Source organism: Oncorhynchus kisutch, linkage group LG4 (genome assembly GCF_002021735.2).
Source record: "Oncorhynchus kisutch isolate 150728-3 linkage group LG4, Okis_V2, whole genome shotgun sequence".
In the NCBI taxonomy this organism is placed as follows: domain Eukaryota; kingdom Metazoa; phylum Chordata; class Actinopteri; order Salmoniformes; family Salmonidae; genus Oncorhynchus; species Oncorhynchus kisutch.
This window is the reverse complement of record NC_034177.2, coordinates 61,171,011-61,292,906: the sequence shown is the minus strand read 5'-3', so window position 1 is coordinate 61,292,906 and position 121,896 is coordinate 61,171,011. Positions and strand designations below refer to the sequence as shown.

At 42.3% G+C, this 121,896-nt stretch overlaps 3 protein-coding genes, 1 long non-coding RNA gene and 1 other non-coding gene across 9 annotated transcripts; 2 read left to right on the top strand and 3 right to left on the bottom strand.

Annotated features, from left to right (window-relative positions):
• The first annotated feature begins 13,619 nt into the window (after nt 1–13,619).
• Nucleotides 13,620–32,306, top strand: LOC109888749 (kynurenine 3-monooxygenase-like). Of its 2 annotated transcripts, XM_031823360.1 has the most exons (14): nt 13,620–13,702; nt 14,280–14,377; nt 16,041–16,130; nt 17,838–17,886; nt 20,849–20,936; nt 22,542–22,707; nt 23,140–23,211; nt 26,470–26,591; nt 27,175–27,322; nt 27,612–27,669; nt 27,944–28,026; nt 29,516–29,617; nt 29,776–29,835; nt 31,914–32,306. In XM_031823360.1, exons 5-14 carry the CDS (start codon nt 20,923–20,925, stop codon nt 32,055–32,057), a joined length of 969 nt encoding a protein of 322 aa, XP_031679220.1. In that variant the 5' UTR covers nt 13,620–13,702; nt 14,280–14,377; nt 16,041–16,130; nt 17,838–17,886; nt 20,849–20,922; the 3' UTR covers nt 32,058–32,306. The 2 variants fall into 2 exon arrangements, with proteins under 2 accessions (XP_031679220.1, XP_020335508.1); XM_020479919.2 differs by lacking the exons at nt 13,620–13,702; nt 14,280–14,377 and adding an exon at nt 15,659–15,749.
• A 9,080-nt stretch (nt 32,307–41,386) lies between these two features.
• LOC109888748 (opsin-3) lies at nt 41,387–61,437 on the bottom strand. Its single transcript, XM_020479917.2, has 4 exons — nt 60,779–61,437; nt 56,282–56,601; nt 48,348–48,599; nt 41,387–42,933 (listed from the first exon to the last, which is right to left on the bottom strand). The coding sequence occupies exons 1-4, from the start codon at nt 61,095–61,097 to the stop codon at nt 42,664–42,666; spliced, it is 1,161 nt and encodes a 386-aa protein (XP_020335506.1). The 5' UTR covers nt 61,098–61,437; the 3' UTR covers nt 41,387–42,663.
• On the top strand, nt 54,243–54,297 carry LOC116374050 (U7 small nuclear RNA). Its single transcript, XR_004209879.1, has one exon. It is a non-coding gene; the product is annotated as a U7 small nuclear RNA (small nuclear RNA).
• A 16,011-nt stretch (nt 61,438–77,448) lies between the features above and the next one.
• Nucleotides 77,449–79,448, bottom strand: LOC109889002 (uncharacterized). The gene is made up of 3 exons (XR_002255217.2): nt 79,140–79,448; nt 78,951–79,045; nt 77,449–78,870 (listed from the first exon to the last, which is right to left on the bottom strand). It is a non-coding gene; the product is annotated as an uncharacterized LOC109889002 (long non-coding RNA).
• A 28,404-nt stretch (nt 79,449–107,852) lies between these two features.
• Nucleotides 107,853–117,756, bottom strand: LOC109889800 (cdc42 effector protein 3-like). Of its 4 annotated transcripts, XM_020481522.2 has the most exons (3): nt 117,106–117,701; nt 108,746–109,687; nt 107,853–108,715 (listed from the first exon to the last, which is right to left on the bottom strand). In XM_020481522.2, exons 2-3 carry the CDS (start codon nt 109,413–109,415, stop codon nt 108,381–108,383), a joined length of 1,005 nt encoding a protein of 334 aa, XP_020337111.1. In that variant the 5' UTR covers nt 109,416–109,687; nt 117,106–117,701; the 3' UTR covers nt 107,853–108,380. The 4 variants fall into 4 exon arrangements, with proteins under 4 accessions (XP_020337111.1, XP_020337108.1, XP_020337109.1 ...); XM_020481519.2 differs by having other exon boundaries at nt 107,853–109,687; nt 117,106–117,756; XM_020481520.2 differs by having other exon boundaries at nt 107,853–109,687; nt 117,094–117,700.
• Nucleotides 117,757–121,896: the final 4,140 nt, after the last annotated feature.

Sequence of the window (121,896 nt, the reverse complement as noted above, 5' to 3'; positions counted from 1 at the left end):
AATTGCGACCTGGCCAAGATAAAGCAAAGCAGTTCGACAGATAAAACGACACAGAGTTACACATGGAGTAAAAACAAACATACAGTCAATAATGCAGTATAAACAAGTCTATATACAATGTGAGCAAATGAGGTGAGAAGGGAGGTAAAGGCAAAAAAAGGCCATGATGGCAAAGTAAATACAATATAGCAAGTAAAATACTGGAATGGTAGTTTTGCAATGGAAGAATGTGCAAAGTAGAAATAAAAAAATAATGGGGTGCAAAGGAGCAAAATAAATAAATAAATAAAAATTAAATACAGTTGGGAAAGAGGTAGTTGTTTGGGCTAAATTATAGGTGGGCTATGTACAGGTGCAGTAATCTGTGAGCTGCTCTGACAGTTGGTGCTTAAAGCTAGTGAGGGAGATAAGTGTTTCCAGTTTCAGAGATTTTTGTAGTTCGTTCCAGTCATTGGCAGCAGAGAACTGGAAGGAGAGGCGGCCAAAGAAAGAATTGGTCTTGGGGGTGACTAGAGAGATATACCTGCTGAATATACCTGTCTGATTGCCCTCTGGTTCATTGAGGGTCAAACTTTTTAGACCCGAAAAGTTGGACCCGAGAAGAATACAATTTTACAGTTCAGAAGACCTATTTTGAGATGAGCATACCAAATTTAGCATTAAGTTTCATTTAGGTACCCTGAAAATATTTAGATATGTAGCCCCACAGATTTAAAATATAATAAAATATGATTAATCATATAACGTAGACGCTGGGAGTCAAGAAGCAGGTGCAGGTGGTTTGTTTAATATAACAAATAACATGGAACGACACTGTCATGGAAATTCTTACACGGTGACACTCAAAGACAATCTTAAATAAATCATTATTCATTGTCAGCGGGCTCGAGAGGTTCCAACCAACTCAATGCACCTTAGTACACATGTCAATCAGGAGCTCTGCTTGAGCAGACCCAGTAGTTGCCTTATATATGGCTATACACAGGCAAGTTATATTTGCATGATTTAGCATAATTCTTTAATCCTTACTGTTTTGTTTTATTCATGTCACCGAACAATACGGTTTCATAGCATGTGACAGATCAACACCTCTCAAGGCTTCTTCCTCTTTGAGCTGAGACCTTGAAACTGAGATATCTTTTGTTCGTTTTCAAAACAAGGTCTGGGCGTACTGCCAAAATGCAGCTACTGATAGTGAGGATTTGTACGGTCAGCCACTTGCACGAACACAGAAATTGGTTCATAGAACAGCAAATGAATAGAACAAAGAAATTAGTCATAAAAAACCACAAACATTAAAATTAAATTTCAATACAACATAGGAGTAGCGTCTAGACATGACAAACAGAAACAATACTGCCTGGGGAAAGAACCTAAGGGAGTGCCAGATAAAGAGGAGGTAATGAGTGAGGTAATGGAGTCCAGGTGTGCTTAATGATGAAGCGCAGGTGCGTGTAATGATGAATGCCAGGTGCACGTAATGATGGTCCCCAGCATTACACACTCCTGCCACCATCATTATGCAGACCTGCCTTCCCCCGTCACGCATATCAGCGATTATTGGACTCTCCTGGACTCAATCGCCTGTCATTACCTCCCCTATATCTGTCTGTTCCCCCTACTCTGTTCCCCGCGTCAGCATTGATTGTCTTATGTCTTTGTATACCCGCTGACGCTGTTCCAATTAAATGTTTGACTCCCGTACCTGCTTCTCTTCTCCAGCGTCGGTCCTGACAAATAGTGGGAAAGGGTAGTGTGGAATAATAGGGATTGCGTCATCTGTGGATCTATTGGGGCGGCATGCAAATTGGAGTGGGTCAACTGTGTCTGGGATGATGATGTTGATGTGAGCCATGACCAGCCTTTCAAAGCATTTTATGGCTACAGATGTGAGTGCTACGGGACGCTACTCATTTACACAGGTTACCTTGGCTTTCTTGGGCACAGGGACTATGGTGGTCTGCTTGAAGCATGTAGGTATTACAGGTCGGGGATTTCGAAAATGTCAGTGAAGACACTTGCCAGCTCTAAGTACGTGTCCTGGTAGTCCATCTGGCGCTGTGGCCTTGTGAATGTTAACCTGCTTAAAGGCATTACTCACATCAGCTATGGAGAGCATGATCACAGCCATCTGGAAAAGCTGGTGCTCTTACGCATGGTTCAGTGTTGCTTGCCTCGAAGCGAGCATAGCAGGCATTTAGCTCGTCTGGTAGGCTTGCGTCACTGGGAAGCTCATGACTGGGTTTCCCTTTGTAATCCTTGATAGTTTGAAAGCCCTGCCACATCCGACAAACATCAGAGCAGATGTAGTAGGATTCAATCTTAGTCCTGTACTGACGTTTTGCCTGTTTTGAGTTTTGCCTGAGCGCATAGCGGGATTTATTATAAGCGTCTGGGTTAGTGTACCGCTCTTTGAAAGCGGCAGCTAGATTTGGTCCCTGGGGGCATTGGTAGCCACCTTACTAAATGGCCGCAGACTGTACCACATTAGTAAATAGATAGCTTATCAAAATACTTGAAATAGTCTATTTCAAGTAAGCAATTTTAAGTAAATACAAAAGCTATTTAAAGGATTTTGGGCTATGTGATCTAACCCGGAGTGAGGTTTAAAAAAATAGGCTATAGTAGAATTTAACAGTAGAGCAGCCAGGTAATCTTTTCCAGTGAAGTCAGTAGGCTAGGCTACTACTGTAAGTCTGAATCATAGAAATATAATCTCATTCTAGTTTAGTGGTCTGAAAAACCTACTGTGGAATAAAGCTAAATTAAGTCGTTCTGTAGGGCCAGAGTGGTGTCACTTTTTCCCCATTCCTTGCACAGCCGATTAAACTACAGTAATTGCATTGTAAATGGAAGATCATAAATAGTTTATTATTGGAATCAGGTGTCTTAGCTGGGGCTGGGGAGAAAGTGACACCATTCAAATCAAATCAAATGATATTTCAAATCAAATCAAATTTTATGTCACATACACATGGTTAGCAGATGTTAATGCGAGTGTAGCGAAATGCTTGTGCTTCTAGTTCCGACAATGCAGTAATAACCAACGAGTAATCTAACCTAACAATTCCACAACTACTACCTTATACACACAAGTGTAAAGGGATAAAGAATATGTACATAAAGATATATGAATGAGTGATGGTACAGAACGGCATAGGCAAGATGCAGTAGATGGTATCGAGTACAGTATATACATATGAGATGAGTAATGTAGGGTATGTAAACAAAGTTGTTACGGTTTTCTTCTATCTCCTCCTCTGACGAAGAGGTGTAGCAAGGATCGGATCAAAATGCAACGTGGTAATTTTGATACATCTTTAATGAAGATGAAGCACGAACAATACAAAAACAATAAACGTAACGTGAAAACCGAAACAGCCTAAACTGGTGCAAACTAACACAGAGACAGGAACAATCACCCACGAAACACTCAAAGAATATGGCTGCCTAAATATGGTTCCCAATCAGAGACAACGATAATCACCTGCCTCTGATTGAGAACCAATTCAGACAGCCATAGACTATGCTAGAAAACCCCACTAAGCCACAATCCCAAATCTTACGAAAAACCCCAATACTAAACACACCACATAATAAACCCATGTCACACCCTGGCCTGACCGAAATAATAAAGAAAACACAAAATACTAAGACCAGGGCGTGACAGACCCCCCCCCCCCCAAGGTGCGGACTCCCGGCCGCACACCTAAACCCATAGGGGAGGGTCCGGGTGGGCGTCAGTCCACGGTGGCGGCTCCGGCTCGGGACATGGACCCCACTCCAACCAAGTCTTAGTCCCCTTATAACACGTCCTTAAATTAGCGACCCTCGCCGCCGACCTAGGCCTAATAACCCTCACCAAGGACCCTACTGGACTGAGGGGCAGCTCGGGACTGAGGTAGCTTAGGACTGAGGGGAAGCTCGGGACTGATTGGAAGCTCGGGACTGAGGGGTAGCTCGGGACTGAGGGGTAGCTCGGGACTGAGGGGTAGCTCGGGACTGAGGGGTAGCTCGGCACTGAGGGGAAGCTCGGCACTGAGGGGAAGCTCGGCACTGAGGGGAAGCTCGGCACTGAGGGGAAGCTCAGCACTGAGGGGAAGCTCAGCACTGAGAGGAAGCCCAGTACTGAGAGGTTGGCTCTGGCAGATCCTGGCTAGCTGGTGGTTCTGGCAGATCCTGGCTGACTGGCGGTTCCGGCAGATCCTGGCTGACTGGCGGATCCTGGCTGACTGGCGGATCTGGAAGATCCTGGCTGACTGGCGGATCCTGACTGACTGGCGGATCTGGAAGATCCTGGCTGACTGGCGGATCCTGGCTGACTGGCGGGTCTGGAAGATCCTGGCTGACTGGCGGATCTGGAAGATCCTGGCTGACTGGCGTTCTTCTTTGGGGCGGCGATATTCTCCAGGCTGTGCCCAGGGTCCTATAACAGGAACAAAACAGGACAAAAGTGGCATAGTTTAAAGTGGCTAGTGATACATGTATTACATAAAGAAGTACAGTATATACATACTTATTTTCCACCATAATTTGCAAATAAATTCATAAAAAAATCCTACAATGTGATTTTCTGGATGAATTTTTTTCATTTTGTCTGTCATAGTTGTAGTGTACCTATGATGAAAATTACAGGCCTCTCTCATATTTTTAAGTGGGAGAACTTGCACAATTGGTAGCTGACTAAATACTTTTTTGCCCCACTGTACATATACATATGAGATGGGTAATGTAGGGTATGTAAACATTATATTAAGTGGCATTGTTTAAAGTGGCTAATTGATACATTTTTTACATCAATTTCCATCAATTTCCATTATTAAAGTGGCTGGAGTTGAGTCAGTGTGTTGGCAGCAGCCACTCAATGTTAGTGGTGGCTGTTAAACAGTCTGATGGCCTTGAGATAGAAGCTGTTTTTCAGTCTCTCGGTCCCTGCTTTGATGCACCTGTACCGACCTCGCCTTCTGGATGATAGCGGGATGAACAGGCAGTGGCTCGGGTGGTTGTTGTCCTTGATGATCTTTATGGCCTTCCTGTGACATCGGGTGGTGTAGGTGTCCTGGAGGGCAAGTAGTTTGCCCCCGGTGATGCGTTGTGCAGACCTCACTACCCTTTGGAGAGCCTTACGGTTGTGGACGGAACAGTTGCCGTACCAGGCGGTGTTACAGCACGACTGGATGCTCTCGATTGTGCATCTGTAGAAGTTTGTGAGTGCTTTTGGTGACAAGCCAAATTTCTTTAGCCTCCTGAGGTTGGAGAGGCGCTGGACCAATTCAGTTTGTCCGTGATGTGTACGCCAAGGAACATAAAATTGTGGATAGGGGGGTGCTCCCTCTGCTGTTTCCTGAAGTCCACAATCATCTCCTTTGTTTCGTTGACGTTGAGTGTGAGGTTATTTTCCTGACACCACACTCCAAGGGCCCTCACCTCCTCCCTTTAGGCCGTCTCGTCGTTGTTGGTAATCAAGCCTACCACTGTGGTGTTGTCCGAAAACTTGATGATTGAGTTGGAGACGTGCATGGCCACACAGTCGTGGGTGATCAGGGAGTACAGGAGAGGGCTCAGAACGCACCCTTGTGGGGCTCCAGTGTTGAGGATCAGCGGGGTGGAGATGTTGTTACCTAGCCTCACCACCTGGGGGCGGCCCGTCAGGAAGTCCAGTATCCAGTTGCACAGGGTGGGGTCGAGACCCAGGGTCTTGAGCTTGATGACGAGTTTGGAGGGTACTATGGTGTTAAATGCTGAGCTGTAGTCGATGAACAGCATTCTCACACAGGTATTCCTCTTGTCCAGATGGGTTAGGGCAGTGTGCAGTGTGGTTGCGATTAGTTAGTCAATGTTGTTGTTGGAACATATCCCAATCCACGTGATCGAAGCAGTCTTGAAGCGTGGAATCAGATTGGTCGGACCAGCGTTGAATAGACCTGAGTGCGGGAGCTTCTTGATTTAGTCTCTGTCTGTAGGCTGGAAGCAAAAAAATGGAGTCGTGGTCAGTTTTTCCGAAAGGAGGGCGGGGGAGGGCCTTATATGCGTCGCGGAAGTTAGAATAGCAATGATCCAGGGTTTTACCAGCCTTATGTCTTATGGCCTTGAGATAGAAGCTGTTTAGCAGTCTCTCGGTCCCAGCTTTGATGAACCTCGCCTTCTGGATGGTAGTGGTGTGAACAGTTAGTGGCTCTGGTGTTTGTTGTCCAACATTCAGGCTCCTTAGGACTGGAGTTGCCCATCCCTGCTCTAAGGGTCCCCGAGGAGAGGTTTGAAAACCACTAGCCTATTGTAATTAATCTTTTTTTTTAAACTTATCCTGAAGTAAAAAAAATATTGTTCTTATGTTTGCTTGAAATGTGTGGGTGGGGGCTTTATGCTTACATGGCCAGTCGAGGGAACAAGAGACCCATGTTGATCGATCCCGGCGGTACAGTATGAGCAATTTAAAGTAAACCAGCATCCAATTGTTGAATGTCAGAGTAAATGTGTAATTTCCTTCAATGTCTGTATGCATCGGTATGGACCTGTTCTTTTGTTGCACAAATTTGATTAGCGATTCTGGAGCACAGTCATTTAAAAAAAAATGTAAGTGATTTTATATGACAACATAATCCCCTATCAGATCATTCACACAGCTGTTAGTCAAATGTATGTAATCTGGCAGCTCTTGTTATCTTGCTGTTTCTCTGTTTATGGGAAATTCCTCAACTCTGAACTATCTCTGTGTTTTGTTTGCATCGTGAGGAAAAGAGAAGCCACAACGAGTTCCGGGGTCGCTCCTCCCTCAAAACCCTGAGTGTCCCCAATAAAAAAAATATGTTTTAATTTCATCGACTAATGCACAAATTAATTTCAGAACACTAAAAGACAAAACGGACTCTGCAAGACTCCAGCACAACGACGTAAACTACAATGGATTATTCAACCAATGACAGCAAATCAACCAGCAAGAAAAAAGTGGTGGCTGTGGTGGGAGGTGGTTTGGTAAGAAGTAAACGTTTAAGTGGATAATGTAAATGTAAATCAAAAGGGTCTGTCAGTCTGCTGATATATGCTGTTATGAAAAGCTGAGCACAACGTAAACTATGTATCTATTTCTAAAATAAATCTATTTATTTATATTTCGTGATACTCATTCAGGACCGTTCATTTCTTGGGGTTATAGGACAACTTTTGGCTTTGTCAATTTGCTACACTGCAGATTCGCTCCTAATAGACTTTTATTGTGTATGTATTTCCAACATCACTATTTTATGACTTTTTATGACTTATTTGTGAACATTTTTGATGAAGTGTACTGTACTTTTGAGGAGAGCTTGCGAGTAAGATTTTCACTGTACCATTTACATCCTGTGCACGTGCAAATAAACTCTGATTAGAAGGTGCTTGTGTATGTTAGATATGAGTCTCATAATTCTTTAATGTTTGAAATTGCTTTCTATCTATGATCCTGACCAGATATCCGCCAAGCCAAAATAGTCAAAGGAAGAAGCATCAATCTAGTTCTGTCTCACAGGGGTCGCCAGGCTTTGAAGCACGTGGGAATGGAAGACACGGTATGTTGTCCTGGTTTGTCCGTCGTTGGCTACCACTGTGGGAAATCAAATGTTTTGCCTATGGAACCCTGACCTGTTCACCGGATGTGCTACCTTGTCCTGGACCTGCTGTTTTCGTCTCTCTCTCTCTCTCTCTCTCTCTCTCTCTCTCTCTCTCTCTCTCTTTCTCTCTCTCTCTCTCTCTCTCTCTCTCTCTTTCTCTCTCTCTCTCTCTCTCTCTCTCTCTCTTTCTCTCTCTCTCTGTCTCTCTCTCTCTCAAATGTTTTGCCTATGGAACCCTGACCTGTTCACCGGATGTGCTACCTTGTCCTGGACCTGCTGTTTTCGTCTCTCTCTTTCTCTCTCTCCTTCTCTCTCTCTCTCTCTCTCTCTCTCTCTCTCTCTCTCTCTCTCTCTCTCTCTCTCTTTCTCTCTCTCTCTCTCTCTCTCTCTCTCTCTCTCTCTTTCTCTCTCTCTCTCTCTCTCTCTCTCTCTCTCTCTCTCTCTCTCCTATTGCAAAAACAAAGTGATCCAAGTCATAACGCTGCTGGTTTGCTTAATGACCAAACACCCTCTTTCATATAAAAGTTATTCGTGTTATACGATACAGGTGCATCACACACCCACTCTGGGGGGGATAACGTTTTCTGTAATGTTACGTAGGGGTGGAGTAGACCGCAGTTCCCTGTCTCTCTCCACTCACAAATGACATCCAGGTTTGACTCAGGGTCTGTTTGCTTTCAGCTTTAAATAAATCGCCACATAGTAACCATGCCCCCCCCCTCTCTCACCCACCACCCCCAAAATCTCTCCAAAGTAGACAGAGAACACACTGTACTGGCAGCTTTTACCCTCGTTAATAAGTCTCTCTCTCGCTCTCTCGCTCTCTCGCTCTCTCTCTCTCTCTCCACTGTACCTGCTGTCTTGACCTCTGAATGCTCAGCTATGAAAAGCCAACTGACATTTACTCCTGAGGTGATGACCTGTTGCACCCTATACAAACACTGCGATTATTATTTGACCCTGCTGGTCATCTATGAACATTTGAACATCTTGAAGAATGATCTGGCTATAATGACCAGTTACTCTAATAATCTCCATCTGGCCAGAAGAGGACTGGCCACCCCTCAGCCTGGTACCTTCCTCCAGGTTACTTCCTAGACTCCTGCCTTTTCCTAGCCACCATGCTTCTACATCTGCATTGGTTGCTGTTTAGGGTTTTAGTCTGCGTTTTAGGCTGTTTCTGTGTAAGCACTTTGTGACATCTGCTGATGTTAAAAGGGCTTTATGAATGCGTTTGATTTGATTTGATTTCCTAGTCTCAAGACCGTATAAGAGATGGAAAAGGAAGCAGGCAACCGCTCTTTGATTTTATTTTGAAATATTTGAAGTGCCTGTACCCAAGCCCCATGGGTACTTACAGTTCTCTAAAGTGTTATATTCTGGCAACTGAAGTAAGCTATTATATTATTTTAGTGGGCACGCATTTAGCGCACCTAGAGTGTTATGTATGGCTCAGCAGGCACTGCGTCAGAAGGTTGTTTTACACTTCAATTACTTTTCAGCATGACAGGGTCAGGTTTGCTTCGCCAACTTTTTAAATAAAACTTCAAGGCCAGTCATGATGAGGGACAGAATGAACTTAGGTAGCCCATATTTAGAGCAAAGAATATACACTCTCCTGAACTATGGCCGAACAGATAGATGTGTTTTGAACATTTTGCCAATCGTTGTTAGAGAACTTAGCGATGTATTCCTTTTTCGCTAGGTTTGTCTTCACCACGTTATTGTTGTCGATACACCAATAATGTGCATTTTGTATTCGTGTTTTGATGCGTGTATTTTCTGTCAAATCTGTAATTCAGGACCTCAGCTGTAAAAGCGACCTTGGTCCCTGTTCACGAGGAAAATCATTTTGGGAAAAAAGGCAATGAAAGCAAATCCCACTCCAATTTGTTTTGCTCTAGGATGCCCACAAGCCTCAGAAGACTTGTCTGAATGTCCCCTGGTACCAGTTGAAAAGATTAATGGAGGCATATATGGATACAGTTTAGTGCCAAAAATAAGGGGTTAAATAGATGAAAAAAATAAATAACAAAAAATAATAATAAAGCTGTGTTCTTATCCACTCATCTTGAATGGGAAATAGGTTCATCTTGTATTGTGTACCTGTCTGCCATTTTGAAGATATATGATTAAGATGAAGAAAAGTTGATCTTATCTTATGTACTTGTAAAAAAGTATTGTCTAAAAACTCTTTGTAAAGTCTTTGTAAAGTTTTAGGTTAAATATAGACATTGTGTCTTTCCACTAACAGTGCCTTCAGAATGTATTTTTTACCCCTTGACCTTTTCCACATTTTGTTGTGGTTCAGCCGGAATTTAAAATTGATCAGGTTGAGATTTTGTGTCACTAGCCTACACACAGTACTAAAATGTTGTTGACATGCGCACACAAAAAGCTCTATACTCACTGTTTTAGTAGACTAGTTCATGTCGTATAACAGGCTTAACAGGCTTATATCGTTGATCCTTGCTCTCCCGAACAAAAGGTTAACATGTGAAAGTCACATAACAGCAGTCCACTGTGTTTACTGACAGTCATCAATATATGTACAAGCCTGTAGCAATGGTTTTGTCATGTTTTTTTATATACAGTGCCATGCGAAAGTATTCAGCCCCCTTGAACTTTGCGACCTTTTGCCACATTTCAGGCTTCAAACATAAAGATATAAAACTGTATTTTTTTGTGAAGAATCAACAACCAGTTGGAGACAATCATGAAGTGGAACGACATTTATTGGATATTTCAAACTTTTTTAACAAATTAAAAACTGAAAAATTGGGCGTGCAAAATTATTCAGCCCCCTTAAGTTAATACTTTGTAGCGCCACCTTTTGCTGCGATTACAGCTGTAAGTCGCTTGGGGTATGTCTCTATCAGTTTTGCACATCGAGAGACTGACATTTTTTCCCATTCCTCCTTGCAAAACAGCTCGAGCTAATTGAGGTTGGATGGAGAGCATTTGTGAACAGCAGTTTTCAGTTCTTTCCACAGATTCTCGATTGGATTCAGGTCTGGACTTTGACTTGGCCATTCTAACACCTGGATATGTTTATTTTTGAACCATTCCATTGTAGATTTTGCTTTATGTTTTGGATCATTGTCTTGTTGGAAGACAAATCTCCATCCCAGTCTCAGGTCTTTTGCAGACTCCATCAGGTTTTCTTCCAGAATGGTCCTGTATTTGGCTCCATCCATCTTCCCATCAATTTTAACCATCTTCCCTGTCCCTGCTGAAGAAAAGCAGGCCCAAACCATGATGCTGCCACCACCATGTTTGACAGTGGGGATGGTGTGTTCAGGGTGATGAGCTGTGTTGCTTTTACGCCAAACATAACGTTTTGCATTGTTGCCAAAAAGTTCAATTTTGGTTTCATCTGACCAGAGCACCTTCTTCCACATGTTTGGTGTGTCTCCCAGGTGGCTTGTGGCAAACTTTAAACAACACTTTTTATGGATATCTTTAAGAAATGGCTTTCTTCTTGCCACTCTTCCATAAAGGCCAGATTTGTGCAATATACGACTGATTGTTGTCCTATGGACAGAGTCTCCCACCTCAGCTGTAGATCTCTGCAGTTCATCCAGAGTGATCATGGGCCTCTTGGCTGCATCTCTGATCAGTCTTCTCCTTGTATGAGCTGAAAGTTTAGAGGGACGGCCAGGTCTTGGTAGATTTGCAGTGGTCTGATACTCCTTCCATTTCAATATTATCGCTTGCACAGTGCTCCTTGGGATGTTTAAAGCTTGGGAAATCTTTTTGTATCCAAATCCAGCTTTCCGTGATGTGTACGCCAAGGAACATAAAATTGTGGATAGGGGGGTGCTCCCTCTGCTGTTTCCTGAAGTCCACAATCATCTCCTTTGTTTCGTTGACGTTGAGTGTGAGGTTATTTTCCTGACACCACACTCCAAGGGCCCTCACCTCCTCCCTTTAGGCCGTCTCGTCGTTGTTGGTAATCAAGCCTACCACTGTGGTGTTGTCCGAAAACTTGATGATTGAGTTGGAGACGTGCATGGCCACACAGTCGTGGGTGATCAGAGAGTACAGGAGAGGGCTCAGAACGCACCCTTGTGGGGCTCCAGTGTTGAGGATCAGCGGGGTGGAGATGTTGTTACCTAGCCTCACCACCTGGGGGCGGCCCGTCAGGAAGTCCAGTACCCAGTTGCACAGGGTGGGGTCGAGACCCAGGGTCTCGAGCTTGATGACGAGTTTGGAGGGTACTATGGTGTTAAATGCTGAGCTGTAGTCGATGAACAGCATTCTCACACAGGTATTCCTCTTGTCCAGATGGGTTAGGGCAGTGTGCAGTGTGGTTGCGATTAGTTAGTCAATGTTGTTGTTGGAACATATCCCAATCCACGTGATCGAAGCAGTCTTGAAGCGTGGAATCAGATTGGTCGGACCAGCGTTGAATAGATCTAAAGGCGGGAGCTTCTTGATTTAGTCTCTGTCTGTAGGCTGGAAGCAAAAAAATTGAGTCGTGGTCAGTTTTTCCGAAAGGAGGGCGGGGGAGGGCCTTATATGCGTTGCGGAAGTTAGAATAGCAATGATCCAGGGTTTTACCAGCCTTATGTCTTATGGCCTTGAGATAGAAGCTGTTTAGCAGTCTCTCGGTCCCAGCTTTGATGAACCTCGCCTTCTGGATGGTAGTGGTGTGAACAGTTAGTGGCTCTGGTGTTTGTTGTCCAACATTCAGGCTCCTTAGGACTGGAGTTGCCCATCCCTGCTCTAAGGGTCCCCGAGGAGAGGTTTGAAAACCACTAGCCTATTGTAATTAATCTTTTTTTTTTTTACTTATCCTGAAGTAAAAAAAATATTGTTCTTATGTTTGCTTGAAATGTGTGGGTGGGGGCTTTATGCTTACATGGCCAGTCGAGGGAACAAGAGACCCATGTTGATCGATCCCGGCGGTACAGTATGAGCAATTTAAAGTAAACCAGCATCCAATTGTTGAATGTCAGAGTAAATGTGTAATTTCCTCCAATGTCCGTATGCATCGGTATGGACCTGTTCTTTTGTTGCACAACTTTGATTAGCGATTCTGGAGCACAGTCATTTAAAAAAAATGTAAGTGATTTTATATGACAACATAATCCCCTATCAGATCATTCACACAGCTGTTAGTCAAATGTATGTAATCTGGCAGCTCTTGTTATCTTGCTGTTTCTCTGTTTATGGGAAATTCCTCAACTCTGAACTATCTCTGTGTTTTGTTTGCATCGTGAGGAAAAGAGAAGCCACAACGAGTTCCGGGGTCGCTCCTCCCTCAAAACCCTGAGTGTCCCCAATAAAAAAAAAAATGTTTTAATTTCATCGACTAATGCACAAATTAATTTCAGAACACTAAAAGACAAAACGGACTCTGCAAGACTCCAGCACAACGACGTAAACTACAATGGATTATTCAACCAATGACAGCAAATCAACCAGCAAGAAAAAAGTGGTGGCTGTGGTGGGAGGTGGTTTGGTAAGAAGTAAACGTTTAAGTGGATAATGTAAATGTAAATCAAAAGGGTCTGTCAGTCTGCTGATATATGCTGTTATGAAAAGCTGAGCACAACGTAAACTATGTATCTATTTCTAAAATAAATCTATTTATTTATATTTCGTGATACTCATTCAGGACCGTTCATTTCTTGGGGTTATAGGACAACTTTTGGCTTTGTCAATTTGCTACACTGCAGATTCGCTCCTAATAGATGGTGTAAAATGCATGACTGAATAACATAGCTAACAGAATTGAGGTTGTTAACAACCAGTAGTATCACTGGTTATACTTTTCCTAGTAGGCCATTAGAGAAACATCCTGTACAGAGGAGTAAATCCTACCAGTAATTGACAATTTTGATCTTTCACTCTTGATCTCTTTCTCGGATATCGCTTTGCAGTAACCATATATCTATATTTTTTTGAACCATTTCCATTTTTTAAAATCCATTTCCATTTTTATCACAAGCGGTAACCATTTAAATAGATGCTGCCTCCACCATGAACTAATGCAAAAATATGTAAGCCTTTAACAGACTCATTCAACTCTTTCTCTCAGGTCGGCAACTTGAATGCCTGCTACTTTGCAAAAAGAGGTTTTCAAGTAGAGGTCTTTGAATCTCGAGAAGGTAAACACTTGATTATGCCACATATTAAGCGCTTTCTCTGATATTGAATAGCTACAAAGCAGTCTGCATTTATTTCGGGAAGTATGCACTGCGTGCAGTCATTAGTCACTACAATATTCCGAACAACAAAGCACAATGGCTTTGTCTTGGTAGCTATCACACAGCAATCTAAATATACATTTTAGTTTCAAAATAAGTTATTACCATTGGCATATGATATATATGACACTGGTTTCACAAGCATTCACCAGATGCAGACATATTACATTTGGATTGACAAGCAGCTCAACCAGGTCACTATTCACTTTAGCACAATTTATAGTTTATACTGTATATTTTTATTGTGTATGTATTTCCAACATCACTATTTTTATGACTTTTTATGACTTATTTGTGAACATTTTTGATGAAGTGTACTGTACTTTTGAGGAGAGCTTGCGAGTAAGATTTTCACTGTACCATTTACATCCTGTGCACGTGCAAATAAACTCTGATTAGAAGGTGCTTGTGTATGTTAGATTTGAGTCTCATAATTCTTTAATGTTTGAAATTGCTTTCTATCTATGATCCTGACCAGATATCCGCCAAGCCAAAATAGTCAAAGGAAGAAGCATCAATCTAGTTCTGTCTCACAGGGGTCGCCAGGCTTTGAAGCACGTGGGAATGGAAGACACGGTATGTTGTCCTGGTTTGTCCGTCGTTGGCTACCACTGTGGGAAATCAAATGTTTTGCCTATGGAACCCTGACCTGTTCACCGGATGTGCTACCTTGTCCTGGACCTGCTGTTTTCGTCTCTCTCTCTCTCTCTCTCTCTCTCTCTCTCTCTCTCTCTCTCTCTCTCTCTCTCTCTCTTTCTCTCTCTCTCTCTCTCTCTTTCTCTCTCTCTCTCTCTCTCTCTCTCTCTCTCTCTCCTATTGCAAAAACAAAGTGATCCAAGTCATAACGCTGCTGGTTTGCTTAATGACCAAACACCCTCTTTCATATAAAAGTTATTCGTGTTATACGATACAGGTGCATCACACACCCACTCTGGGGGGGGATAACGTTTTCTGTAATGTTACGTAGAGGTGGAGTAGAGCGCAGTTCCCTGTCTCTCTCCACTCACAAATGACATCCAGGTTTGACTCAGGGTCTGTTTGCTTTCAGCTTTAAATAAATCGCCACATAGTAACCATGCCCCCCCCTCTCTCACCCACCACCCCCAAAATCTCTCCAAAGCAGACAGAGAACACACTGTACTGGCAGCTTTTACCCTCGTTAATAAGTCTCTCTCTCGCTCTCTCTCTCTCTCTCCACTGTACCTGCTGTCTTGACCTCTGAATGCTCAGCTATGAAAAGCCAACTGACATTTACTCCTGAGGTGATGACCTGTTGCACCCTATACAAACACTGCGATTATTATTTGACCCTGCTGGTCATCTATGAACATTTGAACATCTTGAAGAATGATCTGGCTTTAATGACCAGTTACTCTAATAATCTCCATCTGGCCAGAAGAGGACTGGCCACCCCTCAGCCTGGTACCTTCCTCCAGGTTACTTCCTAGACTCCTGCCTTTTCCTAGCCACCATGCTTCTACATCTGCATTGGTTGCTGTTTAGGGTTTTAGTCTGCGTTTTAGGCTGTTTCTGTGTAAGCACTTTGTGACATCTGCTGATGTTAAAAGGGCTTTATGAATGCGTTTGATTTGATTTGATTTCCTAGTCTCAAGACCGTATAAGAGATGAAAACGGAAGCAGGCAACCGCTCTTTGATTTTATTTTGATGCGTTCATAATTATGAAATATTTGAAGTGCCTGTACCCAAGCCCCATGGGTACTTACAGTTCTCTAGTGTTATATTCTGGCAACTGAAGTAAGCTATTATATTATTTTAGTGGGCACGCATTTAGCGCACCTAGAGTGTTATGTATGGCTCAGCAGGCACTGCGTCAGAAGGTTGTTTTACACTTCAATTACTTTTCAGCATGACAGGGTCAGGTTTGCTTCGCCAACTTTTTAAATAAAACTTCAAGGCCAGTCATGATGAGGGACAGAATGAACTTAGGTAGCCCATATTTAGAGCAAAGAATATACACTCTCCTGAACTATGGCCGAACAGATAGATGTGTTTTGAACATTTTGCCAATCGTTGTTAGAGAATTTAGCGATGTATTCCTTTTTCGCTAGGTTTGTCTTCACCACGTTATTGTTGTCGATACACCAATAATGTGCATTTTGTATTCGTGTTTTGATGCGTGTATTTTCTGTCAAATCTGTAATTCAGGACCTCAGCTGTAAAAGCGACCTTGGTCCCTGTTCACGAGGAAAATCTGACCCGTTTTGATTTCTTCTCCAGATTATCTCCAAAGGAATTCCCATGCATTCCAGAATGATCCACGCTTTGAATGGGACACAGTCTCCCATTCCTTATGGCAAGAAAGGCCAGGTAATTCTGCTGCTGCACTGCCTACACACATCACACTGCAAATCCCATTAGATAGATTATTAATACATTTGACAAGCAAGACAAAGGATGGCCATTATCTTGTAAAGCAGCAGTCTGTCAGCGTTTTGTATTACTGATGTATAATTACAGTACCTTAAATGCAGACTTTGATGAGAGGCTACATTTGTCACTCCCACTCTCTCTTAGTTATCACTTTGTCGCTGTAGCATAAGGCTCATTATTGAATTGTGGCATGGCATTTTGGGAAAAAAGGCAATGAAAGCAAATCCCACTCCAATTTGTTTTGCTCTAGAATGCCCACAAGCCTCAGAAGACTTGTCTGAATGTCCCCTGGTACCAGTTGAAAAGATTAATGGAGGCATATATGGATACAGTTTAGTGCCAAAAATAAGGGGTTAAATAGATGAAAAAAATAAATAACAAATGTTTCCTGATCTTTCTTACATCTCTCAGATAGAGGACAGGACAAAAAAAACAATTTTTTGGGGGGGGACGACTATCTGTTGTTCCATGTAGTGAATGTGTTATTCAATGTGTTTGTAGGGGCTAATAGCAATAAGGACAAAAATAAGGTTTCATCAAATAATTGTTTTATATATATGTTATACTTCAAAATTAAAAATCAAACAGAAAAATATCCTTGGTATAACCTTCTTAAAACAATTCCATATACCCCATAATGTCCCCCCAATGTACACAGCACCCCCCTTGACCTCAGAAGCCCATCGTGACCAGTACAGACATGGGTTCAAATACTATGTACTCTTTAGAATACTTTGAGCATTTGCTTTAGCCTGCCCGGAGTGCCAGGTGGGATGCGTTAGCAAATTTGGGGGGAATTTCAACAAGCAAGCTTAATGAAGCACAGCTAAAGTATTACCCCAGGTCTGGTCCAGTGTTGTTGAAATGTCCCAACACTGTCACACATTTAGTTCTGTATCCATGATAGATGACATGAGCTGTAATTCCGCCCCATAGTATAAAGGTTATGTGCAGGTCAGGACAGGTACGCTGCAATGTGATGACGGAGGGAGGAAATCCCCATTGTGTACACATAGCTGTGATGTGTCTGATGTTGTCTAGGGTTTTATCCTCTGTCTTCTTCTGCCTTTTAAAGAGGAAAAACTACGATTAGTAATCCCTCTCTCATTAAGAGAAGTGGTGAAGACAGGATGTCGGGGGGCAATGCAGATGAGAGAAGTGAGAAACAAAAGAGAAAAGGCACAGTCAAACATAGAACAAAGGGATGGAAAATAATAATGGGAGGCCAACTAGGTAGAGAATGGTGGTGGGGGGAGGGGGGGGAGGAAAGAGAGGGATTTTATCCTGCCCAGTTGTTCAAGTAGTAAGGACAAGATGAAAAAGGGCACTTCCGATAGATGTTCCACTAAATCAATTATCCCATGCACGCAACACTTCAAAAGGTGATTTTAATCAAAGGCTTACTCATGCTATGATCTCAGTTCTTCTTACTAGACAATAGTCAAACTCCCAGATCCTGCTCACATTTCCGTCACTGACTGTTTTTAGACTCCCGAGCATCGCCTCCAAAATGTATTTGAAATGTCTTGTTGACTGAAGTATGCACTCTTTTTGTATTAATAGTGGTAGTGTCAGTGTAAACGTGTCACATTATTCTGTGTAGGCCTAGTTTAGAGTTACAGTAACATCCTGATCTCCTTTCAGTACATCCTGTCTATCGACAGAGCCAACCTCAACAAAGAACTGTTGTCAGGTAGGAGAATGAAATTCCTTATTCCCATGAGTCCTGGAGAGCATGTCAGAGCCTCAATATTGCATGTACTTATTGAAAAGCTGTGTTCTTATCCACTCATCTTGAATGGGAAATAGGTTCATCTTGTATTGTGTACCTGTCTGCCATTTTGAAGATATATGATTAAGATGAAGAAAAGTTGATCTTATCTTATGTACTTGTAAAAAAGTATTGTCTAAAAACTCTTTGTAAAGTCTTTGTAAAGTTTTAGGTTAAATATAGACATTGTGTCTTTCCACTAACAGTGCCTTCAGAATGTATTTTTTACCCCTTGACCTTTTCCACATTTTGTTGTGGTTCAGCCGGAATTTAAAATTGATCAGGTTGAGATTTTGTGTCACTAGCCTACACACAGTACTAAAATGTTGTTGACATGCGCACACAAAAAGCTCTATACTCACTGTTTTAGTAGACTAGTTCATGTCGTATAACAGGCTTAACAGGCTTATATCGTCGATCCTTGCTCTCCCGAACAAAAAGTTAACATGTGAAAGTCACATAACAGCAGTCGACTGTGTTTACTGACAGTCATCAATATATGTACAAGCCTGTAGCAATGGTTTTGTCATGTTTTTTATATACAGTGCCATGCGAAAGTATTCAGCCCCCTTGAACTTTGCGACCTTTTGCCACATTTCAGGCTTCAAACATAAAGATATAAAACTGTATTTTTTTGTGAAGAATCAACAACAAGTGGGAGACAATCATGAAGTGGAACGACATTTATTGGATATTTCAAACTTTTTTAACAAATCAAAAACTGAAAAATTGGGCGTGCAAAATTATTCAGACCCTTTACTTTCAGTGCAGCAAACTCTCTCCAGAAGTTCAGTGAGGATCTCTGAATGATCCAATGTTGGATCCAATGTTGGATCCAAGGTCCCGACCCCAGTGATCTGCGTGAAGAGGAGGTGGCGAAAGAGAGGCCGGAGGGCGGGCTGCCTTCTGAGGAGTAGGAGGCGATCAAGTAAACGCCCACTTCCTCAATTCTGCACGCAAACATGCAATCTTTGGACAATAAAATGGACGAGTTATTGGGAAGATTAAACTACTAACGGGACATTAAAAGCTGTAACATCTTATGCTTCATGGAGTCGTGGCTGAACGACGACAATATCAACATAGAGCTGGCTGGTTATACAATGTACAGGCAGGATAGAACAGCGGTGTCTGGTAAGACAAGGGGCGGCGATGAATGTATTTTGTAAACAACAGCTGGTGCACGATATCTAAGGAAGTCTCGAGCCATTGCTCGCCAGAGGTAGAGTTTCTCATGATAAGCTGCAGACCACATTTTCCTACCGAGAGAGTTTTAAGCTAAGGACCCTGGGACTAAACACCTCCCTCTGCAACTGGATCCTGGACTTCCTGACGGGCCGCCCCCAGGTGGTAGGGATAGGTAACAACACATCCACCACGCTGATCCTCAACACAGCAACCCCTCAGGGGTGTGTGCTCAGCCCCCTCCTGTACTTCCTGTTCACTCTTGACTGCATGGCAATGCACGACTCCAACACCATCATTAAATTAGCAGATGACACAACAGTGGTAGGCCTGATCACTGACAACAACGAGACAGCCTATAGGGAGGAGGTCAGAGACCTGGCCGTGTGGTGCCAGGACAACAACCTCTCCCTCAACATGATCAAGACAAAGGAGATGGTTGTGGACTACAGGAAAAAGAGGACCGAGCACGCCCCCATTCTCACCGACGGAGCTGTAGTGGAACAGGTTGAGAGCTTCAAGTTCCTTGGTGTCCACATCACCAACAAACTATTGTGGTCCAAGCACACCATGACAGTCATGAAGCGGGCACGACAAAACCTATTCACCCTCAGGAGACTGAACAGATTTGGCATGGGTCCTCAGATTCTTAAAAGATTCTACAGCTGCACCATCGAGAGCATCCTGACTGGTTGCATCACTGCCTGGTATGGCAGCTGCTCGGCCTCCGACCGCAAGGCACTACAGAGGGTAGTGCGAACGGCCCAGTACATCACTGGGGCCAAGCTTCCTGCCATCCAGGACCTCGATACTCGGCGATGTCAGAGGAATGCCCTGAAAATTGTCAAAGACTCCAGCCACCCTAGTCATAGACTGTTCTCTCTGCTACCACACAATACGACTCCTGATCATCTAGTCAAATGGCTACCCAGACTATTCACATTTCCCCCCCCCCTCCCCTCACCACTGCCAATCTCTGTTGTCATCTATGCATAGTCACTTTAATTAACTCTACCTACATGTACATACTACCTCAACTAACCGGTGTCCCTGCACATTGACTCTGTACCGGCACCCCCCTGTATATATTGTTGTTTTTTACTGCTCCTCTTTAATTACTTGTTACATCTCTTATTCTTATCTGTATTTTTTGAAACTGCACTGTCAGTTAGGGGCTCGTAAGTAAGCATTTCAATGTAAGGTCTATGTTATGTAGACCTTACACCGATCGGCGCATGTGACTAATGAAATTTGATTTGATTTGAAATAGAAAAACTCTATTTAAATGATTCGTTTTGAATCCAGTGTCGTTTTGTGTATCAGGTCATAAACCCCGTACCATGGAATTGGTACATCAAATCTCCTCCCAACTATTTTGCAATCTATATGGCACAGCTGTACATTTTTTGTTGTCTTTAAATGAAACTAGTATACTTTATTTATCACAATTTTCTTTAACCAATGTTGGTATTTAATGCAGGGCCAACAGTTCCATACTTTCTCCCCCTTCTAATTCTCTTCACTTTTTACGTTAATGCTACAATTAGTTAGTTGTAATTTTGAGTAGAGGAGATATTTCAATGCATTTTTGTTAGCTGTTGCCCAATGTTTGCAGTGCCATGTAAGTCAACGGCAGAGAATTGTCTTGTCATGACCGTGATATAAGATCTTTTTGTAATTCTTTGTTTTGTAACTGCAGCAGCAGAGACGTATCCCAACATAAATCTGAACTTTGCTCACAAACTACTCGACTGAAGCACTGAAACAGGGGCGATGACCTTTGTCAGGTAAATAGTTAATATTCTCTCACACACACACACACACACACACACACACACACACACACACACACACACACACACACATATTTCTTTCTCTCTTCTCTCTCTCACTCCCTCCCCTAAAGTCATTTTGGGCTGACTTGTAAAATGGAGAACTAAGTGCTGTCTAAAATTGTTCTTGCTTTATTATTTACAGTTGGTCTCTGTGTTCCTGCATTTTATTTTATGTGGCCTTGTGTGTGTGTTAAACAGCATACAATGCCTTCAGAGTATTCACACCCCTTGACTTTTTCCACATTTTGCTGTGTTACTTCCTGAATTTAATATTGATTAAATGTAGATTTGTTTGTCACTAGCCTACACACAATACCCCACAATATCAAAGGGGAATTATGTTTTTTGAAAATGTTACAAACTGAATTAAACATGGAAGCTGAAATGTCTTGAACCCCTTTTTTATGGCAAGCCTAAATAAGTTCAGGCATAAACATTTGCTTAAAAAGTCATATAATAAGTTGCATGGACCACTCTGTGTGCATTAATAGTTTTTAACATGATTTTTGAATGACAACCTAATCGCTGTACCCCACACAAACAATTATCTGTAAGGTCCCTCAGTTGAGCAGTGAATTTCAAACACAGATTCAGCCACAAATACCAGGGAGTTTTTTTTTTGCCTAGCAAAGACGGCACCTATTGGTAGATGGGTAACAAAATAAGCAGACATTGTATATCCCTTTGAGCATGGTGAAGTTATGAATTACACTTTGGATGATGTGTCAATACACCCAGTCACTACAAAGATTCAGGTCCTTCCTAACTCAGTTGCCGGAGAGGAAGGAAACCGGCAACTGAGGACAATGGTGACTTTAGAACAGTAATTGGCTGTGATAGGAGAAAACTGAGGATGTATCAACGATATTGTAGTTACTCCACAAAACTAATCTAATTGACTGAGTGAACAGAAGGAAGCAGGTACATAATGAATAGAAACAGATAAAAAGGAACAAAATGGAGCTTAGCATAGAGAAAATCCTAGAGGAAAACCTGGTTCAGTCTGCTTTCCACCAGACACTGGGAGATGAATTTACCTTTCAGCAGGACAATAACCTGAAACAGGTTATTGTCTACACTGGAGTTGCTTACCAAGAAGACAGTGAATGTTTTCCTGAGTGGCCGAGTTACAGTTTTGACTTAAATCTACCAGAAAATAATAATGGGCAAATGTTGCGCAAACCAGGTGTGTAAATCTCTTAGAGACATACCCAGAAAGACTCACAGCTGAAATCGCTGCCAAAGGTGCTTCTATAGAGTATTGACCCAGAGGTATGAATACTTATGTAAATGAGATTTCTGTATTTAATTTTCAATACATTTGCAAAAAATTCTAAAAGCAGGTTTCACTTTGTCATTATGGGTTATTATTAACTTAGGTAGAAGAAGGTTAGTGCACAAGTCCTATTTATAATTCATTACAAACTGACAACTTTATTTACACTGACATTTTTACATGATCACATTTGATGACACATTTTTGTTAACCATAAATAAGGCTCATCATGAATATCATCTATCTGTGGAATAATGTCCGTACTGTATGGTGTGTCTTAGGGCTGAAGGTGCAAAGGAAGAGATCCAGGCAGACTTGATTGTGGGATGTGATGGAGCGTTCTCTGCCATCCGGAAACAGTTCCTCCGTCAGAGCCGTTTCAACTACAGTCAGACCTACATCCCTCATGGGTACCTGGAGTTCACCATACCCCCCATCAATGGAGAGGTTGGTCCTCTGATGCTCAGAACATGGCACAGGATCAGACCTGGGGCAATATTCAAAACAGTCTCGGAGTAGCAGGGCTAGGATCAGTTTTGCCTTTTAGATAATAATGAATAAGGTTATATGGAATGAGCTCTCCCGGTGCAATGGAAGTAAAGGTATAGTCCCAAAAGTGCATAGCCCACACATTCACCACTGGCTAAATAAAATGCTCAATGTATTTGAAAGAAAGCAAATACTATTTAAACCCAGATCTACACTGGATGTTTTTATAGTTCATTGTATCACCATAGTGTTTCATAAGGCGTTGGGTGACATCTCATTTTGTATGTTGGTCACCTTTTGGTTGATGCAAAGCTGCTGTGTCTATTGTATATGATGTGCTTATGTCTTTATACTGTAATAATGCCCTAATTTAATTTACTTTGCCCCCAGTTTGCCATGAAGCCTAATAATCTGCACATATGGCCACGCAACACGTTCATGATGATTGCTCTGCCCAACTTGGTGAGTGTAAATTAGAGACTGTATGTTTACCCGTATGTCCATACTATATTTATCCTTTCAGCTTCATTATCAGCTGCTAAACTTGATAATAGAGCGTAGGCAAGTTTAAACACGTTGGAGAGATGCATTTGTGAAGTGTGTACAGTATGAGAAAATGTCTCTAAAATAGTCTGTAACTAATGGCTCTAACTAATGTAAAAGACATAATGGACTCATTAGAATATGTCAAAATAGTGTCGTTTAAACATTAGAGTGCATTCGGAAAGTATTTAGACCCCTTCCCTTTTTCCACATTTTGCTACAGCCTTAGTCTAAAATGGAAAAAAAAACATTTTTTCCTCATCAATCTACACACACAAAAAAAACGGGTTTTAGAAACGTACAAATACCGTATTTACATAAGTATTCAGACCCTTTGCTATGAGACTCGAAATTGAACTCAGGTGCATCCTGTTTCCATTGATCATCCTTGAGATGTTTCTACAACTTGATTGGAGTCCACTTGTGGTGAATTCAATTGACTGGACATGATTTGGAAAGTCCTGTCTGTATAAGGTCCCACAGTTGACAGTGCATGTCAGACCAAAAACCAAGCCGTGAGGTCAAAGGAATTGTCTGTAGAGCTCCGAGATAGGATTGTATCGGGTCACAGATCTGGGGAAGGGTACCAAAACATTTCTGAAGCATTGAAGGACCCCAAGAACACAGTGGCCTCCACCTCCTAGAGCTGGCCACCTGGGCAAACTAAGCAATCGGGGGAGAAGGGACTTGGTCAGGGAGGTGACCAAGAACCCGATGGTCACTCTGACAGAGCTCCAGAGTTCTTCTAGGGAGATGGGAGAACCTTCCAGAAGGACAACCATCTTTGCAGCACTCCACCAATCAGTACTTTATGGTAGAGTGGCCAGACGGAAGCCACTCCTCAATAAAAGGCACACGACAGCCCGCTTGGAGTTTGCCAAAAGGCACCTAAAGGACTCTCAGACCATGAGAAACAAGATCCTCGGGTCTGATGAAACCAAGACTGAACTCTTTGTCCTGACTGCCAAGCGTCACGTCTGGAAGAAAGCAGGCACCAATCATCACCTGGCCAAACCCTCCCTACAGTGAAGCATGGTGGTGGCAGCATCATGCTGTGGGGATGACTAGTTGGGATTGAAGGAAAGAGGAACTGCGCAAAGTATAAAGAGATCCTTGATGAAAACCTGCTGCAGACGGCTCAAGATCTCAGACTAGGGCGAAGGTTCACCTTCCAACAGGACAACAACCCAAAGCACACAGCCAAGACAACGCAGAAGTGGCTTTGGGACAAGTCTCTGAATGTCCTTGAGTGGCCCAGCCAGAGCCCGGACTTAAACCTGATTGAACATCTCTGGAGAGACCTGAAAATAGCTATGCAGCGACGCTCCCCATCCAACCTAACAGAGCTTGAGAGGATCTGCAGAGCCAAGCTTGTAGCGTCATACCCAAGAAGACTCAAGGCTGTAATCACTGCCAAAGGTGCTGAGTGCTGAGTAAAGGGTCTGAATACTTATGTAAATGTGATATTTCAGTTATCATTTTTTTTACCTGTTTTTGCTTTCTCATTATGGGGTATTGTGCGTAGATTGATTAAGAAAAAAACCCCGATTTAATCAATTTTAGAATAAGGTTTTAACGTGACAACATGTGGAAAAAGTGAAGGGGTCTGAATACTTTCCAAATGCACTGTATATCGCACCTAAGCTGTACTGTATATGTCCCAATAATGACATAGTGTATTTATACAGTATGTCATGTTGCAAAAGAGACTTCATCACCGTTAGGAAGTCACCTCAGAACATAGGTCTCTTGGTCCAGCGCCCAATGTTCACTTTACCAAAAATAAATTATTTAGTCACAAAATCTTTTTCATCATCTTCACATCTCAAATACCCTGGGTCCCACAGGTCCAGCCCTACTTTTTAACAGATGTGAATATAAAAAAAAAATTCAGCAAAGCAGATAGTCAGTAATCCCATCTCTCAGCCTCCACAACTGCTACTATTAATACCATTATGATAGTTCTGCCTGACTGATTCAGAGAAAGCTGTCCTGTTTTGTGGCCAGGTTAAAGCACTTAATTCAAGGGTACATTAGTACTGTTACTCATTACAGCCCCAGTGTGCATTGGGAGGACGGTGAAAAATGCCCTGCTGCCGGGGAAACTCCACGGTAACAACACTCTTAGGACGCATGGGATAGGCTGGCCTGATGCTGATGGATAGCCAGGGCTGACCCGGGCAGCTGCTAACACACCCACCATCATCATCTCTCTACTCCACATCCATCAGTCCAAGTGGATTATCCATTTTGGCCAGCGCAGATCACATGACCATGCTGGTGTGGACGTTGATGCAACGGACTAAGTAATGGATTTGCCAATAAGCAACATCCATCAACTAGATGCATGGCATGTTAGCCACTCAGGGAGTTAACGGAAGTCATCAGGTCTCAGACAAGGTTACTGAGAGCATGGTTAACTGAATCCTCATTAATAAGAAAGTGCTCTCATTTCACACAATCAGGTTTTTTACTGCAGAGTGTAAAAAATAAAAAAATAAAAAACACGGCCTCCCAAGTGGCGGCGTCCCTACAGACCCGGGTTCGATCCCAGCCGTGACCGAGAGACCCATGAGGTGGCGCACAATTGGCCCAGTGTCGTCAGGGTTAGGGGAGGGGTTAGCCGGCATGTCCTTGTCCCAAGGTGCTCAAGCAACTCCTGTAGCAGGCCGGGCGCATGCATGCTGACAGTCGCCAGCTGTGCAGTGTTTCCTCCGACACAGCCAGCGGCTGGCTTCTGGGTTAAGCGAGCAGTGTGTCAAGAACCAGTGAGGCTTGGCAGGGTTGTGTTTTGGAGGACGCATGGCTCTCGAGTCTGTACGGGAGTTGCAGCAATGGGACAAGACTGTAACTACCAATTTGGATATCACGAAAAAGGGGTAAAAAAAAAAAAGAATAATCTTTCTGTATTTAAATTGAAACTACTAAAACTAGATATAAAGTATGTAGAAAAGATAGTGATCGAAATATTTTTTATAATAAATATTTGACAATTACCAATCACTAAAATAAAAGCTAGACAAAAATCGATGAATTCAGGAGTATCGATTTTGTTTAAATATTTGAGCATAAGAACATAGCATTAGCCATGGCAAACGCCACTCTCACAACCTAAACCCCTTTTTTGATCCAGATGTTCAGGCTTACTACATTAATCTCCATATTGTTTGTTCTTAGGACAAGACTTTCACCTGCACACTCTTCATGCCATTTGAGGAGTTTGAGAAAGTTACCACGGGCGACAAGGTCATCGAGTTTTTCCAGAAATACTTTCCCGATGCCATCCCACTAATAGGAGCGTAAGTGACTTTCTCTTCCCCGTCCCTCCATCCTTACCTCCCTTCATCCCTCCCTCTCCCCATCAATTTCCTGCATCAGGACAGCTCAAACAGCCGCTGTCTCTCGAGCGTGTAATTACTGACCCAACGTCACGTGACCTGGGGAGCTGAGTTTTCAATTGGAACTGAACAGCAAGCTGCAGTTGATAGTGAGATAGGACATGGACGGGGTGGGGGAAACAGCGGAGGTGTGTAACTCTAGGTATTTTCAGGGTTGATTTGAAATGAGGCAGGAGAAACCGCTGAATTGCTGTTTACTTTTAGAATCCCCCACACACAGTCTAAATTCACAGTTGAATTTGCTTATTTATTTTCAATTAGAGAATGCTACGCCTACAATAAAACACCCCTAGCTCAGTGTGTTGTTTGAAGTCCTAGCTGCACTCCTCTGCCAATGCAAGCCTGAAGAATATGATTATATTCTCCTCTTATGAGATACAGTGGTTGAAAAGAGAGCATGTATTACAGTGCAGCTGTATGTGAGAAATCAGCACGTACCACACTATGCATATCAATGTCATAATGGTCATTCTGTGTCTCACAGGGAGGCTCTTAAGAGGGATTTTTTCCGTCTGCCAGCCCAGGCCATGGTGTCCGTGAAGTGCTCCCCATATCACTTTGGTGACAAGTGTGTCCTTATGGGCGATGCTGCCCACGCTATGGTGCCATTCTACGGTCAGGGCATGAACGCAGTAAGTAGAAATACATGTAGTATATACAGAGTGGGACAGTGAGAGGGGGAGGAGGATGGAAGATATGAGACCTCCGTGGTCTCTTGTGGATCAGCTAAGAGTATGGTGCTAGCAATGCCAAGGTCATAGGTTAATTGTATGCCACTCAACCACATACATACTCTATGCTATTGATGCATTCACTGTAATTCACATTTGGATCAAAACAACTGCTCAGTGGCATTTAATTGTTAATATAAGATATGTTGACTCGATGTTATTTGAAACATGTTGTTAATTCATCGTTCAGGGCTTTGAAGACTGCCTTGTTTTCAACGAAATCATGGACCAGCTCAACGAAGACTTCAGTGAGTAAACACATGTAATATTACAGACTGCAAGGCAAATACGCTTTGAAAGTGAGAGCACCAGAGCATCAGCATCCACGTTCCCCCTTGACGCCTGCTAAATTAGTTTGTTTTGTTAGTGGCGCAGAATATCCATGTTTCATTTCATGCACATGTGCATTTCATGCACATTTCATGCACATCTGAGGGTGTTTGGAAAAGGTAGACACATTTTCATTCTAACCAATTACGTATAATCTGTTTATTCTAAGCTATTTCTCATGTTTTATTTCAGGTGCTGTTCTGCCTGAGTACACCAGAGTCCGAGTCCCAGACGACCAAGCTATTGCAGACCTGGCCATGTACAACTACGTTGAAGTAACGTAGTACCCATTTAGATATTAGTACTTAAAAGAAAAATCAATCACCAGGGTCTGGAGGCTATTCATTAGGGCATGCTATGGAAAAACTGTTTAAAATGTTTTGCTTTGGAAAACAGAAATTCAAGTAGTCCAAGTAGTTCCTCTTTGTATTAGTCTGTCTTCTTTCATTTGGTGCCTAATGAATACGACCCAATTTTGCCATACACAACTACAGTGATCAAACTGTACGCCCAGATTTCAGCGACACTGGATCTATAGCACTATATGATGAAAAGTTCCATATAGGTAATGAAACACTTAGTTTAGAAAAGGGATGGTGATGACCTTCCAATTTAATGAAAGCACAAATATTTATACACCATTTAGCAGACACTTTTATCCAAAGTAACAGCCAGGAGTGCATTCATTTTCTTACATACGGGTGGTCCCAAGAATCAAATCCACTATCCTGGCATTGTAAGCACCGTGCTCTACCAACTGAACTACAGCGGGCCAATGTGAGCTGAATATCATATCTGTATAACATTATAGACTATCTACTTACCTTGGCCTCTGTCTGCCTCAATCAATAGCTTAACGGCCGTTCTCATTGATTCAACATCATTTCACAATTATGGCTTTTACAAATGGATAAATATATATAATCTCCAGCATTTAATGAAGCGCCGCTGAATGAAATAGTGGCACCAAGAAGACAAGATAACACAAACACACTAAGACGGGGTGGTAGGTAGCCTAGTGGTTAGAGCTTTGGGCCAGTAACCCGAAAGGTTGCTTGATCGAATCCCTGAGCTGACAGATTTTTACCTTGTCTGATTCAGACACTTTTCAGTTGAATGCATTCAGTTGTACAACTAACTACTGTAGGTATCCCCCATTCCCAAAGGCTCTCTGACACAATTAGCACAACTTATTACTGTCATTTCAATTCCATAGCTCTTGTCTTCCAAAATATGCAGAGAGAATATCCACAGGCAGAGCAGGGACATATGTACCTGTACTTGGGTTGGGTTGATTGAGTCCAGAGTAATTGACAGGAAGCCAGCTCTCTCTAACCATCCATCCTTTTAATTCATTTATCTGTGCACAAAGACAGTAATTGGTCTTAGTGTTACTCTCCACGTGCATACGGTCACATTGGCGCTGTAGCCATTCTTCCCAGAGATCACACAAGTGAAAACACACACCCACAACGCCTTGGCAAGAGTCCTTCAGAATCATAAGAACACCTGACTACAGAGCAAAAGGTAGCCTTTGCTCTGTGGACATACTTGTGAAAATTGGCACCTATTGGTCTTTAATGGGCTTGTTTGTTCGTGGGGGTGAAATGTTGAAGGCTAAAAAAGCAGAAGGTGTATGATAGTGCAGGTAATTCATGTTAATGTCACTGCAACGACATGCATTACAGGAGAAATAATGGGCTTTTCATTACGATGAGCACAGATGGTTCGATTTGCTAACAGATGTATTTTGCATCCTTCTAGATGCGGGAACACGTCAATTCCAAATGGTTCCTGTTCCGAAAAAACGTTGACAATTTCCTTCACATTATCATGCCAAGGACAATAATTCCCTTATACACCATGGCAAGTGTTTCCTAGTACATTTAAGTCCAGTTGGATAATACATGAAATTGAATACATTTTAATATGATTTTAAGTGTGCATTACTGCGAAGCATTCTAAAACTCTCTTTCTGTGTGTTTCTGTATACATCTCTGTCTCTCACCATACACTGTTCCCAGGTTACATTTACCAGGACAAGGTACCATAAGGTGGTAAAACACTGGCACTGGCAAGACAAAGTAAGAAAGGACATTGTACACGTTCATTCTACACTGTTTAAGGGCCTTTAAGTGCATACATTTTCTTTTAGACAGTTTATGCTGTCTTTCTCTGCCTATCTGGCCTTGCTGACATTTTGAAAGGGCAAGTATGTGTTAACCTACTGCTGCTTGAGTATTGCTTTCAACAAATGTTTTCAAAAGCAAGATAAGAAAAAGGGAATTGATTGTAACCTGAGTGACCTAGCAAAGTTATAATGTAGAACACTAGTCTTGTTGCAACCAAAAAGAAGATGGTGCATATCCAGGCTGTGTCACATCCGGCCTTGATTGGGTCCTTCATAGGGCGGCGCGCAATTGCCCCAGCGTCGTCTGGGTTTGGCCGGGCTAGGTCGTCATTGTAAATAAGAATTTGTTCTTAACTGACTTGCCTAGTTAAATAAAGGTTAAATAACATATCTGACAAACAGATATGGTCGGTGGCTATTATGATTTGTAGGGGCTGAGGTTGCTAGTCGAGCCTGTTGTCCCCGGCACTGATTCAAGTCGTCTGACCTGCCATCTTTGACGTCTGTCGTAACAAATGGATGTGGGATAATGTCAAAGTTTCTTCAAAACGTCACTCGAGTACAGACAAAACGGCACGTGTAGGCGAAGGGACAGAGGAGAAGGGGGAGAAAATCGTTGCTATAGCCAACATTCTTTGAAAATAACATCACAGTGGTAAAATTTACCTTGACAATGGATGGATGGGATTTTTGGATGAATGTTGGAATTAAGTGGAAAATGAACGTTTTTTAAATTTTATTTAACCAGGAAGGGCTCATTTAGATTTAAAATCTTTTTCAAGAGCGTCCTGGCCAAGATAGGCAGCACCAAGTCATTACAAAAATAACAGACAAACAACATGAAAAACTACAAGTAATCTAGTAAAAACCATAGAATTCACAAGAGTATGACAAAATCAAAACCAGCAAATTAAAAACATTGTCAGGGAATCAGTCTCAAGATCATTCATCAGTGATTTAAAAATACCAATCGGGACAAGTTCTTCCAGTTGAAAAGTATTTTGTAAGGCGTTCCAAGACGATGGCGCAGAGTACATAAAAGCCATTTTACCAAATTCAGTTCGGACATTTGGAACAGTTAGTAGGATAAAGTCCAGCGAACGAAGAGAGAACCCACCACATTTCTGCCCAAATAAAAAGGTAGTAAACCCAAAATGGCTTTGTAAATAAAAGTATACCAGTGCCTGAGCCTATGAGTGACTAGAGAAGGCCAGCCAACCCTGGTATTCAAAGTGCAGTGGTGCGTAAGGGTTTTGCAGTTTAAAATAAATCTCAAAGTGCCATGGTAAAGGGTGTCAATTGATCTCAAACACTGAGCGGAAGCATTCATATATAAAATATCCCCATAGTCTAGTAAAGGCATAAATGTAGCTGATACTAGCCTCCTTCTGGCTTCAAAAGAAAAACAGGCCTTATTCCTAAAATAAAATCCCAATTTCAGCTTCAATTGTTTTGTAAGTTGTTGAATATGCAATTTAAAAGAGAGGCCGTCATCAATTAAAATTCCAAGATATTTATATGAGGTTACAACCTCAATCTCCTTGCCCTGACAGGTAGTAATATGTGAAAGGTTCAGAGGTCTATTTCTTGCTTGAGAAAACACCATTAGTTTAGTTTTGTCAGTATTGAGGATAAGCTTCAATTGACACAAGGTATGTTGAACAGTATAAAAAGCAGTTTGCAAGTTCTAGAAAGCTTTTTTAAGAGACGAGGCACAACAGTAAATAACAGTATCAGCATAAAAATGTAATTGGGCATTTTGGACATTTGTCTAAATCATGTATTTAAATAGTGAATAAGAGAGGACTGAGTACAGAGCCTTGGGGCACACCATTAAAGACAGACAACTTAACAGACATAAGCCCATCAAATTGAGTGCACTGAGTTCTATCAGACAGATAGTTCGCAAACCATGCAACTGCATGCTCTGAAAGACCTACACTCGACAATCTCTGCCTTAGTATAGCATGATCAACTGTATCAAAAGCCTTAGAGAGATCAATAAAAAGTTGATTATCTTGTTCCCCTCAGGTGATCAACCAAGGCCTGTTGTTCTGTGCTGCAGTGTCTGTCGCGGGGGGCTCCTACCTGCTAGTCAGATACCTCCCTAGCATGCCAAATATCCCCATCGAGCAGCTGTGGTCCAGGCTGCAGGCCCTCAAGAGTCCCTTCTGAGGGGTTGTGGGTCATACCACTCTGAGCTACAAACAGCAGAGATCAAATCAACTGACCTCAAAACAGATGGGATAAAGACAGAGTTCTGCAACCCAATTACCAATGAGATTTTGATCATGTACTCAATAAAGATTTGATTTACTGTAATTGAAGGCCTGTGGGGAACATTGTGTTAATGTAGACTGAACAAAAATATGTAAAGTGTTGGTCCCATGCTTTATTGGCTAAAATAAAAGAGCTCAGAAATGTTCCATACGCACAAAAGGCTTATTTTTGTACATTTTTTTTGCACAAATTTGTTTAAATCCCTGTTAGTGAGCATTTCTCATTTGCCAAGATAATCAATCCACCTGACAGGTGTGGCATATCAAGAAGCTGATTAAACAGCATTATCATTACACAGGTGCACCTTGTGCTGGGGACAATAAAAGGCCACTAAAATGTTCAGTTTTGTCACACAACACAATGCCACAGTTGTCTCAAGTTGAGGGAGCGTGCAATTGGCATGCTGACTGCAGAAATGTCCACCAGAGCTGTTGCCAGAGAATTGAATGTTCATTTCTCTACCATAAGCTGCATCCAATGTCATTTTAGAGAATTTGGCAGTACATCCAACCGGCCTCACCTCAGACCACGTGTAACCAGGAAAGCCCAGGACCTCCACATCTGGCTTCTTCATTTGGGGGATAGTCTGAGACCAGCCACCCGGACAGCTGATGAAAATGTGGGTTTGCATAACCAAAGGATTTATGCACAAACTGTCAGAAACCGTCTCAGGGAAGCTCATCTGTGTGCTTATTGTCCTGACCGGGGTCGTAATCAACTTCAGTGGGCAAATGCTCACCTTCAATGGCCACTGGCACGCTGGAGAAATGTGCTCTTCACGGATGAATCCAGAATCCCAGTCGTGTGGGCGAGCGGTTCGCTGATGTCAACGTTGTGAACGCCCCATGGTGGCGGTATGGTTATCGTATAGGTAGGCATAAGCTACGGACAATGAGCACAATTGCATTATATCAATGGCAACTTGAATGCCATGGCGAGATCCCGAGGCCATTTATCTGCTGCCGTCATCTCTTGTTTAAGCATGATAATGTAAGGCCCATGTCGCAAGGATCTGTACACAATTAATGGAAGCTGAAAATGTTCCAGTTATTCAATCACCTGCATACTCACCAGACATGTCAGCCATTGAGCATGTTTGGGATGCTCTGAGTCGACATGTACAACAGCATGTTCCAGTTCCCATCAATATGCAGCAACTTCGCACAGCCATTGAAGAGGAGTGGGACAACATTCCACAAGACACAATGAACAACTCTATGTCAAGGAGATACATAGCGCTGCATGAGGCAAATGGTGGTTACACCAGATACTGACTGGTTTTCTGATCCATATCCCTACCTTTTTTTAAGGTATCTGTGACCAAAAGATGCATACAGTATCTGTATTCCTAGTCATGTGAAATCCATAAATTAGGGCCTAATGAATTCACATCAATAGACCGATTTCCTTATATGAACTGTAACTCGGTAAAATTGTTGAAATTGTTGCATGTTGCATTTATATTTTTGTTCAGTGTATATTATTGACTAACATCCAACTCATGTCAGTCATGGTACAGTAACTAATCTAGATAATCCAGATAATTTAGGGCATATTGTACCAGTTCTATGTCAGGTCAATGTGACATGCTTGCCAGAAAATAACATATGTTGGATTTGTGTGGACGTGTTATTAAATGAATCATATATAAATAAAGTTATTATCCTCATGATCAGTACGTTAAAACCACAGTAATGTTTTTTGATTGAAGTTGCAAATGCAAGGAAATGCATATAAGCAGTCGTACTATACCGGCTCCGATGTGGCAGGGCTTGCAAACTATTACAGACTAGAAAGGGAAGCACAGCCACGAGCTGCCCAGTGACACAAACCTTCCAGACAAGCTAAATTACTTCAATGCTCGCTTCGAGGCAAGTAACACTGAGGCATGCATGAAAGCACCAGCTGTACCGGACGACTGTGATCACGCTCTCCGTAGCCGACGTGAAAACAGGTCAACATTCACAAGGCCAAAGGGCCAGACGGATTACCAGGACATGTACTCCGAGCATGCGCTGACCAACTGGTAAATGTCTTCACTAACATTTTTAACCAGTCCCTGACTGAGTCTGTAATACCAACATGTTTCAAGTAGACCACCATAGCCCCTGTGCCCAAGAACACTAAGGTAACCTGCCTAACTCAAATAAAATGTTATTTGTCACATACACATGGTTAGCAGATGTTAATGCGAGTGTAGCGAAATGCTTGTGCTTCTAGTTCCGACAATGCAGTAATAACCAACGAGTAATCTAACCTAACAATTCCACTACTACCTTATACACACAAGTGTAAAGGGATAAAGAATATGTACATAAAGATATGAATGAGTGATGGAACAGAACGGCATAGGCAAGATGCAGTAGATGGTATCGAGTACAGTATATACATATGAGATGAGTAATGTAGGGTATGTAACATAAAAGTGGCACAGTTTAAAGTGGATAGTGATACATGTATTACATAAAGATGGCAAGATGCAGTAGATGATAAAGAGTACACTATATACATATGAGATGAGTAATGTAGGGTGTGTAAACATTGTATTAGGTGGCATTGTTTAAAGTGGCTAGTGATACATTTTTTACATCAATTTCCATCCATTTCCATTATTGAAGTGAGCTGGAGTTGAGTCAGTATGTTGGCAGCAGCCACTCAATGTTAGTGGTGGCTGTTTAAAACCTCTTGAAGCTAGGGGGCACTATTTTTATGTTTGGAAAAAAACCGTTCCCAAAGTAAACGGCCTATTTCTCAGGACCAGATGCTAGAATATGCATATAATTGACAGATTAGAATAGAAAACACTCTAAACTTTCCAAAACTGTCAAAATATTGTCTGTGAGTATAAAAGAACTGATATTGCAGGCGAAACCCTGAGGAAAACTTAATCAGGAAGTGCCTCTTATTTTGAAACCCTTCTGTTCCTATGCATGCCTATCCTCCATTTAAAGGGATATCAACCAGATTCCTTTTTCTTTGGCTTCCCTAAGGTGTCAACAGTCCTTAGACATAGTTTCAGGCTTTTATTTTTTTATGAAAGATCACATTGCGTAAGTGGATAGGTGGGGGATCTCAGAGTGAGTTTTTGCGCAACTGAGTAAAGCCGCCATTGTTCCTCCCGCTGTTATTGAAAAACCTACACACTCGGTTGATATATTATCAAATAAATATTTTAAAAGCTGTGCCACCATAGACTCTGGGTTCGTGCCCAGGCTCTGTCGTAACCGGCCGCGACCGGGGGGTCCGTGGGGCGACGCACAATTGGCCTAGCGTCGTCCGGGTTAGGGAGGGCTTGGCCGGTAGGGATGTCCTTGTCTCATCGAGCACCAGCGACTCCTGTGACGGGCCGGGCGCAGTGCACGCTAACCAAGGTTGCCAGGTGAACGGTGTTTCCTCCGACACATTGGTGCAGCTGGCTTCCGGGTTGGATGCGCGCTGTGTTAAGAAGCAGTGCGGCTTGGTTGGGTTGTGTATCGGAGGACGCATGATCGTACTTTTTGGAGAGATGTCCTCTGGTCTGATGAAACAAAAATATAATTGTTTGGCCATAATGACCATTGTTATGTTTGGAGGAAAAAGGGGACACTTGCAAGCCGAAGAACACCATCCCAACCGTGAAGCACAGGGATGGCAGCATCATGTTGTCGGGGTGCTTTGGTGCAGGAGGGACTAGTGCACTTCACAAAATAGATGGCATCATGAGGCAGGAAAATGATGTGGATATATTGAAGAAACATCTCAAGACATCAGTCAGGAAGTTAAAGCTTGGTCGCAAATGGGTCTTCCAAATGGACGCTGACCCCAACCACACTTCCACAGTTGTGGCAAAATTGCTTAAGGAAAACAAAGTCAAGGTATTGGAGTGGCCATCACAAAGCTCTGACCTCAATCCTATAGAAGATTTGTGGGCAGAACTAGAAAAAGCGTGTGTGAGCAAGGAGGTCTACAAACCTGACTCAGTTACACCAGCACTGTCAGGGGGAATGGGCCAAGATTCAGCCAACTTATTGTGAGAAGCTTGTGGAAAGCTACCCAAAACATTTGACCCAAGTTAAACTATGTAAAGGCAATGCTACCAAATACTAATTGAGTGTATGTAAACTTCTGACCTACTGGGAATGTGATGAATGAAATAAAAGCTGAAATAAATCATTCTCTCTACTATTATTCTGACATTTCACATTCTTAAAATAAAGTGGTGATCCTAACTGACCTAAGACAGGGAATTTTTACTAGGATTAAATGTCAGAAATTGTGAAAAACTGAGTTTAAATGTATTTGGCTAAGGCGTATGCAAAATTCCGTCTTCAACTGTACAGTATATGTACACACACACACACACACACACACACACACACACACACACACACACACACACATAATTACCGGTCAAAAGTTTTAGAATACCTACTCATTCAAGGGTTATTCTTTTTTTTTATTTGTATTATTTTCTACATTGTAGTGTCACGCCCTGATCTGTTTCACCTGTATTTGTGATTGTCTCTACCCACCTTCAGGTGTCTCCTTTTTTCCCCATTAGTCCTGGGTGTATTTATCCCTGTGTTTCCTGTCTCTCTGTGCCAGTTCGTCTTGTTTTGCCAAGTCAACCAGCGTTTCTCCTAGCTCCTATTTTTCCTGTCTCAGTGTTTTCCTAGCCCTCCTGGTTTTGACCCTTGCCTCCCCTTATGCCGAATCCGTCTGCCTGACCACTCTGACGGTTCTGACCTCGAGCTTTCCTATCCCCTCGTACTGTTTGGACTGGTTTATGAACTCCCGCCTGTCCCCGACTTTCCTTTTGCCCGACCCTTTTGGTACAATAAATATTGGAGCTCAACCATCTGCCTCATGGGTCTGCATTTGGGTCTCGCCTTGTGCCCTTATAGTACAAACTGACCATGACAGACCCAGCAGACTGGAACCAGCTCCGTCACGCTGTCTCCCTGCAGGGAGCCACCATTGGGAGACATGAAGAGCTGCTTCGGGACCTTTTGGAAGGGCTTGGTTCCCTGACGGAACGCCACAACCAGGGTTCAAGGTTATAATGGAGCAAATCAGTGAGTAGGCAGCCCGCCACCTCTGAGACCTCTGAACCACCCAGGAACCGCTCAACTACTAGTGGATTTGTTCAACCTACCCGGGCTCCTCGAGAACCCCACTTACCACCTCCGTAGCATTATGCAGACGATCCTTATACCTGCAGGGCATTCCTTTCCCAGTGCTCCCTCATTTTCGAACTCCAGCCCTCTTCGTTCCTGTCGGACCGATCGAAGATAGCGTATTTAATCACGCTAATGTCCGGAAGGGCGCTCTCCTGTGCAACGGCTGTGTGGGAGCTGCAATCCGCTGTGTGCCATAGCCTGGAGGGATTCATCCGGGAAGTGAGGAAGGTTTTCGATTCTCTGATGTCCTACTGCAGGTTCATCATAACTCCTGTAGTGTGGCAGACTACGCAGTAGATTTTCGCAGTAGATTTTTCCAGTTCCTGGATTCCGAAGGCTCTGTTTGACACCTTTCTCCACGGACTGTCAGAGGGGATAAAGGATGAGCTCGCAGCTCGGGAAATACCACGTGACATCGATTCCCTCATCGCCCTCATTCTCTCTGTCCCAATGGATGCAAGGGCAATGGACGGCCGCTCTATTGGAAGAGTCACCCATAGCACTTAGTCCATTCAGATACAGGTATCAGGAAACCACAGTGAGACCATACAGTTGTCCCTCCCCCCCATGTTCCAATGTACAGTCCCTTGCGAAAGTATTCGGCCCCCTTGAACTTTGCGACCTTTTGCCACATTTCAGGCTTCAAACATAAAGATATAAAACTGTGTTTTTTTGTGAAGAATCAATAACAAGTGGGACACAATCATGAAGTGGAACGACATTTATTGGATATTTCAAACTTTTTTAACAAATCAAAAACTTAAAAATTGGGCGTGCAAAATTATTCAGCCCCTTTACTTTCAGTGCAGCAAACTCTCTCCAGAAGTTCAGTGAGGATCTCTGAATGATCCAATGTTGACCTAAATGACTAATGATGATAAATACAATCCACCTGTGTGTAATCAAGTCTCCGTATGAATGCACCTGCACTGTGATAGTCTCAGAGGTCTGTTAAAAGCGCAGAGAGCATCATGAAGAACAAGGAACACACCAGGCAGGTCCGAGATACTGTTGTGAAGAAGTTTAAAGCCGGATTTGGATACAAAAAGATTTCCCAAGCTTTAAACATCCCAAGGAGCACTGTGCAAGCGATAATATTGAAATGGAAGGAGTATCAGACCACTGCAAATCTACCAAGACCTGGCTGTCCCTCTAAACTTTCAGCTCATACAAGGAGAAGACTGATCAGAGATGCAGCCAAGAGGCCCATGATCACTCTGGATGAACTGCAGAGATCTACAGCTGAGGTGGGAGACTCTGTCCATAGGACAACAATCAGTCGTATATTGCACAAATCTGGCCTTTATGGAAGAGTGGCAAGAAGAAAGCCATTTCTTAAAGATATCCATAAAAAGTGTTGTTTAAAGTTTGCCACAAGCCACCTGGGAGACACACCAAACATGTGGAAGAAGGTGCTCTGGTCAGATGAAACCAAAATTGAACTTTTTGGCATCAATGCAAAATGTTATGTTTGGCGTAAAAGCAACACAGCTTATCACCCTGAACACACCATCCCCACTGTCAAACATGGTGGTGGCAGCATCATGGTTTGGGCCTGCTTTTCTTCAGCAGGGACAGGGAAGATGGTTAAAATTGATGGGAAGATGGATGGAGCCAAATACAGGACCATTCTGGAAGAAAACCTGATGGAGTCTGCAAAAGACCTGAGACTGGGACGGAGATTTGTCTTCCAACAAGACAATGATCCAAAACATAAAGCAAAATCTACAATGGAATGGTTCAAAAATAAACATATCCAGGTGTTAGAATTCCAAGTCAAAGTCCAGACCTGAATCCAATCGAGAATCTGTGGAAAGAACTGAAAACTGCTGTTCACAAATGCTCTCCATCCAACCTCACTGAGCTCGAGCTGTTTTGCAAGGAGGAATGGGAAAAAATGTCAGTCTCTCGATGTGCAAAACTGATAGAGACATACCCCAAGCGATTTACAGCTTTAATCTCAGCAAAAGGTGGCGCTACAAATTATTAACTTAAGGGGGCTGAATAATTTTGCACGCCCAATTTTTGAGTTTTTGATTTGTTAAAAAAGTTTGAAATATCCAATAAATGTCGTTCCACTTCATGATTGTGTCCCACTTGTTGTTGATTCTTCACAAAAAAATGTTTGTCTGTATGTTTGAAGCCTGAAATGTGGCAAAAAGGTTGCAAAGTTCAAGGGGGCCGAATACTTTCGCAAGGCACTGTATATGTCATTTTCTTGGCTCCAGAAACACAATCCTGTTATTGACTGGACCAAGAGCTCCATCATGGGTTGGAGTTCATTTTGTTATTCTCATTTCCTAAAAGCGGCAGAGCCATCCTTGAGACGTTCACATCGGGACGTAAGCAAAGCCACGGATGCCTCTGCCATCCCCACTGAGTACCATGACCTCCTGGAGGTCTTCAGTAAGGCACGGGCTACTTCTCTTCCCCCGCACCTTCCTTATGATTGTGCCATTGATCTCCTCCCAGGCACCACACCACCTCGTGGTCGGCTATATTCTCTATCCGGCCGGGAGACCAAGACCATGGAGAAGTACATTGAGAATTCTCTGGCTCTTGGAAGCATCCGTCCATCTGCATCTCCTGCCGGCATGGGGTTTTTCTTCGTGGAGAAGAAGGACAAGAATCTGCGTCCATGCATTGACTACCGGGATCTGAATGATATAACGATCAAGAATCGTTACACCCCCTACCACTCCTCTTGGCTTTTAAACCTCTCCAGGGGGCCACCATTTTTTTCAAACTGGATCTTCAGAATGCCTACCACCTGGTTCGGATACGCAAAGGAGATGAGTGGAAGACACCCTTTAACACATTATGAGTACCAGGTCATGCCGTTTGGACTCACCAGCTCTGGTAAACGATGTGCTCCGGGTCATGCTAAACTGTTTCGTGTTCGTCTACCTTGACTTCATCCAGTTTTTTTCCCGGTCTGCCCAAGAACACGTACTTCATGTCAGACAAGTCCTTCAGCGCCTCCTGGAGAACCAATTGTTCGTGAAATCCGAGAAGTGTAAGTTCCACCGCTCTACAATCTCCTTTCTGGGATATGTCATTGCTGATCCAAATTGATCCTGAAAAGTGAAAGCAGTGGTAGAGTGGCCTCAACCTAAGTGCAGGGTGCGGTTACAACGTTTCCCGGGGTTCTCTAACTTCTATTGCCGTTTCAGTCGGGGCTACAGTACCCTGACGGCCCCTCTCTCTGCACTCACCTCTCCCAAAGTACCGTTCACATGGTCTCCAGCAGTCGACAGAGTCTTCGTGGACTTGAAGCATCGGTTCACCACAAAACCCATCCTCGTCCATCCAGATCCGTCCCGTCAATTTGTGGTAGAGGTTGATGATTCTGATGTTGGAGTGGGGGCCATCCTGTCCCAGCGATCTGCCCAGGACCAAAAGCTGTCTTCCTGTCCCATCGTCTCAATCCTGCAGAGATGACCTACAACGTAGGCAACCGAGAACTGCTGGCAGTCAAGATGGCGCTGTTTTGGCCACTAGATCATCAGTGTATGTGCAACGTTTTAGACTGATCCAATGAACCATTGTATTTATGTTCAAACTTTTGTATGAAGACTGCCCAAATGTGCCTAATTTGTTTATTAATAACTTTTCATGTTCAAAATTGTGCACTCTCCTCAAACAATAGCATGGTATTATTTCACTGTAATAGCTACTGTAAATTGGACAGTGCAGTTAGATTAACAAGAATTTAAGCTTTCTGCAAATATCAGATATGTCTCTGTCCTGGGAAACTATCTTGTTACTTACAACCTCATGCTAATCGCATTAGCCTACATTAGCTCAACCGTCCCGTGGAAGGCACACTGATCCTGAAGAATTAACTGACTTGCTTAGTTAAATAAATAAACATTTGTGGACTCAACCAGTTTTTGCCCAGTGGGTGAGGTCCTGGACACTGACTGTAGGCCTCACGTAGCCTATTATAATTCTACCTAATATTAATGTTTCCCTCAGTAGAATTATAGACCAAATGTTGATTTTGCCACTGGAACAGCATCTTGAGAAAATGCGAATGCGCGCTTAGGGACAGTGTGTAGTCTAACGTGCAATTTATTTCAGGGACATACTGTAAAGGATGAAAGTATTTCATTTTCAACCACATAAAATATGCATGCAAAAATCGGTCAAACTGTCATTTGGAAATGTTGCATGGAAAATCACCCTGGTCCCTTGCTCTATGAGAGAAGCAGAAATGATAGAGAAACTTTACAGACATCAACTATATTGTTGATGATGCATTGATCGGTTTAGGACATTATTCTGGTGAGCAAGGCTTTATTTAGTATTCTAGACGAGCGTCAAGTAATGACAGAAGACAACCCGCATATATCTAATTACAGACAAATTCCCTAACAAATAGCCTAACAAATGTCGGAAGTTATAAACGATTTTTAACCGCACGTCAAAAGAAATGGTTCTGCCGTCCCTGGGTAACATGCACAGGTAGCCTACATTAACCTTTTAAGTAATTGTTTGACAATCAGATGAAAACATAATGACTGGTTGTGTTTATGCCACATTAAAAGGTAGGCTAATACATTTGAAAAGTTAAACAACAAAATCGGGACTATTAGGCCCATAGAGATCCTATTAAATTAATAGGGATTATATATGCAATTCTATGAATAGGCCCATAGAGATCCTATTAAATTAATAGGGATTATATATGCAATTCTATGAATAGGCCCATAAAAAAAAAGAATGAAGTGCGTGCACACATACAGGAGGTCCTCGCACCGGGAAGAAATGAAATCCACTTTCACCCCAGAATATAGGATATATTTAATGTATCTGGACGTGACAAAGGTAGAGAGAGTGTTGTGCAGAATATGCTGCTGCAATATTGCAAGGCTTTTCCCTGTAAGTTCATTAAGCACAATACTGCTGCCAACCAGGGAAATAGTAATAATCAACATCACTTTCTCCATTAACACTGCTGGCCTCCGTTATGACACAGGAGGTACTGTTTAAAAACACTCAGCTCAGCATGAGACTATGTCAAAGGCTGTTCAAGACAAGAGAAATAGGTTACAAACTCACAGCTACATCCTTCGGTTACAGGGAAGGGACGGTTCCTTCTGATGCACAGTGAAAGAGGGTTGGGAATAAGTCTCTACAGTTTATAGTGATGGATCTTGAAAAGGCTAAAAAGAAAAACAATAGTCTTGTGTCAGAAGGGTGATTTGGAACTTCTGGGTTCTGTGTTTCATGAGAGGAAGTTCTGAGGTTTACAGAGGAACATGTGATATGAAGTGATTAGTCAGTTCCCATGGTGACATGGGTGTAGCATGATGTACTACAGTACCCATAATGCTCTGTCACAGCGGCCGCACCTGGATGCCCTCTGACGACATACCGCCGCTCTTGGACATGTTGTCCAGGTGGTTCACGTCATTGCTGGCAATGATGAAGACAATGGAGGAGGAGCTGAAGGTCACCCTCTTCTTTGGTCGTTCCCCGCCTCTTCGGTGGGACATGACGATTGGGCGAATAGGCCGCTCGATGCTCCGGGCCAGGGGACGGTCCTTGATGCTGCTCTGAATCCACGAGAGCTGGGAGCACAGCAGCTGCAGCAAGCAGCGCCGGAACTGCCAGAGGGACAGGAGGAGGAGAAGAGAGAGAGAGAGGAACTCAGTCAGGGTCTCAATTTAATGTTGAGACTTAGAAAAGTAGAATATACAGGGTGTCATTTCGAAATGTGGTTGTGCACTAGCAGTTTTCCTCATTACGTCAGTCACTGACAGTCACTCAATTAGCCTATGTTAGCTAAACATTTTTAGATTGCTAGGTACGTTAGTCTTGCGGCTGTACTTATCTGCTCATAATTCCATGGCATTATTTGATATTATTTTATAGTATGAAGAATACAGCTGAATAAAGCTGAATAAAATAGTCTCAATGATTTGAGGGAGTGCGCACATGCAGCTATTCTGTGCTGAGCTGTTAACAAAGAAATAGGTACAACTATGTGCTTAATTTAGAGTTATTAATGTAACTTTAGTTGCTCTACAAATGTTGGGATCTATGTTTTAGATTTGTAATACATTGTAAGGCTGCATGATGAGATTCTAATGATGATTTGAAAAACATTACTTGAATTGCATGAGCTCTGCCTTGTTTTTTGAGCAGGCTGTACACACTCCAATAGTCTCTCATTCACAATTGGACAAGCACTTGATAATGCCTCGAATTTCACGGCAGCATCCCTTTGTGGCCGTAATGCACCCTTAAAAAAATCAATGCCTTTTGCGGCCTGGAGTGCTGCGTTGTGCCCTTCACCCTGAGTGTTCTGTGCAATCGGAAGCCCTCTCACTCACATGGCTCTCGGTCACGTGATCGGATCTCTCTCACAGGCTACAAATGAAGACCGACACATCGGGGACACAACTGTGAGCGTCCTTCTTCATAAGGTTAGGCCCATTTTTTCTCCACTTCCTGTCTGAATAACGTACCCAAAGTAAACTGCCTGTTACTCAGGCCCTGAAGCCAGGATATGCATATAATTGGTACCATTAGAAATAAAACACTTTGAAGTTTGTAGAAATGTTAATATAATGTAGGAGAGTATAACACAATAGATATAGTAGGAGAAAATCCAACCGGAATTTTTTTGGGAGAGCCTATGCCCTGACATTGGAAAGCACAGGGAAATAATTACATCCAGCTCCCAGTATGCAATTTCTATGGCTTCCACTGAGTGTCAGCACTCAATGTTCAAGATTTCAGGCTTGTTTCTTCTAAAACGAGTAAGAATAATGAGTTCTACTACTTGGACATTTGTGTATGCGCACACGATGAAGAGGACATGCACCAGCTAATATCGTTTTCCTATTGAACATACTTCTTTCCATATGAAATATTATACACTGCTCAAAAAAATAAAGGGAACACTAAAATAACACATCCTAGATCTGAATTAAATATTCTTATTAAATACTTTTTTTCTTTACATAGTTGAATGTGCTGACAACAAAATCACACAAAAAAATCAAATTTATCAACCCATGGAGGTCTGGATTTGGAGTCACACTCAAAATGAAAGTGCAAAACCATACTACAGGCTGATCCAACTTTGATGTAAAACAAGTCAAAATGAGGCTCAGTAGTGTGTGTGGCCTCCACGTGCCTGTATGACCTCCCTACAACGTCTGGGCATGCTCCTGATGAGGTAGCGGATGGTCTCCTGAGGGATCTCCTCCCAGACCTGAACTAAAGCATCCGCCAACTCCTGGACAGTCTATGGTGCAACGTGGCGTTGGTGGATGGAGCAAGACATGATGTCCCAGATGTGCTCAATTGGATTCAGGTCTGGGGAACGGGCGGGCCAGTCCATAGCATCAATGCCTTCCTCTTGCAGGAACTGCTGACACACTCCAGCCACATGAGGTCTAGCATTGTCTTGCATTAGGAGGAACCCAGGGCCAACCGCACCAGCATATGGTCTCACAAGGGGTCTGAGGATCTCATCTCGGTACCTAATGGCAGTCAGGCTACCTCTGGCGAGCACATGGAGGGCTGTGCGGCCCCCCAAAGAAATGCCACCCCACACCATGACTGACCCACCTCCAAACCGGTCATGCTGGAGGATGTTGCAGGCAGCAGAACGTTCTGTCACATGTGCTCAGTGTGAACCTGCTTTCATCTGTGAAGAGCACAGGGCGCCAGTGGCGAATTTGCCAATCTTGGTGTTCTCTGGCAAATGAAAAACATCCTGCATGGTGTTGGGCTGTAAGCACAACCCCCACCTGTGGACGTCGGGCCCTCATGGAGTCTGTTTCTGACTGTTTGAGCAGACACATGCACATTTGTGGCCTGCTGGAGGTCATTTGCAGGGCTCTGGCAGTGCTCCTCCTACTCCTCCTTGCACAAAGGCAGAGGTAGCGGTCCTGCTGCTGGGTTGTTGCCCTCCTACGGCCTCCTCCACGTCTCCTGATGTACTGGCCTGTCTCCTGGTAGCGCTTCCATGCTCTGGACACTACGCTGACAGACACAGCAAACCTTCTTGCCACAGCTCGCATTGATGTGCCATCCTGGATGAGCTGCACTACCTGAGCCACTTGTGTGGGTTGTAGACTCCGTCTCATGCTACCACTAGAGTGAAAGTACCGCCAGCATTCAAAAGTGACCTAAACATCAGCCAGGAAGCATAGGAACTGAGAAGTGGTCTGTGGTCACCACCTGCAGAACCACTCCTTTATTGGGGGTGTCTTGCTAATTGCCTATAATTTCCACCTGTTGTCTATTCCATTTGCACAACAGCATGTGAAATCTGTCAGTGTTGCTTCCTAAGTGGACAGTTTGATTTCAGAGAAGTGTGATTGACTTGGAGTTACATTGTGTTGTTTAAGTGGTCCCTTTATTTTTTTGAGCAGTGTAGTTTAATTACATATTCGGGTATCTGAGGATTCAATAGAAATGTATTTCGTCTTGTTGAAACGAAGTTCAGGGGTAGGTTTTTGGATTCCTATCTTGGCATGTTGAACGAGTGGATTACTCAAATCGATGGCACCAACTAAACAGACTTTTGGGGATATAAAGAAGGATTTTATCTAACAAAACAACACTACATGTTATAGCTGGGACCCTTTGGATGACAAATCAGAGGAAGATTTTCAAAAAGTGAACATTTAATCGCTATTTGTGAAGTTATGAAACCTGTGCCGGTGGAAAAATATTTTGATGTGTGGCGCTGTCCTCAAACTTCCGCATGGCATGCTATCGCTGTAAAGCCTACTGTAAATCGGACAGTAGAGTTAGATTAACAAGAATTTAAGCATTCCACCGATATAAGACACTTGTATGTACATAAAAGTTTAATATCCATAATTTTGCTGATTATTTATTTGAATTGCGCACCGTCCAGTTTCACCGGAAGTTTCCCACTAGCGGGACGCCTAGCCAAAAGAGGATTTATCCAATTTCAAGGTGCATATTGGAAGAACTGTCCACATTTACTTTTTGGTCAGCCAACAGGATGAGTAGGCCTAACAAACAACAAAAGCACTAGCCTATGTCAATCTACAATCCCCCATAGAGTAAAAGTCAACCTATTCCATTCTGTACAATAAATAAATATTACAAACATAGTCTGGGACAGATGTGGGATGCAATAGATCAAATGAATACAACCACTAGCATCCCAAAAACCTTTTTATGCAATGTGGCTGATGCAACAGATCCGAACGTTTATCTTAAAATGTTGATACTATTTCTTCACATTATAAGTGCAGCAATGCGCTCATGGTAGTAGGCTATTAGCGGAAAACACCATGATCAAAAGTGACCACAAATGCAATTATGCATGTAATGCTTTAATTATAAAACTGCATTTTTATGGTGAAAATTATCTTCCAAAGTTGAAACTCACGCACATTAGGCTCTACACCCTTAGTAAAGCAGATTAATGTTCTTAATTTTAAGAAGTTATTTGGCCACTTACGTTGTGATAAACATTATTAACACATATAGGCCTATAGGCTAGGTGTGCGACTATGATTCGAACAAGTCTCAAAGAAAAGGCATTGTTTCTTACGCTGGGCATCAATCACAAGTGATAATATACAGTGGGGCAAAAAAGTATTTAGTCAGCCACCAATTGTGCAAGTTCTTCCACTTAAGAAGATGAGAGAGGCCTGTAATATTTTATCATAGGTACACTTCAACTATGACAGACAAAAAAAAAAACATCCAGAAAATCACATTGTAGGATTTTTAATGAATTTATTTGCAAATTATGGTGGAAAATAAGTATTTGGTCAATAACAAAAGTGGATTTTTTCTCATTTTTCTGTCATAGATGAAAATTACAGGCCTCTCTCATCTTTTTAAGTGGGAGAACTTGCACAATTGGTGGCTGACTAAATACTTTTTTGCCCCACTGTATAAGTCACTCATCAGACTATTCTTGATTTAATCTTGTCTTTACATATACTAAATAATATATGTATGACATTTGCTTTGATTTAGAATGGACCATTATCATGCACCTGTATCGAAACATGGGCAGCGGGAAAAAATACATGGAGGACGCTTATCCCCGTGGTTTATTTTCATGCTATTCTTCTGTTGTAAATATAAGCAATGTGCTTAATATTAGGAAAGTTGAGAAATAAATATAGTAGGCCTAGCCTATAGAAAGCTAATAGAATCCTCCAATTTTTATTAGCGGCCATCACTCTTTTTATTAGCGGCCATCATGAGAGCTCATGGGCTCTCATGAAGTATTTGATTAGATTTTCGAATACATTTGCATTGATGTCAGAGTGATTAGATGGACAATAGAGTGCTGAGTACCAGGCAGTTAACAAGTTTGGTAGGCTACTAATGTCCAACAGCATCATCAGAGCTTGGAGAAGCCTAATTACCCTGACTAAACAGTCATGTGGAATTTGACTGCCTTCATGACTCGTGACCGCCGGTGTGGTGGTAATATGGTCACAGCAACAGCCTTAGTCTAGCCAACTATCTAAACCTTGAATGCCGAATTACTGACTGGCACGCAGGGTACGCGCCCCAATGATTTTGTTGGTCACTCTCGCCCAGATATCATATGAACATGGCATAAATCATGGCATGATTTATTAAAACTGCAAAGTTCTCTGACCCAAGGTAAAATGTATAGAATTGCAGGAAATGTGCTTTAAATCAGCTAAATGTTATCTCTGCCCATGTCAAAATGAGTAGAATTGCATGAAATGTGTTTTAAAACTGCAATGTCTCTCCACCCCATGGCATAATGTGTTTTATTTGTTTTAATTGGCTTTAAAACTGAAACAATTTCTGTACGCCTCATGGCAAAATGTGTAGAATTGCAAGGAAAATTACTTTAAAACTGTAACATATCTCTCCACTGTCAAGAGGGGGGCAGCTTAAATGTTTTGCCCACTAGGTGGGGGCGCGCCTAACCAAATCAATGAGGGCTGTGATTTTCCTTTAAATTTGGAAAAGGGCTTGTTTCCAAGCATTTCCTCTATCAGCATAGGTGTGTCAGGGGTCCCCTCACCTTTCTGCTCATGAACATGTAGATGAGAGGGTTATAGGCCGTGCTGGATTTGGCGAAGAAGGAGGGGATGATAGCGATGGCGGGGGTGACCATGCTCTTCCTGCCAAAGGCCTCCATCATGGACACCACGGCGTAGGGTGTCCAGCACACCAGGAAACAGGAGATCATCAGCAAGAACATGACAGCCACCTTCTTCTCATAGCGCAGGATCTTAATGATCTGCACTGTCTGAAGGTCCTGGATGGAGCGGAGCTGTTAGGGAATGACAATAGGAAAGAATCTCATCACTTACCAACATGGTCTCTTTAGAATGTCAACAAATTGGGACATCCTGTATAACCATTGCAGTTATATGTCCCTTCCACTGAACTATTAGTTATAAACGGAGTATACAAAACATTAAGAACACCTGCTCTTTCCATGACATAGACCAGTGATCAACAACCAGTGGTTAAGATCACTTTCACAGTCAAAAAGCAAGCCGAGATCTACCGCTCAGATTTTATTATGTAGGCCAGTTGAGAACAAGTTCTCATTTACAACTGCTGTCACGGTCGTGATAATGGATGGACCAAGCTGCAGCGTGTGTTGAGTTCCACATCTTTATTTGCAGTGACGCTTTCAAAAAACTAAAATAAACCAACAACAAAACATGACAACAGTGGTGCAACATACACAAAACAATATCCCACAATGCAGGTGGGAACATGGACACCTTAAGTATGATCCCCAATTAGAGACAACGATAATCAGCTGCCTCTAATTGGGAACCACACCAAAACACCCACATAGAAATAAAACGACTAGAACACCCCCGAGTCACGCCCTGACCTAAAATCCCATAGAGAACCCCTAGGGCTCTCTATGGTCAGGACGTGACAACTGCGACCTGGCTAAGATAAAGCAAAGCAGTGAGAGACAAACAACAACACAGAGTTACACATGGAATAAACAAACGTACAGTCAATAACACATTAGAAAAAAATCTACATACAGTGTGCGAATGAGTTAAGATTAGGGGTATGACTTAAAACATGACTTAAACATTGTAACATGAACCTAATAAAAACAGTTATGTGGGAATGATGTACCACCCTGTATCCCACTGCTGACTTGCCTCTGAAGCTAAGCAGGGTTGGTCCTGGATGGGAGACCAGATGCTGCTGGAAGTGGTGTTGGAGGGCCAGTATGAGGCACTCTATCATCAGGTCTAAAAAAAAATATCCCAATCCCCCAAGGCAGTGATTGGGGACATTGCCCTGTGTAGGGTGCTGTCTTTTGGATGGGATGTTAAATGGGTGACCAGGCTCTCTGTGGTCACTAAAGATCCCATGGCACTTCATAAGAGTAGGGGTGTAAACCCCGGTGTCCTGGCTAAATTCCAAATCTGGCCCTCATACCATCATGGCCACCTAATCATACCCAGGTTCCAATTGGCTCATTCATCCCCCTTCCTCTCCCCTGTAACTATCCCCCAGGTTGTTGCTGAGAATGTGTTCTCAGTAAACTTACCAGGTAAAATAAGGGTAAAAAGGTGTTTGGGTAGTAGGCCATTATCACAGCATATTGGCTATATCCCTCTCCTGACAATATTGTTATTCTCAGACCATACTATATTTAAATACTTCAGCTTTGATAACAAAATAAATCCGTTGGTGTAGCACTTGCGAGGCACTGCGGACAATAAATTGAAATAATTCAAAATGTTATTTTTACTGGACTGATGGTATCTGCATCTGATGGTCATGGTGCTTTCAAGACAACTGGGAAATCAGAAAAGAACCGAAGTTAAATCATGACGTCAGTGATCTTGAGGTCAGAAAGTCTAGAAAGATGCTCGAGTTTCCAACTTGGAATTCTGAGTTGGATAAACGTTCAAAACGATTTTTTTTTAACAAGTTCCCAGTTGTCTTGAAAGCACTTAAGTCGGAAGCTGGAGATTTTCGAGTTCCCAGTTATTTTGAAAAGGCATTAGTCTCAGCGGAGGGAGAGAGCAACAGAGGGTCAACCTCTCACGGTCCCTGCTCTCCCCTTCCTTTCTAACAGTGAGACTGACCAGAGAGAGGGGACACCGTCTTCCACCTGATGGTGAAACTCGAGTCGCACCATATCTGCCTCAGTCATGCACAAATTCATGTTGTTCCTATGACCAGAGAATGTGAAATATTCCTTGATATTAAAGTAGACAAGACGAGCTGCTAATAATAATAAGAACGCAGGCCTATCGATACACCTGGCTCCTGCAGCACAAGTGGAAGTGAGGAAAAGCATGTTTTATGTTATGTAATATTGTTGAATAAGAACAGTGTTGACAGTGCTGAATAAAAACTTCAACATGAACTCACTCATAAAAACAGCAGCTCTTTGCTGTATTCTTTGACAGTCTCTCTGTGGTCATGGTTTTAAAAGTGATTGAATCTTATGTAGCATAGTGTCAAACGGTGCTGTGGCAGGGGTCGTGGAAGCTCTGTACGAATGGTGATTTGACAGAGCAGAGCAGACAGGGAGAGCAGAGATTACTGAGTCACCACTAACAGTCTGAATGGCTGTTAGTTGGGGCGACAGGGTAGCCTAGTGGTTAGTGCGTTGCATGTTCAAACCCCCGAGCTGACAAGGTACACGTGTCGTTCTGCCCCTGAACAGGCAGTTAACCCACTGTTCCTAATACACCAAGTATTAGCCGCAAAAAAAGCACTTGTAGTAAATATTACAGGTACTGTATGTCTGCAAAAACACTACACTTATTTAACTACAGTATTTCATTCCTCTACCCCATGTCGCAATTCGTGCCACCAATAAGACCATATATTGTGCTCCCTACAGAGACCTGTGCGTAATCCTTTCTGCCCACGCCTGTCGGCAATGGAAACACAAACACAAACAACATCTTCAACCACCTACCTGCAATCACAAAGCACCATGCCCTCCCAGTATCCTGAAGAGCAAGTTTCCATCCCCTATTTTGTTTTATTTCTAATTAAATCCCTAAAATTTCATTTGGAGGCTACTTCCTCATTTTGACATTGTTTGGTCGAGTTTGCTTTGTTTGTCACGTGTCCTTGTTGATTGTAAGAATCAACCTACCTTTAATCTATGCCTTTTATTTAAATGAATCATGCAGATGTATCTGTTGAGATAGGCTGTCATTGTTTATATTTACCGGTCAGCTTTTTAGTTTGCCAATTGCTTTGAGCTTGATGTAGGTATTGGAAGTCAGCCTTGTTGTTACTTGATAGCTTTTATTTTTCTCTTTGTTGTGTATACTGTATTGTCTTACCTGTATGTAGGCCTAGGCACACACAAAAACGTTTAATCTGAACTGAATATCTGAGTCTCAGGTGGGCATAACAGAACATTGACCTTTGGTTATGCATCAGCATGGGCATAGAGAATCTGTGCAGTAATAGACAGACCAGACAGGGAGAGCAGAGATTCCTGAGTCACCGCTAATGGTCTGAATGGCAATGGTCAGAAAATGTCTAAACGGATTGAAACTGCTCTATCGAAAAAAGTAAGTCTTGGTAGACCAATTAAATGAGTCAGTCAGTCAGTCAGTCACTCCTTACTACCCAATATAATTGTTAATCAATTATGGACCACGAACTGACTTGGCCCCACTTCCTGACATTGATAGTCATGGAAACTTTGATTGGGGCATAATTTATGAAGAGTTCTCACATAACAGTCTTTTAAAGCTCGCCAAAGTTTTTCTCTTGAGAAGGATACAATACTCCAGAGAGTGCAAATTTAGAAACCTCTCTTTGATGGTCTTACGAAGCCCAGTAGTAATCAGCATTCTCTAAGACTGCAGTTCACTGAGGTTTCCCTATAATGTTGAGTCAGAGGTTCATGCTGAGTTTCTCAAGGGTTCTCAGAGCACCCTCAACAAACATGGGCAGGGGAAGGGCAGATCTTCAGTGGTTGAGGGAACCTTTGATGTCTTGGAGACCTGGGGCTGTTTATTTTGTTTTATTTCACCTTTATTTAACCAGGTAGGCTAGTTGAGAACAAGTTCTCATTTACAACTGCGACCTGGGCCAAGATAAAGCAAAGCAGTGCGACACAAACATGGAAAAAAACAAGCGTACATTCAATAACGCAATAGAAAAAAAGAACGTCTATATACAGTGTGTGCAAATGGCGTGGGGAGGTAAGGCAATAAATAGGCCATAGTAGCAAAGAAAATACAATTTATCAAATTAACACTGTAGTGATAAATGAGCAGATGATGATGTGCAAGTAGAGATACTGGTGTGCAAAAGAACAGAAAAGTAAATAAAAACAATATGGGGATGAGGTAGGTAGATTGGGGTGGGCTATTTACAGATAGACTACGTACAGCTGCAGCGATCGGTGCTGTGCAGAAAGCAATGGCTTACTTCCTTAAATGTTGTAAATACTTAAAGAAGCAAAGACAGGCACAGTGGAGGCAGCGGTGCCAAGCCGTTGCACAGATACCGTTAAACATCCGGGTGAATTGACTACACCCACATTCATTTATTTTACTTTAGAGTAAACTGTAGAAGACTGTAGAATACTATACTCCACACTGTAGTATCCCTCCATCATGTGTAGTACTAACTATAGAATGTTGTAATATACTGTAGAATACTGTTCTATATTAAATACCAGAGTATTATCTGCAAAAAAAGCACTGTAGTAAATACTACAGTAATGTCCACAAACACACTACAGTCTGCAAAACACTACACTAAGTACAGTATTTAATTTGCATATACCCTGCCCATTCCCCTCCCCCGTGTGGCAATTTGTGCCACCCATGAGTGAGAAATATGCATTCCAAGTACAGACCATATATTGTGTACCCTACAGGGTTGAGAACTGTGTGTAATCCTCTCTGCCCACTCCTGTTGGAAGATGGAAACATGATCAACATCCTCAACCAACTACCCACAATCACAAAGCACCACACTCTCCAAGTGACCTGAAGAGCAAGTTTCCATCCCCTATTTTTCTTCTTTTTTTCTAATAAAGATATTAAATCCCACTCCCAACTCAAACCCTTATCCTAAACCGGGTCCATATCTGATTCCCAACCCTACCCCCTAAACCTTACCCTATACCGGGTTCTTATCCCCAACCCACCATCCCCCCTCCTCTTTTTATTTCTCTTCTTTATTTTTCTTCTTTACATTTAATTATCCAAGGAAGCTTCTTTTCATTCAAATCAAGTAGCAGAAGACAAAAAGACAACTCCAACATCCCTCCCCTTTACCAAACCTCGACTGGATAGACACACTGAGAAGAGCGGTAGAAAAGGGCAGAAGCCCTGAGGTCTCCCTACAAGTCTACAAGTCTCTTTACTTACTTTACTACAGGTTATAGAAAAGAGCAGAAGCCCTGAGGTCTCCCTACAAGTCTACAAGTCTCTTTACTTACTTTACTACAGGTTATAGAAAAGAGCAGAAGCCCTGAGGTCTCCCTACAAGTCTACAAGTCTCTTTACTTACTTTACTACAGGTTATAGAAAAGAGCAGAAGCCCTGAGGTCTCCCTACAAGTCTACAAGTCTCTTTACTTACTTTACTACAGGTTATAGAAAAGAGCAGAAGCCCTGAGCTCTCCCTACAAGCCGACAAGTCTCTTTACTTACTTTACTACAGGTTATAGAAAAGAGCAGAAGCCCTGAGGTCAACCTACAAGCCTACAAGTCTCTTTACTTACTTTACTACAGGTTATAGAAAAGAGCAGAAGCCCTGAGCTCTCCCTACAAGTCTACAAGTCTCTTTACTTACTTTACTACAGGTTATAGAAAAGAGCAGAAGCCCTGAGGTCTCCCTACAAGCCTACAAGTCTCTTTACTTACTTTACTACAGGTTATAGAAAAGAGCTCTGAGCTCTCCGTTCAGACCTCAGTCTTACCTACAGGTTATGGAAAAATTTGCTCTTTTAGTATTTCTCCAGTAGGTTTCCGGAAGCAGAAAGCCTCCACTTCTATGTCAAAGATAATAAAACAAAAATAATTGAATAAATACTACAGTAATGTCACAAAAACAATACAAAAATACTACATAATACTAAAGTCCACAAAAAAACTACAGAAAATACTACAGTATACGACAATCTGCAAAAACACTACATGAATTACTATAGTATATACTATAGTTATGTTACTACAGTATTTATACTACAGTTAACTGTAAATACTACAGTATACTAGAGTAAATACTATAGTAAGTACTAGTGTTTTTGCTGACTTTAGTCCGCAAAAACACTACAGTGAATAGTACAGTAAAGTCTGTAAAAACACAACAGTGTATACTATAGTATTTTATCAGATTAGTTTATGCACACACAAGCACGCACGCATGCAAACGCATGCACGCACACACACACACACACACACACACACAAGCATGTGCGCAAAAACGCACACAGCCCCCCACACCATACTGTACTCTCCATAGTAACCGTGCGGTCCACTGCTGAGTGAACCCACTTTAACCCCTATAATCCTCATAGGTAACCCTCTATGCAGGGTGGTAAAGTGGTACATCAGGATGATTTGAAGCACTTAAGAGTGAGGAAGGAGGAAGGAAGAATGGAGGAAATTTAGATACATTTAGAAAGGTAAGTGAAAGATAAAAGGAAAAAGATCAAGTGGTGGTCATTCCGTGTGATAATGGAACAAAAATCTCCATGAAAGTTTGTACTTCGCAGAGAAAATGCAGATGGGCATTTATTGTCATGAATCTTGCCCTGGAGGCAGCACTGCCACAAAGTAATAGCTGGCACTGCCACAAAGTAATATCATCTGATTTTAAACCTAACTCTAACCTTAACCCTAACCTTAACCACACTGCTATCTCTACTGCCTAAATCTAAACTTATATTAAGACCAAAAATGTCATTTTTGTTTTCAGGATTTCTTTAAACGATATAGCGAATTTTGACTTTGCAGCTGGCCCATCTAGCGGAAATCACTAAGTTCTGCCTCCAGGGCAAGAGCCATGACAATAATTATCAACCTGCATAGAAAATGTCCTTAGGAGGAAAGGTTTTTCTTTATCCTGTATTAGGCATTCGCGTCTATGATTAGTTTGGTTCAGTTCAGTTCACTTTATCAGCCTTACTCTGGACTTGGTCTGATTTATTCAATTTGATTTATTTATTTACTCTTGAGCTCTTTAATGGCCCTGTGCAGTCAAAAATGTGATTTCCTGTGTTTTATATATATTTCCACACTATGAGGTTAGTAATACTGTGAAATTGTGGAAATGATGATAATGCCCTTTTAGCGTAAGCGCTGTTTGAAAATACTTTTGGCCTGCGTGTTGACATCACCAGGTTGTAAATTAGTTAAAGGTCCATTGCAGCCATTTTGATCTCCTTATCAAATAATTTCTGGGTACCAATTAAGTACTTTACTGTGATTGTTTTCAATTAAAGTGGTCAAAAAATAGCAAAAAAAACTTCTTAGCAAATAGCAATTTCTCAAGCAAAAATGTTGCTAAGACTATCTGGAAGTGGTCTGAGTGGGGAGGGAAAAACTGAAAACTGGCTGTTATTGGCAGAGGTTTGGAACTCTTTTTCAGTCAAAAACAAGTTTTTCCTTGTTATATCAATACGTATTTCCACACTATGAGGTAGTAATAATACTGTGAAATTGTGGAAATGATGATAATGCCCTTTTAGCATAAGTTTGAAAAGACTGCATACAATTTCAGCCTGTTTTAGTGGGATGGAGTTTTGGCCTGCCCTGTGACATCACCAGGTGGTAAATTAGTTAATAGACCAAAAAAACTATCACAAGGTACATAATTGTTACCCAGAAATGATTTGATATTGAGATAAAAATGGCTGCATTGGATGGCTGCAAAGACGATCGACATAAAACCACACTGACGTAAACATGAAGCAACAGAAGAAAATGGGAGGGAGAGACGAGCGAGTCTGTCTCGCCCTTCTTCTTACCATTCGCACCGTGTAGAGAATGTTCATATAGCAGTAAATCATAATGCCCACAGGGACAAAGAAGCAGGCCAGGAGAAAGAGGAGAATGAAGGAGGCATCGATAGGGTCCTTGGATGTCCAGTCCAGGGAGCAGCCTAACTGGTGGATTTCCAGGGTGTAACGGTTCCAACCCAGGAGAGGGGCCCCTGTCCAGGCCAGGGAGTAGAGCCAGATGTAAGTGATGCACCTCCAGGCCCAGGGGAAGTCCACCACCTGAGCATAGACCACCCGGATGTAGCGCTCGTAGGCCAGAGCTGAGAGACTCATGATGGACACGATGCCTGGAAGGGAGGGAGATGGGTGATGATGCTGAGTAATGACTACCGAATCTGGGTTATGCAATATCTATATGTAGGCCCTGATTATTACAGCAATTGGTTATTACACTGTTATTACAGTTATTACTCAGTCCTCATCAATATCTTCCCAACATATAATAGATCATCTTAAATATCCTCTTAGCAATCAATCATGATAATAGAGAGGTGTCCTGTGGTTTGTGCATTTGATTCTGTCAACACACACGACCACATCATTTTTGATCAAATCACACATTCTACCTTCAACAATTTCCATAAAACACATTTGGTCACATTCAATTTCTCCATTGCACAGCAATGACTTTTGCCAGACATTTGGCCCAATCAACACCAAGTGTTGCGGCACAGACGTGTTGCAATATAAAGGGGAGCTGTTCAAGCACAGAGTGTCACCGCACACTATAAAAACAACCAATACATAACATGTCTGTACAGATCGAACTGACAGGACCACACTGCACGAGTACAAAGGGTGTAACAGGTGCAGGATGTCCTGAGCTCATCATCCAAATTTAGACTGTTGAAGAATGTGAGAGTTTTTTCGCATGCTGTAGTAGATTAACGTGGTATCAATACTCTGTGCCATTCATCTCTTTCTGAGTGGCTTTTTTTAGTGCGTCTGTGTGCTAATCATCATTCATTGTTATTTTTAACCAGCATCTTCTTCAGTGTCTCTTCAAACTTGTACTATAGCAAGCTGCAATGCGGCCATCGAAGTCAAATTACCACCCCCATCCATCCTACGAGATTAAAAATATAATTTAAAAAAATTGTTTACAATTTATGAAGACATCGGACAGCTGAGAAAAGTCCCTCATATAATTATATTGGACAATATTGCACTTAGCCTACAGTAGGTTACATGTGCCTGAGAGAGAGATACTGGGAAAGAGAGAGGGAGAGAGCGCAGAGGCTGTGAAGGTTGCACTAACCACCTCATTAGCAGACCTCTTCATTAATAAGTGATGATTCCTATAATAAATTGGGAAGAGACAGTTATGTGATTGCACAATTATTTATCTCGCTCGCCCTAAGCCCTCAAAGACGATAATTATATAGCTGAAATGGGTCAGAAAAAAAGAACCTGAACTGTATGGGTAGCCATTTAAACATCTATTTATTGCATTTTTGATATCAAAAATAAAAAAATATTTTTTATATCAACCTGTTTATTATCGATATCAATAATCCTCCATAGGATACAACGGAGAAACAACTCAAAAGTAGGAAAGCGTTCTTAATGTTTCGCACACTCAGCATAATAAGATCAGTAATGTGGTGGCAACATCATGTTATGGGTGTGCTTGTTACCAACAGGTCCTAAAGGATCAAAAGAAATATGAAAGGAGCAAATGACAGGCAAACATTTTTAGGAAGACCTGCCATAGTCTTCTGAAAACTTAACCCTGCGATAGATTTTTATTCTGCAGAACAATTACACACCAGAGTGGCTTTCCAAGAGGTGTTGAGCATTCAAATTTACTAAGCTTGAATCATTTTGACAAAAAACATGGATATGTTGCCGCCAAACCGAAAATTCGTCCATCGGACGATGGCCAGATGGTGAGGCGTGATTTATGAGTCCAGAAAACATTTCATGAAGCTCCCGACGAACAGTTATTCTGCTGATGTTGCTTCCAGAGGCAGCTTGGAAGCAACATAGTGAGTGTTACAACTGAGGACAGACAATTTTTATGTGCAGCACCTGGCGGTCCGGTTCGGTGAGCTTGTGTGGCCTACCACATTGCGGCTGCTCCGTTGTTGCTCCTAGACGTTTCCACTTCACAATAACAGCAGTTACAGTTACTGCCAATTTTGTTTATGTAGATTACATGGCTGTGTCCTCGATTTTATACACCTATCAGCAACGGGTGTGGCTGAAACAGCCGAATCCACTAATTTCAAGGGGTGTCCACATACCTTTGTATATATAGTGTATTTAACATGCACTAAAGGCACAATCAGCAATTTAAATCAACTCCTGGAATTGATACAAACAGTCTACCCATGAAACGGATATACAGTTGAAGTCGTAAGTTTACATACAGTTAGGTTGGAGTCATTAAAACTCGTTTTTCAACTACTCCACAAATTTCTTGTTAACAAACTATAGTTTTGGCAAGTCGGTTAGGACTTCTACTTTCTGCATGACACAAGTCATTTTTCCAACTATTGTTAACAGACAGATTATTTCACTGTATCACAATTCCAGTGGGTCAGAAGTGGGTCCGAAGTTTACCTACACTAAGTTGACTGTGCCTTTAAACAGCTTGGAAAATTACAGAAAACGATGTCATGGCTTTAGAAGCTTCTGATAGGCTATTTGGCATCATTTGAGTCAATTGGAGGTGTACCTGTGGATGTATTTCAAGGCCTACCTTCAAACTCTGTGCCTCTCTGCTTGACATCATGGGAAAATCAAAAGAAATCAACCAATCGACCTCAGAAAATAAATTGTAGACCTCCACAAGTCTGGTTCATCTTTGGGAGCAATTTCCAAACGCCTGAAAGTACCACGTTCATCTGTACAAACAATAGTATGCAAGTATAAACACCATGGGACCACGCAGCCATCATACCACTCAGGAAGGAGACGAGTTCTGTCTCCTAGAGATGAACGTACTTTGGTTCGAAAAGTGCGAATCAAACACAGAACAACAGCAAAGGACCTTGTGAAGATGCTGGAGGAAACAGGTACAAAAGTATCTATATCCACAGTAAAACGAGTCCTATAGCGTCATAACCCGAAAGGCCGCTCAGCAAGGAAGAAGTCACTGCTCAAAAACCGCCATAAAAAAGCCAGACTACAGTTTGCAACAGCGCATGGGGACAAAGATTGTACTTTTTGGAGAAATGTCCTCTGGTCTGATGAAACAAAATAGAACTGTTTGGCCATAAGGACCATCGTTATGTTTGGAGGAAAAAGGGGGAGGCTTGCAAGCTGAAAAACACCATCCCATCCGTGACGCACGGAGGTGGCAGCATCATGTTATCGGGCTGCTTTGCTGCAGGAGGGACTAGTACACTTCACAAAATAGATGGCAGGATAATTACGTGGATATATTGAAGCAACATCTCTTGACATCAGTCAGGAAGTTAAAGCTTGGTTGCAAATAGGTCTTCTAAATGGACAATGACCCCAAGCATACTTCCAAAGTTGTGGCAAAATGGCTTAAGGACAACAAAGTCAAGGTATTGGAGTGGCCATCACAAAGCCCTGACCTCAATCCTATAGAAAATGTGTGGGCAGAACTGAAAAAGTGTGTATGAGCAAGGAGGCCTTACAAACCTGACTCAGTTACACCAGCTCTGTCAGGAGGAATGGGTCAAAATTCACCCAACTTATTGTGGGAAGCTTGTGGAAAGCTACCCAAAACCTTAGACCCAAGTTAAACAATTTAAAGGCAATGCTACCAAATACTAAGTGAGTGTATGTAAACTTCTGACCCACTGGGAATGTGATGAAATAAAAAAAAACTGAAATAAATCATTCTCTACTATTATTCTGACATTTCACATTCTTATAATAAAGTGGTGATCCTAACTGACCTAAAACAGTGAATTTTTACTCGGACTAAATGTCAGGAATTGCGAGTTTAAATGTATTTGGCTAAGGTGTATGTACACTTCCGACTTCAACTGTATGTACAATGATTACAGTGTAGAAAACTAGCCACTTGTCAAAATCATCCATATTTTCCAGTGTGTATAAGGGGAGGCAGACACAGATCAGGATGGAATTACACGGGTATTTCCCGAGGTGTCCTTGACACGAACCAGCTTGATCCCCAGAGCGGCAATGGCATTCATAAACATCCACAACCATAGAAATACTGGTTTCATAAATAGGGAGAAAGTGGGCTAAACAGTTCTTCCTTAGAATAAGATGGGTAGTAAATGTCCCGTGCAACATACGAAATAGACTATATAAGGATCACAGAGTTCTGAAAATGTAATACACCAAAGACTAATCTGAAATACACAAACATGGAAACACAAATTAAATGAAAAGGCTGCCACAAAAAAAAACATATTGGATTCGGCCTATTTAAATAAGTTGAAATCTTTTAAAATTTTATTTTAGATTAATGTGTGAATCTAGGTGAGACACCCAAAGCACAGAAGCTCAGATACTGACCAAATAAGCTGTTGCTGAATCCGTCCCAGACGCATGTTGCCGAGTTCCAGTCCCATCCGCCTTTGATGCACGAAACAAACGTAAAGTTAATTCCAAGGACAGACACCAACAAGTCACTTATACTTATGTTTACTATTAACAAATTTGTGGGCGTCCGGAGTCTCTTGAATCTGTAGTACAGCATGATGACAATAATATTGTTGCAAAATCCGAAGACTCCAATTGTTCCGATAGCAAAGGCAAGGAGTTTGTAAGTACCAACCGCAAATATATATTCTTCTGTATTCCTTCCAGTTCTAGTGAAATTCGCAGGATTCATTGCTTGAATAACATTGTGCTGTCTCGTTCACCAGTCTAGTGTGGTGAGGAGGGAAGATCTGCGCCGCAGTTGGATTACTGACGCGGATCTAAACGAGTTAAACCTGCGACATCTCTTTGGAGAAATTAGGGCTATTCTCCCGAGGATGGTTGGCTATCTCAAATGTATTTCTCGCGCAGTTAGATCTCCCGCAGTCGTCATCCATCACGTTAATTAGTTGACAGCCACTGTAGACCTACTGTACTCCCTGACTGGTAAAGTTGGCTTACCCGTAATGACGCACACCGTACACACAGTGCATGCGACTACTGTGTGTTGCCACATTGTTTCATAAAACTTTGCCTTTTCGTTTCACAAACATGTTGATAAGTGCATGAGGTTTGCTTGAATAGTCTAGAGCTCCCTGATGGGAATTTCAGAAATGAAATTGAGCTTAATCATAACAGCAAACCGCACATTCATTCTCTTCAGTCAAGGGAAATTTAAGGGCTGTAGAAATGCCACGGCCAGCGGATGTCCTACTGAATGCAAGTTCAGGAGGTTATCAATAATAATACTTTTTTTTCAGATCTGTTGGATGGAAGCCAGTCCATTCATATTATTAGGCTAGAAGCTTGAAGGTGGCTTGCTTTTCAGTCTTGCTGTGCTTTCAGACACGTCGAAGAATTTCCTCTCACCCTTGTGACCCACAGCTTCTTTAAAAAAAACTAGGCGTTCTAAAGATTGTTATGGTACCTGCTTTTAGGTACACGTTTAATTGGCCAGTTGAGAACAAGTTCTCATTTACAACTGCGACCTGGCCAAGATAAAGCAAAGCAGTTCGACAAAAACAACCACACAGTTACTTATAAACAAACGTACAGTCAACAACAGAACATAGAAGAAAAATCGAAAAATCTATGTACAGTGTGTGCAAATGTGAAGAGTAGGGAGGTAGGCAATAAAAAGGCCCTAGAGGCAAAAAAATAATTACAATTTAGCATTAATACTGGAGTGATAGATGTGCAGATGATGATGTGCAAGTAGAGATACTGGGGTGCAAAATAGCAAGAGGGTAAGTAATAATATGGGGATGAGGTAGTTGGGTGTGATATTTACAGATTGGCTGTGTACAGGTACAGTGATCAGTAAGCTGCTCAGACAGCTGATGCTTAAAGTTAGAGAGGGAGATTTAAGACTCCACTTGTCCATTTCCTCTCTTTTCGACCTTAATCCTTTGCCGAGTACAGTACTCTCTTTCTCACACGCGCTCCCCCTCGCTCTAAAATGATTGACATCACAGAGTTTCATTGCTTTCCCAAAAGGCTTGACTCCACACAAACGTATCTGTAGCCCCTCTTCCACACACAGCAGCAGGCTCCTCTTTTGTAATTTCTTTCCCAGCAGAAGCATTGCCTTCGTGGGGTTATATAATGAGGGGTTGGGTTAAATGCGGAAGGCACATTTCAGTTGAAGGCATGTTTCAGTTGAAGGGATACCTAGTCGGTTGTACAACAAACTAGATATCCTCCCTACCCTTTAATGCAGCATTCTCGCCTGTGGACATCACACTCAACCTCGACTGTCCACGTCAACTGTCCACTCAACTGTCAACCTTAACTGTCCACTAGCCATAACTAGTATGCCCTCATGTCCCCTCACATCACCTCCTGATGTTGCAACACATTGCTGGCTTGCTTTTGGCTAAAGTGCTGTCTGCTATCTCTGTGCTTTCTGCTGGGCAGGGATGTTGGTGATGTTTACCTTTGTGTCACTCAGTCAAACCCTCTCCACTTGAACCTTAATGTAACTATTGTCCGAACTGTGTCCGCTCACTTCTCTTCAGCGTTCACTGTCAGTTACTGAAGCATTTTACTCTTGTTACACGAGTACAAAACAAACATTTAGGAAGGAGAAATGTGCATGTTATTGATATAAGCTCGGAGTCAATTAAGAGAGATTGCTTCCTTATTCTCCTCTTCCTGCTCCTGGTCCGTGCAGTGACTTTGGCTGTGTGACAGACAGGATTAGCCTGTCCTCCTTAGACGATGTGACTCATTTGTGACTGTTTATTTCCCACGACACAACATGCCATTTCACTCCAGGCTCCTCTGTCTTAAGGGGGGGATCTTATTAAGACTATTCCTTGCATGACTGATGTTGCATGCATCTTCCACAATCCTAAATCCTCTGTTACTTTACACCCATTCCAACTTCCTCAATAATCAAATGCCCTTTTACCGTTGCAGACAGTTCTTGCTCTTTTGTGTTTAACTGTAAAAGACCAACACGTGATTACATGCCTTAACCATCTCAAAATGAACTTTTGAGTAAAATAAAGCAATATGGCCTCATGAATAGGTCTGACAATATCTGTGTTCCCAGTCTGGAATTCAATGAATACACATTTTCTTTTACAAATGTCATATATGGGGTAGGTCTACATAGGCTCCTGTGCACTCTTAGAAAAAAAGGTGCGAAGTAGAACCATATAGGTTTCTTTGGCTTGTCTCCATCGAGGAACCCTTTTTGGTGCTAGGTAGAACCCTTTCCAAAGGGTTCTACCTAGAACCATCTATGAATGGTTCTTCATAGAACCCTCTGTAAAGAGTTGATCCTAGAACCCTCTATAAATGGTTCTACCAATAACTATTTTATTATCTGAAGGTTCTTCCTAGAACTTTCTATGAAGGGTTCTATTGAGAACCTTTTTTATCTTTGAAGTGTTCTTCCTAGAACCCTCTATGAGTGGTTATACCAGGCTTATTAACCTTTAAAAAAACTCTTTATGACAATAGATTACATATATTATATACAGCTCTGGAAAAAAAAATAAGTGACCACTGCAAAATTATCAGTTTATCTGGTTTTACTATTTATATGTATGTTTAGGTAAAAAAAACGTTTTGTTTTATTCTATAAACTGACAACATTTCTCCCAAATTGCAAAAAAAATATTGTCATTTAGAGCATTTATTTGCAGAAAATGACAACTGGTCAGAATAACAAAAAATATACAATGTTGTCAGATCTCGAATAATGCTAAGAAAATAAGTTCATATTCATTTTTAAACAACACAATACTAATGTTTTAACTTGGGAAGAGTTCAGAAATCTATATTTGTTGGAATAACCATGATTTTCAATCACAGCTTTCATGCTCTCCACCAGTCTTTCACATTGATGTTGTGTGACTTTATGCCACTCCTGATGCAAAAAAATCAAGCAGCTCGGCTTTGTTTGATGGCTTGTGACCATCCATCTTCCTCTTGATCATATTCCAGAGGTTTTCAATGGGATTCAAGGTCAGGAGATTGGGCTGGCCATGACAGGGTCTTGATCTGGTGTTCCTCCATTCACACCTTGATTGACCTGGCTGTGTGGCATGGAGCATTGTCCTGCTGGAAAAACCAATCTTTAGACTTGGGGAACAATGTCAGAGCAGAAGGAAGCAAGTTTTCTTCCAGGAGTACCTTGTACATGACTTGATTAATGAGTCCTTCACAAAGACAAATCTACCGATCCTCCACCAAGTTTCACAGTGGGTGCGAGACCTGGAGAGGCCTACAAGCCACAGTGTCTCACACCCACTGTGAAATTTGGTGGAGGATCGGTGATGATCTGGGGGTGCTTCAGCAAGGCTGGAATCGGGCAGATTTTAATCCCACGTTGTGACACAACAAAATGCAGAAAAAGATCAAGGGGTGTGAATACTTGCTGAAGGCACTTTACATGCACACGTAGGTACAGTCTTTTTAAACTGATACAAATGGTACAAATGGTCCGAATTCAATAAATATTTGTTGGGCTATAAAACAGATGGGTTTAATGAAGTTAGAACAGAGACCAGAGGTTATTAAAACAACTTAAAGCCTTTCCTGCAGAGCACATAGCATGTCTACTCTACCTCTTCCAAACATTTCTTTCCCACTGTTCAAACAGACCACCTTTCAAAACACAAACAAATTAAGAGTGGGTGTGGCCAATTACTAGGCATGGTCAACACACCTGAAACACTCAAATTTCCAAGACAAACTACTGACTGTTGAGGATGAAGTTCATGGTAAATGTATACATATATGGAATGGTTTGAATAATGACAGTTCTGGGTCCAATTAACACACAAGTAACACAATTAGCCCTTTAAAAAAGATCTAAGTGAAGATGCATTGAATGCAATAAAATGCCGCCATCACAGGTTTTAGGATTTAAAAAATGTTCTAGGTAGAACCCTATACCTCTACAACGAACTCTTTTGGAACCCTTTTTTTCTAATAGTGTATCTGCATGTACAGATGTATTATCTTAATTTGATAACTATTCTGTTGCTGAGAATTGTCCTGCACAGTGGGAAATTCAAACTTTTTGTATATTTTAGTTTTAAAAAGGCTTCTAAAGTTTGTAATTTCAACTTTGAAATTTGATTTGCCCTAACTAAAAATAGATCAACCCCTAAAAAAATGCCCATTAATTATGATCCACATAATCATTTACATTTCCTATTTTCAAGCTGTAGCAAACTGGATCAAGTTAGAATCCTACATCTGTAGCATAGAGATTTGTATTCTGTAGTATGAAGCCAGATAATAACCCAAATGTCCCTACATTTGTTGCTTACACATCCAGGATGAATAATGCTTGATAAAAATGCTAAAAATCACATTTGGGCAACAAGTTTTAGGCACGCTGTGGAAAACAGACTGTGTTTAATTACTAGGCAAACAGCCCGTGGACAAGGAAGGGGATGCTAGCTAAGGAATATTGATGTAAACAAGAAGAGAGAGTGTATTTTGGGTCTTCCTGCATCTGTCAGACCGAAGGAAAAGCTTTCGGGGCAGTACTGTAACATTATGTGACAGAACAGATAAGACTCCTGCTTTGGAGATGATAGGGAACCAGACAGTGTGTGGTTGGATCTGTCCCAGATATGAACTGGATATCCAGACTTTTTTATAACACTAGACCTTGACTGGCGCAGGTAGAAACCAGCCAGCATCTATCCACTCTCACTCTGCAATCTGATACTACACTACAACCTCCAGGCCTAGAGTGATGACAAGAGCTGATGAAATGTATCTAGGCATTTGTGCTGTATTCTCATCACCCAGACCCCCCAGCAGACAGTGGGGTGAAATAAGAGAGGATTGTCAGAAGAGCTTGGGCTGTTTAGAGGCTATTCTATCCTCTCAGATTCTCCTGATTATATCTGATGGCCCAGCCTGGTCTCATAGACTAGACGTAACATAGTAAATGTAAACGTTGGGCACTAAAAGTAGTATGACATGTAACGTTTGCAATGATTCCATACTGTAAGAAAGATGGTTACTTAAAGCAAAAAACTAAGTAGGGTGGTTAGTTGGGGTGGATAGGTGGGCGTGTAATGCGGTCGTCTCGCAACCCAAAAGTTCTCATCGTGGACAATTAAGCATTTTAGCTGCCGAGCAACTTTTCAACTACTTAGCTAGCTAAATGTCAGCCATCTTTTTTGAATTTGTAACGTATACTTTTTTCAAATTTGAAACATAGTGTATGTTTTGTTCTAAGCTGGTATATGGAATTGTTTAAAGATAGTCATACCATGGATCATTTAGAACCCCCTAATATTGCATTGGCTTTTACTACTATAGCCCCTAGAAATGCATTGAATAACACATTCAGAAATGGCAAAAAAGACAGTCAAAAATAAATCATAAAGAATAAGGTTTTGAAGTGTCTGTCCTAGATCTAGGAGATACAGTGCATTCGGAAGGTATTTAGACACCTTGACTTTTTCCACATTTTGTTACGTTAGAGCCTTATTCTAAAATGTATATATTTTTTAAATCCCCTCATCAATCTACACACAATACTGAGCTAATGACAGAGCTAAAACAGGTTTTTAGAAATGTTTGCAAATGTATAAAAAATTGAAGAAAAAAAATATTACATTTACATAAGTATTCAGACCCTTCACTCAGTTTTGTTGAAGCACCTTTGGCAGAGATTACAGCCTTGAGTCTTCTTGGGTATGATGCTACAAGCTTGACACACCTGTATTTGGGGAGTTTCTCCCATTCCTCTCTGCAGATCCTCTCAAGTTCTGTCAAGTTGGATGGGGAGCGTCGCTGCACAGCTATTTTCAGTTCTCTCCAGAGATGTTTGATCGGGTTCAAGTCCGGGCTCTGGCTGGGCCACTCGGGGACATTGAGACTTGTCCCGAAGCCGGTCCTGCGTTGTCTTGGCTGTGTGCTTAGGGTTGTTGTCCTGTTGGAAGGTGAACCTTGACTCCAGTCTGAGGTCTTGAGCACTCTGGAGCAGGTTTTCATCAAGGATCTCTCTGTACTTTGCTCCGTTAATCTTTCCCTTGATCCTTACTATTCTCCCAGTGCCTGCCACTAAAAAACACCACCACAGCATGATGCTGCCACCACCATGCTTCACTGTAGGGATGGTGCCAGGTTTCCTCCAGACATGACGCTTGGCATTCAGGCCACAGTGTTCAATCTTGGTTTCACCAGACAGGAGGATCTTGTTTCTCATGGTCTGAGAGTCTTTAGGTGCCTTTTGGCAAACTCCAAGCGGGCTGTCATGTGCTTTTTGAAGAGTGGCTTCCAACTGGCCACATTACCATAAAGGACTGATTGGTAGAGTGCTGCAGAGATGGTTGTCCTTCTGGAAGGTTTTCCCATCTCCACAGAGGAACTCTAGAGCTCTGTCAGAGTGACCATCAGGTTCTTGGTCACCTCCCTGACCAAGGCCTTTCTCCCCCCAATTGCTCAGTTTGGCCAGGTGGCCAGCTCTAGGAAGAGTTGTGATGGTTCCAAACTTCTTCCATATAAGAAGGATGGAGGCCACTGTGTTCTTGGGGACCTTCAATGCTGCATTTTTCCCCCAGATCTGTGCCTTGACACAATCCTATCTCAGAGCTCTATGGACAATTCCTTCGACCTCATGGCTTGGTTTTTGCTCTGACATGCACTGTCAACTGTGGAACCTTATATAGACAGGTGTGTGCCTTTCCAAATCATGTCCAATCTATTGAATTTACCGCAGGTGGACTCCAATCAAGTTGTAGAAACCTCTCAAGGATGATCAATGGAAACAGGATGCACCTGAGCTCAATTCCAAGTCTCATAGCAAAGGGTCTGAATACTTCTGTAAATAAGGTATTTAAGTTTTTTTTTTAAATATAAATTAGCAAACATTTTGATAAACCTGTTTTTACTTTGTCATTACGGGGCATTGTGTGTAGATTGCTGAGGATTTGTCTTCATTTAATCCATTTTAGAATAAGGCTGTAACGTAACAAAATGTGGGAAAAGTCAAGGGATCTGAATTCTTTTCGAATGCACTGTATATATACAGTACCAGTCATGAGTTTGGACACACCTACTCATTCCAACGCTTTTATTTATTTCTTACTATTTTCTACATTGTAGAATAATAGTAAAGACATAAAAACTATGATATATGGAATAATTTAGTAACCAAACAAGTGTTAAACAAATAAAAATATATTTTACCTTGAGATTCCATAAAGTAGCAACCCTTTGCCTTGATGACAGCGTTGCACATGCTTGACATTCTCTCAACCAGCTTCATGAGGTAGTCACCTGGAATGCATTTCAATTAACAGGTGTGTCTTGATAAAAGTTCATTTGAGGAATTTCTTTCCTTAATGCGTTTGAGCCAATCAGTTGTTTTGTAACAAGGTAGGTGTGGTATATAATAGCCTTGGCTCTATTTGGTAAAAGACCAAGTCCATATTATGGAAAGAACAACTCAAATAAGCAAATAGAAACGACAGTCAATCATTACTTTCAGACATGAAGGTCAGTCATCCAGTCAATTTCAAGAACTTTGAAAGTTTCTTCAAGTGCAGTCTCAAAAACCATCAAGCACTATGATGAAACCGGCTCTCATGAGGACCGCCACAGGAAAGGAAGACCCAGGGTTACCTCTGCTGCAGAGGATAAGTTCAATAGAATTACAAGTCTCAGAAATTGCAGCCCAAATAAATGCTTCACAGAGTTCAAGTAACAGACACATCTCAACATCAACTGTTCAGAGGAGACTGTGTGAATCAGGCCTTCATGGTCAGATTGCCGCAAAGAAACCACTCCTAAAGCCCACCAATAATAAGAAGAGGCTTGCTTGGTCCAAGAAACACGAGCAATGGACATTAGACCCGTGAAAATCTGCCCTATGGTCTGATGAGTCCAAATTTGAGATTTTTGGTTCCAACCGCTGTGTCTTTGTGAGCTGCAGAGTAGGTGAATGAATGATCTTCACATGTGTAATTCCCACCTTGAAAGATGGAGGAGGTGTGATGGTGTGGTGGTGCTTTGCTGGTGCTTTGCTGCTTTGCCGATACTGTCTGTGATTTATTTAGAATTCAAGTTACACTTAACCAGCATGGCTACCACAGCGATATGCCATCCCATCTGATTTGTGCTTTGTGGCACTATAATTTGTTTTACAACAGGAGAATGACCCAACAAACCTCAGGCTGTGTAAGTGCTATTTGACCAAGAAGGAGAGTGATGGAGTGCTGCAGCAGATGACCTGGCCTCCATAATCACCCAACCTCAACCCAATTGAGATGGTTTGCGATGAGTTGGACCGCAGAGTCAAGGAAAAACAGCCAACAAGTCCTCAGCATACAGTATGTGGGAAATCCTTCAAGACTGTTGGAAAAGCATTTCAGGTGAAGCTGGTTGAGAGAATGCCAAGAGTGTGCAAAGCTGTCATCAAGGCAAAGGGTGACTACTTTGAAGAATCTAAAATTATTTTTGGTTACTACATGATTCCATATGTGTTATTTTGTAGTTTTGACATCTTCACTATTATTCTGCAATGTAGAAAATAGTAAAATAAAGAAAAACGCTTGAATGAGTCGGTGTGTGCGAACTTGTGACTGGTAGTGTAAAGTTTGGGGTAGGCACAAAACTACCTCCATACTTCCATTCATTTTTTTTCACCGGTACTGGTTACCTTCAGACAAGTCCCGTGATGGAGAACACCATCATGTTTTTGAGAATCTCCCGTTTCCACAGTGGGATCATATTAGTTATGTAGACTGAACCGTCTGGACAGTAGGCCACCTTCCACCGCAGATGCGGAAAGCCGCCACAGGCGGATTGAAATATCTCTCGTTTAAACTGACAGGTTTTAATGGGGATTTTTTATAATTATGTTACTTAATACGTTTTTTTCATGTGAATGTATGTGTCAAAGGGTTCATTATTTTATTCTGTGTTGTTACAGCATTGAACCCACATAATGCGTAGTGCATTTAATGTTTACAAAAATAAATAAATAAATAATCTAAACGGAAATTTAAAACGATGGTTAGTGCTGCTCGCTCAACACTAACCATGGCTGATTGGGGGTTGTTGATGTGTCTGTGTGTATGTGTGTGTGTGCCTGCTGTGGGAGTAGAAGAGTAGATTCTTCAGTGGTTGATGCACACTTCAAAGGAACACAAACACCACAGCTCTTCCTTCTCCTTTCTTTCCTCCTCCTGCTCGATATGGCGAGGACGAGAAGTGCAGTACTCAAAGACGTTGTTCTCTATCATCGAACAGGTGCGTAATGAGGATACCAGACTTCAAATGAAGCTCTGAGCCAGACTACGACAAAGAATATATTTGAATGGGAACATGGTATATACCTGCCTCTGTCTGTCCTCATAACAAAGTGATTGTGTTAGCTGTATTGTTGGCTAGCTTCTCTGAACCACAGTGTCCTGTAGTTCCCCTCGAAGCTGTCTGGAGGATATATTGGCATGGTTTGCGAGAGGCGCAGTACTCAAAGACCTTGTTCTCCATCATCGAATAGGTGCGTAATGAGGATACCAGACATCAAATGAAGTTCTTAGCCAGACTGCAACAAAGAAGATGTATTAGTGGGAACATGGTGTACACCTACCTCTGTCTGTCCTCATAACAAAGTGATTGTGTTAGCTGTGTTGTTGGCTAGCTCCTCTGAACCACAGTGTCCTGTGGTTCCCCTCAAAGCTGGTGTTTGGAGGATACATTGGCACGGTTTGTGGCTCTGTAATAACACCCATGCCAATATATACTGCAAACACCTGCTTCTCGGGCATTATCACTTAAGCAAACACAGTTGGTGTCATGCATTGTTTTGAAGGTCCACATTCTCTCAATGCAAGCCATCTTGGTCATCATTCTATGTGTTCTCTCAGCTAGCACCATATTAGAAGGATTTGGAATTCTTTCTCACATAAAGTCAAGGGATTTGTATCATGAATAATTTATTAAAGAAAACGCTGTCAATCATCTACCATGGCCATGTAGAGGGGAAACCTGAGTCACTCAGCAGGGATTAGGACAGAGCTCTGGGGTAATCACAAACACTTCTGAAAGAAATCAAAGAAGTGCACCATGGTGTGTGTTCTGCATACACATGTATAGTCAGAGAGTCCCGATTTAATGTCAGGAGTTAGACTGTGGCTGCTCTACAGTACTATGGCGTCCATATTAGGAAGTCAACAGATTTCAGGCCTGACATACAGGACACCAAAGTACATTCAATGCAACCAGACGATCACCAATCAATTGCTTAAAGGTATCTGGGTCACATCTCTGACACATGGGACTGCTTTCCAAGACACTTTCTAATGTCCCTTTTCCCTCTTTTTCCCCATCATAAGTTTACAAATGAATAATGAATGTGTGGAGGGAGTGTGGAAATTATAGTCTCCAGGGCCTGCGGTGTGGAGCTGCTGTCTGCCTGGGACACTCCTGAGTCAATTCCTGGAGGGAGACACCACAGATGAGTTCACTGACATGGGACTATTCCAATATTTCAACTCAGTTTTGAGTTTGATTCATACAGGCTCTGTGATATTGATTTATTCTTATTTATTATATTGTTTCATTCTATTTCAGCAAATGCCACTAAGGAGACATTTTTTACAGACAGGATCTACTGTAGGTATCACGGCTCAGGCTAGGACACGAGCACAAAGACAGGTGAAACAGATCAGGGTGTGACACTAAGCTATGTTGAAGGGAACGCTTCAGTGTTTGTTTATCCAAGGAGAAAGAAAGAAAAGAAGCAGCTTTCCTGCAGTCAAATGACCAAATCACCATCTAGGGGCCTCATGGGTGGAATGTTATTAATATCTTTCATAGTTTCATGATTAATAAACCGTTTGTTATATGTCAGTATTCTGTAATTGATATCAAGTGTAATATTGGGATGCAAATTCAAAATGTAATACATTTCAACTCTATATCTGACATGGTACAGGTGTCTTCTTTTTTAAAATGATGTTTGTAAGGTTTATACTTTCGTTTCAAAGTAGATTTGTTTAAGACTACCAAGAAACACTCGGTGTGACCCTGATTTAGCCCACTGCAGTACATTTAAACACTGGACCCTGTAATTACAATATGCCACAGGTTTAATATTTTCACCAGTAATTAATAAAATACAAATTTACAGATGCTGCCAAGGTAGTGTGGCTTCTGTCATGTCTTAACGAGGCTGGCTCATTTATCACCAAAGCAACGCCTTAATTAATTTGTCAAGATGAAGATAAGTTCGCCGGACTCCATGCATGAAACATTTAGTGGATTCTCTGCCATGCTGGAGTAATGATTTAATGATTCATGTTTTAAATGAGGGTTCAAATTAATATCTCATGCAAAAGTAGTATACTGTTGTACAGTATATTTTTATTGTACCTACAGTTAATAAACTTGCTGGTTTTGTAGTTGTGGGATACCTGTGGGATACCAATCTGTGAGGTGCCTGCAATTATATGTGAGTGTATATTTTCCTTAGGGCACAGTGGTAATTTATCATTGCAATATTTGCTTGAAAATGATTGCCTCAATATTTAGCATGAGAAAGCCAATGTATTAGTCAAGTCTGTGTTCTGTTTGGAGAATTTCATATACACTTAGGTTGCCACAAAATAGATTGGATCATGAAAACCTGGCCCCTTCTCAATGCTGCATATTGAGGAAACTTGCATTGAATATTCTGCCTCAGTAGTGATGAAAGTTAAAGTTTAAAAAAAAGTATATTAAACATGTGTGCGTGTGTGTGTGTGGCTACGTGTGCATACAAGTGTGTGCTTCTGTTTGCAGCTCACCACTTCCAGCCATACACTAACTGATGCAGACTGGCACTGACAGACAGCCACGTCATGCCCAGACTGGGCACCAGCCAGCTGGATCACACAGAGGTAAGGGATACCATTGTGTGGGGCCACACACACATCAACAGCCGCTAATCAGCCATGGTCCATCTTACACCTGTGGCCAGGATTGGACCTTAGTCTCAGTCAAGCAAACCAACACAATCTCACACTCAATTCGTGCAAATATGTACAAAAAGTATTTGAGCAGATTTGGACTGTTTTTATTTTATTTTGCGTGGCTTAATTTGTGAAAATACACACATTTTTGTGCTAAAATACTTTTTTTTTTGTGCGGCTTCATTCATAGGAGAATCATTTTTGAGGGAGGCAAACTAAGGATTTTTCAAATATAAAAAAAACACATTTGTTAACAACCCAATCTTGCTAATCAACCAGGTCGTGACAGAAATACTTATTATATAATAGTAGCCTTACGTTTCTAAATGTTTTATTATGGCCAATGCTGTTTTCTATGCTTGTTTTTGCTTGATACTTTGCGATAGTGGTGCTATGTCAGATTTTATGAGGGTTGCCAGATTCTACTCCCAACTCCACTGCTCCGGCTCTCGACTAACTAACCACCGGTCCTAGCAACCCATCATTACGCACACCTGCGTCCCATCATTAGGCACACCTGGACTTAATCAATACCCTGATTACACCCCCTTTACTTAGCCCTCTGTTGTCGTCAGTCCTTGGGTGTTATTGGTTTCCCTTCATGTTCAGGGGCCTGTTGCACAAAACTAGGATAAGGGATTAAGCCAGGATATCTTGGTGATCCTGGCTCAATTGATCCATAATCCGGTTGCACTAAAGATGGATAGGGGGCAGGAGGATATGTTATGGTATAAATTACCATGGAGATTTATTCTGTGGAGCTAGCCTGCTCCAGACCAGGCTAAATTCCAGGATCTATTTAATCTCATCCCTAATGTCAGTCAGCAGTCACCACAAATGGAAACCAATAGTTCAAATCAAATCAAATCAAATGTATTTATATAGCCCTTCGTACATCAGCTGATATCTCAAAGTGCTGTACAGAAACCCAGCCTAAAACCCCAAACAGCAAGCAATGCAGGTGTAGAAGCACGGTGGCTAGGAAAAACTCCCTAGAAAGGCCAATACCTAGGAAGAAACCTAGAGAGGAACCAGGCTATGTGGGGTGGCCAGTCCTCTTCTGGCTGTGTCCCGGGTGGAGATTATAACAGAACATGGTCAAGATGTTCAATGTTCATAAATGACCAGCATGGTCAAATAATAATAAGGCAGAACAGTTGAAACTAGAGCAGCAGCACAGTCAGGTGGAAGTTGAAACTGAAGCAGCAGCATGGCCAGGTAGACTGGGGACAGCAAGGAGTCATCATGTCAGGTAGTCCTGGGGCATGGTCCTAGGGCTCAGGTCAGTTGAAACTGGAACAGCAGCGTGGCCAGGTGGACTGGGGACAGCAAGGAGTCATCATGTCAGGTAGTCCTGGGGCATGGTCCTAGGGCTCAGGTCCTCCGAGAGAGAGAGAAAGAGAGAATTAGAGAACGCACACTTAGATTCACACAGGACACCGAATAGGACAGGAGAAGTACTCCAGATATAACAAACTGACCCCAGCCCCCCGACACAAACTACTGCAGCATAAATACTGGAGGCTGAGACAGGAGTTATTTCACTGCTCACTATACATTGTTATCACATATAACTAGACCCACTGTTATTATTTAAACGTTTGTGATCATTAATTTCAATGATTTTGGATAAAAGATTTTTAGATGATGTTGCTATCATTAGATAATTTACAGTTTCCCATAGACTATAAGGCTATATATAAAATGATAGAATATTAGGGCCACAGAGGGGAAAAAAAACACAAGTCATAATATTGTAACCAGTTGTTTTAAAGGAGGACAGTTGTTAAAATGACAGATGTGGGGCATTTCATGAAATTGTACTTCAGTATGGTTTCATAAACAAAGACATGCTGATGTGCCAGAATATTAAGTATCACTGTCATAAGTATCAAAACTGTAAAAACAATATAGCTTTTCTGCAGAAAGAACCAGCCTCATAAATTTATGACTTTATCCTTTTTCTTCAGTGTGGCCCTAGTACTGTCATATAAACAAATACACATTCCATATGAATATAAAAACACAATGTGTAACATTATGTTCCTTTATTGATAAGGACAAAACAAAGCAGGTAAACCATCAGCTCCTTTCGAAACTGAAGTCACAGTGACTCTACAAGATGGAAAGCACAGAATCCAAGCATATTATACAAAATGATACATACACATTCAAAGGTCTGTATATAACACACCCTGCATGTCTGCACACTAAAATAAATGCAGGACAAATCCATACACATCAACTGAACAGACAAATGAATGGATGCAGTAGCCTCCCTGCAGCCTTGTATTACACACAGTATACCGCACAAACATCATAAGAGGCCAAATTCGTCAAAAAACAAACCCAAAAAAACCCAAATTCCTCTGCCACCGCAGGACATATTTAACCAAAATTGAAAGCACACATACTAACTAAAATAATTCAACACATATTGGTCCCTCAGCAGCCGACCACTGTCGTCATCAGGGAAGATTGCCGGATTGTCCCAGTCCATGGCTGGTGGCACTCTGGGGGCCCTCTCCTTCCTCAGGCAGGCCACATTGTGGAGGACAGCACAAGCCACAGTAATATCACATGCCCTAACAGGGCTGACCCTTAATTTGTGAAGGCAGTGAAAGCGTGCCTTCAGGAGGCCAAAGGTAATTTCAACTCTGGCCCTGGTCCTGGCATGGGCATGGTTGTAGGCCTGCTGTGCTTCCTGGGGGTCTGTGAAAGGTGTCAGGAGAAAAGGCTGGCAGCCATACCCCCTGTCTCCCAGCAACACACCAGAGAATTCACCTGTCAACACAAAATCTCATCATTACTACCTCATAAACACAGTGATATTCTTGACACAGCCATGATGGTTATAAATAGGGGTTGTGTGGCTTACCTTGTGATAGGCACTGATAGATTTCAGAGGCCCGAAAGATTCTGGAGTCATGGACTGAGCCAGGCCATTTTGCCACAACATTGCTGATCACACAGTCAGCATTGCAGACCATCTGAAATCATAAGATGAGGAATATTACACCAATCAATGCACATCACTGGCAATGCAGAGTGTTCGTCAATGGACAATATCAAAAAATGTATCATAGCTTTATACAGTGTGATGGAGTTACTTTACACAATTTCACTCATATCTGCAGTGCATTTCAATAAAAAATTTAACCGTTTCATAATTACAGTACAACTGCATTTTTGGAGATGTGAATTAAATATTTGAATTGTAATTGTGATGTTTCAGCGGAGCGGTGAGTGTGTAATTGTGCACTACTTACGCATTCAGGCGGTCTGCAATACTTTGCCACGCTTTTTCTCTTTGCTTTATCACTGTGGCGGTGTTGCCTTTCTTCTTAATTATATCTTTTACCTCCTCGTATGCCTCCATGAGGATTTGTGCTTCCGACGGGGAAAAGTACGCGGCTCTAGTTGCCATGGTAAATCAGTTAATCTGTGATCTGTGGCGGGGTCTATTTGAGTGAGCCGTGAGCGCGCACCTATCCAGGATTGGTTTCACCTGGCTTAATGAATCCGTGTCTGCTCATCCTGGCTTGGTCTTTGTGCAACCAATTAAGCCTGGACGCACATGTTTTGGCTTCATTGAGCTCAGCTGAGTCATTTATCCCGGATGTCTTAATTCTACTTTTGTGCAACAGGCCCCAGTACGTGGCCCATGTTTGTTATGTTGTATCTGTTTGTGATTAAACTCTCCTTCTGCACGTGCCGTCTGACACCCGGTGTACATGTTACAGAGTGGAGTAAAAACTGTTTTTGTCTGTTTTTTTCTGGCATCGATGAAGGTATTTGACTGGGGAATGTCACATTTGTCATATTGATGAGACCAAGTTGCAGCGTGATATGAATACATACTTCTTTTAATAAAGAACGAACACTAAACAAAATTAACATGCCGCTATATAAATGGCGTGCTGACAGGCAACTACACAAACAATAACCCACAAAACAAAAATGGAAAATGGCAACCTAAATAGGATCCTCAATCAGAGACAACGATAAACAGCTGCCTCTGATTGGGAACCAATTCAGGCCACCATAGACCTACATTTACCTAGACAAACCAAAACCCCATAGATGTACAAAACCCTAGACAAGTCAACACACATACCGCCCTCGTCACACCCTGACCTAACCAAAATAATAAAGAAAACAAAGATAACTAAGGTCAGGGTGTGACAGGGAATGGGGATACATTTTCATGATGGGAAATTAATTCAGATATAAATGTGGGGAAACAGAAGAACTGCAAAAAACTGTTTGGTTTAAATTCCCCTGGTGCAACTGCATGGTACTTGCAACTATAACGAGTCTGGACTATGATGAATTAAACCATATCAATGCTGTTAAACAGGTTAATGTAAAATAATGAATTATGTTGGCTTACACTTATGGCACTTCCATGGCTGTTTCTTGATGAGTATTACGGTCATGTCAATCATGTTACATACTTAGGCTATTGTAACAAGGCATATGCCAGCATTGTAGACCTACGGCCTCTGCCCAGAGGCGTACTAGGCTTACTAGGCAACGGACGTTAGAGTTCACTTTGCCACGTATTCTTACGCTACATTGGTGGCAGCGTTGGGATCAAGTCCAGCTCACGTTTTTCAACATCGTGTCGGGTGTAATTACATTGATATATCTAGTAAACAATTGATAAACCATTAGCGTCCTTTACTATATCAACGGCGTGATGACCTAATGATTAGAATTTTGGAGATCATTACAGACTAAATTACGTTCTTTTCATCATCGTTATGCAAAGAAGGTTGATTTCCGCGACAATTTCGCTGTTTTAACAAGTTAAACATTGCTACGTTTCGGAAATGTCAAAGAAAACGTGTGATCTGCTTGACACTTTAAAGTTACCTACCTTACAGCTCACGAAGTCAGCAAATTTCCTCTCCATTCATATGCAAATCCGTTTGATTCATACACTGGCTTGTCTGGCTGTGATGTTGTTGTTTTTTAAACGGCCCTTTCCTCATCTACACTGAAATAATACAGGAATAATGTGGAACAAATAAATATCATCAAAGGAAACATTACAACTTACAAAAATGAACACCTTGTGAAACAGCTATGAAAACCAACCTGGCAAGATTTAAGATTTTAATACAAACATTGATTGGTTTTGGTACAGTTGTGTCATGAATCTATTTTCACAGATTTTTTTTGGTACACTCACATGGCAATCATAGACTAAAATACTGAATTCTGGTGTGTGGAATTCTGCCTGTCACTTGTTCTCAAGTCCCCCAGTCTCAGAAGGGGGACTTGAAGAGGGAGACTGCAAAGTCCAGGCACTGCTGCTCTCTTTGTTCTGAGTGTTTGCAGTACTAGTGTTTTTAGTTCATCTGTGTATCTCACATATTATGTGCCCGGTAAGATAGAGCAAGAAGACCTTCTTAACAGACAATGACAATAATGATGTGATGAAAAGTTGGAGGGTGGTTGGTAATGGAGAACATCAGGTGGATCCACGTCTGGGTGTTGGGCAGAACCCCCTAGGTCCTGGAGAACGGGAGCAGAGTTAAAGGGAACAGTGTAGGAGATAGAGATGTAAACAAGCAAACACACAGGTTACATTTTACCGTGAGAAAAGTTGATGGATTAGTGCGCATGGCAGTCTTGAGGGTCTGGTTGGTCCCATTCCCCAAACCTGGGGGAGGGGGTAGGAAAGCCATACCTATTGACAATGTAAAGATATTAAAATATGTCTGAAGTACCATGGAAAAACAAATTGTAAATAAATGAAAGAATATAACCTATAACATCCATACCTTGTTCCAGCGTTCATGACCTCGGTCACTCAAGATGACCTCAGGATACTTGGGTGTAGAAGATAGTCCACCATCGCCTTGGAGGTGGCCTCGCTAGTCTCGTCCGTGATGGGTATAATACAAAGCACACATCAATTTTTGGTTCCTAGCACCCTTTTTAATGGTTTACAGAACGGAATTTAGAGTTAAGCACGTACTCTTCCTTTACGGACCTTAGTGGGTATTGCCACTATCCACTTGTGATCGGTCGCTGGCAGACACCAGCTGTTGCCATTCCCGGATTTCGTGAAGGGTCCAATGAGGTCCACCCTGAACATTTAAGGTGTTAGAGAGAAGATGACTGTCACACCCTGACCATAGTTTGCTTTGTATGTTTCTATGTTTTGTTTGGTCAGGGTGTGATCTGAGTGGGCATTCTATGTTGTGTGTCTAGTTTGTCTGTTTCTGTGTTTGGCCTGATATGGTTCTCAATCAGAGGCAGGCGTTAGTCATTGTCTCTGATTGGGAACCATATTTAGGTAGCCTGTTTGGTGTTGGGTTTTGTGGGTGATTGTTCCTGTCTCTGTGTTTGCACCAGATAGGGCTGTTTTGGTTTTTCACATTTCTTGTTATGTTAGTCTATTCATGTATAGTTTCTTTATGAATAATAACCACGCTGCTTTTTGGTCCGCCTCTCCTTCGACTCAAGAAAACCGTTACAATGACTTTGTTCTTACCCGTATGTATCTGTGTCATATAGTCTGCAGATTTTCGTATTTGTAAGGATACTGACACACACATTCTATAATATTAATAATATCTGCTGTGGTCAAATACTCCGGTGCCACAGTCTTCACCCTCTCAAACTAGACAGGGTACTGACTGACCTTTAAGCAAAAGTGACACATTTAAACATTGTGTGCTCTCTGATTTGACATGAATTGAAATCATAATCATTTCAGATATAATAGAATGTGAACCAGAAGGTTATTTCAATTGCCCAGCTGTCCACCTCCTTGACAATTCCCCGTCAGAAAAAGCGTAGGTTGATTTTGGCATTCATGCGCTTCACTCTGAAATGTACAGCATGCATCTCTGTCAGCATGGCCTCCTTCTCCTCCTCAGTAAAAATCACCCTCCTGTGTCGCTGGCCCTCCTTCCCCCGTAGGGACATGTGATTGCCTAACAAGTTGGAAGAGAAGTGTTGTTGAAATATTCAAGTCTAAGTGTATTTGCACTGCTGTCTTTTTCTCTGTTTCTCTCTCTCTCCATCTGTCTTCCACTCTCTTCCCATCTTTCGCTCCCTCACTCACTTTCATCCTTTCTCTCTCACATTCTCACTTGTTCAATGAACCATAAACAATTAATGAACATGCACCTGTGGAACGGTCGTTAAGACACTAACAGCTTACAGACGGTAGGCAATTAAGGTCACAGTTGTGAAAACTTAGGACACTAAAGAGGCCTTTCTACTAAAACTCCAAAAGAAAGATGCCCAGGGTCCCTGCTCATCTGCGTGAATGTGCCTTGAGGACTGCAAATGTGCCCAGGGCAATAAATTCCAATGTCCGTACTGTGAGACGCCTAAGACAGAGCTACAGGGAGACAGGACGGACAGCTGATCGTCCTCTCAGTGGCAGACCACGTGTAACAACACCTTCACAGAATCGGTACATCCAAACATCACACCTGCGGGACAGGTACAGGATGGCACCAACTGCCCGAGTTACACCAGGAACGCACAATCCCTCCATCAGTGCTCAGACTGTCCGCAATAGGCTGAGAGAGGCTGGACTGAGGGCTTGTAGGCCTGTTGTAAGGCAGGTCCTCACCAGACATCACCGGCAACAACATCGCCTATGGGCACAAACCCACCGTCGCTGGACCAGACAGGACTAGAAAAAAGTGCTCTTCACTGACGAGTTGTGGTTTTGTCTCACCAGGGGTGATGGTCGGATTTGCGTTTATTGTCAAAGGAATGAGCGTTACACCGAGGCCTGTACTCTGGAGCGGGATTGATTTGGAGGTGGAGGGTCTGTCATGGTCTGTGTGTCACAGCATCATCGGACCCACTGGTTGTTGTCATTGCAGACAATCTCAACGCAATCTCAACGCTGATCCTCCAGCATGACAATACCAACAGCCATACTGCTCGTTCTGTGCATGATTTCCTGCGATACAGGAATGTCAGTGTTCTGCCATGGCCAGCAAAGAGCCCGGATCTCAATCCCATTGAGCACGTCTGGGACCTGTTGGATTAGAGGGTGAGAGCTAGGGCCATTCCCCCCAGAAATGTCCGGGAACATGCAGGTGCCTTGGTGGAAGAGTGGGGTAACATCTCACAGCAAGAACTGGCAAATCTGGTGCAGTTCCAGAGGAGGAGATGCACTGCAGTACTTTAATGCAGCTGGTGGCCACACTAGATACTGACTGTTGCTTTGGATTTTGACCCCCTCTTTGTTCAGATTATTCACATTATTCAATTTCTGTTAGTCACATGTCTGTGGAACATGTTCAATTTATGTCTCAGTTGTTGAATCTTGTTATGTTCATACAAATATTTACACATGTTAAGTTTGCTGAAAATAAACGCAGTTGACAGTGAGAGGAAGTTTCTTTTTTTGCTGAGTTTATATCAGTAGAGGCTGCTGAGGGGAGGACGGCTCATAATAATGTCTGGAATGGAGTCAATTGAATGGTATCAACCATATCAAAGCTACATGTTTGATTCCATTCCATTTACTCCATTCTAGATTATTATGAGCCATCTTCCCATCAGCAGCCTCCACTGAACTATATATATAGCTAGCAACTAACATTAGATGGGAAATGGTTGTTGAAAAATGGTTGTACATAGCTAAATCCATCCAGTTATCTAACTGAAGTTAACTGCTTAACGTTACCCTGAATTGTGAATGTCTCTGAATGTTGCGCCTCTTGTTGAGATCAGTGGTGTCTTCATAGTACTTCTAACAGACTCCAGTTCATCAGTGCTGAGTGTCCCGTCAGCTGGGAAATCTCCATCTGGGGGGGGGGGGGGTCAATGTAAATTGTTCAGCAGCTCTAGTCTTTAGCTCGATTCGGCTGTTGCGTGTAATCCATGGCTTCTGGTTGGAATATGTACGTACAGTCACTGTGGGGAAGATGTCATCGATGCACTTGTTGATGAAGCCGATGACTAAGGTGGGGTATTCCTCAATGCTATCGGATGAATTCCGGAACATATTCCAGTCTGTGCTAGCAAAACAGTCCTGTAGTGTAGCATCTGCGTCATCTGACCACTTCTGTATTGAGCAAGTCACTGGTGCTTCCTGCTTTACTTTTTGCTTGTAAGCAGGAATCAGGAGGATAGAATTATGGTCAGATTTGCCAAATGGAGGGTGAGGGAGAGCTTTGTATGCATCTCTGTGTGTGGAGTAAAGGTGGTCTAGGATTTGTTTTTACCTGGTTGCACATGTGACATGCTGGTAAAAATTTGGTAAAACTGATTTAAGTTTGTCTGCATCAAAGTCCCCGGCCACTAGGAGCGCTGTTTCTGGATGAGCATTTTCTTCTTTGCTTATGGCCTTATAGAGTTGGTTGAGAGCAGTCTTAGTGACAGCTTAGTTTTTTGGTGGTAAATAGACGGCTACGAATAATACAGATGAGAACTCTCTTGGTAGATAATGTGGTCTGCAGCTTATCATAAGGTACTCAACCTCAGGCGAGAAATACCTCGAGACTTCTTTAATATTAGACATTGCGCACCAGCTGATATTGACAAAAAGACACACACCCCCACCCCTCGTCTTACCAGAGGTAGCGTCTCCATTCTGCCGGTGTATGGAAAATCCTATGTTGTCCGTATCTTCGTTCAGCCACGTTTCGGTGAAACATAAGATGTTACAGTTTTTAATGTCCTGTTGGTTGGATAATCTTAATAGTAGGTCATCCATTTTATTTTCCAATGATTGCACGTTAGCAAGAAGAATGGAAGGCATTGGGAGTTTACTCGCTCGCCTCTGGATTCTCAGAAGGATCCTCGGTCTGCATCTTTTGTTCACTCAAAAGGCGTGGATCTTGGCCTGTTCCAGTGAAATATCCTTCTCGTCAGATATCCTTCTCGTCAGACTCATTAAAGTCTGTGGTGAGCAATCGCTTTTCTGATGTCCAGAAATTATTTTCGGTCGTAAGAGACGGTAGCAGCAACGTTATGTATACAATAAGTTAAAAAACGCTTAAAAAAAAAAGAAATAGCACAATTGGTTGGGAGAATGTAAAACGTCAGCCATGTTCTTCGGCGCCATTTAGTTGTCCAATTGGAAGCACAAAAACATATGAAAAAATAAACTCATTACCTTAATGCTTTCTCTGTTAAATCTAACGAGACCCCACTGTAAATCAAGCAGACAACAACTGTCAAAGCGGCTAGCCGGAGCTTTTCTGAGCGGTAGGCTGTGAATGCCCTCACCCACTAGTACTTAATGCTGATGGTTAAGATTCTGACTTGTTACAAGTTGTCCGGCAAGAACATGGGAGATGTGTCCACATCCAGAGCTTCATTATCTCTAGGTCATCACCACACATTAGCACGCACACACACACACATGGAAGAAGTAACCTTGTGGAAGAGTAGTTGAACTGTTGTGATACTCTTAATGATTTGTGATCTTAATTGCGGATGCACACACAACACTTGGCTGAAGAGAAGGGCCTTTTTTTTTTACAGCTGCCCTTGGATTTCTTATGGAAATTCACATATCTCTAAAGGCCTCAATGGGGGCCTCAGTCCTTTAAGCGCTCAATTCTATCTGGCAGGACAGGCAGTACAGTGGGGCAGAGCAGCAAGGGACCAGAAAGGATTGAGTCCAGTCCTACTGTGCGTCTGACCGAACTAGAAGGGCAGCTGATTACTACTGTCACTTTAGAGGACCATGGGGGCCAGTAGTGCCGGCTTCCGTGCACGTAAAAGGCGAAAGGGCCACCCAGTGAAGGAGGTGCACGGAGATGCAGGGACAGTCCTGGAACGCCCCATGGAATGCCACGGGTGTGGTGGCGGATCCCCTGACTTGATCAGGGGCCCATCTTTGGATGCTGTGTATTGTGCCGGAGGCTGGCCACAGCTATGGTTGGCAGCTCACTGGCTGCTGCGGAGGGTGGTGACTCACCCCTGGGTGAGCCTCATCGGGGATCGTTCCCTGACCTGGGAGGCATGCTGTCACCAGAAACGTTCCCCAGATGACAGGGCCGGAGGGTCTTCCAGTGCAGGAGGTGGGTGGCCCCCCAGGACTGGAGAGAGCATGCCCCCCAGGTCAGGGAACTGTGGGTCCCCCAGGTCAGGGGGCTGAGGGACTAGCAGGACAGGAAACTCAGGGCCTGACAGGGCAGTGGACTTGGAACCTACTACTAACACTGAGGACTGCAAGCCAGGTATGGTGAAAGGCTGCAAACTTAGCTGAGTACAGAACATAGCCTAGACCAACTGAGGCCAGAGGCTGCAGAACTAGTGGGGCAGAATACCTATAGCCTAGCGAAGCAGTGGACTGAGGGTGGACTAGGGCTGGAGACAGCAAAACTAGAATAGCTAAAGGTTGGAAGTCTAGTGCTGATAACTTTGGGCCTGACAAGCAAAACTAATCTGGATCTGACAGGGAAACTGACTCTGTGTCTGGCAGGGAAACTGACTCTGGACCTAACAGGTATACTGATTCTGGACCTGACAGGGAAACTGACACTGGACCTGATAGCGAAATGGACTCTGGACCTGACAGGGAAACCTACTCTGGGCCTGCCTGGGAAAGTGAATCTGCGCCTGACATGGGCAACGACTGAAGGCTAGGAGAGCATTAGAGTTCTGGGCCTAATGGAGAAACTGATACCTTTGAGCCTTGTGGGGAAGGAGCCTGATGACCCACCTGGGCTATGGACTGAGGGCCGACTAATGCTGGAGACAGCAGACCTAATACAGCTGGAGACTGAGGACCCAGTGCTAGGGACTGAGGGCAGATGAAGGCTGAGGACTGAGAACCTATCGTAGATCATTTGTGGCCTAGCAGGGCATGAAGTTCTAAACCTGGCAGTCTAGGGAGCTGTGGACTGACTGAGACAGCGAGCTTAGTGCAGCGAACTTGTGGCCTAGTAGGGCAGGAGGCTCTCATCTTTGTGGGATAGGAAACTGCCTACCAACTAAGGTAGTGAGCTGCAATCTGAGAAGGACAGGAGACTGCAGACCTACAGACAGGTCATCTAACTTAAAGCCTGGCAGGGCATGGGGCTCTAAATGTGTTGGGATAGGCAACTGTATACCTACGAAGGTAGGGGGCTGCAATCAAAACAGGGCAGGAGACTTCAGACCTGCAAACTGGCCAGCTAACTTAGGAACTATAATGGCAGGGGGCTCTAAGCCTGGTGGGCTACAATGCTGCGTACCAAATAAGGCAGGGGTCTGCGGACCGTGCAGGGCAGGATACAGCATAGTTGTGTAGGATACCTAAGGCCTGACAGATGCTACTAGTGCAGGGGACTGTGGACTTAGAACAATAGAGGACTGTGGCCTTAGTACTAACGCAGGGAACTCTGGAAGGTCTGGAGGTAGCAGGACCCTCGGGGCTGGAACTAACACAGTGCTGGCAGGCGGTCTGGAGAGGCCCCAACTTCCTGGCTGGATTTGATCCTGGATCCTAGATGGATATCGGTCAGGAGAGCAGCTGGGCCGCCTCGGGGGGAAGTGATGCTACCGCCGCTCTGGTAGATACACCATAGGTTCCAGCCTGGGCGGCCTGGAGCGACCATGATCTGGTGAATAGCTCAGCCATACTCTGACCAGGGAGGCCTGGAGTGGTGTCTGTCAGGAGAGTAGCCGAGAGAATCGGCTCACGTGACAGACCCCTTAGTTCCAGTGAATTGAAATCTTAACACTACAGCATACAATGTCATTCTAGATAATTCTGTGCTTCCAACTGAGAGGCAACAGTTTGGGGATGGCCCTTTCCTGTTTCAGCATGACAATGCCCCATTGCTCAAAGGAAGGTCCATACAGAAATGGCTTGTCGAGATCAGTGTGGGAGAACGTGACTGGCCTGCAAAGGCCTAATCAATCGCTCAACATCAGTGCCCGACCTCACTAGTGGCTGAATGGAAGCAAGTCCCTGCAGAAATGTTCCAACCATCTAGCAGTGGTTCCCAATCTTTTTATGGTCCCATACCCATTCAAACGTTCAACCTCCAGCTGCGTACCCCCTCTAGCACCAGGGTCAGCGCACTCTCAAATGTTTTTTGTTGTTGTTGCCATCATTGTAAGCCTGCCACACACGTAAGAATGAGTGTTTTTTTCAACCCGGCTTGTGGGTAGTGACAAAGAGCTCTTATAGGACCAGGGCACAAATAATAATATAATAATCAATAATTTTGCTCTTTATTTAACCATCTTACATATAAAACCTTATTTGTTCATCGAAAATTGTGAATAACTCGCCAAGGGGTTAATGAGATGGGAGTGCTTGAAAGGATACACATAACTCTGCAATGTTGGGTTGTATTGGAGAGAGTCTCAGTGTTAAGTAATTTTCCACACACAGTCTGTGCCTGTATTTAATTTTCATGCTAGTGAGGGCCGAGAATTCACTCTCACATAGGTACGTGGTTACAAAGGGAATCAGTGTCTTAACACCGCGATTTGCCGAGGCAGGATACTCTGATACTCAGAAATCTGGCAGTGGCTTCTGATTAAATAACATTTTCACAGAACCGCTTGTTGCAATTTCAATGAGGCTCTCTTGTTCAGATATTGGTAAGTGGACTGGAGGCAGGGCATGAAAGGGATAACAAATCCAGTTGTTTGTGTCATCCGTTTCGGGAAAGTACCTGCGTAAATTGAGCACCCAACTCACTCACATTTGACATTGTCCATAAGCTTGAGTTTATTTGCACACAAAAAAATCATACAATGATGGAAATACCTGTGTGTTGTCCTTGTTAATGCAGACAGAGAAGAGCTCCAACTTCTTAATCATAGCCTCAGTTTTGTCTCGCACATTGAATATAGTTGCGGAGAGTCCCTGTAATCGTAGATTCAGGTCATTCAGGTGAGAAAACACATCACCCATATAGGCCAGTCGTGTGAGAAACTCATTATCATGCAAGCGGTCAGACAAGTGAAAATTATGGTCAGTAAAGAAAACTTTGAACTCCTCTCTCAATTCAAAAGGCCTGGTGACAGACGAAGTCTACATCACGCGGCGATGGCTCCCTCTGCTGGACATGCCAGGTCTCGACGGGCTTTGGGGCCTGAACTAATTGGGGCTGATTGTGGTTGGTGAGTAATCAAGCGGCTGATTGCTCACCAGCTGGACTAATGCCATAAAGTTTCCAGAAGGGCAGCACACAGGGTTGTGGACTGGGGAAGGGAGGTTATGCTTGTATAGTTGTGTGCAGTACAAGAGATAAAGGTGGGAGCTCAGTTTTCTTCCCCATAGGATACATCAAGACTCCGGAGTCCAGAAGACGGTATCACCAAGGGCAATTTTTTAAATAAACACCCTTGAAACCCGAACTAATACAATTCTGTTCGTGTCTAATCTGTGTACACGTCTTGACCAAACCCCCCGATCTGCCACAACACACATGACTAAATTGCTTTTGGACAAAGCATTTGCTAAATGGCATATATTATACAAAATAAACATGTCTGCCAGCTGAGGTTGTTCATCACACTTTGGTTAATACTGCTGTCCTTGATGGTGTAGATACTAATGAATAAAGCTGTTAACTGTGCAATAATCACAATTAGAATAAAGTAATTTTCTTTAGTAGGCTAAGTAAGCCATAACTAAGACCTTCGGTAAACATTGCCTGCATAACTGCCTTTGGTGTAGGTAGTTTGATAAAATGTGGGTAAGGAAATTCATGTGAAGCAGTTTCAATCCAGGCTATTCATGGTGTATTTGTGAAGTAATGGTACAATTTATAGAGGCTTTGAACATCAGGCTGCCAGTCAAATTGCACCTTTAGCCGGATGCTGATTGAAGCTCTGCCTCCCTGTAAGCTGATTGAAGCTCTGCCTCCCTGTAAGCTGATTGAAGCTCTGCCTCCCTGTAAGCTGATTGAAGCTCTGCCTCCCTGTAAGCTGATTGAAGCTCTGCCTCCCTGTAAGCTGATTGAAGCTCTGCCTCACCTGTAAGCTGATTAAAGCTCTGCCTCACTGTAAACTGATTAAAGCTCTGCCTCCCTGTCAGCTGATTAAAGCTCTGCCTCCTTGTAAGCTGATTAAAGCTCTGCCTCCCTGTAAGCTGATTAAAGCTCTGCCTCCCTGTAAGCTGATTAAAGCTCTGCCTCCCTGTAAACTGATTAAAGCTCTGCCTCCCTGTCAGCTGATTAAAGCTCTGCCTCCTTGTAAGCTGATTAAAGCTCTGCCTCCCTGTAAGCTGATTAAAGCTCTGACTCCCTGTAAACTGATTAAAGCTCTGCCTCCCTGTAAGCTGATTAAAGCTCTGCCTCCCTGTAAGCTGATTAAAGCTCTGCCTCCCTGTAATCTGATTAAAGCTCTGCCTCCCTGTAAGCTGATTAAAGCTCTGCCTCCCTGTAAACTGATTAAAGCTCTGCCTCCCTGTAAACTGATAAAGCTCTGACTCCTTGTAAGCTGATTAAAGCTCTGACTCCCTGTAAGCCGACGGAAGTTTAATTACCAAACCAATCAGACTCACTTGGTCCCTTTCAAAAGAAGGCATCCTACATATCTATAAATATATATTATGTTACATAGCCAGGGGAAGTAGGGGTGCTGAGGGTTGACACACCTACTCATTCAAGGGTTTTTCTTTATTTTTTACTATTTTCTACATTGTAGAATAACACTGAAGACAAAACTATGAAATAACACATGGACTCATGTAACCTAAAGTGTTAAACAAAGTAAATATTTCAACGTATCCACCCTTTGCCTTGATGACAGATTTGAACACCCTTGCATTCTCTCAACCAGCTTCACCTGGAATGCTTTTCCAACAGTCTTGAATGAGTTCCCACATATGCTGAGTAATTCATTGTTGGCTGCTTTACCTTCACTCTGCAGTCCAACTCATCCTGAACCGTCTCAATCGGGTTGTGGTTGGGTGATTATGGAGGCCAGGTCATCTGATGCAGCACTCCATCATTCTCCTTCTTGGTCAAATAGCACTTACACAGCCTGAAGGTGTGTTGGGTCATTGTCCTGTTGAAAAACAAATGATAGTCCCACTAAGCCCAAACCAGATGGGATGGCGTATCGCTGCAGAACGCTGTGATAGCCATGCCGGTTAAGTGCGCCTTGAATTCTAAATAAGTCACAGACAGCATCACCATCAAAGCACCATCCCACCTCCTCCATGCTTCACTGTGGAAACCACACATGCGGAGATCATCCATTCACCTACTCTGCGTCGCACAAAGATACGGCGGTTGGAACCAAAAACTGCAAATTTGGACTCATCAGACCAAAGGACAGATTTCCACTGGTCTAATGTCCATTGCTCGTGTTTCTTTTCCCAAGAAAGTCTCTTCTTATTATTGTTGTCCTTTAGTAGTGGTTTCTTTGCAGCAATTCGGCCATGAAGGCCTGATTCACTCTGTCTCCTCTGAAAAGTTGATTTTGAGATGTGTCTGTTGAACTCTGTGAAACATTTATTTGGGCTGCAATGTGAGGTGTAGTTAACTCTAATAAACGTACCCTCTGCAGCAGAGGTAATTCTGGGTCTTCCTTTCCTGTGAGGTTCCTCATGAGTGATAGTTTCATCATAGCGCTTGATGATTTTCGTGACCGCACTTGAAGAAACTTTCAGTACATTTTCAGTATTGACTGACTTTCATGTCTTAAAGTAATGGACTGTCGTTTCTCTTTGCTTATTTGAGCTGGTCTTCACATAATATGGACTTGTTAATTTACCAAATAGGGCTATCTTCTATATACCACCAACTACCTTGTCACAACACAACTCATTGGCTCAAAAACATTAAGAAGGAAAGAAATTCCACAAATTTTAACAAGGCACACCTGTTAATTTTAATTCATTTCAGGTGACAACCTCATGAAGCTGGTTGAGAGAATGCAAAGAGTGTGCAAAGCTGTCATCAAGGTTAAGGTTGGTTATTTGAAGAATCTCAAATATAAAATATATTTTGATTTGTTTGACACTTTTTTAATACATGATATGAAATCATGTATTAAAAAAGTGTCAAACAAATCAAAATATATGTCAGTATAGAAAATAGTTTAAAAAATAAAGAAAAACCTTTGAATGAGTAGATGTGTCCAAACCTTTGACTGGTAATGTATATATTTTATATTACTATATTACTCCTGTAAGGAGTAATATGGTAGTAAAGTGCACCCGGTAGGTGCAGTTTACTCATTTGAACACTAGATGGCAGGTGAAGTCAATAATCAACCAGTCCCCAAAAGTCCCCATTGTTTTTCTATGTAGTAAATTCAAACAAAGGGCTCATTAAAAAGTTATTTATGAAACAGTTTGCACTCAAAAACACTATTATTCTGCATTGTTTTTGAAAATTTGGTCACCCTCGATGCTGGGCCTCTTAAATGGACTTTAATCAAATGTATGCTATCAATTACTAGCATTATGCTTGGAAGTTTATTTATTTTTATTTTTATTTCACCTTTATTTAACCAGTTAAGCTAGTTGAGAACAAGTTCTCATTTGCAACTGCGACCTGGCCAAGATAAAGCATAGCAGTGTGAACAGACAACACAGAGTTACACATGGAGTAAACAATTAACAAGTCAACAACACAGTAGAGAGGAGAAAAAAAAGAGAGTCTATATACATTGTGTGCAAAAGGCAGGCAAAGGTAGGCAAATGATTACAATTTTGCAGATTAACACTGGAGTGATAAATGATCAGATGGTCATGTACAGGTAGAGATATTGGTGTGCAAAAGAGCAGAAAAGTAAATCAATAAAAACAGTATGGGGATGAGGTAGGTAAAAATGGGTGGGCTATTTACTGATAGACTATGTACAGCTGCAGCGATCGGTTAGCTGCTCAGATAGCAGATGTTTGAAGTTGGTGAGGGAGATAAAAGTCTCCAACTTCAGCGATTTTTGCAATTCGTTCCAGTCACACTCAGCAGAGAACTGGAACGAAAGGCGGCCAAATGAGGTGTTGGCTTTAGGGATGATCAGTGAGATACACATGCTGGAGCGCGTGCTACGGATGGGTGTTGCCATCGTGACCAGTGAACTGAGATAAGGCGGAGCTTTACCTAGCATGGACTTGTAGATGACCTGGAGCCAGTGGATCTGGCGACGAATATGTAGCGAGGGCCAGCCGACTAGCTTGCATACAAGTTGCAGTGGTGGGTGGTATAAGGTGCTTTAGTGACAAAAAAGTGTCTCAATGAAACAGTAGTGTAAGAACACGTTTCCGTGAGCTCTCGTGATGTCTGATGTTTAAGGACCACTTACATGCATTTCCCTCGCAGGCTTACAGTGAAGGCAGAACAGCTTCTTTTTTTTTATCAAACAGGTATAGCTAATACAAAAACATCCTAAGTAACAAGGCTGCAGCTGCCAAGAGCATCTGTGTTTCTGCAAATCTCAAACACACGTTTTACATTGACACTTTAGTTGTTTAGCAGGCGCTCTTATTCAGAGCGACTTACAGTCATAGTAAGTACTTTTTTCCTCAGTTAAGTAGCTATCAGCAAAATCAATGCTAGTATAGTAGTCCTATATTATCCTGGCATTTTGTGGTGGTGGGGGGGGGCACACACCATTTGTTTTGTTGGACTCCGTGATTGGATTTGAGTCATATGGGGACTGTATTGTGACTGTTATTCTTTGCAAGTCGTTAAACTCTTCTAATAAATCTTATGTAATTTAGAAAAGCTGCTTGGATGAGATCATTTTGGGGGGCTTTAGGGGATCAGTTAGCATGCAAGGAGTAAGCTGTTGAATTTATTTGTATTTTTTATCAAGCACTTGTTTTCCAATAGGTCATATGGTTTTCCTGTGAACAGATTATTATTGCAGATTAGTGCAGTAACGTACAGTGCCTTCGTAAAGTATTCAGACCCCTTGACTTTCTCCACATTTGGTACGTTCTAGCCTTATTCTAAAAATATACATATAAAAAAGCTCAGCAATCTACACACAATACCGCGTAATGACAAAGCAAAAACAGGTTTTTACAATGTTTTTCTAATTGATTAAAAATTAAAAACTGAAATACCTTAAGTATTCAGACCGTTTGCTATGAGACTCGAAATTGAGCTCAGGTGCATCCGCTATCCATTTATCATCCTTGAGATTTCTACAACTTGAATGGAGTCCACCTGTGGTGCATTCTATTGATTGGACATGATTTGGAAAGGAACATACCTGTCTATATAAATTCCCACAGTTGCATGTCAGAGCAAAAACCAAGCCATGAGGTTGAAAGAATTGTTTGTAGAGCTCCCAGACAGGATTGTGTCGAGGCCCAGATCTGGGGAAAGGTACAAAAAATGGCTCCAGCATTGAAGTGGCCTCCATCATTCTTAAATGGAAGAAGTTTGGAACTACCAAGACTCTTCCTAGAGCTGGCCGCCCGACCAAACTGAGCAGTCGGGGAAGAAGGGCCTTGATCAGGGAGGTGATGAAACCACGGTTGAACTCTTTGGCCTGAATGCCAAGCATCACCTATGGAAACCTGACACCACCCCTACGATGAAGCATGGTGGTGGCAGCATGGTGATGGCAGCATCATGCTCTCTCTCTCTCTCTCTCTCTCTCTCTCTCTCTCTCTCTCTCTCTGGATGCTTTTCAGCCGCAGGGACTGGGAGAGAGGTACAGAGACATCCTTGATGAAAACCTGCTCCAGAGCGCTCAGCATCTCAGAATGCGGCGAAGGTTCACCTTCCAACAGGACAACGACCATAAGCACACAGCCAAGACAATACGGGAGTTGCTTCAGGACAAGTCTGAATGTCCTTGAGTGGCCCAGCCATAGCTCGGACTTGAACCCGATCTAACATCTCTGGAGAGACTTCTAGCGTCATACCCAAGAAGACAAGGCTGTAATCGCTGCCAAAGGGTCTACAACAAAGTACTGAGTAAAGGGTCTGAATACTTATTTAAATGTAACATTTCCGTTTTTTTTTTTTTTTTAATAAATTAGCAAACATTTCTGAAAACCTGTTTTGCTTTGTCATTATGGTGTATTGTCTGTAGATTGGTGAGGGGGAAAAAACGATTTAATACATTTTAGAATAAGGTAATAAGGTAACAAAATGTGGAAAAAGTCAAAGGATCTGAATACTTTCCGAAGGGACTGTATAGTGTAAAGTGAGCTAGCCTTAAGGCCTGGATAACCTTCTTTGAGGTTGGTTCAAATGTATCTTGGATCACGAGATACTTTACCTTCCTTGGCCCATCAGGGGGACATGTCTCAGATCATTTTCTCAGACAAGTGCATTGGTTATTTTGGAGATCCAGAACAGTAATCTCAGTATCCCAGTATGTGCATCTCCACCCTTCAACTCACTGGACAATTGAAGGTGAAGAAGAAGAGCTACAGTGCCAAATATGAACAATAATAACTGGACCAAATATGAAAGGAAATGAAACACAGGAAAGGTGCTCCTTTCTCCAGTCTCAACAACCATTCCAAGGGACCTGAATGTTTCTTGGCTTACTTGCAATTCATTTCGTCCTGCATGTGCATGTGTATCAATAGGAGGCTTTTCACATTTCGTTTTTCTTGGAGAGCCTCCCAAAATTAGAATAAATGTGTTTCTAATTCTACCACAAGTCCCCCTAATCAGCTTAACGTCAGAGAGACCTTCGTGTTCACACAGCTGGCAAGGCAAGCACCAAACCGCCTTCTTTCCCTGCCTGTCTCCCTTTGTACAGCAGCCCCATGGACCAGTAATCTCATACAGTAGCACTTGTTTCTGTATCCACCCACAGCTCCTTGTTGTGGCCCGTTGCCTACCCCAACTCATGTCATGAGCAGCTACGCACGCCGCCTTCTGAATTAGGATGACCTGGGCATGTGACATATTTGGTGACCCGTTCGTTTCTATCGGTGCAATGGAACTCTTCTAATGATCAGCTGGCACGCAAACGGGTTGTTAGCCAGCCAGACGAATTAGCAGGTTGCATGCGAAGGACTTGGGTTCAAGCCAAATCTCAGAATGGTTGGGTCATTTTCTCTCTCTCTCTCTCTCTCTCTCTCTCTGGCTGTTTGTGATGGAGGCGAAAGCGCAGATAATCTCATTAGTAAAAACCTAACTTTTGTATGAGCTTGAGTCTAAACTCTGACTGAAAATTTACACAGTGGCTTAAATTGACACAGAGGCCCCTTGCAAAATTGGATCAGTGGGGATAAAAACAATCCTCATTAAAATGATTCTACTTTTAGGACTTCCGTTAATATTGCACCTGTTATATCATCAATGGCCATCAGTTGTGACATATTTACCGTTTAAGAAAATGGCGTGTGCGTGCTTACTAACACAAGAAATGGACCTACCTTGTCTTGGTATAACTCTGTTCTGGAAATCCCATTTAGGGGATTTATTAAGGGGGCAATCCCAGGAAATCCTGAGGTTCCAATTCCAGGTAATTCTCTCCCAGAGTTGGTATAACAAGAGGCTTACCTCAGCTCACGCTACGTTGATATGGCACAATGTGTTTAAAATGATTCTTACACAACACTGAATCACCAGTACCAGAATCACATATACGAATAAGAGAAAGATCACTTCATAACACATTTGATTCGCAGTGCTGCCCTTCCCAATCGACCTGCTGGATCTTCCCATCCCAGTATTGTGGGATTGAGCAGCTTTTAGGGCCTAATTGTATTTGACATTCATAAGTATGGAATGTTCCGGTTAAGTGCTGAGACAAATCTGTGTGGTCTGGGGAGCATTGGGGTGCTGGGGGTGAAAACGGCCCATAATCCTCTTATTCTGATCTAATTGTTAGGGGCATGGATATTTGATGACTGGAGTTATTATTTTGTTAATGCCTAGGGATTTCTGTGTTTGTTAGTTTGGCTAATACTTTCAGCCAGTATACTGAGAGTTTCCATTTCAATGCAGCAGAGGGTGCTGGCTGCTCACGAGTTACAACATCTGTTCAGCACATAGATAGATAGATAGATAGATAGATAGATAGATAGATAGATAGATAGATAGATAGATAGATAGATAGATAGATAGATAGATAGATAGATAGATAGATAGATAGATAGATAGATAGATAGATACGAGGACTCATCTTTGTGTCTTGTGCCATTATAGTGTCTGTGACAGCGTGGGCAGCGCCACAATCTCCATTTTGAAGTAGTCAATTTGGTCTTCACGATTTACGTACATGTATGTAAATATATGTCAATTGGAAAGCATTTTGTCTGCAATGTCTTTTTCGAGTATGTATCGGACCCCAGTAAGACTAGCTGTTGCTCATGGAGATCCTAATAAATAAATGGAATCCCTCCTGATGACCTGGTTGAACATAACTTCAACAGGGTCACCAAGAGGGATCAGCCAAGAAGACCCACACTGTTGACTATGTTAAAATGGTGGGACTTCCAACTTCAATGGCGCTGCCCATGCTCATATAGTATTTTGGCCACTAGAGGCCTTTATCATTCTCTTAAGTGTCCATTATGAGATAAGTGGTGATATGTATTTCACATCACTTCAACATTCACATTTTGATTTGTTTACATCCACCACAGAACTCTGACCCTTATTTTACATTTTGAGTTCTTTAGCAGACGTTCTCATCCAGAGCAACTTACAGTTCGTGCATTCATCTTAGTTTAAGAGGCAACCGCATATCACAGTCGTAGTAAGTACATTTTTTTCCTCAATACAGAAGTTATCAGCAAAGTCAGTGCCATTTTTTTTTTTGTAGATTCTTTTATTCAAAATTCTAATTTGATGTGTACATGTGTCAATACTGTTGTTTGTACACATTTGTTCCTACACGGTGTTATTGCACCTCAGCTAAACAATAGTATTTTAATATTTCCTGAGTATCTTGTTGTGGGTTTTTATGCATTATTAAAACTATGCAAATAGGTGTCAATAATGTTTTTGAACATTGGATTTGAAATCCAGCATTTTTGAATAACACCGAACATGAACAACAGTGAATCCATCTACTCTAACTACCACAGACGAAGAAGCAGAGGTCCTACTTTGTTGATCTGTACTTACTATTACTATTACTAAATCCTTATTATTTACTTCCTGTGGAACGCATTGTGTGAGATACATTCCCGCATCACTGCCATTTGTAAACCTGTTTCCATAATGACATCGTCATGAGTCGTCAAGTTGAGCTGTATACTCAAAGAGAACATATAAACTGAGGCCTTTCTACGACTCCTTCTTTGGAGAGTGAGCTGAACTGTGGATGACATTCAGGAGGTCATGACCTTGGATTGGAGGAGGTCAAAAATGCACATCAGTGAGGTATTCACAAGATCATTAAACTTGACACTAGTGATCTACTATCCTTGGATGAGGTCATGTTCCTCAACAACAACACCAAAAATGATTGGATCTGGGAAACTATGTTCCATCTTGACAGAAAACCTTTTGACTTTTGATATTTTGGAAAGATAGTTGATCTGTTTTATTGATGTCAGGGGTAAGATGTTGATAAAAGAGTCACGTCGCTGCTAAAAATACATTTACAGATAGGCTGATTTGTCTCAAAACATTGTAACGGGTTTTGTTTATACACACAGCATGGCTTACATCTCACCCGATCAGATTTGTTGTGCTTTTTGAATGAAAGAGTCCTCTGGACAGTCAGATAACCCACCAGGATAGAACATATTCTGGATGTCCATTGAGGGAACAGTTGTTCTACTTGGCAGATGAACAACACACAGCACAGTTTCAAACCTATGCTGATGAATTCTGCAAATATAAATCCTATACCCATAACCTGTTGAATTGGTGTAGGTGTCTCCTTCTGACTACCACTCATACAGATCAATCTAAGCCACTGTCAGGAAGTATATCCTATTTAACGTTCAAACAGACAGTTTCTGAGGTCTGAGCAGTAGTGTCGTGGATCCTAGCTCAGGGCATACTGGAAGTCTGACACAGATTTACCCCCATGTGGACTGGCCTTATGAGGAGGACATGCATCTCTCCTAGCTGTGATTGACAATCCACATGGAAAAGGCTCCAACAGAGGCTGGTGTGCCGATAAGTGCTGTCTGACACGTCAGAATACACCCCATACGGTGTCATATGGGAACGAGGGAAGATGTTGAAGAAGGTAGCGTGTTGTGTTTGGGTGGAAGGCAGCACAATGCTTCTCTCCGGAAGAGGTCAAAGTCCACTGTGAGGTCGTCATCATTTCCTGCAACTTGCTCTCACACACACATACTGCACGTACTGTACTGCACACACACTCATTCTGTTGTTTGATGACATTTTTTCTGAAATGTTGTTCCATATCTTCGATACTATGGCAGATCTGCATGGTTTCCCCTACCACCTGGCCATAACTGTCCGGTGCTGAAACCAAAGTGTACAAGGTTCACTCCAAACAAAACGTAAAGTCAATAGCTGGCTGCTCCATTCAAGGGTTTAGACCAGAGGAGCCTGTTGGAAATGTCCTGCAGATGTGCTCACTTGACAGCTCCAGTGACAACTTATTAAAAAAAGTGTCTGGGTCACCCAATAGAGCCCCCGGGTAACCGAGGGTTCAAGAGGAGGAGAGGGAGCGAGGCAAACAGAGAGCGGGGTCTTACCTTAAAAGGCAGAATCCGAGGGCGGCTGGCCCATAACGGTAGGAATGTAGATCGTTGACCTGTGAACGCTGCTCCGTTTGAAAATGCGTGCGTGTGCATGTGCGTGTGTGTTGCAATAGGTTCAACTTAGGGTGCGCTATTGGTTAATACAGGAAGAATATGTATGAAGTAGATAAAAGCGATAGTGCTCAAGGTATATTCTTAGAGTTAGTCACTGGGCAGAATGTCCAGTTCTGTTTCATGCATTTGTAGTACTTTTCAAATACGGTTGTTTTCCACTGAACAAACTCAAAGTAGATCTATATTGTAGGCCTACTGTACTTCTGACGGTAGCCATGCATGCTCATTGAGTACAGGAAGTACACTAAGTGCAATGCCCCACTTTCGGGATTCTGAAAGGTGACACTGTGGACTACAGTAGTGCCATGAGACTGACAGAAGTGTTGTACAGTTGTATGACTGGGACAGAGAGTGGGAGGGGGGAGAGGTAAAGAGGGCAAGTGATGTCACCCCGGCTGAATTTCCCACATATCTATAAGGGGAAATGTCCTCCCAGTCTACAACCCTTCCCCCGTGACATTGACAGGAATTTTCAGTGTTGTTTTGAGAAAACACTGCAAAGAGCAAACATAAATATCACATGTGTAAATTCCACGTATGTGTGAATATAGACAGTTGAGTGGGGCTCTCTATTGGAGAGACTCTAAATGGGCACTGATTGCCGTGGAGATGATCGGGGCGGTTCAAAATACAGCCGAACATAGCAGAGAAGATGCAACTGAAATAAATATCCTTTGGTCTCGTCCTCTCCTCCTTACACTGCCTTTTGAGGACCGCTCAGTGTCTAATGAAGCGTCTCAATAAGAGTACAGATATAGGATCAGGTCCCCCCTCTTATTCATTTAGATTTTTAAAGGGAAACCTTGGGATGTTGGCAGTAAAGCTCTTTATTTAGTCAGATGAACTCGTGAATACCATTTTTATGTCTCTGCGTGCAGTTTGAAGGGAGCTGCTAACTAGCGTTAGCGCAATGACTGGTCATTACACTAACGCTAGTTAAAATCCCGAAGTATCCATTTAAAGGCATAACTAATCCGCATACTGTGAGACGCTTCATGAATACGAGCCCAGACATAGTCACGTGCATCACAGGAGGTTGGTGGCACCTTAATCGGGGAGGAAGGGCTTGGGGTAATGGATGGAGTGGAATCAGTGGAATGGTATCAAATACACCAAACATATGGTTTCCAGGCGTTTGATGCCATTCCATTGGCTCCGTTCCGGCCATTATTATGAGCCGTCCTCCCCTCAGCAGCCTCCACTCAAGTGCATACATTTCACATCACAAGATTCTGTCACAGTTGCGCGCACTCTGTCAGGATGTGGGGTGACTTTGAATAATTCATGGTGTTTTCTGTGTGAGGGATGCCATAAATGAAAGAGATTGACTGGCAAGCGCCGCAAGCTTTTGGGCTTTTCACGAAGGCTTTTCTGTATCAATCACTAAGCTGACAGTACAGTAAGTACTATGTCTGTCTGTCTGTCTCTGACTGCAGGCTGAACTCTGGGGGATAGCAACATGTATCTGAAGCCAATTAAGTACAAGTCACTTCTCTTTTAAGGTACATTAACCTCATCGGGCCTGTGTTTTTGTCCAGCCCTTATATTTAGCATCACAATGAAGTATTTGATCATTTTCTTTTCAGGGCAACAAGGGTTACAATAAAACAGCTGCATTCACGAGTTTTAGTGGCAAAATGTCAGTATTATATAAAGTTATATGTCCTGGGATTTCCTATAATCTTCGATGTCGAAGAACTCCTTACCTTTTAATTACTCTTGTGTTGCTTGTGAGCACCATAGAGCAAAACATTCGGACTCTACAGATGTAGAGCCCTTGTCTCATAAAAAGCCCTCGAGAAAGACAAATCCAAATGGTAAAACCCAGAAGTCTTTAGCTGAAACACACAATGTTTAAAAGGGGTTAGAGGTCCAAAATGAGCCGACAATATGGTGGGACACAAGGTGTATTACTTTACAGTGAGATCCAAAAGTATTTTTTGTTGTTTTGGCTCTGACTATGAGGTTAAAGTGCAGACTGTTAGCAGTCAGCTTTAATTTGAGTGTATTTTCATCCATATCGGGTGAACTGTTTAGAAATTACAGCACTTTTTGTACATAGTCCCCCCATTTTAGGGGAGCAAAAGTATTGGGAGAAATTCATATTGTATATGTGTATTATAGTAATCAAAAGTTTACTATTTGGTCCCATATTCCTAGCACGCAATGATTACATCAAGCTTGTGACTCTACAAACTTGTCGGATGCATTTGTTGTTTGTTTTGGTTGTGTTTCAAATAATTTTGTGCCCATTCGAAACGAATGGTAAATAATGTATCATGTCATTTTGGAGTCACTTTTATTGTAAATAAGAATAGAATATGTTTATAAAGACGCCTACATTAATATGTGGATGGAACCATGATTACAGATAATCCTGAATGAATTGTGAATAATGATGAGTGAGAAAGTTAGAGGCATATATATAAATATCAAAATGATGACAATCTCACAGTGAACTTTGACCTCTCTCTGATCTGTATGAGTGGTAGTCAGAAGGAGACACCTACACCAATTCAACAGGTTATGGGTATAGGATTTATATTTGCAGAATTCATCAGCATAGGTTTGAAACTGTGCTGTGTGTTGTTCATCTGCCAAGTAGAACAACTGTTCCCTCAATGGACATCCAGAATATGTTCTATCCTGGTGGGTTATCTGACTGTCCAGAGGACTCTTTCATTCAAAAAGCACAACAAATCTGATCGGGTGAGATGTAAGCCATGCTGTGTGTATAAAAAAGCATGCTAGGCTGATTTGTCTCAAAACGGTATATGAATGGTAAAAAATGTATTGTAAAATGTTGGAGTCAATTTTATTGTAAATAAGAATAGAATATGTTTCTAACACTACAGATGTTTTTGTTAAAAGTGACTCATTATTTACATTATTTATCATTATTTTCTATTGGGCACAACATAATCTGAAACCCAACCAAAACGAACAGAAAATGCATACAACAAATGTGTAGAGTCACAAGCTTGATGTAGTCATTGTGTGCTAGGGAATATTGGACCAACTACTGAACTTTTCACTACTTTAATGCACATAAGTGAATTTTTATTCCCTAAAATGTGGGGACTATGTACAAAAGGTGCTGTAATTTCTAAACTGTTTGTATTTGTATTTATTATGGATCCCCATTAACTGCTGCCAAGGCAGAAGCTACTCTTCCTGGTGTCCAGCTAAATAAAAATAAATATAAACCATTACAATACATTCACAACACATTGTGTGCCCTCAGGCCCCTACTCTACAACCATATACTGTATCTACAACACAAAATCCATGTGTACGTGTGTGTATAGTGCGTATGTTATCGTGTGTCTGTGCCTATGTTTGTGTTGCTTCACAGTCCCTGATATTCCATAAGGTGTATTTTTATCTGTTTTTTAAAAATCAAATTTGACTGCTTGCATGAGTTACTAGATGTGGAATAGAGTTCCATGTAGTAATGACTCTATGTAGTAATGTGCGCCTCCCCTAGTCTGTTCTGGACTTGGGGACTGTGAAGAGACCTCTGGTGGCATGTCTTGTGGGGTATGCATGTGTGTCCAAGCTATGTGCCAGTAGTTCAAACCGACAGCTCTGTGTATTCAGCATGTCAATAACTATCACAAATACAAGTTGTGATGTAGTCAATCTCTCCTCCACTTTCAGCCAGGAGAGATTGACCTGCATGTTATTAATGTCAGCTCTCTGTGTACATCCAAGGGCCAGCCGTGCTGCCCTGTTCAGAGACAATTGCAATTTTCCTAAGTCCCTCTTTGTGGCACCTAGAACTAGGACCTGCCTTGTTGTTAGCGCTGTTAAGAATGCAGAGCAACACTTTATTATGGACAGGCTTCTCCCCATCCTAACAAACGTTGTATCAATATCTTTGGACCATGACAGTTTACAGTCCAGGGTTACTCCAAGCAGTTTAGTCAATTTCCACATTATTCATTACAAGATTTTGTTGAGGTTTAGGGTTTAGTCAAGGATTTCTCCCAAACGTAATGCTATTAGTTTAAATAAAATATTTAGCACTAACTTATTCCTTGCCACCCATTCTGAAACTAACTGCAGCTCTTTAAGTGTTGCAGTCATTTCAGTCACTGTAGTAGCTAACATTTATAGTGTTGAGTTATCCGCATACATAGACACACTAGCTTCATTCAATGCCAGTGGCATGTCGTTCACCTGATAGGGATGAAAATACCCTCAAATTAAAGCTGCACTTTAACCTCATAGCAATTGTATCATTTCAAATCCAATGTGCTGGAGTACAGAGCCAAAATAACAACAAAATTGTCACGGTCCAAATGCTCTAGGAGCTCACTGTACGTTATCTACTAAGTTCAAACTTCACAAAGGCAGTGGTGAAACGTCAATGATTAAACTCTCCCTCTCAAAGCAGTCACATAGACCTTTAACCACATGCAAGTGAACAGTTCTAAACATGTTTGCATGGGTTGTGAGTACTGAGGAGGGATGCACAAAAAGTTCCTACACTGGAATGACGTCTGGATCTCGTCTTGTACCCATCATTCTCCCTCCAATCTGACACTGTTCAGGGCTTCAACCCTAGACTTTTGCCCCCACCTCAGCTTCCGTCTTCACATGCTGCAGACACAAATCTCCCTCACCATGGAAACGGTCTGCAAACAACCGTCAACACGGCAGACCTGACGTTTGCATGCCCCGGAGACCAAACTGCATGTGAGCCTGCTTGTAGTCTGCTCTGCGTCACTTTCTCCCCCTGCTATTTTATTCGCCCCTCAGGTGAAGTAAATACTCAACGTTCTGCTGTTTTTTTTTAAGGTGAACTGGGTTCCATTCCAAGCAACTGATTCAGCAGGTTTGGGATGAACACACAATCCCTGCTTCTGTGCAAAGCATACCAAAGTGTCCCCGTAAAGCTCCCCTCACTAACCCTGGTCCCGATGGCTTAATCCAAGCATCAAACCTGGCATTCCCTCCACAAGAAATGATATCTCTTTCTTACGCAATAACAATTAACGCTCATATTTATTATCAAGATAGGCCTAGTTGTAGTCTCAAACATTTCTTCATGTCCTGCCTTCTGCATGGCTGGAAAGCGTTCATAGCAGTGTGAGGGGAAAACAAGAAGACCATTATCCTCCTTACCATGCTTCTGCTGTCTCCACAGCATGCCAGAGAGCAGGGAAATGTCATATAAAAAAATGTCCCTCTTTTCACCTAGTGCAAATATCACTATGAGGGACTCTGAGAATAACACCTCTATGTGAAAGACACTGCACACATTATTCTGGGCTGTCTGAGAGGTGGTGTAAAAAATTTGTCTTGGTTTGAGTTATGCTTTTTTTGGCACACCTGGCCCATGGGCCAAAGCTTATTCATCCTGAAACCTGACAGCTTCACCTTAGTCCAGGAAACAGGAACAGGAGAGAGCTGGACTCCCATGATCTCAAATGTTCTGTTGGGGTATTTTAAGCGAGAGGCAGTTTCTTGAGAACCACAAACGATTTATCAACGGTTGTGATGAACCAGAACGTTCTTTGTGAAAACAAGCTTAGCGGTAAATGTTTTACATGTCACATTACATAGGAATTATGGGATGTTTGCATGCATAAAACAAATAGCCAGTTTAGCCAGTATATTTGGCTTATCAGAGGAGGGAATGTTTACTGATCCATGAGCCCAGCTACACATGACTAATACCTCCATTATGTAAAAAAGAATATGGCTATAAACTACTTTGTGTGTTTCCTTGGTTAGTCAACTAGAAAACCATGTAACGGGCAAGTGAATAAACATATTTTTCCAGTTAATTCCTCCCTTTTCCCCAGGCTTCTTATTGTCACCACGTTGCCAACCCATGGCACCAAAGTAAAAAATTAGATTTTCCTGCGTTTTATACATATTTCCACACTATGAGGTTGGAATAATACCATGAAATTGTGAAAATTATGATAATACCCTTTTAGTGTAAGAGCTGTTTGAAAATACATTTCAGCCTGTCGTGGTGGTATGGCGTTCTGGCCTGCCTGGTGACAACACAAGGCGGTAAGTTAGTAAATAGACCAATAAGAAAGAGTTCCAAACCTCTCTGCCAATAACAGCTAGTTTTCAGTTTTTCTTCCCTACTCAGACCATTCCTAGATAGTCCTAGCAAATTTTGCTCTTGCTATTTTTTCTCATTTTAATTGAAAACAATCACTATAAAGTACTTCATTGTTACCCAGAAATGATTTGATATTGAGATAAAAATGGCGGTATTGGGCCTTTAAGTATTTGCTATTTTTGTTAAGCGACCAACAGACAATTACAGGGCTCCAGGTAGAGCAGAATCTGTCGACGCCTGTGTCACCTCTCCATCCTTCTGGAGTGTCACTAATCTGGCTAAACCAATTACAACACACCCTTTTCCCCCAGCAATAATGACTGTGTTTGTCTGGCTCCGTGTGGTGAAAACATGGAAAATAACTATGTTTGGGTCAAACATTTATAGTAATTGCATTTGAAAGGCACTTGAGTCTGAGCTGGAAAACAGGCAGTGTATTCAAGATTGAGTCAGAGAAACAAGTAGGGATATTGTTCTATTTAGTTATATGTCTGTGGGTGTATCACATGCTAAATGTATCCATTTGGATCATGACTATCTCTCTTTACTTTACTTTGTAGCATACATGGAGGTTGAGGAAAAGCAGCTGTGATAGTCATAAAACACAGGCCAACAAGGTTATTTTCTACCTTCTATATAAATATGCACAATCCATGGCATTATTTATTCTTCTTGCATGATTTTTGGCTAGACCAGCACAGAGAGTTGGCAATTTGGGGATTGAGACAGGCAGTACAGGCTATATGAGGCCTGTAGTTGAGATACAAATAAAAATCTGACTGGGCCTCCCGAGTGGCGCAGTAGTTTAAGGCACTGCATCACAGTGTCACTACAGACCCTGGTTTGATCCCAGGCTGTCGCAACTGGCCGTGACAGGGAGACCCATGGTGCGTTGTCCAGGATAGGAGGGGGTTTGGCTGGCTGGGATGTTCTTGTCCTATCGTGCTCTAGCGACTCCTTGTGGCTGGCCAGGCGTATGCACGCTGACTTCGGTAGCCAGTTGTATGGTGTTTCCTCTGACACATTGGTGCAGCTGGCTTCCGGGTTAAGCGAGTAGTGTGTCAAGAAGCAGTGCGTGGTTCGGAGGACGCATGGTTCTTGACCTTCACATCTCCCGAGTCTGTACGGGAGTTACAGCGATGGGACAAGACTGTAATTGGATATCACGAAATTGGGGAGAAAAAGGGGATTTTTATTTTTATTTATAATCAAAATAAATCATACTAAACAAACATGTATGATGAAAGACAAAAAGACAATTGGCAGCCCTAACCCAGCACCTCAGTGAAAGATTAGCAGCATGGTCGAGACCAGAAGTTGTACAAGGTTTCACAACTAGACAACAAACTTAAACAATCCCACAAACACACAAATGGAATGTCTCACACCTTTTATAACACATTACAGACAATTAAAACGTTTTCAGTATTTTCCATTTGAGGATGTCAAATCAGTCTCTGGTAATTATTTGTTCTGACGCAAAGCCTTTTAACTTTCAAAGGAATGCAACATATCACACCATACTGCAGCCACAGCACCTTTTGTAAACAGCAGTGTTCACATACAGTTGAAGTCGGAAGTTTATATACCCTTAGGTTGGAGTCATTCAAACTTGTTTTTCAAACTTGTTTTTCAACATCTCCAAAAATGTCTTGTTAATAAACTATAGTTTTGGTTAGGACATCTACTTTGTGCATGACAAGTAATTGTTCCAACAATTGTTTACAGACAGATTATTTCACTTATAATTCACTGTGTCACAATTCCAGTGGGTCAGAAGTTTACATACACTAAGTTGACTGCGCCTTTAAACAGCTTGGAAAATGACAGAAAATTATGTCATGGCTTTAGAAGCTTCTAATTGACATCATTTGAGTCAATTGGAGGGGTATCTGTGGATGTATTTCAAGGCCTACCTTCAAACGCAGTGCCTCGTTGCTTGACATCATGGGAAATCAAAAGAAATCAGCCAAGACCTCAGAAATAAATTGTAGACCTCCACAAGTCTGGTTCATCTTTGGGAGCAATTTCCAAACACCTGAAGGTACTACGTTCATCTGTACAAACGTACGCAAGTATAAACACCATGGGTCCACGCACCCGTCATACCGTTCAGGAAGGAGACACATTCTGTCTTCTAGAGATGAACGTACTTTGGTGCGAACAGTGCAAATCAATCCCAAAACAACAGCAAAGGACCCTGTGAAGATGCTGGAAGAAACAGGTACAAAAGTATCTATATCCACAGTAAAACGAGTCCTATATTGTCATAACCTGAAAGGCCGCTCAGCAAGGAAGAAGCCACTGCTCCAAAACCGCCATTAAAAAAGCCAGACTACAGTTTGCAACTGCACATGGGGACAAAGATCTTACTTTTTGGAGAAATGTCCTCTGATAAAACAAAAATAGAACTGTTTGGCCATAATGACCATCGTTATGTTTGGAGGAAAAAGAGGGAGGATTGCAAACCGAAGAACACCATCCCAACCACGAAGCACGGGGGTGGCAGCATTATGCTGTGGGGGTGCTTTACTGCAGGAGGGAATGGTACACTTCACAAAATAGATGGCTTCATGAGGAAGGAAAATTCTATGGATATATTGAAGCGACATATCAAGACATCAGTCAGGAAGTTAAAGCTTGGTCGCAAATGGGTATTCCAAATGGACAATTACCCCAAGCATACTTCCAAATTTGTGGCAAAACGGCTTAAGGACAACAAAGTCAAGGTATTGGAGTGGCCATCACAAAGCCCTGACCTCAATTCCATAGAAAATGTATGGGCAGAACTGAAAAAGTGTGTGTGAGCAAGGAGGCCTACAAACCTGACTCCGTTACACCAGCTCTGTCGGGAGGAATGGGCCAAATTTCACCGAACTTAATGTGGGAAGCTTGTAGAAGGCTGCCCAAAATGTTTGACCCAAGTTAAACAATTTAAAGACAATGCTACCAAATACAAATTGAGTGTCTGACCCACTGGGAATGTGATGAAAGAAATAAAAGCTGAAATAAATCACTCTCTCTACTATTATTCTGACATTTCAAATTCTTAAAATAAATTGCTGACCCTAACTGACCTAAGACAGGGAATTTTTACAATGATTAAATGTCAGGAATTGTGAAAAACTGAGTTTAAATGTATTTGGCTAAGGTCTATGTAAACTTCCGACTTCAATTGCCAAATCAGAATGTTGCCTCAACACCGCTAGGTCAGGAATTGACCTTCTTGATCAAAGACAGAGGAGAGCTGCAATCCATCTCTTTGCACGGAAACAAAAAAAAAGTTTGCCTGTCTTGTGAGACACTTTTACAACCCATTACACAACAACTCTAAACAGCTGATTTATGCCCGCTCCTGGATGCTTGTGCTCCGTTACTGGAATGTAGGGAATTTTAAAGACCCCTCCTCTGCTTGTCCCCGTCCGCACGTAGACAAACGGAGCAGGCGCCTGGTTGAGTGCTCTCCCACCAGTGCTCCCACCGCAGGGCAGTGAAGCAGAACGTAAAGAATGCCAGAAGATGAGAAAGAAATCTATTCTGTTCTTCTCTTTTTTTCCCACTCTCTCGTGTCTGTTTCCGTTTCGCATCTCTTCTCAGGCCTTCTCGCTTTTTTTGCTCGTCTTTCTCAGTTTCCAAGTGTACTGTACTGTGTAGGCCTATCGTCTTCACTTTGAGTTCCTCCATCTTTTACTCTCAAACCTCAGTCATTTTCTCTGAAATATACTGTATCATACCATCAATGATACAACTGCACAATCACATATTATTTCACTCTTTTGAAAAAAGTAGAGGGAAATAGGACACATTTTTATTTATTAATGCCATTTAATAAAAACACAAGTACTGTATATTATGCATAGGATTCTTTGTAGTTTTGTTAATAAAATGGTCATGTGACAAACAAAACAGTGCCTTGATAAACATGTTAAAAGTCACACAAGATGCATTATATTTACAGAGAAACAGGGCTTTAGATTGTGTATCAAAGCAACCTTTTTTTTATCTACAGCAAAAGCTAGGAAAAGAACACTAAATTACCCTTTAATCTTAATTTAATTGCAAAATAAAAGGCACAATGGCTTTGGTTTAGTAGTAATTCAATAGCACATGCATCTTCTAATACTTGTGGCACAACGCACAAACAATAAAAGCATTGAGACTTCCAAGAAGCTAAATTAGAAACTTCTTTTGAAAATAAGGACATAAAGCAGCGCTCCACATGCCATGGACTGTATCTTGACAGGTTTGTGAGACCTTTCTCATACTTCTCTCAAGTTCTGTATTTCCCTTTCGCCTCTTCAGCTTTGGCATTGCTCAAGGTCTGCTCTTTGCCTTGGGGTCACCCATGATGTTGAGTACATCATCAAGAATGGAGGGGCCCAAATCGAGTTCAAGTGACAGAAGAGACCCGGTGATGTGGGAGATCGAATACTGTGACACACTCTTTTCCTTGGAGAACTCAAAGTCAAAGTCGCAAAGGCGCCCCTCGTCCACCCCGCTGTCCCTGTCCACCCAGTCTCCATTGCAATCAGAGAGCTTTTTCTCGAAGCGGAGGGTAATGTCATTGTTAAAGCTTCTAAAGCCATTGCGGTTGTCATTGCTGCTGAAGCCTTCGTGACTATTGAAGATGCCATTGCTGTTTTCATTGAAGACACCATTACCATTGCTGTTGCCATTGATGTAATAGGTAGGTGAAGGCTTTTCATACCCGTTTTCACCATTGTGCTTTTTATGATTACTTTTGGAGACTTTCGTCGTCTTTGGCTTCTCTGGTTTCTCTATCAGATCCAGCAGGACGTCTGGTTTGGTTGTGACTTCTGTCGGATGTCTGGTCGGGTCGCTGCTGAAGACCTCGATGGAACGCAACAGGGTTTCAATCTCCAGGATGTCAGCCCCGTCTGGGCTCCCCAGGGGAGAGGTAGGGATCCGCCCTACCATGCACACCAGGGGGTCCATAGCGGGCATAGAGAACACAGCGGTGGAGAGGTGGGGTAGGGTGAGGGCCTGGCACCCTCCAATTGAAGGGAGCGAGATGGCGTTCTTTAGAACGGGAGAGGGTGTCTCAGGAAACTGGGCATCAGATGCGCTGTTGGCCCGCAGGAACTCGTTGTGGATGCTGTACTGCGGACGGAACACCTCACCTTTCCCAGGCAGGAGCTCAAACTTTCCCTGGAGGAAGGACATGTCCCCGAAGGCGTCCCTCTCACCGCCTTTTCCGATGTGGATGGTGTGGCGGAAGTCCCCCAGCGGTGGGCTGATCATGTCTGGGGACAGGATGTCTCTCAGACGACACTTCTTGCCTTTCTTGCTATTTTTGGACTTCAGGTAGATGGGTGCTTTGGCAGGCATGGTGGTCACTGTTGAATAGAGCTGAGAGATAAAGGACAAAGAGGAGGACTCTCCTGGAACTTTAGGATTGGTGAAGAACTTCACACTGAACACAAGGTCTCCCTGGGGAGATGAGGAAATTACATTCTCAATGAAATGGCTGTGTTGTCTTGTGCTGCTCCGAAGATAGCTTTGATATTTCTGTCATTAATCAGGAAATCCAAGTTGATCAGGAGTCCAAGTTCTCACCAGTGTTGTCTATGAGGTTGCAGTGTGGTCAACCAGCCACATTTCTGAGGAAAGAAAGAGAACAAAATGTTTTTCCCCTAAACATACACAGTTTATCAGTCTATTAGTCAAATCCGGGGTATGTTGTGCCAAGATGCTTGAGCCAATGTTACATTTTACATTCCAATAAAATGTTTATCCATAGACATTTCTCCAACTTCTTCCCTAGAATCCCAACTGGTCTGTCAGTGATGATCTACAATTCATGTCAATCCCCATTCAAATAACAATATAAAGTTACTTACACAAGACGACAAAATAAATCGTGGACACACACGGAATGTCTTCATCCCCAGTTCCCCTCATCCCCCTGCATTTAGAGAGCGTAAAGGCCATATGAGATTTGAGGGCAAGGCCTGGTGAACTGAAGCTCAGGCTCAGGCTCATCTGCTCAGGTCCTTACGAGACCCCCCCCCCCCCCCAAGGCTGCCTCCTCTTACATGTGCTAATATGGAACAGCTGGACAGCAGATCGGGCGAAGAGAGGTGAGAGGGCTTTAGAAGGATCAGAGCAAGGCAGACGATGGAGGAGAGGGCTACTGCCCAGACACGTACCAAGAGGGAAAGAGGGGGGCGTTGAAGTGATGCAGAGAAAGAGGGAAGGGAGGAGTTAGGAGAACTAACGGTTGGAGGAGGGCTACAGGGGATTATTGGAGGATTTTAAAAGAGTGGGAGGCAGATGCTTATTTGTTTTTACTTTGATAGCTGGACGTTCTGTTTCAATCGTAATTTTGACTGAAATACCAGTCATCCCACTGGGCAGTCGTCAGTTCAACCTCTAGTTTTCATTTACATTTGATTGTCAACTAATGTGAATTCAACATGAAATCAGCCCAAAAATGTTTACCATGTCATTGGAAAAATACAAATTGAGTGTATACCAAATACAAATTGACTGTATGTAAACTTCTGACCCACTGGTAATGTGATGAAAGAAATAAAAGCTGAAATAAATCATTCTCTGTCACGTTCTGACCTTTATTTCCTTTGTTTTGTCTTTATTTAGTATGGTCAGGGCGTGAGTTGGGGTGGGCAGTCTGTTTGTTTATCTATGTTTGGTTTCTGTTTCGGCCTAGTATGGTTCTCAATCAGAGGCAGGTGTCGTTTGTTGTCTCTGATTGAGAATCATACTTAGGTAGCCTGGGTTGGTTTGTGGGTGTTTTTTTCTGTGTGTGTGTTTGTTGCCACACGGTACTGTTTAGTTTTTTTTGTAGATTTCACGTTATCGTTTATTGTTTTTGTTCGAGTGTTCATTTTGTCTTTATTAAAATATCGTCATGAACACTTACCACGCTGCATCTTGGTCCGATCCTTACTCCTCTTCAGACGAAGAGGAAATCTGCCGTTACATTCTCTCTACTATAGTTCTGACATTTCACATTCTTAAAGTTAAGTGGTGATACTAACTCACCTAAAACAGGGAATTTTTACTAGGATTAAACGTCAGGAATTGTGAAACCGAGTTTAAATGTATTTGGCAAGGTCTATGTTAACTTTCGACTTCAACTGTATTCATGGGTATAGCTGGTAAAATAAGAAAATGCACTGAGGTCAAGCGGTGCCCCATGGATTGGTGATGAGCTGAGAAATATAATGATTGAATGTTATGATGCCAAAAAAGCAGCAGATAAATCTGGCACTCTGTTTGATAAGCAAATGATTGTAAATTAAGAAATCTTGTATAGACACAAAATTGATATACTGTTGTAAAGTGTGATGGGAAAACTGTGGAGAACGTTGAATGCTATTATGGGTAGGAATTCGAACATGTCCTCCTCTTTTGTTGAATCAGAAGGTATATTAATCCAAAACCACAAGCCATCGCAAACTGCTTTAATTAATATTTTACAGGCAAAGTGGACAAGTTGAGGAATTCTATGATTCCAACTGATGGCTGTCACATCCTGACCATAGAAAGCCTTTATTTTCTATGGTGGAGTAGGTTAGGGCATGACTGGGGGGTGTTCTAGTTTATTATTTCTATGTGTAGTCTAGTTTTTGTATTTCTATGTTGGCCTGGTATGATTCCCAATCAGAGGCATCTGTCTATCGTTGTCTCTGATTGGGGATCATATTTAAGCAGCCTTTTCCCACCTGTTTTTTGTGGGATCTTGTTTTTTGTATTGTTGCTTTTGAGCCCTACAAGGCTGTACGTTCGTTCGTTCGTTCGTTTGTTTCTCTTTATTGTTTTGTTGCTGGTTCACAAATAAATTATGATGAACTCAAATCACGCTGCGCCTTGGTCTACCCATTTCGACGAGCGTTACAATGGCTCCATGTCATATACCCTTAGTAAAGGTTGGATCATGAAGGAGAGGCAATGCGTGTTTGAATTTCACCAAGTAGAAAGGGAAGAGGGGGAACGGATGCTGTTGTCTCTTTCGGATGACAATTCACCTTGTACAGATAATCTTGATGCCATATTGCTTAGAGTTACAACTTACCAAATATCTACCCCAATCTCTCATATTTTTAATAAGTGCTAAATGTATGGGGTGTGCCCAGAAGTCTGGAAAGAGTCCAAGGCTATTCCACTACCTAAGGATAAAACATCTGCATTCACTGGTCCTAATAGTCATCCTTTAAACTTGCTGCCTGTGTCAAGTAAATTATTGGAAAACATTGCATCTGTACAAATCAAGGATTATTTCTCATGTAACTTGTTTTCAGCATGCATACAAAGGGCATTCTACGAGTACAGCCTTAGCACAAATGACAGTTGATTGGTTGAAGAGTATAGATGACAGGAAGTTAGTTGGTGCAGTGTTGTTAAATTTCAGTGCTGCTTTTGATGTAATTGATCATGAACTGTTACTAGGTAAACTCAAATATTATGGTTTTAAGTCTGCAGCTCTATTCTGGATGGAAAGCCATCTATCCAGGAGAAGGCAAAAAGTGTTCTTTAATGGTAGTTTTTCAAACAGTAAAGATATACACTGTGGTGATCCTCAAGGAAGCTGCCTAGGCCCACTTCTCTACTCTAGCTTTACTAATGATTTACCTTCAGTATTGAACAAAGCAAGAGTGGTCATGTATGCTGATGACTCTACAATATTTATCGCAGCATCAGAATATAAGGAGCTAACAGATGTACTGAGTAGTGAACTAAGAATGGTGTCAGAGTGGGTTGATATGAACAAATTGGTGTTTATAAAACTAAATGTATTGAGTTCAAAATATATGCTTGCTGATGACCCCCAATTTAATTTGTCTGTGAATAGAATGCATGTAGAGCAAGTGAAAAAAAATGAAACTACTAGTTGTCATGTTGGACGCCGCTTTATCATGGGCAGAACACATAAATAACATTAAGATAGGTACGGGAATTTCTGTTTCAAGTAAATGTTCAGATTATGTAACATCTAGCACTCAGAATCAGGTGATTCAATCCCTGGTCCTATCACACTTTGAGTACTGTCCAGTTATATGGTCGTCTGCAGCAAAAAAGATATAAAAAGCTCAAAATTGCTCAAAAAAGGGCTGCCAGATTACCTCTTCATTGCTCTATCCATGTGAATATTATCCAAATGCGTCACAATCTCTCATGGCTTCACGTTGAAAACAAATGAATATCCATTATTCTGATTTTCTTTGGGAATGTTATATATTTTTAAAAAGACTGTATTTTTCAGGGCAGTTAGTACATACTAGCAACACGCATAACCACCAAACTAGACAGGTAAATTCAGGGCATCTAAGACAACCCAAGCCAAGGACAAATCACCTTAAATCTACAGTTTTATATAGAGTCATAGCTGAATAGAACCCTTTACCAATCCATATTCCTAAATCCACCTTCGAGAATCTTTTTAAGAACATCTAATGCGATAAACCATATGACTGGACAGGAAATAGAAAGCATCAACTGAATGTTAAATGTGTTTACTGTCAGGTATTTTAATCGTCTGTGTTGTCTACTTGTTAAATGTTTGTAAAGTATTCATTTATAGTTGTTTGTAATATCTTATTAATTGGTGTTGGACCTCAGGAAGATTAGCTAATGTTACGGCGTCAGCTAATGGGGATCCTAATACAAATTCACAAATTCACATTTATCCATGGTACATGTTTAGTGGGGACAGCCATGGACACTTGGCATGGTGTTTATCTGGGCTGCAGACCGGATACCTGTATAACTGTGAAGACGACAGACACTGTAGTGTTTTTCAACCAGAGGCATTTGGTGCCTAGACTAAATGAAGGATAATATCACCGTTGCCCATCTAAATGATAACATCAGTGTTTCCTGTACTAAAAATAAGAGAGAAAGAGGAATAACAGACCGTTTAAAAGAGTCCTGCAGTGTTTTTTTTTTTTACGGGACAGAAAAGGAAGCAAGGAACCCCTGCCTCGCATAGCATCTGACTCCTTTTCCCTTCTCCCTCTCTCCGCCTCTCTCCGTACTGCTCTTTCTCAGTTGACCTTGACAGCTAAGGCCCACTGCGGCTGGGTTCCGATAGGAAGTCCTCTCATGGGCTCCTTCCAATGTATGTACTCTGTGCTGTGACTGCAGCCGCGTTACCTGCCTTATAATACCTTCCCAAACTGCAGACGGTCACTGGCTTAGGCAGCTACAGTCTGACACACGTATTGATTATTGGACTGCCCTAGCATCAGAGCCAGACCACTTGCTGGGTCTGTGCGGATGGAATACAGATCCGCTATTCTCAAGTGTCATGGGAAATCCATAGCATTATGATGGATGACCGTGTTTTTTGTTGTTGTTGTAATCAGCTGTATAGTCCCTATATAGATTTCCTCATCCTAGCCAAATTCCCTCTAGTCCAGCAATGGGGAATTTGGCTCGGGTGGAAGATTTCTACAGAGTTATGCTATTGATAGTATAGCTAGAGAGACATCCGATAGCATAGAGAGACATCCGTTATGCATCTAAATCAAGGTCAACAGCCATTGCCCATGAAATGTCAGCTGGTGTACATAAAGCGGATGACCTTCAAACGGATCATTCTGGTGGCGGAATGGAGTTTGGCTGCATTTGGCAGGCATGATTGGAATGTCAGAGGCCACTAGTTAATTAAAAAGGAAGTGGTATTCAGCTCAGTCAGCTAACTCTGTTTTTCTGAGAGGATAACTAATAGCGGACGCCAGCTGTTATAAAAGCAAAATATCTGAGATATATATATATATATATATATATGACACATGGGGTATGAACTGATATACAAAACAATGCTTGATTCAACACAGAGTTTTTCCAATGTGAAATTATTATACAAAACTCTTGCAACCGACGGAATGTTATATATACATATGAAGCATACGACAATTTCAGCTCTGCAGATGTTGCTAAGAGTATCAGAGGGCTGGGTTTAAAAAGCTCATGATCGGCAATAGTTATTACTGGAAACACTATATACATGTCTAAGTACTAACTATCCAAAATGTGTGTGTATATAAAAAACTATGTGTACTGTACTGTAACTGTGAAAAAAAAAAGTACCATGTATGTAAATGTGTGTATGTATATAAAAAAACAACAAAGAGGGGATAATATTTATGTATTTTTTATTAAAAATGTTATTCTGACAGGATAACTAATAGAGGACGCAAGCTGTATAAAAAGCAAAAAATATCTGATATAAATATTTAAACTGGAACTTTCACTGGTTGTGAAATTGTTGAGGAGGTGCGTACTGGTCTAACTCCTACTCAAGGCCAGATTCACACTGTACTTTTGGACCGGAGCCCAAGAGGAGCAGCGAAAGCAGCGAATGTTCGTTGCCAGCCCTGGGCCCGCTGCGACGCCACTGCAGAATGCGGTCAAGGGTTTTCATTTACACCTCCGGGGAAGGAGGGGAGGGGTGGGGGAGGGGGGGGGGGGGGGGGGGCGATCTGCTGGCGCCTTCCTCCCAAGTGGTTGCTGAGCACCGGTCCAATCATCGAGAGTGGCGAATAAAGCTAATGTGTCATTGGGTCGGCTGTATGTATCTGTGCAGGCATGATGGGGGAGCTGGAGCCGTTCCAGCCTCTAAGGACAGCATTGGGTTCGTTACAGACATGGGGAGTTCCATGTAATGCAAAGCAAGGTCCAGTTAAGGGGATTAGCTATTGTAAGCAGAGAGGGTTGTAGTAGACTAGGGAAGCGCTGAGGGTTTTGGGTAATGGACAGATGATTTTGGATGAGGGCCGTGGGGTCCGGTTATGGACCCCCTCTCTCATCTCTTCACAACCATCTGTTTTGACTATCCCCGTCAGCTTATTATTAGAGCTTGTGTAAGTAAGTGTGCTGTATTCTAAACAAGTGCCCATGATGACACTTTATAGTTTGTTCTCACTGTACACAGAAATGAACCTAGAAAGGCCTACATTAAGCATTGAAGCAGCACACACTTCGGCTCACAATTTGACCTATTTTATCCATTACCGTTCTTCAAAAAAAAAGGAACCATCACAATCCTTCCTTCAAGCAAATGTTTGTCTCATACTAGCATTAGTGGGATATTAAGGTTTTTAGGGATTCCATGGTCGCTGAACATGAACAAATGGTTTTGTAAAAACACAGTTATATTTTGATGTACTGTATGTATGTTGGGCTGGGAGGTTATAGCCCGTGTTCATATTTTAAACTCTAACCTTTAACCCCTTAAATTCTGACATGACCATGAATAGATTGTCCCCTTTCTTTTCGCCCGCAATTTAAAAAAGAACTAGGGCATACCACCGCAGAGGGTAATGGTAGCCCTAAGAAGACTTGGTCTGAGCTGTTTCTGTTACATAAAGAAACCTCAATTACAGGCAGTTGTTCCTCTTGGGGCCTGGATGTGGCTGTGGTGGGAGTGTAATAGAATGGCAGGGTGGTGTGTTTGTTCTGTCTGATTCTCCCCTCCTCTGTAACTCCCCACCCCAGCTGTCAGCGTTTACCCCACGTGCCACCCGCTAGCGTGGGTTCTGCCCAGTTGTCCTTGGCAGGGCCGGGCAGGAAACCATATCCAAGCAGAAAAGACATGAAGGGAATGACAACACAACCACTCACTGGCAATGCGATGAGTGCAGTCTGATGAGCCACTCCAAAAACCCCTCAAAAAACCTTGCGAGAACCTAAAAATAAAATCTGTTCACTCGGGAGATTAACGCAAAGCTCAACATGTCAGAAGTGTGTTGCCTGGCTTAAAATGTCCCCTCTAGGAAAGAAAGAAGTGGTGTCAGGTTGCCCCGAACTGCTCACCCCTTGTAATGTAAAATACCCCTGCACTCTTTATATCCATAACTGAACACTAATTATCACATTCAACAGTGTTGAACCACAGAGACACACGCTAACAGCAACATTGTCCCTTTGAATATTTAGTCTCATTGAAGGTTTTACCATAATGTACCAAATCACTGTACATGATGCGATGCCAGAGATATTCTACACCCATTACACACTAAAAGTCTTAAACATTGCTCACCCTTTCCCTCACCTTGTGTAATTCCTGGGATAAGCTCCTGGTTCCTGCCAAAAGGTGTCCACTGCCCTCCTGAAGGTCTGCAGTCCTAGTGCTGACTGCTAAAGAGGTGTGTGTGGCGTGTGGTTCCCAAACTCACTGGGGCTGACTGACTACTGTCTCTGCCCTGGGGCCGCCCTGCTCTCGCCACTTGCTCTCGGGAGGGATGTCTGCCGGACAGCTGTTTTTGGAATTCCTCTCAGGTTCGATCTAGCTATTCCACTCTGGAGCTGTAGTCTCCTCCTCCTAACCATCTCTCACCGCTGCCTGCAGCACCGGTGTCTGTCTGTCTGCTCCCCTAGCCACAGCTTGAGGCGGTTTTGAACGGGTGGAGTGGGATCCTCTCCTTTTCCCTGGTGTGTCTCTTGCTCTCTCTTCCGTCAGCGGGCAGCTATCTGCTGGGGTGGAGAGAGGTCAGGCTGAGGGTGAGGTCTGGCGCACTGGAGGTCTGCTCAGCAGCTGGTTGGAGGATCAGTAGGCTGCCTCTGCTGCTGCGCTGGACGTCCCTCCTTTCCTGAAACAGTGCTGTTTTAAACGGTCTGTTCTCTGCCTCTCTCTCTCTCTCTCTCTTTTGCTCTCTCACTCAGTTTCCCACTCTCTCCTCTCCCTCTCTCCTCTTTACTCTCTCTGCCTTGATCTGATCCAATCTGCTCTGTAAACCTAGTGGGCATACAGCAGACACTGTATTCAAGGTCTCGCTCTCATAAAATACATTGAGGCACTCATTCTCCCACCATTTCCCGTGACTATTTTCAGACCGGCACATTCATTCACATTCTGGCTCGCTCCTTTATACCGCATAGCACAGTATGCTTTATGTTCTTCCAAACATTTTCTCTGTTTCCTACATGGTTGAGTAGGCTAAATCCTACAGGACTCTGCGGCACTGCAGTGATCCAGAGGACAGTTATTAATTGGCTACCAGACAACACATGACATACTTTTGTTAAACTGCTCCCCTGGTGGGATCCCCATCTACCCAATTGAAATGTGTGTGTGTGTGTGTTTTATTGTCCCTTTTCACAGTGGCTAGGTGAAAAGGACAATGATGTTCACATAATCTTCTTGTCGCATTGTAAACCCTCTAACCTGATGCCCTCAAGGACATAGGGAAGCTGTGCTTCACAAATTAAGAGGTATTTTGCAGCGCTCTGCTGCTATTCTTGCCCCCAAAAAACGATCACCTTGGTAACCACTGCTGCTCTGTTGTGACGTTGGGGGGGGGGGGGGGGTTAGAGAGAGAATGAGAGGAGGGGAGAGACGGGGGATAAAGAGTGGGTGATAGCCGCCTCCCGTTTATGCCTGTGTTCATGTTGGGGGAAAGTAGTGAATAGGTGTCCTCACATGTCCAAATTCTATACTAAGAGTAATCCTGTCATGTTCAATGTAGGACAGATCACAAAATTCCCACTCCTCCGCTCAAGTAAATTTGACATTGATAACTCAGTCGCCCTAATCAAATCAAATAACATGTTATTAGTCACATGCGCCGAATACAGCAGCTGTAGACCTTACAGTGAAATGCTTACTACAAGCCCTTACCACTTATTTTTCTTAACTTAACTTAGTAAAATAACAGTAGTGAGGCTATATACAGGGGGTACCGGTACAGAGTCAATGTGCGGGGGCACCGGTTAATCGAGGTATTTGAGGTAATATGTACATGTTTGTAGAGTTAAAGTAACTATGCATAGATAATAACCAGAGAGTAACAGTAGCATAAAAGGGGGGACAATGCAAATACTATGGGTAGCCATTTAATTAGCTGTTCAGGTCTTATGGCTTGGGGGTAGAAGCTGTTAATAAGTCTTTTGGACCTAGACTTGGTGCTCCGGTACCATGCGCTAGCAGAGAGAACAGTCTATGACTAGGGTGGCTGGAGTCTTTCACAACTTTTAGGGCCTTCCTCTGACACTGCCTGGTATAGAGATCCTGGATGGCAGGAAGCTTGGCCCCAGTGATGTACTGGGCCGTTCACACTACACTCTGTGGTGCCTTGTGGTCGGAGGCCGAGCAGTTGCCATACTAGGCAGTGATGCAACCCGTCAGGATGCTCTAGATGGTGCAGCTGTAGAACTTTGAGGATCTGAGGACCCATGCCAAATCTTTTCAGTCTCCTGAGGTGGAATAGCCTTTGTCGTGCCCTCTTCACAACTGTCTTGGTGTGTTTGGACCATGATAGTTTGTTGGTGAAATGGACACCAAGGAACGTGAAGCTCTCAACCTGCTCCACTACTGTTGTGTGTTGGGGTCATGCCTGGCCATGCAGTCATGGATGAACAGGAAGTACAGGAGGGGACTGAGCACACACCTCTGAGGGTCCCTGTGGCAGATCAGCGTGGCAGATGTTTTGTTCCCTACCCTTACCACCTGGGGGCGACCCATCAGGAAGTCCAGGATCCAGTTGGAGAGGGAGGTGTTTAGTCCCAGGTTCTTAGCTTAGTGATGAGCTATGAGGGCACTATGGTGTTGAACGCTGAGCTGTAGTCAATGAATAGCATTGTCCCATATGTGTTCCTTTTGTCCAGGTGGGAAAGGGCAGTGTGGAGTGCAATAGAGATTGCATCATCTGTGAATCTGTTGGGGCGGTATGCAAATTGGAGTGGGTCTTGGGTTTCTGTCATAATGGTGTTGATGTAAGCCTTGACCAGCCTTTCAAAGCACTTCATTCAGTCTCAACTTCAACAGTGAAGAGGCGACTCCAGGATGCTGGCCTTCTAGGCAGAGTTCCTCTGTCCAGTGTTCGTGTTCTTTTGCCCATCTTAATCTTTTCTTTTTATTGACCAGTCTGAGATATGGCTTTTTCTTTGCAACTCTGCCTAGAAGGCCAGCATCCAGGAGTCGCCTCTTCACTGTTGACGTTGAGACTGAGGTTTTGCAGGTACTATTTAATGAAGCTGCCAGTTGAGGACTTGTGAGGCGTATGTTTCTCAAACTAGACATTCTAATGTACTTGTCCTTTTGCTCAGGTGTGCACCGGGGCCTCCCACTCCTCTTTCTATTCTGTTTTGAGTCAGTATCCATTGTTCTGTGAAGGGAGTAGTACACAGAGTTGTACGAGATCTTCAGATTCTTGGCAATTTCTCTCATGGAACAGCCTTAATTTCTCATAACAAGAATATACTGAAGAGATTCAGAAGAAAGTTCTTTGTTTCCAGCCATTTTGAGCCTGTAATCGAACCCACAAATGCTCATGCTCCAGATACTCAATAGTCTAAAGAAGGCCAGTTTTATTGCTTCTTTAATCAGCACAACAGTTTTCAGCTGTGCTAACATCATTTCAAAAGGGTTTTCTAATGATCCATTAGCCTTTTAAAATGATAAACTTGGATTAGCTAACACAGCATGCCATTGGAACACAGGAGTGATGGTTGCTGATAATGGGCCTCTGTTCGCCTATGTAGATATTCCATAAAAAATCTGCCGTTTCCAGCAACAATAGTCATTTACAACATTAACAATGTATTTTTGATCAATTTGATGTTATTTTAATGGATTTTTTTTTGCTTTTCTTTAAAAAACAAGGACGTTTCTAAGTGTCCCCAAACTTTTGAACGGTATTGTACGTCGTCGATATCTCTGTCTCTTTCTCCTGCGAATGACAGGTGACCGAAGAAGATCCTTCGCGTCTGACTCGTTAAAGAAAAAAATCTTCGTCCAGTACGAGGTGAGTAATTGCCTGTCCTGGTATCCAGAAGCTCTTTTCGGTCATAAGAGACTGTGGCAGAAGCATTATGTACAAAGATACAAACAAAGAGAAAAATAGCACAATTGTTTAAGACCCCGTAAAAACAGCAGCCATCTCCTCCGGCGCCATTCATATGTTCATGAATCCATTTCAAGAATGCAATGATATCTTATGTGATAGATTGGGCCAGTAATAACCAGCTGTCGATAAAACAATACAAGGCTCCGTTACTGAAATTACTATAGGGATAGATTCTGTTGTAGACAGCTTACAGTTGAGCCACCCTCTATTTAAGTTAAACGGATATCATTTGGCACCATTTAAACAACACTTGTGAACACAGGCCTTTTATAATGGTGGTGTGGCTCAGGGTGATGTCACTGAGGCATACAAGTTGGCAGCACATGATCTGGGGAGGAAGAGAACACACCACTGTCTCTTCTTTAAGGGGACCGTTAAATAGCGGAAACTACAGAGCTGTAGGGCTTGCTACTGCACCAACCAACTAAAAATAACTTTTCCCAGAAGATACAGTCACACCAAGGATGAGGGTTGCTAGACCGGACAAAATTTTGTCAGTGCATACTGCAATGATGAACTCTTCTACACATGATTTGTAATTACAAATAACATCTAGATGAGTGCATCTACTGAGTAAGGGACTACGTTATTTGTAATAAGACCTCTGTGAAAATGCTAAATATATGTTCACATAACCTTCTCTTGAACGCTTGATGAAAAAAAAACATTGACCCTCCTACCCAAAATAATAATTTAAACATAAAGTAGATAAAGAACATACCTACCGTTTATACCTTCACTCTTATGACAGACCAAGGTCCAGTTTCCCGATAGAGATGGAACTTAGGTTACGAGTGTTTTAACGGCAGAAGACGTAACATGCATTTCCCAAAACATCACGCAGAGAGAAGGGTCGCTAAGTGTGTTGTTGTAGCATGTGTCGACACTAACAGGATGGAAAGAAGCGGAACTCTGCTCTTGGATCAGCTTAATCCATTCAAATCGTACCTTAACGTTAGAATTATTTTACAATACTGAGGACAGATCAGCTCCTAGAG

Excerpts from the sequence above, each read along its gene's own strand:
- LOC109888749 (XM_031823360.1), top strand. Across the intron at positions 27,670-27,943 it reads CCAGCTCAACGAAGACTTCA|GTGCTGTTCTGCCTGAGTAC; the intron begins GTGAGTAAACAC and ends GTTTTATTTCAG. Across the intron at positions 29,618-29,775 it reads TAATTCCCTTATACACCATG|GTTACATTTACCAGGACAAG; the intron begins GCAAGTGTTTCC and ends CACTGTTCCCAG.
- LOC109888748 (XM_020479917.2), bottom strand. The coding sequence starts at position 61,097 with ATGAATCCTGCGAATTTCACTAGAACTGGAAGGAATACAGAAGAATAT. Across the intron at positions 48,600-56,281 it reads TTCTCTACACGGTGCGAATG|CTCCGCTCCATCCAGGACCT; the intron begins GTAAGAAGAAGG and ends ATTCCCTAACAG. Across the intron at positions 42,934-48,347 it reads ACATGTTCATGAGCAGAAAG|TTCCGGCGCTGCTTGCTGCA; the intron begins GTGAGGGGACCC and ends TCCCTCTGGCAG.
- LOC109889800 (XM_020481519.2), bottom strand. The coding sequence starts at position 109,415 with ATGCCTGCCAAAGCACCCATCTACCTGAAGTCCAAAAATAGCAAGAAA.